Genomic DNA, 144,179 nt, shown 5'->3' with positions numbered 1-144,179 from the left:
CTATGTTGGCATGCCAGTTTGGCGTAACGAGCCCACTTGTTTGTTTCCCTGCTGCTTGGTACCTCAAACCCAAAATAACCACACAGAAATTACATTATTTAAAGACTGTTTGGCTAATTACTTAAGTGTATTGCTAGCTAGATTTTACATCTAGAATTAACCCATCTCCATTATTTTATATTTTACCATGAGGCTCATGGCCTACTGGCAAGGTTCAACATGTCTGTCTTCGGCAGTGGTTCCATGACTTCTCTTCTAACTCTGCCTCCTTTCTCCCAGCATTCAGTTTAGTTTTCCCAGCCTAGCTCTGTTCTTCCCTGCTCTTCTAAAGGCTCAAGACAACTTTTTATTAATCAATGGTATTCACAGCATACAGAGGGGAATCCCACATCAATGGGGTACATTTATGGTGTTAAAAGTGAACTATGTTATTCCAGAACACCATGATTTTTATGCATGATGACCAATGCACCAATGTACTTTTCATTTCCTTTTGTGAAAACTTATTTTTCTTCCATATTATCATTATCATCTGAAAAGCTCCCATCAGTCCCAAACAATGGTGGTCATTTCTTTCTTTGTGTTAATATTATGCAGATTTATAAAAATATGCCACAAGTATCTGTTTTATGTCCCATAATATGAGATCATTGGAGGTAAGATCTGCCACCCTTGTAGCTCCTCATGGTCCCTTAGAACATGACAAATACAAGAAATGGTCCAACAGTTGTTAGACAGCCAAATGAATGAATATATTCATTTTACAAATTAAGTAAACAAACACATCTCTTTTCATAACATGTCCTAAAACATAAAAGATGTGGTGTTAGTGTTGGCTATTATTATTTTCTATGTAACGTCTTTCTAGATTTCTTTTCTAGTTGGCTTTTTCTTTCAGGTGCATCGAAGAAGAGAAATAGCTTTTTGTCTATTTGCTTGTTTGGTTACTTTTTGTTTGATAGGTTTTCAAGACAAGGTCTCACTTTGTAAGCGTAATTGGTCTGAAACTCTCAATATAAACCAGGCTGTCCTCAAGGTCATAGAGATCCTCCTGCCTCTGCTTCCCAGTTGCTGGGATTGGAGGTGTGTGCCACCAGTTGTAGTTCAGAAACATCACCTATCTTGTGCATACTCCTCCTAGCACTTTGTATAAACACTTATCCTAATGAGACCATTGCCAAGCATTTTGAACGCCATGTTCAAAACTTCTACGTACTCCTGAGTGGCAGAACTCAGACTACACTGAGAGCTACCTCTCTGCACTATAAACTTACTTGCTTCTTTTTCCCATCAGCATTCTCAATTTCTTTTTAAATTTATTTATTTATTAAGGAGTTCTGCCTCCTCCCTGCCACCGCCTCCCATTTCCCTCCCCCTTCCTCGATCAAGTCCCTCTCCCTCATCAGCTCGAAGAGCGCTCAGGGTTCCCTGACCTGTGGGAAGTCCAAGGACCGCCAGCCTCCATCCAGGTGTAGTAAGGTGAGCATCCAAACTGCCTAGGCTCCCCCAAAGCCAGTACGTGCAGTAGGATCAAAAACCCATTGCCATTGTTCTTGAGTTCTCATCTTCTTCAATGATGTTTTCAATTTCTGGTGAATCTGTAATTAAAACAAGAATTTATTTATTTTATTATTTTAAGTGTATGTGTGTTTTGCCTGCGTGACTGTATGTGCATCACATGCATGCTTGATGTGCTCAGAGATCAGAAGAGGGTGTCAGATCCTCTGGGACTGGAGTTACAGATAGCTGTGAGCCAGCATGTGGGCGCTGAAAATCGAACTGGACCACTCTGCAAGAGCAACAAGTGCTCTTAACTGTTGAGCCATCTCTCCAGCCCCAGGAATCTCAGTTTCTTTGCAATCAGATTAACCTTTATTGCAATACTGCCACATTCTTTTGGTATGGATTTGTCTTATCATATTTGGCCCAAGAAAATAAATAAAACGGAGGGGCATGTCTTTGCTGCTGAACATTGAAGTTCTTTTGTTTTCCTGTGAGGCTGAACGTTTGTTGACAAATCCATATTGTACTGACAGGCGCTTCTTCAGTAATTTCATGGGTTGTGTTGCAGTTGGTAATAGTGCATGCATGCGGCAGAGAAAACTATGCAAATATCAATAATAATTATGCTTCGTGTATGCAAATTTCACCAGGTATTTTCAGAAATTAATCTTCTAAATTATTTTTGTACAATTCAGGAAAATTGGAACGTGCATTTAAATAAACTGTAGGAAAATTTAAAAGCAATCTTTACTCATTTAAATCATATAGTTAAGGTAGTGTTGTAAACAAAAGATTGTAGTTGTTTTTGGCACTGCAACCATGCTGTCAAAACAGAATCAAAAAGATCCTGAGAGCTGTACTTTGTTTACAGACAGCTTGCTAAGGATGGCATTGTTTGGATTATTTTGCTTGACTTAAAACATGATCATTAGTAGTTTTCAGAAGTTATTAGCAATGAAAGAAGTAATAATTGTATTTGCTTGTTCATGCGTCTTTCTCTGTCACATGTGAATACTTTCATTTTCAATTCAACCCATCCATCTGCCAAACAAATATTTAAAGGTGACTGTGGCCCAGAGAATGAGTTAAGTTAGGGGGAATAAAACCCTTTGGGCTTAGACCACCATCTTGTATGGGCCACAGTTTACATAGTTTAGCAATAATGGATCGTGCATTTCTTTTTTTTTTTTAATTGAGAAAAGGAGAAAAAAAAAACAAGTTTCCACCTCCTCCCAGCCTCCCATTTCCCTCCCCCTCATCCCCCCCTACGCCCCCTCCTCCCACCCTTCTCCCCCTCCCCCCACTCCTTTCCCCCTCCCTCTCCAGTCCAAAGAGCAGTCAGGGTTTTCTGCCCTGTGGTAAGACCTAGGACCTCCCACCTCCGTCCATATCTAGGAAGGTGAACATCCAAACTGGCTGGGCTCCCACAAAGCCATCACATTACGTAGGATCAAACCCCCGTGCCATTGTCCTTTGCGTCTCATCAGCCCTCATAGTTCGCCATGTTCAGAGAGTCCAGTTTTATCCCATGCTTTTTCAGTCACAGTCCAGCTGGTCTTGGTGAGCTCTCAATAGATCAGCTCCACTGTCTCAGTGGGTGGGTGCATCCGTCGTGGTCCCGACTTCTTTGCTCATGTTCTCCCTCCTTCTGCTCCTCGTTGGGACTTTGGGAGCTCAGTCCAGTGCTCCAGTGTGGGTCTCTGTCTCTATCTCCATCCATCACCAGATGAAGGTTCTATGATGATATGCAAGATATTCATCAGTATTGCTCAAGGATAGGGTCATTTCAGGTTCCCAATCCTCAGCTGCCCAAGGAACTAACTGGGAACCTCATCTTGGGCACTAGGGAGCCCCTCTAGGGTCAAGTCTCTTGCCCACCCTAAAGTGGCTCCCTTAACTAAGAATTGTGGTTCCGTGCTCCCCTGTCCAACCTTCCTTTATCCCAATCCTCCTGCTTTCCCAAGGCCCGACCTTCTAACTTTTCTCTCCCCATCTCCCCTTAACCCCAACCCACCCCACCCCAAGATCCCAATTTTCTCCCCGGCAATTTTGTCTACTTCCCTTAGCCAAGAGGATAACTATATGTTTTTCCTTGGGTTCCCCTTCTTACTTAGCTTCTTTAGATTCACCTATTGTAGACTCCGTGACCCTTATTTATGGCTAGAAACCAATTATGAGTGAGTACATCCCATGTTCATCTTTTTGGGTCTGGGATACCTCACTCAGGATAGTGTTTTCTATTTCCATCCATTTGCATGCAAAATTCGAGAAGTCATTGTTTTTTACCGCTGAGTAGTACTCTAATGTGTAGATATTCCATACTTTCTTCATCCATTCTTCCATTGAAGGGCATCTAGGTTGTTTCCAGGTTCTGGCTATTACAAATAATACTGCTATGAACATAGTTGAACATATGCTTTTGTCATATGATAGGGCATTTCTTGGGTATATTCCCAAGAGTGGTATTGCTGGGTCCAGGGGTAGGTTGATCCCGAATTTCCTAAGAAACCGAAACACTGACTTCCATAGTGGTTGCACAAGATTGCATTCCCACCAGCAATGGATGAGGGTACCCCTTCCTCCACAACCTCTCCAGCAATGGTTATCGTTGGTGTTTTTGATTTTAGCCATTCTGACAGGTGTAAGATGATATCTCAAAGTTGTTTTGATTTGCATTTCCCTGATTGCTAAGGAAGTTGAGCATGACCTTAAGTGTCTTTTGGCCATTTGAACTTCTTCTGTTGAGAATTCTCTGTTCAGATCAGTGCCCCATTTTTTTAATTGGGTTAATTAGCATTTTAAAGTCTAGTTTCTTGAGTTCTCTATATATTTTGGAGATCAGACCTTTGTCTGTTGCGGGGTTGGTGAAGATCTTCTCCCAGTCAGTAGGTTGCCTTTGTGTCTTAGTGACAGTGTCCTTTGCTTTGCAGAAGCTTCTCAGTTTTAGTAGGTCCCATTTATTCAATGTTGCTCTTAATGTCTGTGCTTCTGGGGTTATACATAGGAAGCGATCTCCTGTGCCCATCTGTTGTAGGGTATTTCCCACTTTCTCTTCTATCCTTTTCAGTGTGTTCGGGCTGATATTGAGGTCTTTAATCCATTTGGACTTGAGTTTTGTGCACGGTGAAAGATGTGGGTCTATTTTCATTCTTCTACAGGTTGACATCCAGTTGTGCCAGCACCATTTGTTGAAGATGCTTTCTTTCTTCCATTGTATACTTTTAGCTCCTTTATCAAAAATGAGGTGTTCATAGGTTTGTGGGTTAAAATCCGGGTCTTCTATACGATTCCATAGGTCGACTTCTCTGTTTTTATGCCAGTACCACACTGTTTTCATTACTGTAGCTCTGTAACAGAGTTTGAAGTCAGGGATGGTAATGCCTCCAGAAGATCCTTTATTGTATAGGATTGTTTTGGCTATCCTGGGTTTTTTGTTTTTCCATATAAAGTTGATTATTGTCCTCTCCAGATCTGTGAAGAATTTTGATGGGATCTTGATGGGGATTGCATTGAATCTATAAATTGACTTAGGTAGAATTGCCATTTTTACTATGTTGATCCTCCCAATACAAGAGCAAGGTAGATCCATCCATTTTTTGGTATCCTCTTCAATTTCTTTCTTCAATGCCTTAAAGTTCTTGTCAAATAGATCTTTCACTTCCTTGGTTAGATTTACCCCAAGATATTTAATGCTGTTTGTGGCTATCGTGAATGGTGAAGCTTCTCTGATTTCCCTCTCTGCTTCCCTATCCTTTGTGTATAAGAGGGCGACTGATTTTTTGGAGTTGATCTTGTATCCTGCCACATTACTAAAGCTGTTTATCAGCTGTAAAAGTTCTTTGGTGGAGTTTTGGGGGTCGCTTAAGTACACTATCATATCATCTGCGAATAACGAAAGTTTAACTTCTTCCTTTCCAATTCGAATCCCCTTGATCCCATTATGTTGCCTTATTGCTATTGCTAGAACTTCAAGTACTATATTGAAGAGGTATGGAGAGAGTGGACATCCTTGTCGTGTTCCTGAGTTAAGCGGGATGGCTTTGAGTTTCTCTCCGTTTAATTTGATGTTAGCTGTCGGCTTGCTGTATATAGCTTTTATTATATTTAGGTATGACCCTTGTATCCCTAATCTCTCCAAGACTTTTAACATAAATGGATGTTGAATTTTGTCGAATGCTTTTTCAGCATCTAATGAGATGATCATATGGTTATTTTCCTTCAGTTTATTTATATGCTGGATTACATTGATAGATTTTCGTATGTTGAACCAGCCCTGCATCTCAGGAATGAAGCCTACTTGATCATAATGGATAATTTTCCTAATGTGTTCTTGGATTCGGTTTGCCAGTATTTTGTTGAGGATTTTTGTGTCGATGTTCATGAGTGAGATTGGCCTGTAATTCTCTTTCCTGGTTGAGTCTTTGTGTGGTTTTGATATCAGAGTAACTGTAGCTTCATAAAAGGAATTAGGTAATGACCCTTCTGTTTCTATATTGTGGAATACATTAAGGAGTATGAGTATTAGCTCTTCTTGGAAGTTCTGGTAGAATTCCGCATTGAAACCATCTGGTCCTGGGCTTTTTTTGGTAGGGAGGATTTTGATAACAGCTTCTAATTCTTCGCGACCAACAGGTCTGTTTAGATTGTTCACCTGGTCCTGTTTTAACTTTGGTATATGGTATTTATCTCAAAAAGTGTCCATTTCTTTTACATTTTCCAGTTTTGTGTTATACAGGCTTTTGTAATATGATCTGATGATTCTCTGAATTTCCTCTGTGTCTGTGGTTATGTCCCCCTTTTCATTTCTGATCTTATTAATTTGCGTATTCTCTCTCTGCCGTTTTATTAGTTTGGATAGGGGTTTATCAATCTTGTTGATTTTCTCCAGGAACCAGCTTTTTGTTTCATTGATTCTTTGGATTGTTTTCTGTGTTTCTATTTTGTTGATTTCAGCCCTCAGTTTGATTATTTCCAATCTTCTGCTCCTCCTAGGTGAGTCTGCTTCTTTTTTTTCTAGAGCTTTCAGGTGGGCTGTTAAGTCTTCAATATGTGCTTTCTCTGTTTTCTTTAAGTGGGCACTTAGTGCGATGAACTTTCCTCTTAGCACTGCTTTCATAGTGTCCCATAAGTTCGAGTATGTTGTTTCTTTATTTTCATTGAATTCAAGGAAGACTTTAATTTCTTTCTTTATTTCTTCCTTAATCCAGGTATGGTTCAGAAGTTGACTGTTCAGTTTCCATGAGTTTGTAGGCTTTCTGGGGGTAGCATTGTTGTTGAATTCTAACTTTAATCCATGGTGATCTGATAAGACACAGGTGGTTACTAATATTTTTTTGTAACTGTGTAAGTTAGCTTTGTTTCCGAGTATGTGGTCAATTTTCGAGAAGGTTCCATGAGCTGCAGAGAAGAAGGTATATTCTTTCCTCTTTGGGTGGAATAATCTATAGATGTCTGTTAAGTCCATTTGATTCATTACCTCCATTAATTCTCTAATTTCTCTGTTAGGTTTCTGTATGATTGACCTGTCCATTGGTGAGAGAGGAGTGTTGAAGTCTCCTACTATTAGTGTGTGTGGTTTGATGTCTGCCTTGAGTTTTAGTAATGTTTCTTTTACATACGTGGGCGCTTTTATATTCGGGGCATAGATATTCAGGATTGAGACTTCATCCTGATGAATTGTTCCTGTTATGAGTATAAAATGTCCCTCTCCATCTCTTCTGATTGATTTAAGTTTGAAGTCAACTTTGTTAGAAATTAGTATGGCCACACCTGCTTGTTTCTTAGGACCATTTGCTTGATAAGCCTTTTCCCAGCCCTTTACTCTGAGTAGGTGCCTGTCTTTGTGGTTGAGGTGTGTTTCTTGTAGACAGCAGAACGTTGGATCCTGTTTTCGTATCCAATCCCTTAGCCTGTGCCTTTTTATAGGTGAGTTGAGCCCATTGACATTAAGTGATATTAATGACCAGTGGTTGTTAACTCCGGTCACTTTTTTAGTAGTAGGTTTTGTGTGTTTCCCTTCTTTGAGTTGCGCTGGTGAAAGGTCTCTAGATGACTGAGTTATTGTGGGCATTGTTGGACTCCTTGGTTAGTGATTTTCCTTCTATAATTTTCTGTAAGGCTGGATTTGTGGCTACGTATTGTTTGAATTTGTTTTTATCCTGGAAAATTTTGTTTTCTCCATTTATAGTGAACGAAAGCTTGGCTGGATATAGTAGTCTGGGCTTGCATCCATGATCTCTTAGTTTTTGCAGTACATCTATCCAGGACCTTCTGGCTTTCATGGTTTCCATAGAGAAGTCAGGTGTAAATCTGATAGGTTTACCTTTATAAGTAACTTGGCCTTTTTCCTTTGCGGCTCTTAATATTCTTTCTTTATTCTGTGTATTTTGTGTTTTGATTATTATATGGCGAGGGGATGTTTTATTTGATCCAGCCTATTTGGTGTTCTGTACGCTTCTTGAACCTTCATAGGTACCTCTTTCTTCAGGTTGGGAAAGTTTTCTTCTATATTTTTATTAAGTATATTTTCTGTACCGTTGAGCTGCACTTCTTCTCCTTCTTCTACTCCAATTATTCTTAGGTTTGGTCTTTTTATTGTGTCCCAAATTTCCTGAATGTTTTGTGATGAGAATTTGTTGGTTTTGCTGTTTTCTTTGATCAGTGTGTTTATTTTTTCTATGGTATCTTCAGTGTCTGATATTCTCTCTTCGATCTCTTGTAATCTGTTGTTAGTACTTGTTTCTGTCATTCCTGTTCGTTTACCCAGATTTTCCATCTCTATTCTTCCCTCGGTTTGTGCTTTCTTCATTGCTTCCATTTCATTCTTCATGTCTTGAACCGCTTCCCTAACCTGTTTGATTGCTTTTTCTTGTTTCTCTTGGTTTTCTTGTGTGTCTTTGAGCGATTTATTCATTTCCTCTACTTTTTTGTTTGTAATCTCTAATTGTTTATGGCAGTTTTTCACCTCCTGTTTAGGTCCTCTATTATTTTCATATAGTTCACTTTTGAGTCGATTTCTTCTATTTCTTCAGGAGTAGGGTGTACAATTCTTCTTATTTCGGGATCCCTGGTTTCTGGTGGTGTCATGTTGCCTTTCAGATTGTTGGAGGAATTCTTGTATTGGCGCCTTCCCATCTCTTCCTTCAAATGGAGCCAGGAGAGGCCTGGTCTCTTGGTCCAGACTTTGCTGTGATTGACTCTCAGGGTATATCTCTTCAGTGTAGAAGCAGGAACCGTTCCCGTCCAGATGGGATTCCTCCGCAACCGTCCTGATGGGATTCCTCAGCAACCGTCCTGATGGGATTCCTCAGCAACTAAACAGGGCCGCCGGTAGCCCAATGATCCAGGGCCAACAGGATGAATGGAGCGGGGGGGGGGGGGGGGTGGGGGGGGGGGTGGGGTGGGGGGTGGTATCCAGGAGCGCGCAGGAAGCCTGGCGCCTGAGCTGAAGGTGCCCGGCTCCCTTACAGGGGACCCTGAAGCCTGCCCGGCTTGCAGGCACTCACCGCTCTGGGTGGATCGCCTTAGTTTAGGAGCTTAAGACTGTAGTTGAGCACTGGTCCTAGCATACAGCAGGGGTGGTCCTAGCATACAGCAGGGCCATGCATTTCTTTCATCAGTTTGGTACCAGCTCTTTCCTTTGGCAATAACTGTTTCGTTTACGTATGTAAAACACTCAGTATCTTCTGCTTGTGAATAGTTTAAGTTATAAAATTATGGCCTGGGGCTTTAAATGTTAAAAGAAACCCAGGCTCCTGTGATTTCCTTCAACACACGCAAGACTGCTTTCTGGGGTGGATAAAAGAAGGTAGACAGGTCTGCCCACAGGAAGTTGATAGCGCCTGGGTTTCTAGGACAAGGAGTCAGTGAGTACTGTTTGTATTAAAATACTGTAGCCATGGCCTGCAGACATCTTGAGGAGCACGAGGAGGGTGGCGTGGGTGGGTCTCCTTCCTGCAGAAGCCCTTGAGTTTGACTTTGGGACTGAGTTTTCACAGGTAGGTAGGTGATAGAGATATCCATGGTGAAAATGGGTCAAGGCATTGGACCTTGGCTTAACAGCGGTCTGACTATGTCATCTTGATGTTCTCCTCTAAACGTGGGGAGAATGACAAGGTGAGGGAGGATGCACGGAGATACTACACAGAGGCCAGCTTGTCTGAAAGCCTGAGGGTTCTCCAATGAATGCCCAGGAACAGTGACCACAGTCTGCGCAGTCTGTCTTGTGTCCTTGCATTTGTGACTTAACTTTAAATGCCCTGTCCCTGATGAGTCAAGGAAACATGCTGCCCCAAGTGGTGGGAGGCAATGTGACAGAAATGCCCCCTGCATGTGAGACCTTTGTGTCCTTCTGATGAGTGTTCTCTATCTAAGTGGTCAGTCCTTCTGCTTCCTACCCTGGGATGCCTCCCAGGTGAACACACAGACCTCATTATAAATCAACTAACATGTGCTTTCCAAAGAGCCTACCTCTGGTCTAGAACAACAGGCTAAATATATCCTCACTTTGTAAGTCAGAACAGTTTAGAGCAACATTAGAACTCTCTCTTCAGATTAATTAGTTATGCAACATTTTCACTGATTGATTTGAGGGAAATAATTTGTTCTCATTCTGACTGATGATCTGACTTTTGTGTTCCCATATGAAACAATGCATTATGGCTTTCTGCATTTTTAACTGTTGGTTGGGGCTTGCTTCCTGGGGATACATATAGGATCCTCTGAGGGACACAGTGGTGACAGGAGGCAAAGCAAGTAGAGTAGTAGAAAAAGGAGATGGGGGTGCTGAGAGAGCATCTTATCTTTCAATTATTCATTCTACAGCCATCTTACTGGGTCATTTAGCCCTGACCACTGGCATTGTGCCTGGAGTAATAAAGGTGAGGACCAAGAAGCCACTATTTTGTGTCAGGGTGACTTAGGAGTGAGGAGAAAGATGGTTTAGAACCCTGGGGTTGTTTATTAGTAGTAGTAGTAACTATTGCTACTACTACTACTACTTTTAATTAGCATATAAAGCAGGAAGTTTCCTTACTACAACTTACACATGCTTTGTTTTGGTTGATCTGACCTCAGCCACTCCATTCCACTATCTCCCTACTCCATTCCAGACTTTACCTTTCCACTCCAAGTATGTCCATTCCACTGTCTTGACACACATGTGCTTGTCTTAGCAAGGGTTTCTATTATTGTGAAGGGACACTATGGACACTATGATCGTAGCAACTCTTACAAAGGCTAGAGGTGGTAGCTTACAGTTCAGAGGTTCAGTCCATTATCATCATGGCAGTGTGCAGGCAGACAAGGTACTGGCTGCTTCTTGATCAGAAGGCAGCAGGAAGTGCACCGAGTGTCACACTGAGCAAAGCTTGAGGGAATGAGACCTCAAAGCCCACCCCCACAGTGATGCATGTCCTCCAACAAGGCCACACCCACTTCAAGAAAGCCACATCTCCTATGGTGACACTTCCTTTGGGGACCATTTTCTTTCAAACTACCACAGTGCTATAATCCCCACAACACACACACACACTCTCTTACACATACGCATACACACACACGCATACACACACACACACACACACACACACACACACACACTCACAAGCTTCCTTAAACCTTTCTACTCCTTACCCATTATTCTCTTTCCAGTTTCATTACTTATACCCCCACTCATTCCCAATAAACCCACATATAAAAGAATTGGAAACTAGGATCCACTCAGGGTAAAGACCACACAACATTTGTCTTATTATGTCTAGATTGGTTTGCTTAACATAATAGTTTCCCCATCCATCCATTTTCCTGCAAGCTTCATTTTTCTTTATTACAAAACAAAATCCATTGTATCTGTGTACCGCGTTTATATTATCCATCCATCTGTTGACAGACAGCTAGGATGCTTGATTCTGTTGGTGGGGTGCCTCTGGCAGCATTGAACAAGGATGTGCAGGTAGCTGTCTCTGTGGCCAGATATAGAGAAGGAAGGAAGTTCTCATGGAGGAGGTTTGGCTCCTCCAGGGACAATAAAATGTAGTGACAGGATCGGTCTAGAGAAACTGTAAAGACTACCCTGAGGAAAAAAAATTAGACCAGACTGTGAGCACAAGAAACAAGAGATAAGGACCATTTCAGGCTGGGGCAATCATTGCTTCAGTGATTAAAATCTAAGCGAGAGCGATGCGAGCTCATAGAAACACAGTTCTAGGACATCCAGGAAGAGTAGGCATCCAGGAAGAGTAGCATCACTTTTCTCCTAAGGGCTCAAAGGGGCTTGTGAAGGAGGAAGCAGCATTTAGAACAGGCCATGATATTTTACAAAGGGAACATGGAGATAGAGCGAGCTTTGCCGATGTAGTGTAAATGATGGCCCTGAGGTAAGAAAGTTCAAGAGGGATTTAGAGATCTGAGAGAAGTCAAGTATGTTTAGTGTGCAGGCTGGCTGCAGTTAGGCCTGGAAGGTCAGGTGGAGTCAGATGGTGAAGAGTTCTGGATGTTTCAAGCCCTGAACCCATCTGTCCTTGGGCAGGAGGCACTGATATTTTGCTTTGGGGGATAAAGGTCCACTCAATCTAATTCCACTATATTCTCTGAGATCGTGCTCTGAGTCAGCTACTCGATTTAGGTTCTAGGGAAAGAAAAAGCTATGTTTGCGGTACCCTTGAATCTCGTAGTAAAAACCCAAATGCCGAGGATGGGAAGATGGCTCAGTGTGCAAGAGTGCTTGCTGTACAAACATTAGGACCTGATCTTAAATCTCCAGAATCGACATTAAAAATTTGCACAATTGTTGAATTAGAAACTTGTTGTATGAGTCTGTGGTCTGTAAGCTCAGCTCTGTGGGAAGTGGAATGAGACAGGAGATTACTGGCTTGTTGGCCATTGGCCTAGATCCAGATTCAGCAAAACATTCTGTTCCACAGAAGTAAAGTAAAGAGGGATAGACGGGACACCCAATTTCCTCTTCTGGTCTCTGCATAATCACACATAGAAGCATTATTTGTAATAGCCAGAACCTGGAAACAGCCTAGATGCCCTTCAATGGAAGAATGGATGAAGAAAGTGTGGAATATATACATATCAGAGTACTACTCAGCGGTAAAAAACAATGACTTCGCGAATTTTGCATGCAAATGGATGGAAATAGAAAACACTATCCTGAGTGAGGTATCCCAGTCTCAAAAAGATGAACATGGGATGTACTCACTCATAATTGGTTTCTAGCCATAAATGAAGGACATTGAGTATATAATTTGTGATCCTAGAGAAGCTAAATAAGAAGGTGAACCCAAAGAAAAACATATAGTCATCCACCTGGATACGGGAAGTAGACAAGATTCCAGGGCAAAACCTGGGAACTTGGGGATGAGGTGGCATGGGGCTAAGGGGAAATGAGGTGAGAAACGTGAGAAGGGAAAAATGGGGGGAGCTTGGGGGAATGGGATGGTTGGGATAAAGGAAGGGTGGACACGGAAGCAGAGAAATATATATCCTAATTATGGGAGCCATCTTAGAGTTGGCAAGAGACTGGACTCTAGAGGGGCACACAGGTGTCCAGGGAGATGTCCCTAGCTAGTACCTTGAGCAACTGAGGAGAGGGAACCTGAAATGACCCTATCCTATAGCCATACTGATGAATATCTTGCATATCACCTTAGAACCTTCATCTGCTGATGGATTGAGATAGAGACAAAGACCCAAATTGGAGCACCGGACTGAGCTCTTAAGATCCAAATGAGGAGCAGAAGGAAGGAGAACATGAGCAAGGAAGTCAGGACCACGAGGGGTGCACCCACCCACTGTGACAGTGGAACTGATCTATTGGGAGCTCACCAAGGCCAGCGGAACTGGGACTGAATAAGCATGGGATGAAACCGGATTTTCTGAACGTGGCGGACAATGAAGGATGATGAGAAGCCAAAGACAATGGCACTAGGTTTCGATCCTAAAACATGAACTGGCTTTGTGGGAGCCTAGCCTGTTTGGATGCTCACCTTCCTGGTCCTGGATAGAAGTGGGAGGACCTTGAACTTCCCGCAGGGCAGGGAATCTGGACTGCTCTTCAGTCTCGAGAGGGAGGGGGAATGGAGTGGGGGGGAGGGGGAGAGGGGGAGGGGAGTTGGGGAGGGGGCGATGTGAGCGAGGAGGGGAGGGAAATGGGAATTTTTTTTAGCAACAACTAAAAAAAATTAAATAAAATATCAAAAAAGAAAGAAAAAAATCACACACCCCTCAATCGCACATAAAACACACACACACACACACACACACACACACACACACACACACATGCTAAATGCCCATCTCTATGCATGAGTCAGTGCTTCTGTCTGTGTCTGTGTCTGTGTCAGTCTTGATCCAAGTCTAAAGAGATGAAAGAGATACCCTCCACATCTCTGTTTCTGCATCTGAATTCAGATCTCCATTTGGACACAGCTTTCCCATGGCAGTGCGCACAGTGTATTAAAGCAGGGAAGGTGAAACCAGGCAGAGAGTAAACCGCAGATGCTCACTAATGTTAGAGGGCTGTACTTTTCTGGATGAAGGTTGACTTGGGGGCAAGGAGAGGGCTGTACAGTAGAACAAAAAGAGACTGAGAAACTTTGTGAGTATGAACTAAGACTCTATCGAGAGCTTTCTTTGAGGGACCTTGGCCAAGTCCTTCTTACCCTAGAATCTTCTCCTCTTTTCTTAGGCAGGGAATGTGACATTAACTCTGAAGGTGGCCCAGAGAATGAAGGTGATGTGTAGGAATGTGTGTGGTTGGCATCGCCACTTGGCAGGGTCGTGTGTGATAAAGAACTGCTGTGGTTTTGATTTGCCACGTCCTGCTCAGGGAAGAGCAGTCATTTTTGCAGGCTTCTTCTATTCCAGTAATGGAAGTGGCTCCAGGCAGGGGATCACGATAGTGGCTTTGATTAATTCTGGCCTTTGATGTGTATGATATGTTTCCCAGGTAAGGAGCGGAAATACTCCCAGCTTGGGCTGGCAGAGCCAACCTCACACTGGAGGCTCTACCAGGCTTTGCTTTTCTCATTCCACCAATGAACCAGCCAGCTCAGAGCCAGGAAGAGGCTCTGGCAGCAGTCAGAGCCGCAGCTGTGACCAGGCCAGGTTGCCCCATCTCCAGCAAACATTTACAGTGGCTCGGTGCCTGCTGCTCCTGCCCTGACACACAACAAGCTAGGAGCCTGGCCAGCCTGCAGCAGCCAAGACAATGTTGCCAGCATGGCAGTCAGGAGCTGCGAAGGCCCTGATCCAGAGATGGCCTCACTAGAGCAGGAGCCAGTCTTCTCTACGGCTCCTCTTTGGAGTCAGACTCTCACAGGGATTCACCTGTGTGAGCCATATTGTGCCCTAGTCCCCAGATTTTCCTGGTTGATGCAGCTCTTAAGGGAAACAGTGCTGTGGCGACCAAGAAGGAAACCAGGATACAGTAAGGAATCCTGGCAGGGAGAGTCCCAGTGGCAGACAGCAAGAGGTTCTTGTTTATCCGAGAGAAAAGGTACCTCCTTCGTGATCACTTGGATTTGTTGGCTGTGGTGATGGTACAGATTCAACAGCCAGATTGCAGAAGGAAGGAAGGGAGAAAAGAAGGGCGAGAGGAAGGGAAAGAAGAAGGGAAGGAAAAAAAAGATAAGGGAAGGGAGGGAGGAAATCCTTTATTTGCTGATTTTCTTGTCCTTTTTGAAATTATTTTTTAAAGTTAGCATATACAAAGTCATGGGTTTTATTATAATATCTTCATACAAATATGTCACTATACTTTGTTCCAATTTTCCCCTACCCTACTTTGCCTCCCCACATGCACACACACATGCACACAACACATGTACACAACACATGTACACATACATACACACACATACATACACACATGCACGTATACATGCGCACACATGCACACACACACACACACACACACACACAAGAGGACACGAAGTTGGGCTGGAGATAGACGAGGACGCCAGAGGGAGTGAAAGGAAGACAATGGTGGATGGATATGGTCGATCAATACTGTGTAACTGTATAAAACATTCAAGTAATTAAAAATATTATTTGAACACCATTCATCATACAATATCAAGGCAGCAACACAAAGTCACTGAAGCAAAATTGAGAGGAGATGTAACTTCATCCACCATGGTGAACTATTTCCCCTACAGATGGACACAGAGAGGAACAACCTCAAGAACATGGAGAATAGAAAAAGAGGGTGGGAATACCAGGAAAGGGGGACCTTGGAGAGTTACATTCTGAGACCCCAGGGATTAGGACATCATAGAAATGTTTCCTTGAGTTGGATTCCATTTCAGCGTAGAACAACTTCAGACCCACCAACCAGCCCTTTGTGTAATTTCAGTAACTATACGTATGTGATTTAACACCTAATAATTTAATTTTTAGTTTAGTTTAACAATTATTCCTGTTTTTTTAATAAATGGAGAGGATGTAGAGCATCTTTGTTTTATCTTCCCCACTGCAAGGCAGAATTTTCTAGCTAATCATCCAAAGCCTGAGACAACCATTTCTTGTTGCTGTTGTTTTTTTTTTATTAAATAAATTCAGATAAAATTCATATGAGAGATGAACATGGGATGTACTCACTCATAATTGGTTTCTAGCCAAAAATAAGGGTCACAGAGTCTACAATTGGTGAACCTAAAGAAGCTAAGTAAGAAGGTGAACCCAAGGAAAAACACATAGTTATCCTCTTGCCTATGGGAAGTAGACAAAATTGCCGGGGAGAAAATTGGGATCTTGGGGGTGGGGTAGGATGGGGGTAAGGGGAGATGGGGAGAGAAAAGGGAGAAGGGGAAGATGGGGGGAACTTGGGGGAAAAGGATGATTGGGATAAAGGAAGGTTGGATAGGGGAGCACGGAAGCACAATTCTTAGTTAAGGGAGCCACCTTAGGGTTGGCAAGAGACTTGAACCTAGAGTGGCTCCCAGGAGCCCAAGCCGATGTCCCCAGTGAGTTCCTTGGGCAGCTGAGGATAGGGAACCTGAAATGACCCTATCCTATAGCAATACTGACGAATATCTTGCATATCACCATAGAACCTTCATCTGGTGATGGATGGAGATAGAGACAGAGACCCACACTGGAGCACTGGACTGAGCTCCCAAGGTCCCAATGAGGAGCAGAAGGAGGGAGAACATGAGCAAGGAAGTCAGGACCACGAGGGGTGCACCCACCCACTGAGACAGTGGGGCTGATCTACTGGGAGCTCACCAAGCCCAGCTGGACTGTGACTGAAAAAGCATGGGATAAAACTGGACTCTCTGAACATGGCGAGCAATGAGGGCTGATGAGAAGCCAAGGACAATGGCACGGGGTTTTGATCCTACTTCATGTGCTGGCTTTGTGGAAGCCTAGCCAGTTTGGATGTTCACCTTCCTAGATATGGACGGAGGGGGGAGGACCTAGGACTTACCACAGGGCAGGGAACCCGGACTGCTCTTTGGACTGGAGAGGGAGGGGGAGAGGAGTGGGGGGAGGAGGAGAAGGGTGGGAGGAGGGGGAGAAAGGTGGGAGGAGGGGGAGGGAAATGGGAGGCTGGGAGGAGGCAGAAACTTGTTTTTTTCCTTTTCTCAATAAAAAAAAGAAAGCAAGCCATTGTAAAATGTGGTGTCTGACATATTCACAGCGCTGCGCACCACCACCTCTGTCTCAGTCTGAGTCGTTTCTGTCATGCCAAAGTCAAGCACATCATCAGTCTTCCAGGGCAAGATGATGACAAAAGACCAGAGACCAAACTGGTTAAACAGAAGAAATTTCTTTTCTTGTGGTTTTAGAGGCTGGAGTCCAAGATCAGTGCCAGCATGGTTGATTTCTTCAGGGAGATACAAGAGGAAGATGTCTTCCAGGTCCCTGTGTGAAGCTGGGTGTCTTCTGCCTGTACCTTCATGCCCTTTGCTCTCTTCAAGTCTGTATTCACATTTCTTCCCGAACATCAATCACATTGGACTGTCGAGAGCAACTGTTCCAAAGTCAGCAGATTCTCTTGGGACCCATGAAACGGATCGATATCTAGCGAATAATTTCTAAAACTAGAGGCAAGAGAACTGATTAAGATACTAGAGAAGTAAGTGGAAGCAAGGCGGTTTCAGGGGCAAGAGTGTGCAGAGGAGCAGGCAGGTTAAGACAGTATTTCATCAAAGTGATTGGAAAATGGGAGGCCCTTGTCAAGGCTTAAACATTCTAGATTTGGAAAACATGGCAGCGTGGTGTAAGGATGATAAAGCTCACCTGTTACACTGCATGCCAGCTATGTGTGCTTTCATCAAAGCACATACACCTGTGCAAGGAATAAACAATTTTACTGTGACTTTTCATATGATTAGCTCTATGTGTGTTGTATGTGTGTGCATGTGTTCATGAATGTGTGTATGTATGCCTGCATGTGTCAACGAACCTGTATGTGTATGGTGTTGCGTATGTGTTTGGGCATATGTTCAGGTGTGTGTGCATGTGTGTGTGTGTGTGTGTGTGTGTGTGTGTGTGTGTGTGCCTGTACTTGCATGTGGAGGGTAGAGGCTGACTTTATAGATTTCATCCTCAATCAATCTCTACCTTTTGTTTTCAAACTGAGTCTTTTGCTGAAGCCAGAACTCACCAACGCTGTGATGCTATCTGGTCAGAGATCTTGAGGCACCCTTCTTGTCTCCAGTTCTCTAGCTCTGGGGTGACAAGTTTATGTTGCAGGGCCCAGCTTTTTATAAGGGTGTTGGGGACTCCAGTTACGCACACTTATGCAGCAAGAACTTTAGCCAAAGTCATCTCCCACAGGAATCATTTTAGACTTAATATATCTGAGCACCACCACCCAGATCACCAAATATCATGTTAAGGGACCCTGGAAATTTTCTCCTGCTCTGTAATGTCAAATCAAGTTATTATCAGTTTGGGCCTATTTTTGAGCTTTATGAAAAGAATCAATTAGTCCTCTGGTTTGCTTTGCTCTTATTTTTGTGGAAGTAGTCTATCCATATAGGTAGTTGTTGGAGGGACTGCCCTTCATTTTCCTGCTATTTGCACGCCACTGCTTGGTTCTATTATTGGGTATGGTGTAGGGATAAGTCCCGCCCCTTAGGGGGCGTGTTCGCCTCGGGCTAATGTCTGCCTATAAATTTGGCAAGCAAGCTCCGAGCGCTTGCTTCTGCTTTCCTGGTCTCCGCTGGAACGGTGGTTCTGTAAGTCTATTTCTACATTAAAGCTATATATATATTTTTACACTCTGTCTGCATTCATTTACGCCGTTACATTTTGGCGTCCAACGTTGGGCTATTTTGCCCCCGACTCAAGCGGGTAGCCCGCTAGCTAACACAGCACCCTCCCCGGTGCTGTTTTTCAGTTCGTGACTCCGGCCCCAGTGCCGAGTCCGAGACACACTCGGCGACACAGGCCCATTCTGCCTGCCTTGGCTAAGTTTTGCAGCGGAACCCCACTGCCTGAATTAGCAGAAGCTCAAGTACTTGCGGTTTTGCAACAAAAGCTGCCCCAGCGTCACATTTGGTCTGTTACAAAGTGACTTGGCCGGTTGTGGTGGCCCACGCCGGTAGGATTTGCTGAAGGAGGCAGAGGCAGGAGGATCACAAGTTTGAGGCCGGCCAGGCAGTGGTAGAGCACGCCTTTAATCCCAGCACTTGGGAAGCAGAGGCAGGCAGATCTCTGTGAGTTTGAGGCCTGACAGGCCTTGGTAGTGCACGCCTTCAATCCCAGCACTTGGGAGGCAGAGACAGGCGGATCTCTGTGAGTTCAAGGCCAGCCTGGTCTACAAGAGCTAGTTCTAGGACAGGCTCCAAAAACACAGAGACCACCACTGGCAGGAACCGATCTTTGCAGGTAAAAAAATTTTCTTTTATAAATAAAATGTCTGAACACATTACTGTTCAAGAATTTAATGATTTTTTTAATTGTACCATGTGGGAGATTTTACAAGAGGTGTCTATCACCCCACATATATGGATCCTTCTGGGATTCGTAGTTTTCATTGGCACCAAATGGTTTGATAATAGAAATATGATAAAGTCTTTACGAGACGAATCCAGGATTCTTAAGGTAGAGATTGAACGCTTAAAAACAATTGAGAATGACAACAATCTTCTCAAGAATCAGTTTGAAGTTCTCCAGGCTGATAACAATCGTCTCAAGAATCAGGTTGAAGTTCTCCAGACTGATAACAATCTTTTCGAGAATCAGTTTGAAGTTCTCCAGGCTGATAACAATCTTCTCAAGAATCAGGTTGAAGTTCTTCAGGCTGATGTTAAGGAGAAATTCATTACTATGGAAGAGGGAACAGCTGATCTGGACCATAAGATTCAGTCCCTTTCTGTAGGAAATGAAACATTAACTGAGAGAATCAAAACTGCTGAATGTGACAATCGGATTTTGTCTAAAGCTTATGACAGATTGACGGAAAGATTGTCAATACAAGAAGGCACGGTTTATGCCATAAAAATTATGTCCAAAGATGAGATGTTATCTCTAACGGACAAACTTCATATTTTAGAATCCTCAATGAAGGCTTTGGAACATAATTCTGGACAGGAGATTCAGACATTGCAGAAAGCAATGGTGAATAGAATTGAAAAGATTGAGGAATTTCTAAATTCTGATGAGGAAGAGCAAAGGGTAGAAAGGAAAATTTTAACTACATCTGTGGGTAAGTCTCTCCGGGACAATTTCCACAAAGCTCTACCTACAGCTCTACCTGCCTTTCCAGTAATAACAACAGAGAAGGTGATTGGTTCCAAAAACCCTAGGGTCATCAAGGAGGATACATGGGAACCTGTGCGTATGAATGATCTCAAGGAAATAAAACAGGCTGTCATGACTTTTGGGATGCAAGCCTCTTTTGTTAAAGAGATGCTAAGATCTTGGGCCACGACAAGCAGAGCAACCCCCTCAGACTGGCTCCAGCTGAGCTCTGCGGTACTGGAGAGTGGACCGCAATTGAAATGGAAATGCTTATTCAGGCAAGAGGCTAGACTCTTAGAACAGCAGGAAAAAGCGAAGGGAATTGACATTTCCCTAGATCAAATTCTAGGTGAAGGGCTCTTTTCTGATCCTCAGGAACAAGCTAACTTGGATGAAAACACACTCTCCATGTGTACTACAGCAGCCTTAAGGGCTTGGGACAGGGTACAAGACCCAGGACAGAGAATGGAATCATTTGTCAGAGTTAAACAGGGTCAGAGAGAACCCTTTAGTGACTTTTTACAAAGATTAACTAAGGCTGTACAAATAGGAATATCTGACCCAGAAGCAAGACGTATAATGATTGAGTCTTTGGCTTATGAAAATGCAAATGTGGAATGCAAAAGGATTTTGGGCCCTTTAAAGCTCAGATCAGCACCCTTGGAAGAATGGGTCTTGCATACACTCAATGTTGATACATTTGATTATGGCACTGAAGCATGGGTAGAAGAAGCAATTTCCAATGGTAAAAGGAGACACCAGAATACCAAATGTTTTAATTGTGGAAAAATGGGTCATATTAAAAGGAATTGTAAACAACGGATTTTCAGAAATAATAATAATAATAATAATGCATCTTTCAGAAATAATAATAATAATGCATCTTCTAGAAATAACAGAAATAGGAGGACTCAGCCTTCAGGTTTATGTAGAAGATGTGGAAAGGGCAGACATTGGACGAATGAATGCAGGTCTACAAGAGATAGACAAGGCAACCTGATACAGCCGGGAAACGTGAGGGGGGGGGCCTCACAGGCCCCCATGGCAAACATGGTTCAGTCATATCCAGTTTCTGCAGAGAACGTGCCTCATCAGGACAATTAGGAAGCCCCATGCCTACTGTTACAAGCAATAATGATCAGAAAGATAAGTTACGTGTGTTTTGGCAAACTTCTATAAATGATCAAAGACCTAAACTGAGAGTGTGTGTAAATGGCATTTTTATTACTGGCCTGCTGGACACAGGTGCTGATGTAAGTATCATTACCCCAGAATCTTGGCATCCGTATTGGCCTCTTCAGAATGTAAATGTTCAGCTCCTGGGAATTGGAACCCTATCTCGAGTAAGGCAGAGCACGAGATGGGTTGAATGTATAGGGCCAGAGGGACAAATAGGAAAATTAAAGCCATATGTAGCCAATATTGCAATGAATTTATGGGGTCGTGACCTCTTACAACAATGGAATACTGAAATTAACATTCCTGCTAAATCTAGAGCCTATATTTCTGAGAATAATATTAAAAGATATTACAAACTGAGAAAACCGGCCATTCGGGCTGTAAAAGAACAAGCAATTGATGTCCCTTCAGAGATACCAACAGCCTTGCCTCTAAAATGGTTGACTGAGAAACCAATATGGACAAAGCAATGGCCTTTAGCTGAGGAAAAGTTACAGGCTTTAGAACAGCTGGTACAAGAACAATTAGATGCTGGACATATAGAAGAATCTACCAGCCCTTGGAATTCTCCTGTATTTGTGGTTAAGAAAAAATCAGGTAAATGGAGAATGGTGACAGATCTCAGGGCCATCAACAAGGTTATTCAACCTATGGGCCCTCTGCAATCTGGAATTCCTTTGCCCTCTTTATTACCAAAAGGATGGCCTCTCATAGTTATTGATTTAAAGGATTGTTTTTTCACTATACCTTTGCAAAAAGAAGATAGAGAAAAATTTGCCTTCACAGTGCCTACTTATAACAATTCTCAACCTTCGAGGAGGTACCACTGGACCGTTCTCCCCCAGGGTATGTTAAATAGCCCCTCCCTGTGCCAATATTTTGTGAACCAACCATTGCAAATAATACGCAAGAAATTTCCCAAATCTATAGTATACCATTACATGGACGACATCTTGTTATCCGATTCAAACATGGATACCTTGAACAGACTGTTTGAAGAAATAAAGATACTTTTACCTAAATGGGGATTGCAATTAGCTCCTGAAAAGATTCAGAAGGGAGATTCTGTTAATTATTTAGGTTATAAAATAGGTTTGCAAAAAATTAAGACACAAAAAGCACAAATTAGGAGAGATAGCCTACGGACTCTTAATGACTTTCAAAGACTGTTAGGAGACATTTCCAGTCTACGACCAGCTATTGGAATAACACCTGATTTAATAATTCATTTGAACAAAACCTTGGATGGTGATAAAGATTTAAACAGTCCCAGAGAATTAACAGCTGAAGCAGAAAAGGAACTGACAATGATTGAGGAAAAATTACAACAGGCACATGTGGACAGGGTGAATCCAGAGCTCGATTGTATTCTCGTCATACTACCATCAAAAATTTCTCCTACAGGAATTTTAATGCAGAGAGATGATATTATTTTGGAATGGATCTTTTTACCACATAAACCAAGTAAGAAACTGAAAACTTATGTGGAAAAAGTCTCTGAGTTAATTATAAAAGGCAAGCTGAGACTTCGTCAACTAGCAGGCATAGACCCAGCAGAAATTATAGTGCCTTTCACTGCTGATGAACTAAAGAAATTATGGGAAGATAATGAACCATGGCAAAGAGCTTGTGCTAATTTTTTGGGAGACATTAATAACAACTATCCAAAAAGCAAGCGGCTTAACTTCATAAAGAGAACTTCTTGGATTCTTCCTCGAATCGTCCGTGATGCTCCAATAACTGGAGCCCGTACATTCTATACTGATGCCAATAAATCAGGGAAGGCAGGTTACAAATCAGAAGACTTGGATAAGGTGGAACAAAGTCCGTATACTTCTGTCCAGAAGGCGGAATTATATGCCATTCTTATGGTGCTAAGGGATTTTAAAGAACCTATTAATATAGTTACAGATTCACAATACGCAGAAAGAGTTATTTTACATATTGAAACTGCTGAATTTATACCTGATGATACTGAACTAACCTCATTGTTCCTCCAGGTTCAAGATTTGATCAGGAACAGGCTTTGCCCTATGTACATAACACACATCCGATCCCATACGGGTCTGCCAGGTCCTCTAGCACAAGGTAATGCAGAAATTGATCAATTATTGATTGGTAGTGTGCTACAAGCCTCTGAATTTCATAAAAAACATCATGTTAATAGCAAAGGTTTGAAGAAAGAGTTTTCAATTACATGGCAACAAGCTAAGGAGATTGTAAAGAAATGCCCTACTTGCTCTTTCTATAACCAAACGCCACTGCCTGCAGGGGCTAATCCAAAGGGCACCCAAAGGAATGAGATCTGGCAGATGGATGTGTTCCACTTTGCAGAATTTGGCAAATTAAAATATGTACACCACACCATAGACACGTATTCAGGTTTTCAATGGGCTACTGCCCTGAGCTCAGAAAAGGCTGATTCAGTAATCACACATTTATTGGAAGTTATGGCCATCATGGGTATACCTGCGCAAATAAAGACAGATAATGGTCCAGCATATGTATCTAAGAAAATGAAACGCTTTTTTGATTATTATAATATAAAACACATTACAGGTATACCAAATAATCCTACAGGTCAGGCAGTTATAGAAAGATCAAATCGTACTATAAAGGATATGCTGAACAAACAGAAAGGGACTGAAAATACCCCCAGAAATAGATTACATAATGCTTTACTAACCTTGAATTTTCTTAACGCTAATGAGAAAGGAACGACAGCAGCAGAAAGACATTGGATAATGGAAAAGTCTGCTGAACTAAATCAACCGATTTATTTCAAAGATGTGCTGACCTCTCATTGGAAGCCAGGAGATGTGCTACGTTGGGGAAGGGGTTTTGCTCTTGTTTCCACAGGAGAAGAAAAATTGTGGATACCATCAAAATTAATAAAGTTTCGATTTGAAGAGGAGAAACCTCTTGGAAAGGAGAAATGACAACTCATCCACAACGATGATATTCATACAGGTGGTAAGAAAAACATATAGAATGGGGGCAGGGTTCTGTTCTTATCTCCACAGGAAAACACTCATCTTTGAGAAATTCAAGGGACCCTGGATGTTTGGATACTGACAGATGGAAAAATACCTGCCCAATAGGAAATATCAAGACAACTGAATGGGTTGTGTAAGTAATATTAAACCATATTTCTAAATTTATAAAGCTGGTTTTGAAGTTGGACTCTGGCTCAGTCCCTCTCCAATTCCAAGCCTGTTAGTAAGAGAAAAACCCAGAGTTTCTGGAGTTTCTGTCTCATGTCAAGAGCCATGATATGGGACAGAAAGAAATATGAGTTTAGAAAACATCTTTGCTTCTCTTCATATCTATCATACTTTTCATTGAATATATCTATCATGTCTTTCATTGAATATATATATATATATATATATATATATATATGTCTATATGATTAATGTTTAAGTTTTTCATAATGAACAATGAGTTTTTCCTGAAGTGACATTTTAAGTTTCCAGGAAGAAGATGGGGCCCCATAACAACAACTCCACCTGGTTGATATGACGTCATGATACTGATAGCGCTACTACAAGACCTGCTTTTGGTACCAGCTGCACAAGACAGTTCCAACTTGGTTAGCTGAAATGGTGCACATCTTATACAACATTTTGGCCAGACCTGCACGAAAATACTCAGAGACTATTTGCAATTTTAAAAGACATTATCTTGAAATTTAACCATCATTTTACTTTCACAGGATCCCCCAGAAAGAACGTCGCCCCTATGACAGCTGGAAGTAATTCTAGAGAACGACGTCCCCTCTCCCAGTAAAGTTTGCCCTTGGGTTTAGGGACATCATTTAGGGGTTGATTATAATTAGTATATGATTAAGGGTTGGGAGAGGAATTTTATAAGCTCAAGGATCATTTTGAAAAAAAAAAAAGAGGGAATGATGGGATAATAGATTTATAATTGTGAGTTACTGCTTTTAGACAAATATATTGGTATCAATTCTTGTATAATGAAACAAAGTTAAATTATATGGACTATTGTACGCATGCATGTTTCTACCTCTGTTTAAAACATTTTTATGTATTGACATATATTGTATTGATATATATATTGTATATATTTACCATATTGCAGTGTACATTTCTACCTCTGATTAAGATACTTATATAATATTTGTGTATTGATATATATTTACCTACTGCAATGTATATTTGTACATTGTTTATATTTGGAGGTCATTGTCCTCATTTGTTTCACAGTCGTTTATTGTCTTAGTCTTTAAGTTAGATAGATATTGAGAATTATATAGACTAATTGTCATCTAAGTTTGTCATTTATAATTAGACTAATCAGGTTCTTTAGATATATAGAGATTATACTCAGTATAGATAGATAATCTTCAACCTCTTCAAAGAGCTGTAGAATATGGCCTTTAATCTAACTCAGAGTTTCGTGATAGTGAGACACATTTGCTCCTGGCAACACCGCTCTATTCCCGAGAGAATGTTGAGCACCAAAAACACTCCACCTGGAGCCTTTCTATTTTGGCAGAACTGGCCTTTGGGCAAAGAAATGCCCATACCTCAACCACTGACACAGATACAGAGCGTGCATCAATGGATAAAACAGGACTGTCATATCCTGCCAAGACAGGGTAAGATAGTTTTGAAAAGTTCCTTGCCTTTAATAATGGTATGTCTGTTATGTTAGGCCTTAGCCAAAATTGGTTGACTCAACGTTGCAAACGAGACTTTGGGTGATTGCCCAGGTAGTCAGTTGTCTCTGTCAATTGTTGCACATTTTGGATATATCTCGTTTGTTGAGTAGTGTTTATTCCCTTCTCAGATCTTTGACTGAGTTGAAGATTATATAATTGTAGTTACTCTTTACATTATTTGGACTCCTTGAGATAGAATGTTTAGCAAAGCTTTTGTTCTCAATATTGTTTGTTATATTTATTATTTGTTGTTATTGTATGTAGTTGTATTTGGTTTAGTTCTGTCTTATTTAGACAAAAAGGGGAGATGTAGGGATAAGTCCCGCCCCTTAGGGGGCGTGTTCGCCTCGGGCTAATGTCTGCCTATAAATTTGGCAAGCAAGCTCCGAGCGCTTGCTTCTGCTTTCCTGGTCTCCGCTGGAACGGTGGTTCTGTAAGTCTATTTCTACATTAAAGCTATATATATATTTTTACACTCTGTCTGCATTCATTTACGCCGTTACAGTATGGGGTTTGTTCAAGGTTTGGTTGTTATACCAAAGTAGCTGTCAACATTCTTGGCTTGTCTTCTGAGTGCCTGCCTGCACCTCACACTGGCATAAACACATCTGGTTTTTCTTGTGTTGAGAATGAGCCAAGAAAGGAACCCAGGCCATGAGTCCATATTTTGAGCCAGAAGATTTCTTGTCACAGAGTTCCCAGAGTGATTGTGTCACCCTATCCTCGTACACACACTATGCTGTTCCACATCCTTTCTGTCTTGTTTTATTATTTGATTCTGTCTTAATTTAACTTCATCACATTGGTTGGTGTTGCTTAGTAGTATTTAATCGCTCTTTTATTTACATTTCCCTTATAAGTCAGGTGATGACTTTTTTTGGGGGGGTGATGGGAAGTTCCTGATCATCTTTTTTTTTGTTTTGTCAACTTTATTAAGCTTCTCTTGATAAATAAAATTGTATGTATTTAAGATACACAGCACAGTGTTTTGATGTATCTGCACATTGTGAAAAAACTATCACAATGAAGATACATAATGTATTCATCACTTCAAATGGGGATTTGTGTGTGTGTTGAGAATGTTCAAAATCAATACTCCTAATTTCTTGCATATGGAATAGTATTATTAACTATCGTCACCATGCTATATGCTAGGCCTGCAGGACTTCCTCACCCAGTATGACTGAATATTTCTATTCATTGGCGAACGTTTTCCCAGTTCCTCCATCTTCTCTCTGCTTTCGCATTGTGATGATTTGCAATAATGTGCATGGATCATACATCAGTTTTCTTCTTGTGTCTGGCTTATTTTACTTAGCATGCCTTCCAGGTTCATCTACAAAATGGTGAGATTGCCTTCTTTTTGTGAGGAGGCTAAATATTTGCCAACTATGTATATGCAACTATATTCATATACAAAACTTTTTATCCATGTATCCATTAGCAACCATGTTAGTTGTTTCCATATCTTCACTATTGTGCCCATGAGAACATAGTTATCAGACAGAATGATTTCATTTCCTTATGCATACACACAAGATTTCTGGGTCATAGGATAGTTCTGATCTTAAGTTTTTGAGGAGCCTCCACACTGTTTTATATAATAATCTTAGGAATTTATATTGCCTTTACTGCCTCACCAATACATACAATATCATATACACACACACATGAATGAACACACATTACACACCTTTTAAAAATACTCATTCTAATAAGTGATATCTCACTATATGTTTGATTTATATTTCCCTGATTAGTGATAATAAGGACATCTATGTATATATTTTGCTATTATTTATCTTCTATTAAGAAATATTTGTTTAGGTCTTTGACTCATCATCAATCAGCCTATTTTTTTATTGTTTTTGTTGGTATTGAATTGTTCGAATCCCATACATTTTGGATATTACTGGTTTTAGATGTGCATTTACTAGTATTGTATCTCTTTCTGTAGGCTGCCATCTTTCTTCTGCTGACTGCTTGATGGCAGTTTTTAGTTCAACCTCATTTGTCTACGTGTGCTGTCCTTTCTTATGGTGTCTGTCCTAGTTTGCTTCTCTGTAGATGTGAGGAAATGCTCAGACAAATGCCGTGTAATGAGGAAAGGATTTACTTGGTTTTCAATTTCAGGTCACAGTCCATCACTGAGGGAAGTCGGGGTGAGAACTCAAACAGGAACCGAAGTTGAAAACGTGGATGATTGCTGCTTACTGGCTTGTCCAGTGGCTCATACTCAACTAACTTGCTTTTCTCCCTCCCTCCCTCCTACCTTCCTTCGTTCCTTCCTCCCATCCTTTTTATTCTTTTCTTTTCTAGTTTTTTGTTTTGTTTTGTTTCAAGACAATGTTTCTCTGTGTAGCCCTGGTTATCCTGGCACTATCTCTATAGACCAGGCTGGCCTTGAACTCGCAGAGATCTGTCTTCCTCTGCCTCCTGAGTGCTGGGATTAAAGGTGTGCATCACCACCACCCAGCTTATCTATCTTTCTTACACAGGCCAGACCAGCTTGTAAAGAGATGGTGTTGCTCTCAGAGGACTAGTCCCTCCCACATCACTAATCAAGAAGGTGTTGTACAGATCTCGCCACAGGTCAATGTGTTCTAGACACTTCTACAACTAAATTCTCTTCTTTCCAGGTGACTCACTCTTGTTTTTTTCAAATTGAGAATAAAATGAACAAGCTTAGTATTATGTATTTTAAAAAATTGCTAAGATTTCCAAGAATCCCTTCTTTCTCTTTCTCTCTCACTTCTATGTATTTCTTGTAATTTTATAGTTTCAAGTTTTGCTTTTAACTCTTTGTTCCAGTTGAGTTGATTGTTGGGTATGGTGTGAGATAAGAGTCTAAATTTCTTCTGCACATGGATAGCTTTCCTATAACCATTTCTCAAAGAAACTTTTACCCAATATGTGTTCTTGATACTCTTATCAATGATCAATTGACCCTATATGTCATGTATCATCTGTTCTAATTTTGAGTATATTTTCTATTCCATTTCCTCATTGTATTCTTGGTACTCTTGTTAAAGATCAATTGACCTTATAAGCCATGTGTACTCTATTCTAATTCTGAGTGTTTGTTCCATTCCATTTATCTTTCTGTTTTGATACCAGCATGATGCTTTTTTTTATGATAGCTTTGTAATATATCTTTGAAATTAGAAAGTCTGTTGCCTCCAGCTGTATCCTTCTTGCATTAAGATTGTTTTAGCTTCTTAGTCTATTATAATTTTGATCTGAAAAATTGCCAAAGACTCATGTGTGGAAAGCTTGGCTAATAGAGGGGAATCTTGAGAAGTGACTGCATCGTAAGAGCACCAAGTTCAGCAATGGGCTAATCAATTATTGAATTTATAGATAAATGAGATATTGAGAGGTAGGCACTAGTTGGAAGAAGTGGGTCCCTGGGATCAAGGCTTTGAGGGATATAGCTTGCTCCTGTTCTCTTTCCACCCCACTTCTTTTCTATCTCCTGCTTTCTTCTTCTTGTACTGGTTATCATTAGAGTAGCAATTCCCTTGGCCACACACACACACTTACATTGCAATCCTATTTCGCCTCACCTCAGGTCAAAGTAGTAGAACCAGTTGGCCAAGGATTCAAATCTCTGAAACTATGAATTAAAGCAAATCATTCTTCCTTTGAATTGATTTCCTCCCGTATCTTTTCATAGTGATAGAAAACTGATAAACATCAGTTGTTTTGTATTCGGTATAAATTTTAGGAATAGCTTTTCCTGTTTATGTAAAGAATGCCCATAGACGTTTGCAAAGGTTTACTTGAATCTGTCGTCATTTAGGATAGTGTTGATAGTTTGACAATATTAATTTTTTTCAATTAATGAACATGATATACCTTTCCATTTGTCTGTGTCATCCTTAATTTCCTTCTGCAACCTTTTATAGTTTTTAATGTTTGTCTATCATCTCTATGGTTAAATTTATTCTTATTAATTTTATTTGCATTATTTTAAATTTTGTTGCTATTTTGATTGGGATTACTATATTGTTTCTTTTCTGTTCAGTTTTTTTTTGTATATAGAAATGGATTTCGATTTATAGGCTGATATTGTAGTCTATAAGTTCCCTGAATTCATTTAATACTTCAAAAAGTCTTTAAAATGTATCTTCAGAGTTTTCTACCTATATTATCATATAATCTTCAATCACATAATTTTCTTTTTTAATTTAGAAGATTTTACTGATTTTTCTTTTTGAGTTTTTCTGGTCAGGATGCCCAGAACTATGTTTGTGCCAGCCAGTTTTATCACCACTGTGACCAAATACCTAGTAGAAAAACACAAGTTTCAAGTTATCAATTAACATTAATTACTGAAAGCCACCTCTTGTTATTACGACACCCAAACACACCTCCTTAAACCATAACATTCCACCATTAACTCTGGCCAGTTGTCCATCTCCCAATATGAAGTGCGTTTCATTTGTGCTGAATCTATATAATCTTAACAGTCATTACGCTGTTCAAAAGCTCACATTCAAAATCTTCTTGGAGATTTAAGCGAACTCTTAGCATCAATCTTTTCTAAAAATCAGAACACAGTTTGTATACATTCAACATGCAACGGTTAAAGCAAACATTCTGGGAAAAGGGGGGGGGGTATCAAAGATGGATTGGGCCAGAACAACGTAAAAAAACGAAGAGGGCAAATACTGACTTCGGTGTCCCATACCGCGGTCACCTGGTGGCCATGAGCTCGCAGGTTCTTTCACAACTCTACTTCTATGGCCTTATTGACTGTAGACTGTGTAGATTACTTGGCTTCTATCTTAGGCTGGCTTTTTTTTTTCCAGCAGGTATTCTATATCCTTGGTGCCTCCAACTTACTGTGGTCTACTCTGCAGCTTCAGCCATCTGAGTTCCCATCAGAATGACCCAGTAAGGTCTACTTATAGCATTCTAGGCTATCTCTAGCCTTTATCTCCAATTTCCTCTGACTAGCTAATTCTAGACTCTTTTGAGCTGTGTGTTCAGATAGTCACAATCATGGCCCCAGCGTTCTGGTATTGATTTTTGGTACTGGTTACATTTTATGGGTAATAAAATAGCTGGAGGGAATGTTGGTTTTTCTTATTATTTTAGTTTCCATACATTGTGATTGGGAGGACAAGGCAGGGCAATTTATACTGCAGCAGATAGGAATCAGAGGGGACCAGTGACAAGAATGGGACAAGACAAGACAGGTGTCATAAGGACAGAATCCCCTAATGACATACTTTCTCCAAATGGGCCCTGCCAGTAATTGGACAAACTATCAACGGTCTATTTAAATTTTGAATCATCAATGAATTATGACTTTGTGAAGTCAGAACTCTCTTGATCTAACCTTTTCTTTCTTTTGGAAATGCCATAGTAGACACATCTGGAATTATGCTGTCTTAATCTCCCAGGTGCTACTCAATCCAATCCAATCAAGTTGACAATCACAGTGTTGGCTAATTTTGTCAGTGATAGACATCATTACTTTGTAGCAGTTACCGGTTGGAAGACTTCCAGTTTTCCTTGGTAAATTATATTACCAGTGGTCTTGTTTTATATAGTTTTTACTGTGCTCAAGTAAATTTATTTAATACCTATATTGTTGAAAGTATGTGGAATTTTTTCAAATGATTTTTTTCCCTGTTGAGTGACTATGAGTTCTTTCTTTTTGTTAATGTCATGTATCACAGAGATTTATGTGTGTTGAACCAATTCTTATACCCCAGGGACTAATCCTAATTGACCACATTGGATAGCACTCTTAATGTGCAGTGGGCTAGCCTTTCCTTGAGAATACTCTCTCTCTCTCTCTTACTCTCTCTCTCTCTCTCTCTCTCTCTCTCTCTCTCTCTCTCTCTGTGTGTGTGTGTGTGTGTGTGTTGCCTTTATTTGGCTTTTGCCTCAAAATGATGCTCTCCTTAGGTACTAGTTAGATTCCACTATCAACTTGACACATCGCAGAGACATCTGAGGGATCCTCAGTTGGGAGATTAACTCCATTACATTGGCCTGAGGGTACATCTGTAGGGCTAATTGATATAGGAAGGCCAAGCCAACTTTGGGCAGCACCATTCCTGGGCAGGTGAACTGGAACTGAATAAGAAAGATAATGTACACCTACATCAAGCCGGAAAAAAGATCTCTGCTCAAGTGTCTGTCTGTCTTGAATTCCTTCTCTGACTTCCCTCCACAATTCACAGTCATCTGTAAAATGCAATAAACCTTTCCCTACCACGTTGCGTTTGATCATTTCAATAAGCACAGTAACTGAAAACTAATAGATAACCTCCGAAATACACCTGGAATTGTCTCATCTTTAGTTAATTAATTAATTAATCAGTTTTTATTATGTAAGGTTTTTGTTTATTCTTTTTTCAAGTTTTCACATATGCTTACTATATATTTTGGTCACATTTGTTTTCCATCCCCATCCCCAAGTCTTTCTCTTATTTTATTTTTTGTAAGTTTTTTTTTTTTTTTGAAACAGGGTTTCTCTGTTTAGTCCTGGCTGTACTAGAACTCTCTCTGTGTATCAGGCTAGACTTGAACACACAGAGGTCAGCCTCCCTTTGCTTCCATGTGCTGGGATTAAATGTGTGCACCAACAACACCACCCAGCGTGGAAGATTTTTTATTTTGTTTGCTTTGCTTTTCATCATTTTTTTACATCAACCAGTTTCCCTTCCCTCCTTTCCTACCACTCCCTCTCTCCTCCTTCCCCTTCTCCCCATCCATTCCTCTGTCTCCACTTAGATGTGGTAAGACCTCCCATTTGAATCAACAAAGCATGGCACATCAAGCTGAGGCAGAACCAAGTTCCTCCTTTGACATCAAGGCTGAACAAGGCATCCTACCATAGGGAATAGACTCCCAAGAGCCAGCTCATACATCAGGAACAAGTCCTGGTTCCACTGCTAGGGACCCCACAAAAGGCCAAGCTATGCAATTGTCACCCAGAGGCAGAGGGCCTAGTTCAGTCCCGGGTGGCTCCCTTGTTGTCAGTTCAGAGTCCTTGAGCTCCCCCAAGCTCAGATCAGCTATCTCTGTGGGTTTGCTCATCACTGTCTTGACCCTGCCCCTGTGCTCATACAATCCCTCTACCCTCTCTTCAAATGGACTCCTAGAGCACAGTCCAGTGCTGGTGTGGATCTCTGCATCTGCTTCCATCAGATATTATAAAAAGGCTCTATGATGACAACTAGGATAGTCACCAATTTGACTACAGGGAAGGCCTCTCTACTATTGCTAGGAGTCTTAACTGGGGTCATCCTTGTGGGTTCCTGGGAACCTCCCTGGCACCAGGTTTCTCCTTAACCCCACAATGGCCCCCTTTATCAAGATATCTCCCCCATCACTCTCCTACTCCATCCCACCCACAACCATACTGATTCTTCATGCACCCATTTCCCCATCCATTCCTGTTTACTCCCCCACCCCAGTTTACCCAGTACAGTCCATTACTCCCTCTTCCCAGAGCAATCTGTGTCCCTCCTAGGGTCTTCTTTGTTACATAGCTTGTCTGGGGCTGAGGACTGTAGCCTGGTTATCCTTTGCTTTACATCTAATAACTGTGTGCATATTGTGTTTGGTTTTCTAGGTCTGGATTACCCTACTCAGGATAAATTTTTTTCTAGTTCCATTCATTTGCCTGCAAATTTCATGATCTCATTTTTTTTCTGTTGAGTAATAGTTTATTGTATAGCTATACCACATTTTCTTTATCCATTCTTCAGCCTTGGGCATCTAGGTTGTTTCCAGGTTCTGGAAATTATGAATAATGATTCCATGAACATAGTTGAGTTCATTTTCTTGAGATATGGTTGAACATCTTTTGTGTATATGCCCAAAAGTAGTTTGGTGAATGTTGAGGTATATTGATTCTCAATTTTCTGAGAAACTTCCATACTAATTTCCAAAGTGGCTGTACAAGTTTACACTAGCACCAGCAGTAAAGGAATATTCCCCTTACTCCACATTCTCTTGAAAGATATTTTCCTCTTTTTCTTTTTTCTTGTTTTTAATTGATTTTACTGAGCTATACATTTTTCTCTGCTACCCTCCCTTTCTTTCCCCTCCCCTTCAACCCTCTCTTACAGTCCCCATGCCTCCCAATTTACTCAGAAGTCCTTGTCTTTTTTTAGGAAGATTTTTTTAATGTTTAATTTTATTTGGTGTGGCAAGTCCTTCTGTATATGTGTTGCTTTTATTGGTTAATAAAGAAGCAGTATTCAGCCAATGGCTTAACAGAACATAGCCAGGCTGGAATATATATATATATATATATATATATATATATATATATATATATAGAGAGAGAGAGAGAGAGAGAGAGAGAGAGAGAGAAGGCAGAGTCAGTGAGTTGCTATGCAGCTGCTAAAGGAGAAAGATGTGAGTTGTCAGCTGGAACCTTGCTGGTAGGCCACAAACCATGTAGTAAAATGTAAAATAATAGAAATGGGTTAATTTAAGATATAATAGCTTTCTAGGAATATGCTAATACACTAAAGTCATTGGTCAAACAGTGTTGCAAATAATATGGTTTTTGTGTGTTTATTGTGGGATCAGACAAGATGAAAACCTCTGACAACAAATTAGCATGACAACATGGTCAACTATATCCATGTAAAACCTGAGAAAACTTAAAAAGGAATTCTATATACAAAAGAACAGAGTTAAACATGGCTTTTGAGTAGCAGCATTTTCTCAAGTGGGCTCTGTTTGCTAAAAGCAAGCTCTGTTTACTAAAAACCAGCTTACAAATCACAATCCCAGAGAACCTAGACAACAAAGGACCCTAAAAGAGACATACGTGATCTAATCTACATGGGAAGTAGAAAAAGACAAGATTTCCTGAGCAAATTGAATGCATGGGGACCATGGGAGAGGGTTAAATGGAAGGGGAGAGGAATGGATGGGAGCAGAGAAAAATGTATAGCTCAATAAAATCAATTTTAAAAAAAGAAAAAGAAAAGACCTTCTTTCTGGCTCATTATTTGGTTAGTTTTCCCAAATATTTCATGGCCTTTGAAAGGAATGTGCACTCTGAGTTAGTGTGCTATATTTTCTATGTATAAGTTAAATTTGTTACATTATTATTCTGTTAGTAGTCTTATTGTCATTTTCCCATTTGTTTAATTAGTCACAGAAAGCAATGTTAGATCACTATAAAGTGTAATTCTGAATTTCTATTAAAGATCTTTGTTTCCAAGTTTTCTTTGTTACCATTAATAGAGCAAGCATTGTTAGGTTAATATTTACAAGGTTTGTGTTTGTGTCTTAGATCTTTACTTTTGACCTTTCTTTGTTGGGAACTGTTCTATTAATAAAGCACCATACAGTCTATCCTTCTCTGCATTGAAATTTAATCTAATTCCACTTAATGCAGCTGCATATATAAACGTAATTTTGCCTACAATTTTTGAAAATGCACTTTTACTTTTAATGGCACATGGTACTTTTACATGCTTATATGCTACGCTGTGACATTTCAGTATCTGTAATGATCATGTCAAATCAATTGGCACCTCAGATATTTATCATTTCTTTGTGTTAGGAACACTCAAAATGCTAATAGCTCTTTTCAAACATGTAGTTAATGATTACCAGCTATAGTTATTCTGCCATGATATTGGACATTTTGGAACTATTGCAGATGAAATGACAGTGGATATTGTCATACACAGTTTTAGTGGCCCTATGAGCTCAATGCTACAAGCATAAATCTAGACGTGAAGCTTCTGAGTCTTAGGACAGGTGTAGCATAGTGCATATTAATTGCCACTTTTTCAAGCTTATCTGTCAGCTTGCTTTTCCACTTACTGCGTGTGAATGTTTCACACGCATCTTTCAAAGTCAGGTTTTCCTTCTTAAATTTTATCATTTTATGGTGCATGATAATATTTTCCTGTATTTTTTAAGATCGATTTTATTATCAATTGTATTTGGGGGTGGGTCTTGCAGAGGTCAGGAAAGGATATTGCATCTCCAGAAGACAGAGCTCTAGGCAGCTGTGAGCTACCTAACTTATGAGTAGTTCTGCTCTACCATGCCTTCCAGCAGTGTGTGACCTCACTGGCACCAAACAAGGAGGTCAGCCAATCAGTACCTGGAACCTCTGAGCCTAAATAAACATTTTCTCTATATAAGCTCATCATCTCTGGAATTTTGTTATTTTGAGAAAACTAATACGGTTACATAAAGTTTCACATTTCTTAAGAATGTTAAATAGAAAAAGAAAAAAAAGAAATGTTCATTTGTCTAATTTTATTTACTATGTTCCTATCACCTTAATTGGTAGAATAGTACAAATGTATTTATTTATTATGGAGTATTTTAATGAATGCCAATTTTTTGGTTCTTACTGTACCAATGAAGGGATTTATTTTAAGCAGGTAGGTCTTGCTTTCATCTGTTTCTGACTGTTATACCAATGATTTGTATTGTTTGTTTGTTTGTATAGAAATAATTAGAAATCTTATACTGATACTGACTCTTTTGCTGGGGATTAGAACTCAGATCCTTACACGTGTGTGATAGCAAGCACTTTACCCTCTGAGCCATCTTGCCCATCCAAAATTCAGTTTATTTAAATGTCAGATAGACCACAAAACAGAGCAGAAACTAGCTAAAGAGCAAATGCTTCCATGGCTTATCAAATCACACGACTTTCCAGGTACAAAACTATAATAACTAACTCAAGAAAATGTATGTCAAAGTAGAAGATTTCACCAGATATATAGAAGATACATTTAAAAAAAATCCTATAGTAAGTCTGGTGATGAAAATAGTGTAGCAATCAAAACTAAAACTTTGTTTAAAAGTTAGTTTTGACAGAAAAAGAGGGTTGCTAAGTTAGAAAATGAGCGACCAGAAAATACTCAGAAAGAATCTCAAGAGCTGGATGTGGCAATGGATGCTTATAGTCCCAAAATCTAGAAAGCTGTGTCCAAAGGATCTGCTTAAGGCAACCTGGGTTATATAAGTATGACCCTGTCTTAGAAAAGCAAAAGACTAGAAAAAAATATAATTCAACCTAAGAAATATCCAAGGCATAATGAAAATATGTAATATATTTTAGTTAGTTCTCATGGAGGGAGAAAGGCAAGAAAGAATTAGACAGAAGCAAAATTTGAAAAGATAACATAAATATATTCTTTCAAAATGGCTTAAATAAATTAAATCAGCCATTTGAGAAACATTGAGAAAATTTTGAATGAGAGAAAAATAAATCTACACTGAAGTCTCTCAATTTAAAATCAATTGAAAATAAAATAGAATGAGTATTGTGAAAATAGTTCCATGGATAAAGTGCTTGCCATGTGTGGTGTTTGGTGTTAATGACTTGACAAACTCTAGGATCACCTTAGAGATGAGCCTCTGACTGTGCCTATAGGGGATCATTATGACTGTCTTAGTTAAGATGAGACTGTCTACTGTGGGTAGCACCATTCCCTAAGCAGAGGATCCTGGACTGGTTAAGAGTAAAGAGAGCAAGCTGAGTTGTAGGATAATTTGCTCTCTTTTTCTGACTGTCAACATAGTGTATCTCTCAACCCTCAACAAAGAAGCTTCTTTTTGCAGTAGATTCTTGTAAGAACCCACTTCTTTCTTTCCTGGCTGTCCAGCAGCTCAGACCCAAAATAATCACACAGAAACCATATTTTTTAAATTACTGCTTGGTCCATTAGCTCTAGCTTCTTATTTGTTAACTATTATATCTTAATTTAACCAATTTCTAGTAATCTGTGTATTGCCATGTGGCTGTGACTTACCAGGTAAAGTTCCCAGCATCTGTCTCTGGTAGGGCTACATGACTTCTCTCTAACTACTCCGTCTTTCTCTCAGCATTCAGTTTAGTTTTCCCTGCCTGCCTCTATTCCATGCACAGGCCCATGACAGTTTCTTTATTAACCAATGGTATTCATAGCACATGGGGGGGGGGTCCACATCAGTAGACAGCCATGAACACAGATACTTACAAAAGTAAAGTTGAGTGAAATATCACACATTGGTAATGCCAGTGTTCCCATAGTAAGGCAGGAAGTGGAGACAAGTGAATCCCTTAAATCCAGCCTGGTAAATGAGACAGTGAACAACAAAGAGAACAGGTCTTAAACATGATGGAAGACAGGATGATAGTCAAGGATGTTCTCTAAGTTCCACCTGTGTCTCATGGCAAGTCCCATGCCCACACTTATTCAGATGCACACACACACACACACACACACACACACACACACACACACTTTGTCACTTTCTAAATCGCACACATGCAGAGAAAGATACCGTTGAAAAACTGAATTTTGGTTATTTTACATAAAACAATAGAGGTTCGAATGACTTTATATTAAGCAGCAAATTTCCCCCCTAATTGGGGGAACTCTTACTGAGCATGATACTTTAAGTCCATCAGAAAGGGTGTATTGTGAAACTGGGCTACCAGCTCACAAATTCCATTCTTTCTCTTGTTTGTCCCTATCCCAAGATGTAGTTTTCCAGGGTTATCAATGTAAAGTTTAAAATATCTTGGAATGTCTGTCCTAAATTCATTTTTTTCTCTTACTATTTTGAAAACTTTGATTTTTTTAGGGAAAGATTTTCTACTTAGCTTCTCCCAGGCTTAGTTTAAGGAATTAGCAGCAGATATTTTGATGCAAAAATTGGCATCACTGTTCAGTAGAGCCTCCTTTGATTAAATTGGAACATCCAAACTACATTTTTATATTTATCTTTCAGCCAAGACTCCTTGCTTGAGTTGTTGCCTATTTACTTTTAGAAAAATAATTTATTCTTACTATTACTCTTACTTTGATTTTTCTTTTTCAGCTCTATTAAACAGATTCTTTTTTCATATGATATCATCTGCATATGGTTTCTCCTCTATACACTGCTCAGATCCTCTCTCCCTGCTCTTCCATCTTGCTCTATTCCATTTCTATCTTTCTTTAGAAAAGAGAAGGCTTCTAAAATTAACAATAAAAGATAACAAAGTAAAATGTAATAAGATAAAGCAAAACCCATCATATTGAAAGTTGGATTAACCAACAGAAAAGTAAAAGGTCCCCAAGAGAAGGCACAAGAATCATAGAACCACTTGTTTGTGCATTCAGGAGTCCCATAGGCGCACTAAACTGAAAGCTATAGTAAATATGCAGGAGAACTGTGTCAGACCCATGTAGGCCCATGTTTGCTGCTTTGGTCTTTGTGAGTTCACATCAGCTTTGCTCAGTTGATTCAGAGCGTCTTGTTCTTATGGTCTCCTCTGCCCCCCTTGTGTCCCCAACTCCTCTACCTTCTCTTCCATGGGGTTTCCTGAGCTGTGAGGGGAAGGAATTGATGAAGACATATCATTAAGTGTTGTGAGTTTCAAGGTCTCTCTCTATATGTGATGTCTGGCTGTGGGTCCCTGTATTTGTTTCTGTGTTCTGAAGGAAGAAGCCCCTCTGATGATGGCTGAATGAAGCACCAATCTATAAATATTTTATTTTAGTGTTTTTTTGTCAGAAGTATTTGTTGTTATCCTTGGACTCTGGGTTATCCAGTATATGGTTCTTAGTCAACCAAGACTGTCAGGTATAGGTTCCATCTCATGAAATGAGTCTTAACTCAAATTAATATTGCCTACTCCCACAAGGTTTGTGCCACTACCACCTTAGCATATTTTGAAAGCAGAATAGATTGTAGATTAAAGGTTTTATGGTTGGGTTGGTGTTTATGTTTCTCTTTGGTAGAATACATTCCCATACCAGAGACACTAGAATGGAAGGGTAAAGGTTCTGTGTAGGCACCAGTTTGATCATTCCATGTGCAATGAGTTGTGTGGGTGTTGTCTTCAGTGATGGGACCTTGCTGACAGTCTATGGACAGAAACTTATAGTCTTCAAAATAGCCTGGGCTGTTTGGAGATTTCCAGGGGACCCTTTTGGTCAATAATCCAATTGGATGAGATTCAGTCCCTGTAGTAGAAGCTTCATGTGGTCACAAGCTTCCATACCACCCTTCAAATGTCCTTCAGTTCTAACTGTCTCTTCCCTTATTTCTTCATTCCCTCCCTCAATCTCCCCTCTCCTCCTTTCCACATCTGATTCTCTCATTCTCATCCCCTTCCAGTCCACCCCTAAAATCTATTCTATTTCTGCCTTCCTACAAGATGTAATTGTGCCCTCCCCCACTCTGTTCCTAACCTTTCTGGATCTATGGATTGTAGCTTGGTTATCATTTACTTAACAGCCAACAGGCTAATATCCATTCTCACCAACAGATAGATTATCTAGGCAAAATTTTACAGAGAAATGCTAGTGCCAACAGACATTATAAACCAAATGGCCCTAACAAATATATACAGAACATTTCACCCAAATACAAAAGATTATAGTTTCTTCTCTGTACTTCATGGAACTTTCCCCTAAATTGACTACTTATTCATACACAAAGCAAGTCTTTGCAGATACAAGAGAAGATAAATAACCCCCCGCATCTTATCAGACTACCACAGAAGGAAACTAGATATTAACAGCAAAAGAAAAAAAAATAGCAACTGAAAGCCATGGAAACTGAACAATTCTCTACTGAATGAAACACAGTCAATATTGAGATTAAGAAAGAAATTGAAGAATTCTAGAATTTGGATGAAAATTGATACACATCATATTCAAACTTATGGGACACAATGAAGTGGTCTTAAGAGGAAAGGTCATAGCACTGAGTGCCTACATGAGAAAAAAAAGAATGGAGAGATCTCATACTAGCAACTTAACAGCACACCTAAAATCTTTAGAACAAAAAGAAGAAATTACACCTAAAAGGAGTAGATGACAAGAAATAATGAAAGTCAGGAATAAATCAATAAAATAGAAGCAAATAAAAAAGCACAAAGAATCAATGAAACAAATAATTGGTTCTTTGAGAAAAATCAGTAAGATAAACAAACCCTTATCCAAATTAAAAAATTAGAAATGTAAAGAGGGACATAACTGACACTGAGGAAATCCAGAGAATCATAGGACTCCCTTTTAAACCTGTACTCTAGCCAATTAGAAAATCTAAAAGACGGGGATAACTTAATCTGTACCATTTTAGTTTTTCTTATGCCAGGTACTGAGAGTTGTCTTCAGGTCAAAGGAGACCAGAATGCTGGCCTTTCCTTGACAGTCATGCTTTATCCAAGGCCTTGGCCTTTCCAGTGCCAACTACAGAATTCAGTGGATGCTCTGAAGCCTTCAGACAGGCTCTAAACAGTCTAAGACACATCTGATTACTCTTGTTAAGAAATCTGCTCTCTGAAAAATTGCTTCCCACTACAAAAAGCAGAAGCCCTAAAACCTAAAACTGACTTCCATTTATTTTATTTGGGGTATGTAGTGCACATCTGTTGACAAAGTTTAAAATGTGTGTTTGTGTGTGTGTGTGTGTGTGTGTGTGTGTGTTGCATTGATGTCAGAATCCTGTTCCTCTTATATAGTAAGTTAGAAAGTCACACTATATGTTTTCAAAGTCCTGTGTTTTTGTTCTTTCTTTCTTTCTCTTTCTTCTCCTTTCCTTTCTTTCCTTTCTTCTTTCTTTCTTTCTTGCTGTGAGACTTATATCTCGTTTATTAAATACTTTGGATTAGATAGTTGGGCTTTGTCATTTCTGAGGAAGTCACTCTACTGATAGACTGTTTAAATAATATATTTAGTTAATAATCACAATTTTATTAGTAAAACATTTTCATTTGTTGCATAAGTGTCTTTCATATTTTTAATCACAATATCTTCCTTATCTAGATTTCGATTTTACTTTTAAATTTTTTTATAAGAATTTTATTTTTTATTTTTTATACTTTATTCCTTAAGAAGATAATTTTCAGATGTTCTTGTTCACATACTTTTTCATTTAACTAAATTTGCCTCTCTCTTTAGTCCCCTTTTCTACCTCCTTATGATCATGAGCTTTCCTTTTTCTATCTTATTGAGCTAAATAGTTGATGAATTTCTATAGTTTCATATGTGGTGACAAAATCAAGACAGTCTTAAGCTTTTTTTGGTGACCATTAGCCAGATTCTGTGAACTTTTATATGCAATGCTTTTATTTCCTTTTTTTTTTTGTTTAAAAATCAGGTGTTTTTTTTAAAAAAAAAAACCTTAAAAGTTTTTCTTTTTCATTAAACATTTTTTTTTTTACAAGAGTCTTCTTACCTTGCGATGTTATTGGTATTTTTAATGGTATTTCCTTTCTTTGATTCTCAGTTTTATGGCACTCAAGATAGAACTGGCTTGGAAATTCCTAAAATTTAATAAATTCTTCATAAGGGAACAAATGAACTTTAGTAAATGTTTCATAAGCCTGTAATATGGGTTAGAGTTTTATTTGTAGAATTTGGGCATCAGCATGTAGCTATAAGGAAAACTTTAATCTTGTAATTATGTAGTTCTTCTCCTATTGCTAAACATATCAATTTGCAAATATCTGTGCTTCATATATTCTAATAGTTTAATACTAATCAGATTCATAGTTTTTATTTATTTACTCTTATGTACGTCATTTATGTTTTTTTATCTTTTTAGTTTTGGTTTGTGACTTCCACATTCTATGTTTAGTGATGTTGTTCTTGTTTTCTGGTATTGGATTTCTGGTCTTCTAATTTTGATTTGCAAAAACACATTTTTCTTTATGGATCTAGTTTTCTTACCATGTCAAAGAGTTTTGTCATTTGAAAAAATGATGTATCCACACCTAATTTCTTTATTTTTGTCTTTCATTGTTTTGATTTATATTTTATATTTTTTGACAATTTATGTTCCTATTCTATTCATAGTTATAGAACATTTTGAATCTATTTTTCTCTAATAATTCAGAAGTTTTACAATTCATCCTTAAGTGGTTAAGGGTTTTCAGAGATAAACAGAACTAATGTGTGTGTGTGTGTGTGTGTGTGTGTGTACACAACTTAGTACCCATTAGTGTTTATCCAATTACTAAAAGTGTCCCATAACAACCAATGATTTATGTCATTATCTTTTTATTTCTTGTCTTTGATGTCATTTGAGAAAAGAAAGGAGTTTGTTGCGTTAATAACTATTCCCTAGTGACATAGCTCTTGGCTACTTTTCAGGATCTTTTCTTCCAGTTGCACTGTTTGTCTTATCTGACTATTTGCTTGGAATCACTTAGAACATGGATCTTATTCACTTTGCAGATTCTGCTCTAAGCTCCCTTCTTGTCTATTCTATTCACCAGCTTCACAGGTAATAACTCAAAGCCAACTCTTTGTCTAGCCAACTTAATTTCTTCAATGAGGTCTTATTTTTTCTTTGAATATTTATCTGTATACTTTTTACTGTCCATTTATATATTTGAACCATGTTCTCAGAGGGATAGCCTTTGCCTTGAATGCAGTGTATAGTCAAAGAAGACTTTGAACTCCAAACCCCACCTCAGGTTTCCTAGACTGCCATGTTTTAAGTTATCTTGCATAGGTGTCCCTTCAACAGCAGATGCTGGATTCTTCTAGGTCAGGAATTGTTTCTAGTTAACCTTGTGTCTCAAATAACAGTAACAAGAGTCCTAGTTTTAATTTTCTAATTCTGTGTTCTTAGAGAAGGTTGCATAATGTTTTTAGTTCAGATCATGTCTTAGTTACAGTTTCTATAGTTGTGAAGAAACACCATGGCCATGACAACTCTTAAAAAGAAAAACATAGACTGGAGTGGCTTACAGTCTCAGATGTTTAGTCCATTATCACCATGGTGGAACATGACAGCATGGAGGCAGACATGGTGTTGGAGATGAGAGTCCTACATCCTGATCGGCAGGCAACAGGAAGTGAACTGAAACACTGGGTGTGGCTTGAGCATATATGAGACCTCAAAGCCCGCCCCCATAGTGACACACTTCCTCCAACAAGGCAGCACCTACTCTAACAAAGCCACACCTTCTAACAGTGCCACTCCCTATGAACTTCTGGGGGTCAATTTTGTTCAAACCACCACAGATCATGTTCACCCAAGTCTCCAATATTTTTCTTATGTATTTTTCTCACATGTACTTTTCTGTATCTAAACATTCATATATTATAGTATTGTACAGTGCAAAATTTTCATAACATAATATGCTGATGTGTTGTACTATACCTCCCATTTTAAGGCAAATAATACCAGCCTATTCCAAGTTGACCTTGCTTAGGTTCATTTATTTAATTTGTTGTGCCACGATTTCTCCGATTAATATGCTATACGTATATATCTTTCCTTTGAAATATTTACTTGTTCATTATTTTTGTGTGTGTTTGTGTGTGTGTGTATCTGTGCGTGCATACTCACACACATGCACATGACTGTGTGAATTTATGTGCACTATGGGCATAAAGTACCTATGGAGGCCAAAATGTGTTAGGATACCCTGGAATTTGAGTTTCAAGCAGTTGTGAGCTGATGTGTAGGTGCTGAGAATTAGAAATACATTCTCTGCATTTTTAACCACTGAATCCTCTCTGTAGGCCCTGTAAGTATCTATCTCCTTAGTTATACTTATAATGACAGTAGCTTCTCATTGCTGAGGTATTTGTATTCTGTAAATTCACCAGGAAATCTGAATCAGCAAATAAAGGATTAGTTAGTTTCTTAAAATCCACTTGGCAGCTTCACCAGTCAGTAAAATCTTGTTTTACATGAGTCTCTGTTTAAATACCTCTTTTAACATACCCACATATTTATAAGAAGTACATATCTTGTTTATTTCATGACAATGAACCATACACACGCTTCTTTATATTTGAACTTGAGGCCAATAGCTCTGCCTCTGAAGTGCAAGTTCCTTTATAAAGCAAGTCACAGCCTGCTGCACTTAGGAACAATAAACAGCACTTTAACCCTGTGTTTGATGTCATCCTAAACAGAAATTACACAGAAAAGCACACAGGAAAGGTGAAAGGCAGCGCAAAACGTACTGTGGAAAGGACAGTGAGGGGTAGACCAAGAAGATGGAAAGGCAACATGGTACGTGACCTCAGTCAGCAAGAGACAGGCCATCAATCAAAGATGGACCATGCACCAGCAGACAACGGTGGGTGTGCCACTAAGAAATGATTTTCACGTTACATATTTTGTGAGCAGCGGCATGTGCAAGGTGCCACTATATAGGAATCAATGAATAACGAGGCTATACGCATATACACACACATGCGTACATACATACATATACAGTTTGTGCCTACATTATGCGTTTTATATGTATGTGCATATATGTGTGACCGCATATAGTGTGCATGTATATATACATGTAAGCTCATGTAAATATATGTACATATGTGCATATATTTGTGTATATGTATATATTTGTAGAGTTTATATATGTATGTGTACTATATATGTATATCTAAATGAATATATATAAATGTATATTTGTGCAATGTTCATATACATCTGTGTCTATGTCTGCATACATGTATGTGTAACATGTATGTGTGCACATATATGCAAACAAGTGTATATGTATGGTTGAATATATGTGTGTATACATATATAATATTACATTAAGTCCTTTTATTGCATGGTGAATAAGGTAAAAATGTATGCATGTATGAAATTTTCAAGGAATAAGCAAAAACATGATTTAAAAATGATAAACTTCCTGTCTGTTTTTGAAGATGTGTTTGCAGAAGGGTATCTTATCTTACTTCTCTCAGCTCCTCATTCCCCAGTAGTTTTTTTTTTTTTTCCAGAAAAGGCTATTTTTTTATTCAAGTAACTGCAAATAGGAAATCAGAGGGGGAGCCCCAGGCCGGGACAAATACTGACCACCCCTCCCCCACAGAACGAGGGGAGGTGGTCCTACACCCCTTTCCCATCAAAATGGGTCCCCCTCCTCACTCTGCTGCAGCATCCAAGGGGCAGGGCCCCATCGTCCCTGGTGTGGGGTGGTTGGTAGCCAGCCTGCTGCACCCCAGCCCCCCTTCCCCCTATAGTGTCTCAGGGAGAATGCAGGCAGAACGGGAGGATGAACTTTTGGTGCTGGTAACAGCAGCAAAGGTGGGTGTCTAAGAATGAACATTGAACAGAAACAACACAACTGTCCAGAGGTAGTTTGTGAACAGAGGAGAAGATGGAACCAGAACCTTGGGGGGCAGGGAGGAGCAAAAGGAGGGGGGCAAGGCTAGCTCCTTGGTGCCCCACTGGAGGAAGGGTAACAGCCTAGAGTGGGGGAGGTGAGTTAGTGCCCCATCTGCCTTAGGTGAATGTCAGAGAATAGGACCTCACCCTGGAGATGGGTGTGACCCCCATCTGTCACTGCATTGGGTCCCAGGTGAGAACAAGTTGGGTGGCCCATCATGTCCTACTTCCTGTAGTCCAAGGGACTCTAGCCAACCTAATGCAGGGTCTAGGTAAGATGGGGCAAAAGTGACTGAGAAACCCACCTGGTGACAGTTCGGTGAGGGGTGGGGCATGCTGGGATCTATGTATCCCTGCACCGACCACACTTGCTGAGGCCAGGTCAGCCAATGGGGTTTGTCTGAATTGAGATGGGGCTGGGGCCCTTTAAGGCCAGGGAATGCTCCCAGGACCCTGTACAAGGAAGCCAGGAACAGCAAAGCAGAAGGGACCTGCAAAAGAAAGAGCCCAGAGAGCAACATCTCCAGGGTAGAGCACAGCAGGGCAGGCTGTGGCTAAGTGGGAAGTTAGCCTTGTTGGGAGAGGGCAGGTGTGTTGGGAAGGAGGGCACAGGGACTGAGCCAAACCCTGCTCCCGTGGGTGCCGCAGAGCCTGCAGCTTGTGCGGTAGTGTGCAGTGAGGGTGGGGAGGGGGCTGGAAGCAGGGCTTCCGGTCCCAGGGGAAGCTGCTCCTGTGGTGGCCAAGGAGCAGGCGGCACTGCGCATGGTCACTGCTCCTCCTCCGAGGACTCCTGGGAGATGCCCTCCTCTTCCTCCTTCTCCCGTGTCTTGGTGGCACCCTTATTTTTGCTTCCCTTTGGTCGGCCCCCAGGTCTCTTGGGTGTTGGCACTTCACTGGGCTCCTTCGGAGGCTGCTTGCGCGGCCTGCCCTGGCCTCGCTTCTCAGTCCCGTCCTTCTCCTGCTTGGAGGCCAGGGGCTGGCTGGACTTTGAGCTGGATTCGCTCATCTTTCTTCTCTACGGAGCAGTGAGGGGGACTGGCTGTGATGGCCTTCTTGGAGCCGCGCCAACACCAGAAATAGCCCCGACTCGGAGTCCCAATTAGAGAACTCCCCAGTAGTTTTTGCTGCTCTTCTCTGTCTTCATATGCTCTTCTTTCCATAATGCCCACTCTTGGGTTTGCGCCCCTTTCTTCCCTGCAGGTCTCTCTGCTGTCCATTGTTCTGGACACAAATAGGCCTTGTTGCCTTGGGGAAAATCTCTTGACCCTGATTCTCTTTCTGCCTCTGCGCGGTATCCGTCCATCCTCAGAGCCGCATTTGGTGGGCTGGGTGATGAACATAATGCAGGCTGGTTTTTAGTCGTTGCCAGCTTTGCCAGTTGTAAGTGTATGCAAATGTTGGCTTTAAATCAATATCCAATCCACTGTAAGTTGAGAAAAATATGCAGGCAATGTAATAAAAATAAATTGTTTGGGTTCAAAGGAAAGCTCATTTGAAATCAATCTCCCATGCTGTGAAATTCCCTTTATTTTTATTTTATTAAATGTTTTTGTTTATAAAATAAAACAAATGACCATCCAGTCTCAAGTCCCATGGTTTTATTTGAAATTCTACTGAAACATGGAATCTGACTTTAGGTGTCAGCACTCTTATATAAGTGTCCTGTGTTTTTCTCCACTCAAGCACCTTCTGCTTTTAAAGAAAAAATAGACTTATATGTCAGATTTTGCCTCAACAATACTCATACAAACTACTATTTTAATTCTTAAAATAACTCTGCTACTTCGATAGACACTTACATTATTCTCATTTTATAGGAGGAACAACAAAGGCCCAGAGACTCCTTCAAGGACACCCAGGTTATAGACACAAGATCAGGATTCCACATGCACAATCCTACCCCTCAGCCACTCCCCACAAAAACATGCTTAATGTCCTTCCTCTCTGTGACACCCCTGGATCTGCTGGTCACATCTTTGTTGTAGACTTTTCTCCTTCCCAGCCCAGGCTGTGAGCGCTTGGTCTATGGATCAAGTCTCCCAGGACTCAACACTTCTACCCTGCCTCTTTGATTCTTCATCACTCTTTGTTCTTGGTCTAGTGCACTCTCCCCTGAATGACTAGAAAATAACAGGATGGGGAGATGAGTTAACGCAGAAGAGATAATGGAGTGTGGCTTGATTTAAAACAAAAAAAAATCCAATTAGTAAACAATCAATTATGTGTGTGGTGTATGTACTGTGTGTATTTGGGGGTGGGACGCACAGGGGACAGAGAGGGGCATTATCTGTCTTGGTCTCCAACTCTCTATCTCATTTCCTTGTTACACGGTCTCTAATTGAACCCAGAGCGAGGCCAGAGGGATCTCCTGCCTCTGCCTTCCACCACTGGGTTTAGGCGCATGCTCCAGCACGCTTGTCTTCTCACATGAGTTCTGGGGATTTGGATTTGGGTCTTTGTACTCTTACCCACTGACATATCTCTCAGTCCTAAGGATGTGTCTCCTGATTCTTGACACAGAACCAAGAGCTCTGTCCATCTTCTGTTTTAAGAAGTCCTGATGAGCTCCCAATAGATCAGCTCCACTGTCTCAGTGGGTGGGTGCACCCCTCGTGGTCCCGACTTCTTTGTTCATGTTCTCCCTCCTTCTGCTCCTCATTGGGACCTTGGGAAGCTGGACTGTGACTGAAAAAGCATGGGATAAAACTGGACTCTCTGAGCATGGCGAACAATGAGGGCTGATGAGAAGCCAAGGACAATGGCACGGGGTTTTGAACCTACGTAATGCGCTGGCTTTGTGGGAGCATAGCCAGTTTGGATGTTCACCTTCCTAGAACATCCGTCGTAGAAATGAACGGAGAGGGGAGGACCAAGGACTTACCACAGGGCAGGGAACCCTGACTGCTCTTTGGACTGGAGAGGGAGGGGGAGAGGAGTGGGGGGAGGGGGAGAAAGGTGGGAGGAGGGGGAGGGAAATGGGAGGCTGGGAGGAGGTGGAAACTTGTTTTTTTTTCTCCTTTTCTCAATAAAAAAATGGAAAAAAAAAAGAAGTCCTGAGTCTCTTACTGCAAACAGGATACTGGAGAAGGGCAAAGGATCTTTCTTCTTCTCTCTCTCTTTTCTCTCTCATTTCCCCTCTCCCTCTCCCCTCCCTTTCCCTTTAAAAAGCAATGCAGGTCTGCACCACAGGATTAAACTTGAATATTTTTTCCTCAATCCCTCTGTACCTTTTGTATCTTGATATATTATTTCTCATTTTCAGCTATTTTTAAATTATGTTAATAAAGCTTCTTTAGTCAACATTTAGCATTTCAATCAGCCCCCCACCCCTTTATAGTTTAAGTTCTAAAACCTATCCATCTCTCCTCTTGAGCCTTCGGTGATGTTCTCTTTGGTAACATCTTTCACTGACTCCATCTTGACTCAGTTCAGTCAAGTTGAAACAGGACACATTTCACATGAGACCGCCATTTATTGTTTATTTTTAGAAGAACAGGGGGATCCTGAGTTACTTTTCTCCCTGATTCCTTCATCACTGGCTCTGGGTCTGCTCGGTACTGCTTTGTCTGTGCCCCAAGGAGGGAAAGAAAGGATGTCACACAGGCCACATCGGCACACTGCCCCAGGGAACTGTAACTGCACTGATGTTCATGGCATACCCAGCACTGCCTGGCCCTGCTTTCTATGTAAGGCCAAACAAACATCTGCGATCTTCCTCCTGCTTTGCGCTGTCTACCGCAGGCCATGGAAGAGTCTCACTATTTCCTTTAGTATCGCTGCTGCAAACCCTCATTAGATTGCTCTCAGTATGCCTCTAAAATGGGTGGGCTTCCTTATGCAGCTCTCCTTACCTCTAGCTTCACCATCTATCTGCTCGTGGCTTTGGTGCACGGCCTTCTTCCAACTGAGGGAACTTCTGCCACCGTTTCCCACTGCTCTGGTTCAAGTGCTCCATCCCCAAGCAGTGTTACCAACGAGTTTCCTGTTTTCTTCAAACCATCTAAGACTGTTCCCAGTTTTCTGATCCTTTGGATATTCTGGTGGGAACCAAGAGAACATTTCAGAGTACTGTGTCCGAGTATTCGTCTTCCATCCGTCTCTAACGTTGTCTTTTGGGCCCCGTACTAGCCATTTAGTTAATGAGGTATTATTTAAATCAACAAATAAACATTGAAGCTACTTTATAATCCGTGCTTTAAAGTACAGTACATAGAATTCATGAGAGCATATTATCGTGTCTGAGCTTTTATAACCGATTACAAGTGAGGCCCGAGAGCAGAACCCACTTTTGACAGTGAAACTTGCTTCCTTTCTGCTGCTGTGCTTTCTGGATGGTGATCAGGCTTGCAGAAACAAGTCCAGTCTTTGGTGGCATGGGGTTTTTTTCCTTTCTTGTTACGTGACACGGGAGTCTCAGTTTTTACTTTAGTAAAATGTCAACAGCAGCATAATTTAGTCTCAGAAGTCAACAAGAGAACACGCTCAAAAGCTCTTAGAGACACGACAGGCAGAGTAAGTACTTAGGTGGCCGTGTGTCAGAGTGTAAGATGCAACCAGGTTGATTTTTCTTTTTCTTTTCTTTTCTTTTCTTTCTTTCTTTTTTTTTTTGATATGGGAAGGCTTATTCTGCAGATTTCAGATCTGACTTTACTTGTATGATTGTATGACCATGATAAGGGCTGCAAAATGAAAAAAAAAATAACAAAACAGAAATACACAGAAGAAAGGAGAAATGCCAGATGTTTTCTGTGAATATAACTGAAAGTCTCACAGACTGTTTGCTGGTGGCAATAAGGGTTGATATAATCACCTTGGAGATAACTCTTTGGCTATATCTTCTGAAGTCAAGCATACAGCGACACTGAAACTTTGGAGTGTACGCTCAGATGAGCATCTTCAGGACAATACTCCGCAGAGTAGCCCCAAAGTAGAAGCTGCCAATGAATCCTAAGTTGCTTTTGGCAGTGGAGATCGCCACAGCATCATAATAAAATGAGAACACTTATTACATGCTAAGCTAAGGGTTTACTCTGCTCTGGATTCTCATGTTTGCATGAAGAATGAGAAGACACTATGGTTCTACAAGTCTGTTAAGAAATAGATTCTCAGAGAGTTAAATAATTTGCTCAGTTCCCAAACTAGTACAACGGTCCATTGGTGTGTAGAGGGGATTGACACCAAAATCTTCAGATGCTTAACAATCCTCATGAAAAGTGTAGTAGTATTTGCATATTATCTATCACTTGTGCGCATCCTCCTGTGGACTTTAAATCAGCCCCAGATTGCCTACAATAAACTGTCTAGGGAATAGTGGCAAGAAAAAAAATCTGTACATGTTCAATACAGTCACGTTTTGTTTCTGATGAATTTTAGTTTGTGTTCGACTGAAGTCATGCACACAGCACCTACAGATATAGAAGGCTCCCTGTATATGATCCACATCAGCTCAGCCTTCCAGGTCCTCTTCCAGCAGCAATGGCTGAACTGGAGTCCCTGGGACTCTGCTGGACTTCCAAGGACCCAGCTTGTCTTAGTCCATTCTCTGGCACTGCAGCTGTGCATCGTCCCACCCCATGTCACCAATCACCTCCTCTACTCTAACACCACAGTACCTGCGGCCCCTTACAGTCAGCCTTCTCCTTGGTTTTCTGCCGAAAGCACTATGTCTGAAGTCTGTTTTCCGGACATTTATTTCAGTGGAGTTCAGGACCCCGTGTCCCTTCACTCACGGCAAGCTCTGGGCCAGAGCTAGCAAACAGCTTTCCCCTCAAAATTTCTCTCCAATCGATTGATAGCGGTTGCCTGGAGCAGGTTAGTTAGAGATTGTGAGATGGGGGCACTCACAGGTGGAGCCTGAGGCACTTGTGAAAATTTGCTGGAGCAGAGGCTGGAGGAGAGGCGGCACCAGCTACATCACAGCCAGCCTCTGTGGCTCTGTGCTCTGAGCACTGCTCACCTTTCTCCAGGGCCTCAGTTTCCCTTCCAGAAGGAAGAAAGGTGTTTTGATTTTGAGACTGCCTTCACGTATACACTCGCCAGAAGGATATCCCATGGGCATGTGGGATCGAAGCCCTGAGAGGTTCACGAAACCAAGCCAGAGCGGAGACAGTCCAGGCTCCTGAAATTGTCTCTGTCCCTCCTTCTACTGCTCTCAGTATCTCTCTATCAGCCTGCTTCAGATGATTGTGGGTTTATAAACCAAGAATTTACACACTGGAGCTGACAGGAGGAGTTTTGCCCCTTCAGCTGTGACTATTTTTATAAAAGAAGCTTTAGCAAGCTTTTCAAAACAGAATCTCATTTAGTTACACAGTTAATGAGTTGCCGTCTCTATTGAAAAGGAGAAAAGAATCAGGTTACCTGAAGTCAAGATGGTCTCTGAGCACCAAGAACACATTTTTTTTTTTTTTGCCTTCAAAAAAGAAAAAAAAAAAGTGGAAGAAGGGCATTGATTCATAAGCATTGACTTAACAGCCGTGGGTGGCTCACCGAAACAAGCCTAATTGGTTTCTTATGACTCTCTCTCTCTCTCTCTCTCTCTCTCTCTCTCTCCCTCTCCCTCTCCCTCTCCCTCTCCCCCTCCCTCCCTCCCTCCCTCCCTCTCTCTCTCTCTCTCTCTCTCTCTCTCTCTCTCTCTGTCTTTCTCTGCCGTTAAGCCCCCAATATATTCCTATGTGTTTTCTGACTTCTCTAAAATTTCAATTTCTTTCTGTTCTCACCAAAGAGATCTCAGCAAACTTTACAAATCATACTCCAGAACCTCTGGAAGACTGCTTTAATGTCTCTGAACTGACTGATGCCATTGGACCATGACGATGTAACTATCCACTGACCTGCATCATATGGTGTTTCATATGGCAACGCCAGGGAAATGAAGGCCTTGACTAATGGATAATGCTTACAGCAAATGGGCAATGGGAAAGGCATGGGACACTAGACCTGGAAGGAAGCACAGAGGTCATGTAAGTCACTCTCCTGAGCTGAACAGAATGTTGATGTCACCCCACCCCCCCCAGTTAGAGAGTCAAACCTAAGTCCCAGAATTGCAGCTTAGGGTGCTTATCTCAGTCAACCAATCTGTTATAGCCTCTGGTTCTGCTCACTATAGGACATATACCCTACAGCTCCATTTCCTGGGAAGTTTATGGATCGATTACTGCTTTCTTGGCATCAGATTGATGAAGAACATTAACCAATGGCTGAAGAGGCATGGATGTTCATTTCACGTGAATTTAAAGGAATCTGGAAGTAGGGAAGTGGCAGTTGAGCATTAGTTGAATACCCCCATCATCCTGAGGAACCAAGGCTTCCTTTAGCCTATTGCTTTGTCTTCTGCACAGAGTAGTTCTCAGCCTCTGGTGCAAAAATGGTGTTTTAGTTAGGATTTTATTGTTGTAGGGGACAATGCCATGACCACAGCAACTCTTATAAAGAAAACATTTAGCTGGGACTGGCTTACAGTTCAAAGGTTTAGTTCATTCTAGTCATGGCAGAAAGCATAGTGATATGCAGGCAGACACGGTGCTGGAGAGGTGGCTAAGAGTTCTACAACTGGTTCTGCAGGCAGCAGGAAGGGAATGAGACACACTGGGCCTGGCTTGAGTATCTGAGACCTCAAAGCCCACTCCAAGCGACATACTTCCTCCAACAAGGCCTCATCTACTCTAACAAATCCACACCCCAATAGTGCCACTGGCTATGAGCCTATGGGGGCATTTTTATTCAAACCACCACAGGCGTGTATTTAGGTCTCTAGCCATCACATGCATATGCTGGACCAAATACCTCTTAAGGTGATTCCCAGACATTTCTATATATTATTGGTACTTCTATTTATTTGGTTTTTTGTTTTTGTTTTTGTTTTGTTTTCTGAGACAGGGTTTCTCTGTGGTTTTGGAGCCTGTCCTGGAACTAGCTCTTGTAGACCAGGCTGGTCTCGAACTCACAGAGATCCGCCTGCTTCTGCCTCCCGAGTGCTGGGATTAAAGGCGTGCGCCACCACTGCCCGGCCTGGTACTTCTATTTATATACTGTGGGTAAGAACTTAGTCACAGGACTACAAAAGTTTTCAAGTGAGTCTGGGAAGCAATCTTGATTCCCTAGGTGACATGGTGCTATGTAACTTTCTTTGAAATTGAAACAGTACCCCCAGAAAGAGAGGAAGAGCATTATGACCTAGGGAGTGAATGCTACTCACAAAGCTCAGGGGGCCCAGAAAATCCCAAGACTCACAGGCCTCTCCCTGTGGTCATATGAAAGTTAAGTAACTGCCGGAAGAGAGGCTTCTCTTGCACAGAGCTGACTTTAGATAGGATCTCCAAGGATGCAGTTTTTGTGAGCTACTACCCATGCTGGGGTGGTTTGTGCTGTTGTCAGCTGCCTTTGATTCGTTCATGCTCCTAGAAGTAACCCCTCACCCATACTCTCGCAAGTAACCCCAGTAAAAATAGGAGTTCACCGAAATAGACTCGGTTAAATTATTTCTTTGTTCTGCTGTCAGTTCCTGCTCAGGGATAAATAGGTATTTGTTCATATACCTTCGAGAAAAGTCATGTGACACGTGGGATTAGCTGAGCATCAGAAGTTCAAGGCAAAGGAAGAGAAGTGGGAGGCCAATCAGTCAACTGTACCTCCAAAGCAAATTTCATTGCTTAAATGAGACATTTGAGTGTTTTATGCCTATAGGTCGCCAACTTACTGAGTTTTTTTTTAACTTATTATTGTATTTAATATGCAAATCAAGCTCATGACATGTGGGCTCTAATTTGTCTCCCTTTATAGATGAAGAGGGTCGTTTAGATATTTTCCTAAAGTTGCCTAGCAAAAGGCAGGTAAACCTGAATCTGATCCTTTTTCTAATTTCAAAGTCCAGTGCTCATTCTAGACTACCTCCCAATAATATTACTACGTTAAAAATTTATCAAGGGATTAGTTTGCTGATTGGGTCAGATCCTCAGGATCCTGTCACTTCCCCCAAACCCATCAGTTTCAGCCCTAAACACATGGACCTTTAGGGAATATCCAATTCAAAACAAAACACACACACATACACACACACACACAATCTAGGACCAAGACAAATTAATAAAGCTTCAAGTTAGACTATTTTGAGACAACTGTGCAATTTTAAGTAACAGATTCAGCGAATCTTTTATTTACTTTCCTCTCGTGGAAACAAACGTCCTACCTGAGAAGAGAAGAATTTTTAGCTCTGGGTTATGGTTTCCAGTTTCTTCCTCCAAGACATGATGCCGTCTTCATGGCACCAAGTAGTTCTATCTTTGACAGTGGTCTGTTCTGGTCCTCTTGATTAAGCGAGTCTGACTTTCAGTGAAGGTATTTTATGGGTATGGTTGTCACTCACAATTGACTTTATGAAGTGAACAATCACCTAGATAATTCTGGGTGGGTGGACTCGTGCAGTCATGTGAAAGGCTGTAAGAGCAGAACTGAGGTTCTTAGAAGATGAGATTCTAACTGTGTTGGGGAGCTCCTGCCTCAGGTCAAGAGTTCCCAGCTTGTTCTTCTTACTTCCTGCCCTACAGGTTTCAAACTCGTCCAGTATCCAGAGCTGTAAACACTGATTCTGTACAACAAAGCCTATGGGACTAGGAGCCGGTGCCTCCTATTCTGTTTCTCTGGAAGAATTCTAAGGAATGGAACTGAAAACATGCTGAGCTGGAGGATTATGTCTGGCCACATAGTCTTTGTGGGCTTGAGTTTTCGGAAGTAGCCTTTCTCTTACACCAATTCAGAACTTTCCAGACTTTGCTGTGCATCTGCCCCTCGGTATTATACACAGGAAGTCTAAGTATTCTGTTTTGTGACTGGGGCTTATGTGTCCCAGGTAGTGACACTAGCTTGTAATTTGAAAGCTACAGACCCCTGGAAAGGTACACAGAGGTATGCCAATGGCGTGTTCAGTAAGAACATCCTACAAAACCCTGCAGCCAGAACATGGAATGTTTCGCTCACCATACTGCCCCACACTGCTATTTTATAGCCATGTCTCCATTGTATAGAATGCTTCCTCTCATCATTACATCTAGGAAATAACTATTCTTTTCTGTATTTCCCCTTTTTAATTTCAAGAATATAGTGCAACTAGAATCTTACAATACCTAGTCTTTTAGAATTGGTTGTTTTCACTGTATATAAATCTCTAGAGATCCATCTAAATTGTTATGTATACAGATAGCTTTTTCCTTTTTTTTTTTTTTTTTTGCTGAGGTGGTAGTATTCAACTACTACACTTAATCTATTTACTTATTCAAGGCTATCTAGGTTGCTTAGAGTTTGGAACTTCTAAATAAAACTACTACACATGGTCTTGAATAAACTTTTCTATGAATGTGAGTTCTCTTTTCTTTAAAATAGGGTTCAGAAGAATTAGTTGTATGATAATCACACATTTACTTACTACTTATTTATTTATTTACTTACTTATTTATTTTCATGATTGTTTGCTTCCTATTTCCTTTTCCAAGGCATGGTCTCAGGTAGCCCACATGACTTTGGACTGCCTAAGTGACTAGGGATGACCCTGAACTCCCACTCTCCAGTCTCTCCTTTCCAAGTGCTAGGACTAGGGTTGGGCACTATCACGCCTGGCATGCGTGCTCAGTTTTGAAGACATTGAAAAGTTCTCCCTCAGGGTTGCGGCACTATTTGTTTTTCATTGACATCAACAGTGTTTGATTGGCTCAGTGTGTTTTTGTTTTTGACAGCATTTGACATTAGCCCTGTTTTATGTTTCAGCTATGACTACCAGTATGTAATGCTACCTGTTGTGATTTTAATTTGCATTTTAAAGGCAGATAACATTGGACGTCCTCTCATGTACTTATTAAGCATCGGTATTCTCTTTTTAAAGGCGTCTTTTCTTATCTCTTGCTCAATTTGTGACTGCATTATTTGCTTTTGGACATTGCACTGAGAGTTCTTCCTGTGTCCTGAGCAGCAGTCATTCCCTTTGATGGATCTGTACTTTGCAAACATTTCCCCTCATTTTCCAACTTTTTAAAAAAATCACTTGGAGCAGAGCAGAAGTATAATTGTGATGACTCCAAAAGTCTACTCTTCCTTTTGTGGACTGTACCTTTGATGTTAGAGAACTCTGCCTCCCATACATTCCAAATCTTTTATACACAAAATTTTGTAATTTTGTTTTACATGGAAGCCCTTTATTGAGTTAGAGTTAATCTTATATAATACAATATATAATGTTTGTTTATAAATTTTTATTAATTAATTTTTAACTTTAAAGTAAATTATTCTATCATTTTAGTAAGAAAACCAGGGGCTGGGAGACGGCTGAGTAGTAAAATGTTTATTGCACAATTTAAGTACTTGAGTTCAGGTCCCTACCTCTCATGTAAACACTGCATGAAGAGCGCATGCCTATGAACCTAGAGCTGGGCTAACTCAGTAAGATATATATATATATATATATATATATATATATATATATATATATATATACTGTGTGTGTGTGTGTGTGAGTGTGCGTGCGTGCGTGTATGCCTCACAACTTTGTTAGGTTTCCTAAGAATCTGTCTCACTGAGCAATGCCATTTAATCTCAGTGAGGGGCGGTGGCTGAGGGAAATTCATTTTCTACTCTTCAAGCTTGATTCATTCAAAGTAACTAACACCCACTTAGACCTCTGTTGTACAGTTCATTGCCAATTGGCAGCTCTTTAGTGAGGATGCCCTCGCTGCTGCCCAGAGGATCTATTTAGTTCCGGGAAGAGAGGCCTTATCTGGAACACAGCACTGTGCTCCAGAGGATGAGATCACCTTGTGGAACTGTGGAAAGTCTATCTGAGGATTTCAAAATACGGTATGAAGAAGGTTGAAAGAGCCTAACACAGTGGTTTATGCGTGCAGTTCCGGCCACTCAGGAGCCCATGAATTAGAAACTAGTTTGAGCAAGCTAGCCTGACACTGTCACAGTCAACAAACCAAATGAGAATACAGATAGTTATACTGACTGATGGTCCAGAGGCCCCGAGTCTGGTCCAGACTATCTAACACATATCCTATGCAGTTTTTTACCCTCAATTTTTCTCACCTGTACAATGGGTAAATTTGCAATTTATCACTGCAGAGACCCTCTGGGTTCAAACTGTGTATTGTGAGGTTATAGATTCCCAACTTTCATTACAAAGTGTAACATAGTTTCCCAACTAGCAGTTAGAAAGCTAAAGCTCTGAAGATCATGAGGTTTGTCTAAAAGTATTCAGAGCATCATAATAGAATTTAAGCTTTTACACCTAAATAGTATAATCTTGCAGTCAGATACTTATTTGGAGTATCGCTAGCTCTGATCTAGGAACAGAGAATCTAGAGTGAAGGAGGAGACCTCTGCTTTCATGGGCCAATGGTCTGCTGTGAGAAACCATGACGTAAAACAGATACCCTGCAGTGCTATGTGGAAGGATAGTGAGGTGCTTGGGAGGAGAGAGGAAAGACACAAACCTCCGGGGCAGGTGACAGATCGAGTCTGCCATTCAGAACTTTGTCGTGTTCTTCACTCTTTCTCCTCCTCCTCTTCTTCTCTCTCTCTCTCTCTCTCTCTCTCTCTCTCTCTCTCTGTCTCTGTCTCTGTCTATGTACATGCATGCACTCACATGTGGGCATATGTATATGCAGGTCAGAGGTTAAACATGGGCATCTCCCCTCAATACTCTCTGCCTGACTTTTTGGAGACAGGTTTTCTCACTGAACTGAACTTAGATCCTGCTGATTCAGTCAGACAGCCTGGTATCAGTACCCAGGATAACTCTCATCTCTGCCTCCCCCATGCTGGGACTAATGCTGTGCACTGCCAAAATACTGCTGGCACCATCCCATGAGCTTGGGCACTGGACAAAATAAAAAGAGCACCAGCATACCCTGCTGTCTGCTTCCTGTGCTTCTCAGACGTGAAGCGTGCCAGCTTGATGCTCGTGTAGCAGTGGACTCTGCCATGCCTTCCCTGCTGTGATGGACATCACCCTCCAAGACTGTGAGCCAAAATAAGTCCTTCCTGCACGCTGCTTCTTTTCGGTAATTTGTCAGTAATGAGAAAAGCAACTGGTATGATGGTGAATCTGATTTGTTCCAGAGTTGAACTCTGACTTAACCTCTCTTTGTCTTCAGCTTTCAATACCCTTCCTTAAATCTGGAATCAGCAAACACAGGAAACATGTGACTTTGTCTGGATCTGACACCCTCTTACTGTTTGAACAAACACCTAGAGCCCACCATACATGAGAATAACAAGGAGACTTGATGAACACACTAGACACTTGATGACCAGGTTAGACGGGTCTCTTTAGAGGAGCACAACCAATATAATATACATATATTGCAAAGGGGATTAATTATATTGGCCTATATGATGTGCGCTAGCAGTCCAGCAATGGTCATCTGCCCACTAAAGAGTCTGAGAAGCCAGTAACTGCTCCATCCACAAGACCAGAGGCCTCAGCAGCCCCCATCTGGCAGTGAAGGCCTGTAGGATTCCTGGAGAGTCACAGGTTTCAGTACACATTAGAAAGCTGGTGAAACTGGTTTCTACCATCAACAAAGAATAGCAGCAGTGGCAGAAGCAAAGTGGATGCACCCACCATCAAGAACTAAAGGCAGACAGGCCAAAAACATCAGCTTCCCCCTTAGAACATCTTATATCTCGGCTGCTATAGGATGGCGATGTCCACTCTGAGGGAGAGCCATGCCCACTCAGTTAATCCTTCCAGAAAATACCATTTCAGGCGGGTCCAGAGACATATCTCTTAGTTGATCCCAGCTTCAACCAAGTTGATACCAAAATGAAGCACCACATTGACCTAATGCCCATTTCTGTTTCAGCGACTATTTACTGAGCTTTAGCTGTATACTGGGTCCTGTGCTGTGATACTTTATCGTGCATGCTGGCTTCTCTGCCATCCTCTCAACTCCCCAGGTACCTACTTCCTGGACTGAGTCCTCTAAGGACTCCACAGCTGCTTCCTCATGACACCAGCTGGAGGTTAGGTCCTATGTTCTCTAATTCAGGAGGGGCTAAGCTTCTGGAAAGATGGTCAACTTCTTCAGGAGCCTTACAAACTTCTTTCATATTCTGCATTACTTTTTGGGTTAAACAAGGGCACTCTAAGTATTTCAGGACATCTCTTGTGTTTAGCTTAATTTCTTTCACCCCACCCTGCCCTAGTTAAGATTGTAAGGATTGGGAGGAAAGGAGGCTGAAGCTAAGAGAATAGGAGGTTTTTTTTCTCATTGTACTTAGTCAGAGTCTAATGCCCAGCATCTCAAACAAACCATACTTCACTCTGAAAGACAGCTGTGAGAGGGACCATGTTCAGATAGAGCTTCCAAACGACGGGCCAGGCAGCCTGGATTCCGGATCTGCCACTGAAAAACTGGCTTTAAACTGATCAAGGTTTTCATCCTTGTTTTCTTCAGCCATAAGCCGTAAGTGTTAATAAAGGACGATGTCTTAGTAATAGAAGGGGTGCTGAAGGCTACATGAGTTACAATCTGGAAAACTGGTACAGGAACTCCGTGATTTTCACCTACTGCTTCTGTGTTTGGGGTTGTAGCACTAGCAGAAGATCTGGAAGGAACAATAAGAGTGAAAGACACATTTACCCCTTAGTAAAACAAAAAAATGCAATGGTTCATATTTGATGCAATTGAAACAACCTATATAAGAACAGCCACTATTGTATGGTGATTTCTTAGTCTTAAAAATAAAACCCTTCTAAAATGTTCACTTTCATGCCCTGCAGATAATTTTCTGAGGACTAATTCAATTTGCTGTTTGAAAATACTGCAAAAGAGAGAAAAGAGGATGTCGCAAGCGATGAACTGGCATTGCCAAGCCACCTGCCCGTGACAACAGCCCCAGCATGCCACCAAGTGTCTTTTCTCGTCACTGTTTTGCTAGGTTACAGTGGAAACTCCAGACCCTGGAATCTAGAGTGTTATGGTTTTGTAATAAAGATGCTTCCCTGGGGGTCAGTACCAGCCTTGCTTTGGGACCATTCTTCTGTTATGTGCTGTGCCTCTCTATATGTTTGGTGACACCTCAGTCCTACTGAAACTGCTGAGCTGGACCATCCATAATGACCCAATAGTAGTAGGCATGACCCAGGGTCAGAGGTTGTAGAAAACCAGAGCTTGGTCTGTCTCCTACAATTTAGTGAAAGTGCCAGGTATCAACTAATATACACACCATTCAAGAATTTTTCCTCTCTTAAGAATCCTAACAAGACCTTCTGGGAAGAACAGCTTGTCTTCCTTTCATAAATAATACACCAAAAAGAATTAGACAAGCATACAGTTTATGCACAGAGTAGCTTCTTTATGCTGGAAACCCTATTTAAATGCCCTCTAAGAAAAAATTGACAAGACACCCCTGTGCACAGATCTTATTCCTGACACTCCCAAGCTGTTTTAATCTGCCGCTAGAAGAGGAGATAGTCATGAAATTTCTCATTCCACAGAGGCAATTGAAAAGAAAGGGAATATTCTGACATCTGCCTTGAGGAGAAGGTCAACTCAGGGTCAAAGACAAGGTAAGAAACTGTTAAAGGTGGGAGACTACACGTCATGGTCTTAGGGATTATGGCAAAACTCTTGCCCTCAGAAGGATAAGGCGTCTTTAATAAGCATGAGTAGTGTTCTATCAACAAAGGGCTTGTTCTCTTCACCAGACTCAGCTCCATTAGAGAGCCAGGCTCCATCTGAAAAGGCAGCGAGTTCCACAGCCATAGGCGCTGGACTATTTCCTTAACTTCTACTTTTGTCTTTATTACTTATTTTTTTTTAATTTCCATTATTTATTTATTAAAGATTTCTGTCTCTTCCCTGCCACCGCCGCCCATTTCCCTCCCCCTCCCCCAATCAAGTCCCCCTCCCTCGTCAACCCAAAGAGCGATCAGGGTTCCCTTTATTACTTATTTTTTTAATGAGTTTTAAAACTATATTTTTAGATTTTATGTTTGACCGTGGGCTGTATTTATATTTAGAAATTTGATTTTTAGGTTTTTGGTGCTTTCTTTTCAAGTAATTCATCTTTAAGTTAGTGTGTGTGTGTGTGTGTGAGAGAGAGAGAGAGAGAGAGAGAGAGAGAGAGAGAGAGAGAGACGTTTGAGACACTGAGATAGGGTCTCACTCTATAGCCCAGGCTGCCCTGGAACTCACTCTGTAGTTCAGGCCTGGTACTCATGGTACTCTTCCTGCCTCAGCCTCTGTCTGAGCTATCATGTCTGCTTTACTTTAAATCTTACTTACGGTGATGGAAGTACTTTCTCTGTACGTTTCCCAACTGTTTCTAACCAAGTGTTTTCATCCTATTCTCACTAAAAACCTTGTTTTACTTGTCACTTGGAAAAAATCAAATAAAATCAAATGAGTAGAATTTTAAAATATGACCTGGGGGTGTTTCTTGCAGGTAAATTTAACCCACTCATTCTGGTTCTGCTTGCTAAGGATGGGTTTGTCCTTAAATCCTGTGTTTGGCATTTGATTCACTGAGTGTTCCTGTTGCTTTTTCCTCCTTCTTGTGCACACTTTGGTTTTTTTTTCAGGTTTTCTACATTCATTTTTAATAAATTTTAGTTGTCTAAATTTAGTTGTTAAAATTTCTAGTAATTATCAATGCTGTTTAACAACTTTTTTGACTGCAGGCATAGTTTTTCATCAGGACTGTAAACCAGCTCTCAAATAACCACACAGAGATGTATTATTAATTATAAATGCTTGGCCAATAGCTCAGGCTTGTTACACAATAGCTCTTATAACTTAAATTAGCCCGTATTTCTTATCTACTTTCTACCACATGGCTCATGGCTTGTTAACTCATTTTCTACATGTCCTGCTTTCTCTGCATTTGTCTTGAGACTCCTCAGTCTCCACCCATCTTCTTCCCAGCATTCTCATAGTCTGACTTTCCTGCCCAATCTCTCCTGCACAACAATAGGTCAATCAGCTCTTTGTTAATATATGCTTACAGTGTACAAAGATTGTTCCACAGAAATTGACAACTAATTTGCACATCAGTTTTACTTATATAAGTAGAAAGATTGATGAATTTTTTTGTAGTAGACTTACTCCATTACACAATGGTCACCATAATTTAACGTTTTTATCACTATAAAATTAAAGATGGTGTCTCTAAGCACTTTCTATCAAAATCTCATTATTCTTCTTCCTCCCTCTGCAGGCTCTCCAGTCACAAATAATCTCTCCTATAGTGAATGTGTTTCATCTAGACATATCATATAAGCGGGAGCATACATCAGGACATCGCTTGTCATTCATTGACTTCTTTCATTTAGCAGACTGTTTAGGAAAGTTAGCTGAGTGATGGTGGCACATGCCTTTAATCCCAGCACTCGGGAGGCAGAGGCAGGCGAATCTCTGTGAGTTTGTGGCCAGTCTGGTCTACAAGAGCTGGCTCCAGCACAGGCTCCAAAACTACAGCAAACCCCTGTCTCAAAAACCAAAACCAAAACAAAAAGAAAAAGAAAAAAAGAAAAGGAAAGACGGCTGTCTTTCTTTTAGCTTATATCAGATCTTCTTTCCTCCCATCAGTGAGCCACACTCTAGCTCACGGATATACTCCATTTTATCCATCAGTTGATAGCATCTTTGTTACTTATGCTTTCTAGCTATTATGAACATGCAAAACTCTTTACAAACACATGTTTATATTCATTTGCGGCAAATACTTGGGAGTTGAGTTACTGGGTCATGCGTAAACACATGTTTAAGCCTTTGAGGAAATGTCAACCTTTCTTGAGAACAATTAGATCATTCACATGCAACAACAGTATATGAAGGTTCTAGTACCTTCACATGTCACCAACCGTTGCTATTATGTCTTTTTAAAAATTATAACTATTATGATGTACATGAAGTGCCTTTGGTTTGAGTTTTCTCGGTGATGAAGAACATAAAATATCTTTTCATGCTTCTATTTCAACTGATGTATCCTCTTTGGAGAGATGGCCACTGAAATCTTTTGAGCATTATTTTAATTGTGTCTGGTCTCCCTCTTAGTCCATATACTAAATCTGCAATTAATGCAAGCAAAAAGCAGAGTTCATCAGTACGTTAGACTAGTTTCTTGCTTATTGGCTCCCTAAGCATCTCCCTTCTACCTCCCCTCCTTAGCTTATTGGCTCCCTAAGCATCTCCCTTCTACCTCCCCTCCTTAGCTTTACCCTTTTCATAGGATAGTCTCTAGTGGTTCTTTTTGTCAGAGGATGTGGACTGTACCTTTCCTTAGTTCATGCATCTCTATAAAGATCACTGTTCCATCCTCAATTTCTAATAAAATTTTGGTTACAATTCTAGGCTTGAAGTAATTTTCATCCAGAATTTGGATTTTCATGTATCTACTGCAATAGTGCATGGAAAAGCGACTTCTTCCCTTGTAGATGGGTGGATTTTTTTTTTTTCTTGTCCTGGATCATTTCCTATTTCTTCTCCCAGTTGGAGTACAGAGATTCCTTTGCATGGCATTGTTTGACTGTTGCCTTTATTTATAAGTTTTGACTGCTGCCTTTATTTAGTTCTGGGAATTATTATTTTCAAAAAAAAAATCTATTTTCTCTAAAACAGCTAAGAGCTCACTGTTGGAGCTACTGAGATCTGTTCTCCATGATTCTTGATTTTCAAAACTCAATTTCCTTATCTCCTTTGCTGTTTTATTTGAAAATCCCTGTGCCCAAACCTTCTGACCAGTTGTGGCCATTTTACAATTCACAGTTTTCTTTTAATTACTGAGTGTGTTTTAAAATACCTACTTGATCTTTGCTGGATGTCTTAGTAATAAAATCCCTTTTATTTCTGTGGCTTGAAATTTTCTTCTTTTTAAAGCTATACTCTGCTGTCAGTCACCCCTCTTATTCATTAGACGTGGGTTCTGAATTTGCAGTTTCTCATTCACAGCGATGGCTTTCTTTGAATCTTCTAGGAGGTGCGAATGGAGATCTGTCTTTGCAGCTCAGTTGCTGTTTGGCTCTACTCTCTTGGTTGCTCCCACCTGTTGGAATGGAGAAGAGGAGCTTTGTCCTGGAAGGTACTCACCTTTTTTTATGGAGGCCCGAGAATGGATGAGAGCTAAGTCTGGACAGATTTAAGGGGTGACCTGTGCTCTGGTGTGGTTGCCCTCCCACCCCGAACCGGATATTACCAGCCAAACACCTGTGTGCCTTCCTTCCTCATTTTTATAATCCAATTTCTTAAAACTGTGCTTCTGCCTGGAGGCAGGCATTTCTGGAGCGGTCGGGTGTTCTTCTTGGGAAAGGAATGAAAGTCAGCCTACTGTTTCCCCGGGACTCTAGGTCAGTCATTCCCTGTCTCCTTCTCTTCTTTGTATCCATCCTTAATTGACAAGTGAACATTTTTTGGGTATTTTCTCCATGCTTTTTGGGCTACCCTTCCCATTTCATACCAATCCCTTCTGCCTTCTGAGTTTAAAGAATCCATTACTACTTCTGGACAGACCAAGGGCTGGATTTAGTTTAGAACCTCATCTTGGATTTCATTTTTAAGTATCACTTTCTGTAGTCTTTTCAGATGTACTCTGGGAAAAGGAGCTGCAGCAAAGCCGTGTCTTGTAACACAAATCAGTGGTGTTTTATTGGAAGGCAGAGTCCCGTGGCCATTACCATTCTCCTCGTTGTGTTCAATCCTCCAATTGAGAGGAAGAAACAGTGAGAGAGATGAACTTGGAGAGCCCTTTGAGAGGCGTTGCAGGAAGGGGCACCTCTTCAGTAGCTCAGGGCTGTTTATCCTATTTACATGTCCCGTAATGACAGGTGCCACCTGCAGCCCAGGAACAAAGGGGGTCTTTTCAGAAGTGTGGGGCAGAATCAGAAGCTCAGCTATAGACAAACCCCAGCTGGCTTCCTTTCACCCTGCCGATAAAAGGCCCTGTGCTTGCACTGTGGCTCCATTATCCCCTGCAGCTTCAAAGCCAGGACAGGCTCCTCCAATCTCCGATGCTGACAGCAGCTCTTCAGCTGAGCTCTGCTTCCTGGTGCAAACGCAGCTGCGCACACTCCACATGGTCTTTGAGCATCTTCGTCTTGCCTTGGACTCACCGAGGGCCGCAAGACACTCTTCCAAGAGCACTGCTCCAAAGCAGGCTCAGAGTTTCGCGTTCAGGCATGCCCCTTCAGTATTCTTTTATCTCTAGATTTACTTCTTAGATTTTGTTTTAGAGAAGCCTCAATGGTCATCAATAAATATCCATCGAATGATGCTGTAAGTCCCTTGGACATGGTTAGAGACGTTCATATTTTCAGAAAGGTATCCCTGCAGAAGGGAGCATTCCCGAGTGGAATGGAGAGCTTTTCAAACCTTTCCTATGTCCTCGAAGCAGCAATCCATATTCCTTTGAAAAACTACCACTTTCCCCTTACAATGTGACTTTGGAGATCCCTGACAGGGATCCAGAGTCCCATGCTTGTCGTGTTACCCAGGCCAGCTCACTCTCACCCTTCACAGGGAAAAACTAGGTGATGGTCAATGCAGTGGGCCTATGATGTGAGTCCTTCCTCAGGATTGGGGACAAGGACAGAATGCTGTGTACTGAGTGACAGCACCTGCTCATTCGTACCACCAACTCGCACATGTTTGGAGATGTGTCTAATCAGTTCAGGGTCTTTCTCTCTCCCTAGATACAAGAAGAAGGTGGCAGCCCACAGTCAGGAAGAAGGGCCTCCCGAGAACTAACCAAACAGGTACCCTGATCTTAGTTTTCTGGCCTCTAGAATAGAGAGAAATCCATTTGCATCCTTCAAGTCCTCAGCCTGTGGTTCTTTGTTGTGGCAATCTGAATGAACCAAGATAAACAGTGGGGAGAAACTCTTCCTTTAGTTCCTTCCTCTGTGATGATGCAGGAACGGTGCCTCCTTGACTACCCCCTTCTAACCTACTTCACACTCAGGAAGCTCCTGCACAGAGGTGAAATGATGTCAGTATTAGGGAGGGAAAGACAAGAGAAAACAAGGGTTGAGGCAGAAAAATAGGAAAGAAAACACACACACACACACACACCACACTAGATGGTGGGGAGGGGACAAGGTCTATGATACTAAGACTCTGAACCCACTGACATTTCTTATCCACCATTCTCTTACTTCATCTGATTTCCAGGCATCCTACCTTCTTTGTTGTCAATAAGTGTTCACATCACCAAAACAAACCAACACCAACAACAACAACAAAAACCCTCTTTAACTACTAGTCTTCTTTTGTTCCCAGGAAATAATTAGTTTTCTTTCAAGAACTAGCCCCAAGTCTTTCATTCCTCTACATGCTAAGAGCGTCCCTGGTCCCGTGCCACTTTATGAGACTATCAGATAGCCCTTTGAAGGTAATTTGTCTTGACTCCCCCCTCATGAGATGGTGAGTTCTTTGAGGGCAAGGATGTGTTTCTGACTTACCTCTAAAATAGGGCTAGATATGGGACAGAGTGTCTCAGCCACCAAGACAGAAACACTGGTGCATGTATGGGCTGGGACAGAAGGTAAATTCTCCATTAAGGGAGCTTGCTACTGCTATCAAGCCATGTATATACCTCTGCCTCCCAAATCTGTCCTCTGACGGAAGTTCTCGATTGCCTAACAGCAGCAGGAAGAGATTTAAAGAATGTTTTTTTTAATACCAATTTTTTTTAGGATCTATTAGTTATGCATGACAATGGGTTTCACTGTGATATTTTCATGTGTGCATAATATATTTCGATCATATTCACTTTCTTCCCATTACCATCCCTTGTCCTCCCCCAACTCTATTATCCCCTTGCTCTTCCCAGCTAGATCCCTTATACTTTTGTGTCCCATTTTGGTGTGTGTGACCCAGTGAGGTTAGGGTTATTTAGAGGAATGTGGGTGGGCACTTGTTCACAGGAGCCTGTACACCTTACCAGTAGACACTACGGAAGATGTTGTCTTTCTTTCCCCATCAACCATTATCTGCTTACGAATCCTCAGAAAGGGTGTGTTAAAATGCTTTAGTGAAAGTCAATATAAACAATGTTAACCCCGTCTTTCAAAGTCCAAACAATAAACCAAGACACAACTCCACCAAAATTCACTCTGAAGAACCAAGGCTTACTTACAGGGTATAAGTGAGGTGTTCCCTACAGAGTTTGGGTGCTCATCCCCAAAAGGCAACACTGGAAAATCATTACTAATTAGGAATGGTAACTTGACCATAGCTACACAGAGAGAGTTCTTCTGCCCTAGTCCTTCCATGCCTGTATGCATAAGCCTCTTTTAGAGGGTACATACAATTAAGACAGAGTTGCATATAACCAATGGTAAGGGACAGCCGGACACTCAGGTGAGGGTCTTATCATCCTCCTCAACCTCCATGAGGGGATGCAAATAATGAACAAGCCCAGCTGGGCTAATTCTTTTATGAGGGGACATAGCTGGACTGCCCAAGATGATGGCTGCTTGGCTGGGAAGAGTGTCATGAACACAGAACAGTAGGGTTCTATGAGCTCCTCTGTCTTTCATGTCCAAGTGTAGATTTGCCTAACCTCATCATGATCTTATGCAGGTAATCACAGCTACTGTGAGGTCCATGGCATAACAATTCTCCATATTCAGTGTTCCACTGATTCTCAACCCCTTCGTCCAGCTTGTGTTCACCCTCAGCTTCTTCCTTGAGTTCTCCGAGCCTTGGAGGAGGTGTCACAGATGTCTCATTATGGCTAGACACTCAATTCGTCTCTTATTCTCTGTCTGTTGACCAGTTATGAGTCGCTTTAGTCACTGCTGACCACCGCTAACAGAAGCATCTCTGACCCAGGCTTATAGCAGCACTATTCTTTGGGCATAAGCAGTTTTTAAAAGGGAATTTGACAGGCGCATCATGTCCATTTAGCAAAATAACCTCAATATCACCAGTGCTAGTCCTATGACCTCCCCAGCTACAAGTATTTGACCAAGTTTACAGTACCAGGCATGCATTCCTTCCCGTGGAGCAGGTATAAAAATCTAGCCAGAAAGCACGTGGCTATTTCTATAACAGACTTGGCACTATTGTGCCAGTGGACTCTTCTTGCTTGGCAAGCCAGTATTTTTATACATAAGACCTGCATTTGAACAGGATGGTTGATAATCTTCCCCTAGCAGGCTGCATAGCACCGTAGGCACTACAGTGGCTAGCTGACATGGGGTGGCTAGCTGACATGGGGTGGCTAGCTGACATGGGGTGGCTAGCTGACATGGGGTGGCTAGCTGACATGAAGTGGCCAGCTGACATGGAGGAAGCTTCTGTTCCAGTACCATATTTGTTTGATTTCTCCATGTTCTCCCACCAAGGTATGAGACATATTGAGCAATAAGGTCTTAGAAATGATCTCTAGTGGACTGGCAACAGCAGTGGCAATTGCCTCAACTGTTTTTGTGGGCCTCAGGTGCCTCCCTGAACCATAATTCATATGGAAGTAGTCCACCACTGGTAATGGGATATAATAATCTTTGGTTTCTGGGAACAGCTTTGTTCTTATGTCATCTGAGATGATAGAGTTTTGTAGAGAAGAACAGTGGTTCCCAACCTTCTTAATGCTGTAATGCTTTAACAAAGTTCCTCATGTCACGGTGACCCTCAACTGTAGTTGGCAATTTCCTTTGGGCTACCAACCACCTCTCAAATAAAGACATGAAGATTTATTATCAATTATGAATGCTCTGTCTCAGCTTAGGCTTGTCCCACTAGCTTTTTACACTTAATTTTACCTGTTCCTATTTATCTATGTTTTGCCTTGGGGCTTTTTACCTTTCTTTCATTCTGTATGTCCTACTTTCCTGCTTCCTTCATGTCTGTCTGATCATCCTCTGGCATCTTCTTATCATCTCCTTTACCCCCTTCCTTCCCCAATCTGGATGCCTCCTCCTACTTATTTACTCTGCTTGGAAGTTCTGCCTATACCTCTTTCCTCACTGTTGGGCATTTTGCTTTTTATAAGATCAACCAGGTGCCTTAGGCAGGCAGGGTAACGCAGCAACACATCTTTGTGTAGTTAAACAAATATTTGGCAACACCAAACCATAAAATTATTTTGTTGCTTTTCATAATTGTAATTTTGCTACAATTATGAATTATAATATAAATGTCTTATATGCAGGATATTTGGTATGCAACACCCAAAAGTGAATTTTTTTTTTTTTTTTTTTTTGGTTTCTCAAGACAGCATTCCACCTTAGTTTTAGAGCCTGGCCTGGAACTAGCTCTTGTAGACCAGGCTGGCCTCGAACTCACAGAGATCCACCTGGTTCTGCCTCCTGAGTGATGGGATTAAAGGCATGTGCCACCACCACCCAGCTTCATGGATGAATTTTAAGCAAGGGCATTTAGAAAGATTGTTAGAATACACTATTGAGAGAGACTGAACTGGGGATGGATGAGGTTACGGGGACAGAAGGAGGAATCAGTGGAGAATTAAAGTTGATGTGTGAACCAAGGGAAGGGTCATAAAGTCTGCCACACTGTTGAAGGGAGGACAGAGTTAAAAGGACAGTTAGTGGCCTTCTATGATGGTTAGTCTTGATGGCCAACTGCTTGGGATTAACAATCACTGTGGTTATGTACCTCTAGTCACATCTGTGAGACAGTTTTATGTTGAATTAGCTGAAGTGGGAACAGTTAACCTAAATCTGTATAGTACCAAGTCATCAGCTGTGGTTACAAATTGAGTGAAAAGAAGAAAATGAGCTAATGGGCTCATCCTTAACATTGATTGCCTGCTGCTTCCTAATTGTGGCTGTAACATGACCTGCTGCCTCATGTGCCTGCTGCCATGACTTCCCTGCCATGATGGACTAGAATTCAAACTGCAAGGCAGAATAGACCCCTCCCTTCTTTAAGTTACTTTTGCCAGGTATTTTGTTGCTACAGGATAGCCACTACTAAAGCTTCTTTATCCTCTCCCTTTCTATCCTAGCAAACAACTGCAGTCATATTTCTTCTTGCTGGACTTCAGGCCTGACTTCTCATTCTTCTCTGTCTCAGCTATAGGCCCCATACTGCCTCTAAATCGGGAGAGAGTGATGCTTTTTCCTTGCCCCGTAAAATCGTTGGAGTTACATCTTTGTCAGCATTTCTGCTTCCAGCTCCAGTCAGATGAGTTCATGTTTCTTTTATGAAGCAAGGACACCTGATTTCTGTCAGTGTAAGGCTTCAGACCGCCCGATCAGCATTGTGTTCAGGCTGGCCATATCAAATAGACAGAGGGAGAGAGCAACCAAACTGCTGATCAAATTCTAAGGTGATGCTGCCAGGACTCCACACTGTTTGAGACAGTGGAGATAGATGAAACCGCAGACTCCCATGGAGCTAGGATGACAGTCACTTGGAGCTGTCTGTTCCGTAGCATGGGAAAGCTAAAAGACCAGCTGCTGTCCATTTGGCGGTCTAGATCCATCTCCTCCCTTGAGTGGTGTCATTGTCTCAACTATGAAATAACAATGATCCCCTTACAGTCTCCTTTGGGCTCATCTAATCCAGACTAAGAGACATACAGGTTTTCTTTTTTGTCTAAGCTTGTGGTCCCAAAAGTTAAAGCAGTCCTAACTCTGATTCCTTCCTGCACTAACTCATGTATCAAACTATACTGGCAACTTACCCATTTATTCATTCATGCATCCAGGCAATATCTACTTGGTGTCTAGTCTCTTCCAGATCCAGGGCTCAGTTTAAAGGGCATGTATATAAATAGGAGCCGTTCTAGATCTTATAAGTTCATCATGTAGAGAAAGATCCAGAACTGTGACTAGGTAATGACCATTATGTGTCAAAGTTTGGGAAGAATGCAGCAAAGTCAGGAGTCTACCTAGACTAACTGCTGAAACAGATTCTGTTTTATTCATCTTGTACCTGGTACATTCCCTGGAGTAAAAGTTAGGTCTCCCATAAAAGGACAAATGTTTCATTAAGCTAACTCTATGAGTTGAATTTCTCTATAAGGGGAAATAAAGGGAAAACATTATGAAGAAAGGAACTGTATGGGTCAATATCTCTAAGTATAACAGAATTTGCCCATCCTTGGACAGAGGGTCCCTATGAGGCGTCCATTGGGCAGAGAACATGATAAAATCCCATTAGGAGAAGAAGATGGAGAACCAGACGGTGGGCAGATTGCACCACACCAGAGAACTTGGGTGATAGCATGACAATGGGGAGGCACTGGGAGTCCATCACAACTGTTGAAAGAGTTCCTTGGTGCTGGTGCGAGTGGATTAGGACAGAAGATGGTCCAGGCTGATATAGGTCTTCTCTCAAAAACAATGCATCCCTTGAATGAAGGCCAGCTGGAAAGAGCAGGGCAATTTCAAATATGGATTCTTCTCTACCTCAGCAGAGTAGGATGGGGCCAATGACTCCTGATAAGGGAGCAGACTATTTGAGGAACACATTGACTAATTGGTGTCCTAACGGATTGAAAACATAAAGAAAAAACAGGTAATCTGGCCAAGCATCAAAGTATACAAGAAAAGAAACAGCTGTGTGAAATTCTGGGCTCATTCCTCCCTACTATCTCCTAACCTAGTTTGATTACACTAACAAATATAACCTTTATTGCTGGGTTCTAATTGCCAAAATTTTGGCTCAAAACAAATCGCGCTCATGAGGAAGCACACATGTGTTCACTCTGTTGATTACGTGGTGCTGAGAACTGAGAAGCAGAGGGGAAGGCCCTGGCTGAGACCCTTGAGTGAGTAAATGTTAGCGTGTGGATGGGAAGCAGGGTCTCCTGACTGTCAGGTCACCAGGTAGTCCCCGCAGAGGACCCAAGGACTCTGTTTGAGTCATTGAAGGGATAGCAAAATTGATTAAGTTGAGTTAGTGTAGGTGATCCAGCCCTTGGAGAAGAGGAAGCCAGTCTTTCCTGAGGCTCAGTGACCAAGACTTTACCATTAGGCTGACTCATTTCCTATGTCAGGCCATTTCCCTGTTTAGAATGTTGTGTGCCCACTGAGGAAGTTCAAACTGTTGTGGCTGGCATCCAAGGCCTTTTTTCTTTATATCCTGCCTCAGACTCAACGCTTAAATCTCACACTTGTTCATTCATACCCTGGTTCTCAATTTCATCTAGAGAGCTTTGAAACTGTGCCTTAAATCTCTCATGATTCCAGTGAGTATCTGGAGTGGAAATTTCACTCTTTGGCCATAGTTAGTCCCTTTCTGTTAGCCAACTCTGTCCAGCCCTACCTTCTTTGAGGCTATGGGCATTATTTTCTTCCTCTGTCTCATTCCTACTTCTCCAGCTTAACTTCTTTTAAATGTAGTCTGTTGTGATAAGAGAAGCGGGGCTGTGTCCCTGGCACCCAGCTGCCCACATGGCTAGCTTATGCCCTGAAATAATTACACGAAAACTGTATTCTTTTAAACACTGCCTGGCCCATTAGTTCCAGCCTCTTATTGGCTAGCTCTTACATACTGACCTAACCCATTTCTAATAATCTGTGTAGCCCACGAGTTGGCTTACCAGGAATGATCTTAACCTGCATCTGCCTGGAGTGGGAGAATCATGGCGACTCCTTGACTCAGCTTCTTTCTCCCAGCATTCTGCTCTGTTTACTCCACCTACCTAATTTTATGTCCTATTAAAGGGCCAAGGCAGTCTCTTTATTTAACCAATGAAATTAACACAAAACAGAAGACTCTCTCCCATCAGTAGTCCTCCCTCCAAGATGGTCTTTTACCCTTTGGATATTTGTACAATTCATCATCAAAACTTTTGTACACCTGTGCTCACATATATCTCTGGAACCCTACAGACTGTAGACTCAGAAAGAAAGACATTGTCCTGGTTACCTATTCTCTGTTGTTGGCACTGAAGGGCCCCTCATACAGTAGATACTTTGAAAACATCTTGTCTGCATAAATTCTGAAGCTCAGGTGGCCTCTGTTCAGACCACACTTCTAGGGTCGTGAGTTACAGAGTAGAGCTGAGAGATCCCCCGGGTGCCATCTCCCTGTGATGGGTCATTCCCACGTTCTATCCTCACAGTAGAGAAAGGATCCATGAAATATTCATGAGCATCTGCACACAGGAGCATCCAGTTTCTGCTGTGGAGCTGGGAAACCGTAAAACAGAGGAAGGGAAGCAAGAATATTTTGACCAACACACACATTTCTTGGAAGCTACTGCCCTCACTAGTGAAGTATGCAATGAGGTTTTGAAAGTGTCTGAGCATCTCTGTAACAATCAATATGGGCTTTAGCACACAGTCTGCTACACGGCAAGTTCTCCATAATCGTGACTCCCCTTCCTTCAAGAAGAAATGCTTTCAGAGTCTCAGAGTGCTCCCCCACTGTGCCTTCTCCTAAGCATGCACACGCTCCACCTCTTTCCTCTCTCTTTTTCTACTACCTATAGTCCTTCTCATTCCTGTATCTCCTTCTGTCTCCTTAGCGCTTTCTTGTTCTCTATCCCAACTGGTTCTCTTAGAACATATCCTATAAGAAGGAATCAGTTCCTTTAGTACTCTCTCTTTCCATCTGTGGCAACTGGGGACAAGATGGGCATACCTTGCTAGATTAAAGCAAGTGGGGAGAAAAGTCTAACTTGAACTTTTGCAACAGTCTAGCTCCGGAGCAACAAGTACCTGGTTTCCTTGTGCTGAGAAGGAGAACGGAGGCCTCCGACATGAATTCTGCACTGTGTGTTTTTATTACCACATAATCCAGGCTTGTGCCACTTGTCCGCATACCGTGGGTAATGGAAACCTCATGTTCTACTGATAGGGCTGCTTCCTGGTTAACTCTTGCACGGCCAGGTCCATCGAAGCCAAAGGAAGTCCTTTCAAAAAGGAATCTGGGTTGTGTGGCAGGCAGTCTCTAGCTCCCGTGTTGAAGGAAGTCACCGTGGGGGTGGGGTTAGCTTAAGGGTAGGAATGTGACAGGCTGGGACTAGCCTAGACAGGCATACAAAGCTGCTCCTGAAGTCAGCCATGACACTGGCATGCGTTCACTGGTTGAGGACCAGAGCTACCCTAGATACATGGCGCTGGCTGCTCCTCCTTTGTTTTTGATTCTCTTGGGGCTTTGATTCATTTGGGGAAAAGGTCTAAGGAGTGAGGCATAGCATGAACTCATAGCAGAAAGGCACTGCCTTGAGATAGAGTGTGAATGGCTGATTTGTTCATAGGGTATGGAGCCCCCAAGGTGAAAAATCACTGACTGTGTCTAACGCTGGAGAATGGAATGTTTTATCTTAACAGTTTTGATGAACAAAGATGAAGGCTTGGGCTTTAAATCAGGAAAACCAGGAGAACCTAAGAGTCCTAGGCAGCAAAAGCAATGTGTGCAGGGTCTCCGCTATGTTTTTAGACAGAAGAGGAGGTAGTTGAGGTCTGATGGTGGGGTCACACTGCCTCCAAATCCCAGCTTGCTTAATGGCTTTGTGACCCAGTTTTAGAACGTCACGCTTTTGTTTCCTCATCTGTAAGCCGAAGACTTTAATAGCATCTGCCCAGAGCTCACACTGAAGATTAAATAATGAAACACATAAAGCTGCTCCTCCAGTTCCTGGCACTTTAAAGGCCTGGCTAAATGCTGTCTGTCTGTGCTACCAGGGAACAAAGGACACAGTGGAGTGGCCAGAACACATGTTGTTCGGAGACAATGAAAAGACCCAAGGTTAGCCAGGGGACAGATGGTGAAGGAACTAGATGCTGCTTCAAGGATTTGGACGCGATCCTCTGGGTCATGGGAAAGCTCTGGAGGTTAATTCACTCAGATATTGTCCTCCAGTTGGTTTCCCCTCTTGGAAGAACCTTCTCACACAGCCTTTTTTTATCCTCCACTGGGGATACTAACTATCCCGGTGATGCTTGTCTCTCTCTAAACAGAACTATCCACCCCATATGACTTGGCCCACATTCACCACCCTATCCGGCCATCGCCTTCTGCTTATAGTCCTGCACTATGGGACTTAAGAGACTGCATCCAGGTTTTCCTCCTCGTCACTCCCATCCCAAATCATTGACAAAAGAATTAAGAACAGGAGCCCAAATCTGGACCCCCCCAAAGTTCTAGACCTCAAAGAAGTTTATAAAACCAGCATCGCCTTGTCACAGTTAGGACAGGTTCCATGGCAAGTAAAAGCCCCTGGTACTTGGCCACAAAGTGGGGACGTATCCTGCAGGTAACGCTGATGGGATGTGAGTGGCCTTTCACCAATGGAGGCTGCAGGTCTGTTTGTGGGGTTATCAGGGTAATGGATGCTGGCATTCCGCTCGCACTATCTTTACAAACGTCACTTTCACTTTATTGTACATTAACCCCAATCTCTTCACAGGCTCTAAAATAAAACTTCTTTGCAAACAACCAAGGTCCATCTGCCGTGCTGTTAAAAATACCCCTGCATGAGAATCCCAAAGCATTAGCTAAATCCACAGTAAGAGACGGGAGAGTGGCTCACCTGAAGATGCTTAGCATTAGCAGACAGGAGCCTTTCTTTTTAGGCAAGAGGATGGTGCCTGATGGAAAGGACAGAAATCAAAAATCCCTAGATGGATCAGATTTCAAGTATTGCCTCTCATGGCCCTTATGGGCCCATGTATATCTCTCATTATGTACTTTCCGTGGATCTTATCCTCCAAGCTCAGGGCGGAAGAATTCTCTAGTTGAGCATGAATGAATGAACTAGGAGATGATTAGCACGTAAAGGCTCTATGACGTCACTCAGTAAACACGACTTATTCACTTCTTGCTCCGGTCCTTGATTATTTCCTTGCAGAGAAAGAACACTGTTCCATGTTCTGGCCAACAATCTGCAGGTTGGGTCTCATTTCCTCCCCCGAAAAAAAGCCACCTCCAACCGTGAGTGTTTAAATTGATCCAATTCTGCTGCCATCCTGCACAGCCCATCTATCACAGCAATTTGTACAAACGCCACTCCGGCGTCCAGGCCTATGTATCATGTATTTTGAGATTGCACAGTTCCTGAGGCCTCTGTAAAGCAAACCTTTCATGAATAAATCAGGAAATACCCTGATGCATGCTTTATGTAGAGGAAGATATTCTATTTAGGTCACGCAGGGAAGTTCTGCCAAGTTTGCTAAAATGAACAAATCTCCGGAGTGCTGTCTACCTCTCCACATTCTGAAACACCAGCAAGTATCTCCCAGACCCCTGAGGCTGTGTTCCACAGACGTGCAGGTCTCCAGGTCTAAAGAATAATAGTTTGATCACCCGAGGCACTGGAGACTTTCAAGTCTGGAGCCAGGCAATGCCTTTTACTAGTCCACGGAAGGAACTCTGCAAATGGAAAAAGGGTCCAATGTGGAGCCCGGGGCAACAGGACTTCTGCAAGGCAAAGGAGGAAGGAAGGAGAAAAAATTATAGCGTGTCTGTTGTCTCAACCTGTATTTTGAATCCACTTAAGAAAGTCCCATACTTTGTTCAAGTTCAAAGCATTGCAATTGACTCTTTTGAGACCCCCTCAGAACACAGGATGTGGGCTAGTACCCCTAAGACCCTTCAGCCGTGGAAATGCTCCTGATAAGAATAAGGATTTCCAGCCAACCTCAAATTAGAGAGGGTTATCTGGGGTAGAAGAATGCAGAACCAAATGCAGGGCGACCCCCTTTCCTCTAAGAGGGACAGGGCAAGCCCAGCTTTTTCTACCCGGAAAAGGCTGTATGAGATCGGAGGACAAAATGTGCAGAAGCAGATGGAGCCACTGACTCTCCCTGGGGGATCAGAGCCTGGAGAGGTGGCCATGGCATAAGGAAGGAGAGCTCCAGACTTGGACAGGGTCTAAGACCATGAGCCTTCTTTGAATCAAAGACTGACCTTTGCTTTTGGGGTTCTCAAATTTTATCTTAGGCAGTGCTGTGTGCACAATTGGCCATGCAGGGACCCACTTCTAACAAAACTCACAAGAAACAAAGTCAGGACAAAAAAAAAAAAACATGAATTCGTTCAGGTTGTTCTTGGAACCCCTGGCTTATCGTGATTCTTTGGGAAGTCAAAAATAACCCGAAGGTTACCTGTAAGTATAGAATCCGAACAAAGACACTTTGTTCGTATTGATGTCTCCAATCTGAGCGGGTGCCTCTTCTGCAGCTTTGCCCCTTTGATTGTCCTGAATTGCTAAAGACCATATCCTTTCCTTCTGCATCCAGTAGTCTTCCAAACATCTGCCTTTGCTGGAAGCTTTCTTCCTTAGATTTTTCAGGGCTCAGATTTAGATGACAGAACTCTTCTGAGAACCTTTTTCAAGGTCCCATTTGGTACCCACTCCCCAAATTTTAACCTCCATAACTATCTGTTGCCAGGGTAAAGGCTTCAGTTGTGTTGGATCACAGACATTATCAACTTGATTTCTTATTATAGTTGCCCCTTGGTATTCATAAGATTTGGTTCCAGGATACTGTGGGAGAACAAAAATCGGCTGATTCTCAAGTCCCTTAGAGGAAATTGGGCTGTATTTGCGGTGACTTCCTGTCCCCTACTGCAGCCATTTCGAGGTAAGTTATAGCAGCTAACACAATGTACACCCTCTACTAACAGTCGCTCTGCCCCACTGTTTCAGGAGCAAGGGCAAGAAGAATGGCGCACATTCTGCATACAGATGCATTTTAAGAAGTATTTCTGACTCCCAGCTGAATTCCTGCTTGCAGACCCGTAATCACAGAAGGCAGAAGGTATCATCTTTTCAGAGTGTCGCTGGTCTTCAGGTTCTCATGAGTGTGGCTTCCAGGTTGCCATCACACCCACCTGGTTCAGATGTCTGAATCCAACTTCTCAGTTTTCCTTCATCTCCCTCTCTCTCATCTCCAAACACCACCTCCTCTGGTGTATTCTAGGGAGGCTCCTCCATATCTCAGTTCAACATCATCTTTATGTTGAATAACCTCTGGCAAGATTCTTCCATCATAAAGTGCTAGTCAAAATATTTACTCTCCTGAATCTGGGCAGAAAGAAAAAAATGTCGAGAATTCATGTTTGAAGCATGGTGTGAACTTTGAATTGTTATACGAATGGGAAATAATTTTGCTGAAGGTTCTTCAGATAATGTCTCTACATTTTTCTTGCCTGACTTACTACTCGCAGCCCTCTCTGGCACATAGACAATCAATAAAAGTTGGTTGCTGATGGTCGTCTGGTAAATGAGAGCCTGAATCTGGGAACCAGTTCTCCAGGGAAACAGGAGAGGACTTGAAAGAGTGCACATATTTTTCTCTCATTAGGAAAGTAATTTGACCTCAAATGATAAAAATTTAGAAAATGCATGAGAAGGAAATTTAAATAATATTTCATATTTACAACCTGTTAGCACTTGGTTGTGCTAAATCGAACACTTGACTTGAATTCAGTCTTTCTCGGCCCCTCCCTTCCTTTCCCTCTCTCTGACATACACACACAGTCCTAATATTTGAAAGCTCAACGCTGTTCCTTTAAGTGCTGAATACAGTTTAGATCTAAAGATATTTTTTTTCCTCAGTAGGCAAAGGGAGAAACGATGAGCTCTCTGTCAAATTTATTAGCTGATTAATTAACAGAAATCTTAGAAATGTCATGGAGGGTCTGGGAAGCCTCCTTCTTGCTTGGTTTTATCTTTAAGTTAATAAAAGTAAGAACAGCTAATATTTATTCAGTCCTTTTTATATGCCAGACATTGGTCCCAGCCCTTTATACATATTAATTTATTTTGTCCACATGTCCCCATGGACACTGCAGACATCTTGATTTGTGCATGGTGAGCAGATAACAGTCTCATATCTACAATTCTATAGCCCAAACAGTTCTGGAAATGAGAACGTTTTGGCCAAGTTCAGTGAAATCTTGCTCCCATGTGACATGAAGCTCTTTGTGATCTTCATTCGACTGCTTATAGCTGGCTAACTTTCATCCCTCCCCTCCAATTACCATGCCTAACTACTGAATGTTATCTCAGAATCTTCTAAGGTTTTCTGTAGTAGGCAGCACACACATCTACCTTACATATAATTTAAGAAATTTTCCATCAGCTAGATCTCTATGATTTCAAGACCAGCCCGGCTTACAGATCAAATTCTAGGCCAGCCAGGGTTACAGGGTGAGCCCTATGCCCCAACAAAGAAACTTTGTATCAGAAAATACATTCTAATCCAAAGTTTTCAGGCCTTTGAATTTGTGTGTCTATTGTTACATCTGCATGAAAAATCTAGTTTCTAGATTACCATTCATTTTTGTTTTTATGTGCATGGATACTTTGAATGAATGTATGTCTGTATATTATATGTGTGTGCTTGGCGCTCTTAGAGGCCAGGAGAGACCTTCATATTCCCTGAGACTAAAGTTACAGATGGTTGTGTGCTGGGAATCAAACCTGGGTCTTCCAGAAAGGCAGATACTTCCAAACATTTTCTTCTTTCTCTCTCTCTCTCTCTTTCTCTGGGGCTTCTCCATTCCTTCATGGTGAGGCTTGGACAGTGACTCATGGGTCACCACACTCTTCAGTGCTGTTCTGTGGACTATTGGAATCTCTAATGGTTATCAACTCCTCGTCCTGCCCAAGGACAGTCATGAGGACCAGAGGTCAGCTTCATGAAGTGAAGGAAGGATGGAGAGGAAGTTTTCTTTGCTTCTCTTAGGGTTCTACAACCACTACCTATCTCTCTCCCAACAATACACACACTGAACCCCAGCCCGAGGCTTACCTGTATCTCTCTTTGATTCAGGCTGACTGCACCTTGCAGGCCAGTGCTGCTCCTTTGTCTCACTTCCCAGCACTAAGTTTGGCATCCTGCTCCTGACTCAGAGTAGTTGTTGAATGTCTAAGCAACTTAATCATTCAAGGGACACAATTGGGAACTAGAGGTGCATTGTCAGATTTACATATTGTGGAGGCCATGTTTACCAAGTGCTGATGGAGTTCTTTGTGAATTTTCATATATCAGGGATGCTCTCTCCACAGACTGACTATGAGATACCTACTTGTTCTGGGCAATGTGGACCACAGAAATATGCAGAACTCCCCTTGCCCTCCAGAAGTCAGGTCTTCTCATCTCTGGCTGCACATGTAATCTCCTGAGACTTTCAAATGTCACCTCTGGTGCTCACTTCAAATTAATTGAATCTAAATCTGAGCTTGAGGGTTAAGGACAGGCATTTTTTTAAAGCATCCAGGTGAGACTCTTGTGCAATGTTGACTGAGAGGCACCATCTAAGTGGCAGTTAAATGCTAAAGTTCTTCGAGACCCTGCACCATCACACTCAGCCCTGTGGGTCTCGATTCATTATTCTGAAATGTCTGAATCAGTATAGACGCCTCTGCAGTTTTGATGATGACTCCATGAGATGATCCATACGAAGACTAAGCCTGGGCACGCCAATGCTTGCTGCTACTCATAGAAGCCTCACTATTTTATTTCTATTTGACTTCACTGCCTTCAAATGCTTGGGTACTGAAAGCAAGTGATTTACTTGGTTAATCAATACATATTTCACCTAGAACGTGACAAGGCTTGTAAAAGATCATGCAAAAATGAGTCATGCCCAGCACCTCTGTAAAGGAAACCGTATGATCCAAGTCACCTGCTCTGTGTTTAGCTCGTTATATGCTCTTCCATACAGGACTCTCGTTCAACCCACAGAAGGATCATCATTACTAAAGTTTAGAGACGAAGAAGCTGGGATTTGGAGTGGTCATCTCCAACCTTTCCGCTCTCATGTGTGACAAGCTGAATTTGAACTCAGGTGCTCCCATTTCTGTATTTGTTCTCCTACTATTCTATCATCTGTGAATACTAGCTGCTTGTTCTAGATGTGACCTCTTCCTTCCTATGAAGTGTTCTAGTTTGCTTGCTTTCTGTTGCTATAATTAACAGCCCTTGGGTGAAGAAAGGGTTTTTTTCATATTGTAGGTCAAGGCAGGAATTCAAGACCAGAGACTGAAGCAGAGATCAGGAACCAAAGGCAGGATCTTGAAGCAGGGAGTTTAGAGGAACACTGCTATTGACTTGCTCCCAGGCTCACTCTGAATTATGTTTCGCATACATCCCAGGCCCACCTGCCTAGGGGTGGTATATCATTCACTATAGATTGAGCCCATCTATATCAATTAATAATGAAGAAAATGCCTGAAGACAGGCCTGCAGGCCAATCTGATGGAGGAAGTCCCTCAATTGAAATTCTCTTTCCCTAGGTATGTGAAAGTTGACAACCAAAATTAGCCATGATGTGAACTTTCCAGGGAAGCAGAAGGAATGAATTGTGTCAAGTGCAGAACAATCTGCAAAGACTTTTTGAAGGAAGTGAAAACCCATTTGGGTCTTCGTGTAGAAAAAGAATTTCTCATCAAAGAGAGGTTAAGGGGTAAGAACATTCTTGGCAGGAGAAGCCAACATGGGCAAAATCAAAAGAGCAGCGACGCAGTGAGATGGATCGTGATGTCTGTGTCTTCTCCACTCAGCTTCTTCAGCTCCTGCGTTCTTTTTACAGAGCCATCTTTCCTCTGAAGGAGCGCTCCTGGAGGAACTGGAATATCATATTAGTAACATTCTCCCTTCCAAAATCTTTTAAATCAACAACAAAAATTTCTCATTGATACTGACTGCTGGTCTTTTGGTGTCTGTGGGAGTTCTACATGTCAATCAAATGTCAAACTTACAACAGGGAGCACCAACATGGACAAGGCCTTTCTTTCCCTTCATTTTAAACAAAGCAGGTGTGTGTGTGTGTGTGTGTGTGTGTGTGTGTGTATACATTCAAACAGACACAAGAAAGAGCCTGAAGGATTAAGATGGGTCCAGCTCAAATACTACCTAGGAGGCTCAGTTCATTTTTCTTTGCTAACCAGACTCCAAGTCCCATCTGCTCCATGCAAGGCCAATGCCAATTTCTCTGTCACCATCCATGTTTGTGGCTGAGCTGTCTGCAGTGGCAGAAAATGAATACTCTCTATAGATTCAGCTCTGGGGTGGCCACTTCCAGTCTGCTTGCTACCTTACAGCCAAGAATATATATATATATATATATATATATATATATATATATATATATATGTATATTGCTGTGTTGGTATCCTTTGCATGGAAAAGCCATAGGAGGGCAAAGAAGTACTGCCTTTGGAGGAAACCTGTTCCGGTACCCAAGATTAGTTTGATCCTGGTGAAAGCAGCAGCCAAAGAAATAATATGAACTGTGTTTTTCCCCTGGTGCTCCACTCGGCTTATGGTCTTATCTTTCAGGTCTCCAATTCCATAGGAGCAACAACAACAAAAAATGTGTGTGCTACCCGTGCTGTCCCAGAGGTCAGATCAAACTTCTGATTGGAGACTAAGGTTAATAATGGGTTCATTACTTGGTGACCTACGCAGGCAGACTTGCAATCCAGTGTATGAGATATTCTACAAAACCCAGGCCAAGAAGTAGTGCTATAATCTCATGTAGCCCGTCACTTGGATTCCAAAAAGGAGAAACCCCAAGCTCCAGACTGATATCTGAAAAGGATTCAGGGATAGTGGGGAATGGTACTGAGTGCGTAGACTCAATGTCAAATTTTGTGGTTTGAAGGAAAAGGATGCTCTTATAATGTGGGCTCCTAGGCTTGTTGGAGGAGAGGGGATGGAAACCTGGCTTCTCCTCTTTGGGTGCAAGCCTCCAGCTTCATTTTGAAGAGCCCAGATGGGATACATAGGCGCCTATCTCTCCCTAGGCAATGGGCAGGTACAAAACATGGTTCAAAACACCATTAATGTTGATACGTTTTATAAGCTTCTACAGTAACCACTCTTTCTGATGCTCAGTAGGTTCCATAATTAGCAGCTCTCCTTTGCTGTCTGAACTGTCTTGGGCAAAGAGGCAGTCAATCTAATAGCCAGCTTGACCAACATCATGGTCACCTGCACTAGATACACTAGCTGTCTCCAACATTCCTCGGACACCACGACTGTGTAAAAGATTGCAGCTCATTGCCCTGCCTGAAGTTTCACCTTCAGGAGCCAGGACTGTTTGACACTATTTATCTCAGATGTTTTACAATCAGAAGACTTGATGAACCATTTTCTCTTTGGCCGGGGGTGGGCGGCGGACAGCTCCTCTGGTGGAAGGTCTTCTACAACTGGGGGCAACACTTCCATTGTTCCAAAATGAATAGCTGTCATTGGCTAAATAAATGATACTGATTCTTGGGCTACATGAGCAGGTCACTCGGGAGGCACTCTACTGTGCTGCCTCACCTGATGTGACAACATAAGGTCCAATAATGACCTTCTCTTGAGTAGTCAGTCATTCCTGTTACCTGGATGCATGAGGAACCGATCTCCTGTGTGTTTCGTGTTTAGGCACTGTGCAAATATAACACCCATCATTATTCGGTAACCAGTACTATTTCTGTGACCTAATTCCATGCCCCTAAACAATCCAGGGCCTCCACCTTCTGACTGCAAAAGTGTCTTCAACCGCTGGATAGCCAAATAGGTCAGGTAGCCTCCGGAAAACCTTTCATCTGGCTGTGCCTCAGTTTAAGAGACTGAACACTAAGCTTTCTAATAGCCCCTTTGGAGAATGGAACCCAGGTCCCGAGCAATGCAACATGGCAAACCCTGCTTGACAGATTGAAGTGGCAGCTTGAAGTCCCCCACCAGCAGCACCCATAGGTCTAGAAACACTCTAACTTTAGGTCTTCTGTTCAGCCTTCTCAGAGACCCAACTTACCTGCAAGATTCTGTTCCATAAGGTCCCTGTCATAGTTCCCACTGTGAGAGGTAGATGTCTGTGTCTGTGGTTTTGGTTTTGGTTGATACCAGTCCCTGAATGGCCTTTCAGGTGTGGTGGCTTGGAAATGCTTTCTCAACAGAAATGAGTACTCCATGATATTTGACCAGGGGCCACTGGCCAATAAATGTGTACAATGTCACAGTGGCTGGGGAAAAGGGAAAATGGGAAGCAAATGTAGTTATGACAAGAAGGCAGGCCCTGGCCAGCTAAGTTCCAGAGGACTGTCAGATCTCAGGAGCAAAAATCCCAGGCCCAAGGCCAAGAGCTGTAATGTAGTCCCTGTTAAGGGCTAAGAGTCCCAATATATGATGCCTTCATGGGGACGATAACATGTATAAAGGCCCAAGGTCCTGATATCCAAGTCCCTGACATCAGAGGTGTCCATTTGATGCTTCCACCTACCTACCATCTCCCAGAGCTGACAGTCAAAGGGAAATGAAGACTAGCGGAGACCAGTGTGGAAGAACTTCCCATTCATCTCCAATTTCTATTTAGGTGAAAGGAGAGAATCATCATCTCGCTTGGGGGATGAACCATAGAAGCACAACTTTATAATACATGGTAAAGAAGCCTAGATCAGAAAGCGAAAAGTTGTGGACATTGTCACAGAAGAGATAAAAGTGGACTTTCTAGTTTGTTTACAATTTGGTGGGGGGGTGCAGTAGATGATTTTCCCAATATAAAAGTAGACCCTAAATTCTCTGTGCAGTCTAATAGCCATCCCAAGGCCAAGGGTCCAAAATCCCAACACCGAGCATGATATCAGATTCCTCAATTCCGTAGCGATGTGCTGTTGACTAGTCATATGTCTTCCTCAAACTGTCCCCTCATCTGTGAAATGGAACAAATAGTGAGAGGTACAATGCGTAGGGAACAAATACATTAGATATAAGCTAATAATCATTTCCCAAATCTCTAAATCCACACTATTTGTTACAGTCCTGCCCCGTCTACTACCTGATGCTCTTATTTTAATCTTGGCCAAGGAGAGACTTTGAGAATCTTAAAATCACGTTGAATACAAATTCAACAGAACTTGCATAAGGACAGAATGAGAGAAGGATGGAGGGAAAAAGATGGAGCAGCCGAGAACAACTTCTAGGTTTCTTTCTTGAGCAAGATTGTGATTAATGCCATTGTTTGAGCTGGGGAATGAACCTGAGAACAGAATTAGTAATTCCGCTTCAGGAATCTTGAGATTTCTGTAAGAAATCCATGAGAAGGACTAGTAAGATGGTCCAGCGGATGAAGATGCTAGCTAGTTACCAAGCCTGACGACCGGAGTTCCATCTCTAAGACCCACATGGTGAACAGAAAGAATTGATTCCTACAAGGTGTTTTCTGACCTCCAAATGCATGTTATAACACGACACCCCCACACACTAATTAAATATAATAAACAAATAAAAATAAAAAGTCACCAGGCAGTGGTGACAAATACCTTTCTTTCTAGCACTCAAGAGGCAGAGGCAGGTGAATCTCTTGAATTCTAGGCCATCCTGATCTATAGAGTGAGTTCCAGGACAGCCAAGGCTACACAGAGAAAACTTACCTTGAAAAAAAATCCCAGAATAATTAATTAATTAATTAATAAAAATAAAAGTCTAAGAGAAGGCAGGGATCATTTTTAAGGATATATAAAGCTTGTAAAAGAAGTATCATGGCTGCCCTTAATTGTCATTCTTTGGTAATAGTAGTCCCACATCTCCAAAGTTTTAGGACTAAGCTTACTGGATATCTGTTGAGCCAATGTCTCTGTTGAGCCCAAACATTAAGAAGGGAAGTCATGTAAAAAATACATAAGGGGGGATGGGGAGAGAAAAGGTAGAAGGGAAGGAGGGGGGACCTGGGAAACGGGAGAATTGGGATAAAGGAAAGGTGGATAGGGGAGCACGGAACCACAATTCTTAGTTAAGGGAGCCACTTTAGGGTGGGCAAGCGACTTGACCCTAGAGGGGCTCCCTAGTGCCCAAGATGAGGTTCCCAGTTAGTTCCTTGGGCAGCTGAGGATTGGGAACCTGAAATGACCCTATCCTAGAGCAATACTGACGAATATCTTGCATATCATCATAGAATCTTCATCTGGGGATGGATAGAGATCGAGACAGTGACCCACACAGGAGCACTGGACTGAGCTCCCAAGGTCCCAAGGAGGAGCAGAAGGAGGGAGAACATGAGCAAAGAATTCGGGACCACGAGGCGTGCATCCACCCACTGAGACAGAGGAGCTGATCTACGGGGAGCTCACCAAGGCCAGCTGGACTGTGACCGAAAAAGCATGGGATAAAACCGGACTCTCTGAACATGGCGAACAAAGAGGGCTGATGAGACACCAAGGACAATGGCAGGGGGTTTTGATCCTACTTAATGTGCTGGCTTTGTGGGAGCCTAGCCAGTTTGGATGTTCACCTTCCTAGATATGGACGGAGAGGACCTAGGACTTAACACAGGGCAGGGAAACCGGACTGCTCTGTGGACTGGAGAGGGAGGGGGAGAGGAGTGGGGGGAGGGGTAGAAGGGTGGGAGGAGGGGGAGAAGGGTGGGAGGAGGGGAAGGGAAATGGGAGGCTGGGAGGAGGTGGAAACTTGTTTTTTGTTTATGTTTTTTTTTCTTCTTTTCGCAATAAAAAAAAAATAAAAAATACATAACTAGAGTATGTCCTGGAGAATGACACTATGCAGGCACACAGAAACTTGGCTACTGGTCCAGTCACACTCCCCACCCCCTTCATCCCCCCCAAAAAGCCACAGGGCATGTGCTGCAAAAGAAAAAAGGGCTCAGCTAGCTCTGGGGCCAACTCTGATGTGTCCCTCTGGAAAACTGAGCCTCTTTTCTTAGACAAATCCTTTGGCCTTCTAGCTTCTTCCCCCCTGGATATTCTGGTTGGCAAAATATGACATGGAATAAAATAATAGAGGAAATTTTTTATTTCTGCCATCGTCTAGAATAGTTTCATCTATTAAAATTAATGAAAAATTAATATACATTAAGAATTCTAAGGAAGTAGTCAAATATCAGATTTAAAATAAACAAAACAGTAGTTTCCCTTTCTATGAAAAGGTACTAATTAGTAGCACATATTAAAGAAAAATACTCAATTCATCATGAGCCAAAACACATTCCTAAAATAATCTACATGGGAAATGGGTTGGAAGAAAATAAAGAAAAGCTGCAAAACTCTAATGAGAAATATGAATTAAGATGTGAATACATGAAGAGGCAGATTGTGTTCCTATTTGAGCATTACCCTAGGTATTTTAAGACTGCCAGTTCTTCCAAATTAGCAGATAGGACTAAGAGAATGTCAATCAAAATTATAATGGAGTATATTCTCAGAACTTGGTGAAGTCATTCAGAAGCTTATCTTGAAGACTGTGCATGTGAGAATAATTAGTCAGTGGGTAAAGAAGGGTGAGAGGGTAGAAGTAGACTCTTTAGGCCCAAGTACCTCAGATTGGTCAGGAGGTGATAAAATCCCTCTTCTCCAAGGACACAGCCCTCTCTTAAGGTCCTCACCAGCACCCACCTACTCTTACAGAAGCCCAGGGCCACTTTTGGAACTTCTATTTTATTGTGTCCTCATCCTCTCCATTATATTGGACACCTTCATTCCAGGAATTAACTCCTATTAATGTTTTTGCTAACTGGTTGATTATTTTACTAGAACATTTACCATTTATTTCATATTTGTCTTCCTACTGCTTAGAACAGTAACACAGCAATATTATGTCACTATTTTTTGTGAGCAAATAAATATGTATTATGGAAAGCCTAGTATCCTTTTATTCAGGATTTCAATCATTCAATATTTATTATGCACCAACTAGTGTTATGATAGATGCCAGAGAAATCAAACCCCACCCCATTGACAAGGGTTGTTGAGTATAACACAGATTGTTTACCTAGTTCTTCTGAGTATAAAACATTCATTCCTCTAAACACCTTTATTCCTGAATGACCACTTCAAACAACCTGATACCTTTGGAGGCAAGATGCTCACTATTCATATCTTGGACACTATTCATGTCTTGGATGTGATGTAACTTAAGAGAGACACTCAAATTTTTCTTTTTTATTCTTCCTTTCTTCCTTCATTTCTTCTCTCTCTCTCTTCTTTTTTTGAGAAGGCCATACATATTTGCATTTTTGAAATGATTAAAAATATTCTAAGATTTCTTTGTGACTAGAAATCTGGGGTTACATCCCTATCAACTACAGGCTTCTGTTTTGATATAAGGATGAAGAAGCTGTTGGCATTTATTGCAGTTCATTCAAAGGCAGTCAATTTTAAAGTCATAATGGATAGTTATTGATTGATGTTCATTTTCAAAATCATTCTGAAATCCTAGCCCTTCGCCGTCTACCTGCAAACTCAAAATGCTGTTGAATGAACCCCAATTAACTGAAAAAGTAGCTTTGCTGTCTCTGCTTTGTGTTCTCCTCACTGCTGAACTGGTAATTCACAGACGTCTGGAATTGTAATTCTTTAGACAACACGCTCCTTGAATAAAATAACAAATGCAACTAATTGTTCATATTTATGTATCAGACGCTGTATTGAGTCCTGAGATTTTGAATTAAAGAAGACTAGAATAGCTCTGTCTCCACAGTCTTCATTACAACAGCCAAAGTGGTTGTCTGAACTCGTGGAATCACAGGCCTTACTTGTTAATCTCTTACTTTTTTTATCTTTTCATCAACATGGCCAATACATGAATGGATTATTCTCTGCCTCCATGACCCGACTTCCTGGCAGACCCCTCATTTATATCCTCGCAAATACACTAATCTCCTAGCCCTTTGCTTCAGCTCTGTGTGTAACTATGCACTTTATCTGTGGGTGTCTTCTCCATATACCTATACAACTTATTTTCTTATATCTTACTTTAAATTTCTCCTTGATTTTTCCCTAACAAACATTTTAAATACAACCCCAACAGACAGATTCTAACCTTTATTTTTATTTAACTTTATCCAGTGCTGGTAATAGGATAAAATTATGCTTCATATTTTCTGTCTTTCTCAACTCCCCTGTAGTGGAAATTTTATGAGTTTATTTGACTTGTCCATAACTATATCTTCAGTGCTTAGTAAGTTAGGTGCTCAATAAATATTTTGAAATAAATGGATGAATGAACAAATGAATTCTCGATCCTTGTTTCTGGAGAGCTTGATATGGAAAGATACACAGGTAGTTATCTCATTTGAAATTAATAACTATTTTAGGTGGACATCACTATTCTCAAGAAATTAAGAAATAGGTTCAGGATGTATCCGCAATAAAATTGTTAAACCCATAATTCTTTCCATAATTTAAATTCTTAATTCTTCCACTCATGGTAAATGTAGCCATTTCTTCTGAATAAAAGATTAATCTTTCAAATAGCATAGTGCAGAATTTACTTTTCCTCATATAAATTTTCCATCTATTTGATTGGCACATAAATTTTAGCAGTTGCTCATACATACACATTTTATATCATATAGCAGATGCAACCTTGTACACACAAAACATAAAAAATCATCGTGTCTTAGGGAAACATATCGAGAGTCATCCTATAACTTGAGATGGTAAAAGTTTACAAGCACCCTGAAGATTCTTAGTAGGAGGGATTGGTATGGTCAACCATGACATGATCATTGCAATGGTTTCCAATTTATAATTTGGTAGAACATGTATAGCATAAAACTAAATGCAGGAATTGTGCTTCTGGGCTATGTAAGTATAGCTTATGTCAGACTAAGACTTCCACAGAACTCAACTAATTATAGTTTCAAAAAAAATGTATAAAAACCCCACCTGTTTAGGGTCTCAGAGAGAAGTAAAGGCACCGAGGTAAACAAAAGACATGTGTTACTACTTCTTCCTCTTAGAGCATTTTCTAGTTTGCACTGAGATTTAATAGAAGAATAAACATGAAATTATCAATGGATAGAAGGAGTAAAATTGAAGTCCAGGGCGAGCAATGCAGCTAGTAATTTAAAACTGAGTCTAGTAAACTAGAACACAGAAAGTGCACCAAACATTTGAGCACAATTTCTTCTGGAGCCATTGTCAATGACAAAGCCCAAGTTCAAAATAGTTTGTGACAGAGATTGGCTCCTAAGACGAATGCAATGAAAGCTAAATTTCAAAGGAGAACGGCTCCTGAAAACCAACAGTCCCAAATTCGCTTACTCTCTGGTGGGGCTGAGATAATCTGTCCACAACTCAGAGAAGAAAGGCTGGTCATTTCTAGAGGAAAATGAAACCATCAATTGCCTCTCCATTTTTTTCAAATGAACTCCTCAACATTTGGTCTAAAATTTCTACATGTATCAGTAAGCAGTTTTAAACTATTGAAATAAAAATTCCAGGAAAAGTAGAAAGAAAATGATTCAGCGATAGGCGTTGCCAAATGCAGATGTTAAGACAAGTATGATTACCACATTCAGATAATAGATTCAAATAAGAAGAATTAAATGCAAATTCAAAGACTGAAAATTAAATAAGATTATTTTAATAAAATGCATAATACAATAGAAGAGAGATGAGTAAACAAACACAAAGATTAAAGAAAACACAGGAAATACCACAAAAATAGGGGATATTGGAAAAAATTAATAGACATGCAAATGCAATCCCAACAGAGAGAATAGAGAAAATGAGAAACAACATTTGAAGATATGTTATCTGAGAAATTTCCCATTTCATCGGCAAGAAGGCGTCAACAATTCAAAGAAGCTTGTTATCCTGAATCGATATAAACACAAAAATATACTCAGTTATAGCTAAGAAATAGTTAGAAATTGAGGACAAACACAACACGGAAAGCAAGCAGATGGGGCATATTATCCTCAGAGGTCAACATAAGTTACAGCTGACTCCTTAATTGAACGATGAAAGCCAGAAGACATTGGGACAGGCATATTCCAAGGGCGGAAAGGTCATTACCAAGCCTCAGTGCCGTGACCACTAAAATTCTCCCTCAAATTCTGGGTAAAAAAAAAAAGGCACTTTCGGGTTAAGAAAAGAATAAAACTATTTGGCAGAACTCACCATCAGTCCAACAGAGCTGAAAGAAATACTGCAGAACTCCTGAAGAGAAATTGTTCAGGATGGAGGTGGAAGGCTGAAAGAAACACCACAGAGCTCCTGAAGCAGCAGAGAGGCTGATTGTTCAAGATGGAGGTGGGTGTTCTGGGAAGGGCGAAGGGAAACATGAGCTAAAGATTTGATGAGAGAATCCAAAGGCAGCCAATGAAGCTTGATCTTCACCTGGGACAGGGACTGATAGAAGTTCATTAAAGGTGAATGATGCCAGCTGACTAGCAAAAATTATATAAGAAGAAAGTACATTTTCAAAGGGAATGGAAAGGAGCATAATTGTAAAGGAAATTATGGTGTTATAAAACAAAACAGGAAGAGAATGAGACACAAAAACGCAAAAGGAAGCCGGAAGATGATAGAAGTCATTTTATCAGTAGTTACCCTAAATAGATATGGAAATTATTTCAATTAAAAGCTTAAGTTAACCAGAGGGAATAAGGAAAGCTAAATACATCAAGTGCTGCTTATAAGAACAAGGCCTATATGTAAAGACTCAGGAAGCTGATGTAGCTATGATATTATAAAAGACCGCACTGAAAACAGTAAGTTTTAGCAGAACTGAGTAAGAAGCGCTGATTCCAGAAGGGTGATGAAGTGAAACACAAAGGCTTTACCCCTAAGAGTATACGGCCAGAAGAGAGAAGTGCGTAACTAACGAAAAGAAATGGAGATCCCCCCCTCCGCAATTGTGAGGATTTTAATCACATACCTATGATTAAATGATAAAACAGACAAACGAAAACTAAGCTCAAGGGAATTTACACATGAATTCTTTTGATTAATTAAGAAAAGTAACAAAGAAGAATTCCAAAGAACAAAGATGAACTTGTTTGTGTGAAGTCAGGGTATTTCTTATACAAAACTCTGGCAATAATATTGGAATGAAATAAAACTAGAGGCTACCTTCTCTCATAATAACACAAATGAAACCTGGACATAGAGACATGTAGTAGATGACCACACGCTGGTCTCTTTGTTAAGAGTCTCCCAATTTGTCACCATTTGGTGTGGCAATCCCAGGAAGCTAGTGACACTAGTTAGAAGTTGAATTGTAGGAGTTGTACAATTAAACCCCTGTCTAAGCACCCCAATATGCACTAATAGTTAAAGTGAAAAAGAGCAGATTAGTTTCAGCAGAGAACTGAGTAAGAATTCTCACGCTACTTGGGCCGGCATTGAGTTGAGAATCAATTATGGGACTGGAGATTGTAGGTTAAGTGCACCTGCTGCTCTTGCAGAGGACCCTGATTTCATTCCCATCACTCACATTCTGGCTCACAACTGTCTGTAACTGCAGTTCCAGGGGACCTTATGACCTTGTCTGCCTTCCAAGGACACTGAACAGATGGGATTCAAATACGTACCTGCAGGCAAAATGCCTATACACATAAAATACTAGTAAACAAATCTTCTTTAAATTAACATAATCTGTTTGTAAAAATACATGCTAGAACTGAAATGTCATTATTTTATGACTTTCCATTCCCAAAGGCATGTATGATATTCCTCAGAAGGCTTCTAAACAAAACATATGGTTATCTATCTTCTCTTTCCCTCTTCCTCCCATCCTTCCTTGTCTCCCTCCGTGTGTGTGTGTGTGTGTGTGTGTGTGTGTGTGTGTGTGTGTGTACTCACGAAAGCCAGGCTGTCACTCTCCACCTTGACAGGGTCTCTCACTAAATCTATACCTAGGCTGGTGGCCAGCAAGCCCTGCTGGTCCCCTTGTCTCTGCCTCCCACACGGTTGCAGGTGCAGGTGCCAATGTAGCAACATTCCCAGCTTTTTACATGCGTGCTGGAGATTTAAATCTGTGTTCTCCATGTTTGTGCGGTGCATGCACTTACCTGGTGAGCTGTCATCTCCCCGGTCTCTCAAACGACTTAGCAGCACCAAAATGGTAACCACACAAATGTCCTGAGCAAGTCCCTTGAATAAGTAATTTTGAGTGTGTTTACACATGGCATAGCTCATGAATAATGTGAACTCTATGGGATAAACTATGAAAAAAAATCTCACAAGTGTGGCAGCAAAATAAGCAAGATTCTAGATAGCAAAAATCTATTTGATTCTATTTATATAAAGTTCAAATTCTGGAAACCTTGATGATCGAAGTAGAGCAGCGCTTGATTGGAGGGGTCAGTAAACACCGTGGAATACGCGAGGAGATTTCAGAGCACTGAAAATTTTCCCTTACATTTATTGAAGGTAGTTATGTGGTATTCTGAGTTATAAGATTATAAGACCGAGCATATAACATTCGTCTACTTTTGTGTTTATTTCACTTCACTAAAAGCTTCCAAAGTCCAATGCAAGCAATGATTCTTACCACATGTATGCAAAGCACACATAGACAAAAAAGCTATGTTGTGATCCTTTGTAGGTTCTGAGAGAGGGCATGATTTTTCCTTGGTTTCCACATCATTTGCTTTTTCCAGTTTCCTGTAATGATTGAACTTAAGTGTTAGGTGAAGGAAAGGGACCCAACAGTGGTTATTAATTCTGGATGTTTTTATCCAGTGTAGGAATCTTTTCTATGCCTTGCAACAATGCAGTAAACCCTTATAAATTGAGTTCAACAGCGGAGATCATGGTGTAGTACAGGGGATTAATGAGCAAGCATTGTATTGTTGAATAGAAACCAAACCAACCAATCAAACAAACAAAAACCCCAAACACTGGGGACCGGGTTTTGCTACTGCTAACTTTTCTCGATCTCTGGCATTGCCATACTGGCAGTCACCTCAAAAATGCTTAAGGAAGGGCAGCTTTTATTCACTAACGTCTATTCTGCTACTGGGCACTGATGGGCACTGTTCATTTGGAGTCCAAAACCGTGAGACCTAGTAGATCTAGTGGATATGGACACTCTCTAGTGCTGCCGTGCTGCTGTGGGCTTTCAAAGGGCTCTAACCAGCAGGACACACTGCTAGGACCTCAGGAGCAGCCACAAGAGAAGGTGCACAAAGAAAAGGCATAGGCTTCATTATTGAGAGGAAGCTAAGAAGGTCCATGAAAAGCCAGATTCACATTTAACAATTGCTCAGTCTTCTGTGCCACCCTCGCCTTCCTCCAAGCATTTTGAGACCTGTTTCTACTCACTTCAACCTGATTTAAGCTAACAAACATCATTGGACGATATTAAGTATGTTAGGAATGTTGTTTCAGAATGCAGATACAAATTAAACTATGGCATTATCACATCTCCAGTAGAGTCACAGTGTATAAACAGAGAAACGCCACACCCACCTGCATGGCTGTTAGTCGGGTGGGTGTTTTGAGAATCAACGGCATCCTGTTAAGATACAACTCAATGATGCAATAAATGTCCATTAACTTCCTTCTACCTTTTCCCTACTGCTGATTTGTCCTAGGCAATGTGCTTTAAGTCACTACTGTTCTGTGTACAGACTGACAAAATGGGAAAGCAAGATCTGACTGCCGCTCTGGGGATCCATAAGTTACACTACAATAACAAAACCCCTGATACTTGAGTGGATTTACTTTGCAAGAACTCAATATTCTGGTTATTTTGTTTAGCAGGTTTTGCAGTGAACTACTAGAAGCATTCATTGTGCTCTACTTAGGCGAGCTTGGCAAGGACAACTGGTCTCCTCCTGTCAGCATCCCTGGAGCCAGGTCCATGGCTGAGGACAGCATCATGTGGAGGCTGTCTGTGTCTGGTGGTTTTTACTTCCTGAAATTCAGGATCTCAGCTGGGAATGTGGTAAGAACAATATCAAGTCTCGTTGAATGGCTTCTTCTCAACAAGCACTTCAGGGTCCATAGGAAACTACTCAAGAGGGGCAGACAGAGCTGTATCGGGTTTTACAACTTAGATCAGAAGTCAGACAGTGTCACCTCAGCCGCAATGACTACCTCAGATTCAAGGGGAGGAAGCATAGAAGGTACCCTCTTCCCCCATTACTTCTCAGTGGAAGAGAACACCGAAGACACCGTAGTGTTGCTGCTACATCATTAGGACAATCGGTCACAGGTTTTAATCAACAGAAGTTTAATTTTTGTCCTCACCACAAGGTCACTTGAAATCATCGTGTGGCTATCATAGCCTATGGGGATCCATTCTGATGGTGGCTTCATCTCAACAAACATCATTAAAACCAATAAACAAGATATTAGGGTCCAGTGCATCTCAGAAGGCCTCCACCCCAAGGTGCCACTTTATACTGTGTTATAAGCTTTTATATAGTAAAAGTGTTACAAGACTGAGCTGTCAGGTAAAGAATGGCAGCCCTGTCCCCAGAAGAAAGAACCCTGAAGGTGAGGAGCAGTCCTCATAACGGGCATATCAACCACCTGACTTTTCTTTGAGGATTAAGTAACATGAAGAACTTAAGGTTTTTAATAGAATCATAAATGACTGGACATATTCAACACAGTTCAGACATTGCGATTATATCATTTATAAGATGATCTAACAGTTTTGTAAGCATTCTAGGCCTTTCTAGACCCCCAGATGAATTCTTGGATTCCTTCCTTCTGCAGAGGTTGAAACCGGAAATGTAAGACTAAAAATTGCTAGATTCCGTGGGCAGTGGTGGTGTGCTTCTCTAGTCCCACCACATAGGAGGCAGGGACAGGTGTATCTCAGTGAGTTCAAAGCCAACCTGATTTACAGAGCAAGTTCCAGGTTAGCCAGAGCTACATACATAGAAACCTGTATTGAAAACAAACAAAAACAAACAAACAAACAAAAAAGAATTGCCAGATTTCTCACGCTCAAGTACCAACCACAAACCTTGTCCTATCAATGAGACTCAAAAAATAACTGCACCATGGGAAGTGAGTCTTAACATAAAAACCTGGGGAAAAATAGGAATTGTTATGGTATTAATTCTTTATTTTCCATCTCTTCCATTGTCTTAGTGCAGTTATTGGGAGGCAGTTGGATATCAAACACTGGCTATTTAAAGAAATCACCCTGACAGCCTTAACAGGAAGCAGACTTAGCCTTGGAGGAGAGAGTAAGAAACTTCAAAAGGTTCTCACACGCAAAGAATGATGAGCCTACGAACATGTGTCTCCAGGAATGTCATCTTGTCTTTCTTCCTACAAAGTGGCCTTGCTGCTCCAGCGACCTCTTTTCCCTGGCTCTCCTCTGCTCTACTTTGATGTCCTGGTGACACCCTGGAAAGCCTGCCTGCTCCAAAGCTCCAAGGGTCTTAACACATTACCTAAGGTTTCTGGGCAGACTCTCTCATCTGGGAAAATGGAAGCGAAGCCATCTACAAGATTGTGCAGAAAGACATGTAAATCTTGGAACTTGGATCTGTCAGAGGAGACAGTTAAAATGCTGCCTCCTGCCTTCTGTGCGCCCAGCTCCCAGAGTTTCAAGGATAAGACCACACTCCCACTGTCCCTGTGTTTGCTCTCTGCCTCTTCTCTCCCCTCTCCTGACATTAGTTGTTAAGATTTGGAAAGGGTGCACAGGAATCCTGATCATTCATTTTATTTTTTTTTATGTAAAGGAGCCAGAATTCAAGCTAGTTATTATGTTCATAACCATTCAAAACTTTAAACCATCTCTCCTTACACGAGGCAAACTTCTCTTCCTGTTTTAAAACTTAGTTTTCTTTGAAATAACTTACAGCAAATGAAAAATATTATTATAACTTTGAAAAAATTGTAGACTTTATCAGTAAATTCTTTTTGTTGAGGGGACAATTTTATCATATAGTAAAATATTCAATCTCTGCTAAGACATTTCAGTCAACCTTCCCCCTTCTAAACAGGTTAGCATTTGCCTAGATAATTTTTTTCTTTTACTAATACTTTCAGAATTTATTAAGATAAAATTTATTTTCAGTATTTTCTTCGCTAAGCCACAATTTCTATGATAAGAAATTTTATAAAACAAGACAGATTTTATAGTATTTCCTTATTGACGGGTTAGATTTCTCAAAGAATTCTCCATGTTTTCAAAGACTCCAGGCTTCCGTTTTTAAGTTCATAGCACAGGTTCTAAAGTTAGTGTTTTCTTTTATCTTTATCTATCTGCCACCATTTTCAGTTCTTTGAATTAAAGAACAGCTTTGAGGGTTTTTTTTTTTATTTTTAAGGAAAAAAAAATCCACTTCGTACTTGGTGTTTCTTTCTAATGATGGCTTTGGCTGCCCTTCTCCAGTCATTGTTTGGGTTTCTAAAATGTCAAAATGCTTTCTACTTTGTTGAACGCATCATGGTCTCAATAATAACTTAAAGCAATGATAGTTCAATTTCAATCTTAAAGGATTTTTTTTTAACACTTACACTTGAGCAAACGTTTCTAGTTGTTTGGTATTGTGGACAGAAACGTGGCTCATGCGATAGTTGAGGTTGGAGTCTGTATTCTTTTCACCTGTGTTTAGGTCCCATCTAGGGATCTTATTTTCTTGTTCCCTTAAGCATTCATTGCCTTTTGATGTGTGAAATGCTTCGGAAGTGTGTAACTAAGTAAATATGTATCACCTTTAATATTTATACTATTTAAATGATCAGCAACCCTTTCTTCTCAATTGCAGATTTTTTTTTTAATTTTAAAAATGAATAGTTGAAGATATCTTAATATGGGCCAGTGAGAGGGCTCAGTGGATAAAGGTGCTGCTGCTAAGCCTGATGACCTGAGTTGGATCCACATGGTGGAAAAAGAGACTGATTTCTCCAGGTTCTTATCTGATCTCCACCCCTACTAAACAGATAAATAAATAATAAATACGTGAATGCAAAAAGAAGGTAGACTTTTCCATTTGTCTTCTTCCTTGCTTGATCTTGGGAGGAGAACTTTGGATCATCTGTGTGAAATTGCTGTTGCCTTTCTACATTTCTTTTCATTTCTACTGCTGGCTTCACTATACCGTTGGCTTTGTCTTCATTCTGGTGCTTTAAATTTGTTCTTTAGTTTTGATAATTTCAGAGATGCATACTCTAAAGCAAGTCCATACCTACCCTTCACTTCCCTCCTGGGACTGCTAACCTATACACTTCCAACTTCATGCTTCCCCCATTTCTCTTTATTTTTTTCCTTTGATATCCCACTAACCCCAGTCACCTACAGGAGTGGCATGGTGCCATTCATTGGAGCTCCCCCACACTCCGGGATTCTCTAACTTTAATTGAGACAGCCTAACCGGTGATTTATACACAATGCACAATTGAAATGTCTTTATCTCTTTGACAGCCAGATTTTGGTCTTACTTCTCTTTATGTTTCTTCGAGCCATAATTTATGTCTCCTAAAGCTGAACTTTGTGTTATTTGTTTTACATTTTCTATTATTTTACTTTACAGGCACTAATTGAATTGTTTCCTGTGTGGTAGACATATTAAGCTCTGGGCACTCAAATGAGAGGACAAGCATCTTGAGTCTCTGCTGGGGTGAAGCAACAGATTATCAGGGAAAATAGAGATTAATCAGATAATTGCATGAATTAAGTCATGATTGTACATTGATAAATACTCTTCTGCTAGAGCTTACTAGGTCTCTGTTGCTGTTGTTGGATTCTCCATTGATTGTTTCCAAGAGAAATGCTCCAGACTCAACAGGTGGTGACTCTATGTTACCACGGAGTATGTGTATTTCCTATCTCCTTACAAGCCAACCTTCCTCTGAACAGCTGTAGCCAGAGGTTAAATTAAGGTTTCCTGTCTCCTCCTCCTCCTCTTCTTCCTCCTCCGCCTCCTCCTTCTCCTCCTTCTCCTCCTCCTCCTCCTTCTCCTCCTCCTCCTCCTCCTCCTCCTCCTCCTCCTCCTCCTCCTTCTTCTTCTTCTTCTTCTTCTTCTCTCTCTCTCTCTCTCTCTCTCTCTCTCTTTCTCTCAGGACATTTCTCTGTGTACCAGTCCTAGATGTCCAGTAACTAACTCTTGTAGAACAACAGGCTGGCCTTAAACTCACAGAGATCCCCCTGCCTCTACCTCTCTAGTGCTGGGATTAAAGGCTGTGCACGACCACAATCCAGTCCTGTCTACTCTTGATTGGGCTGGTGTATATCAAACCAGCCAATGCCTCAGCTCAGCAGGCTTTCTTCGGGTTAGCATCTATTGGGTGGGATCCTTTCTTTTCTCTGACACCCAGCTCTGTACCATACCAGTGTTTGGTGTTCAGGATGTCCTGTTTATCCTCTTTCATCTTTTCCCCACAGGTGAGGGGGACTGTATCCTAGGGCAGTAAGCACCATTGCCTTTCCCTTCCTACTTTCTCTCTACCACCATGAGATACTTCCTGATTCCCGAAGCATTCAAGCTTCCAAAAGTTTGGAGTACAACATAATAAATATGCGTTGTTTGGTGTGTTTCAGACATCAAGCTTAGTGTTCTGAATGGATTAACCCTAAGTCATCTTCTTGGCTACTCTCTGAGGAAGGCACTAAAAATACCTCATTTTGCAGACAGTGCAAACAAGGATTGGGAAAGTCAATAACTTGATCATATGACAGAATGTGAATATGGAGTTCACTTTGCTGGACACAAGTGTTTAACCTCTATGTGACCTCGCCTTTATACCCTTGAGGCAAGGGGCAGCTTCTTCAGTGGACACTGTGTCTATCTTCTCCCAGGTCACCCACAGGACAATATTTTAAAAATTTTAATCCAGATGCAAAAGCTCTTAAATGAAAAAATTCTACCAGATTCTAAACATAGACTTTCTGTCGATTCAGTTTCCATCATAATTAATTAATTAACTCTGCACTGCTGAGTAGCCAGCCTTCATATATTATATTCTTGAGAGGTTTCAGTAGAAATTTGGGACAGACTGTGTTAGCACAAGCTGCTTCCCACTGTAGATGGAGTCTTCTCCATCCCAAAGCCACTCTCAAATAATCACTCAGAGGCTTAATTTAGATTACAAATGCTTGGCGGATAGCTCGGGCTTGTTTTTAGCTAACCACTGCATTTAAATTAACCAATTCCTATTAATCTATGTATTGCCATGTAGCTCATGGCTTTTCCTGTCCTCTGACATGTCTTGCTTCCAGGCAACTGGCTGTCATCTCTCCTGACTCCGCCCTTCTCCTTCCTGCCATTCTGTTTGGCTTTGACCCCTGACTTTCTGTCCACTACCAACCTGTCAGCTTTTGGTTAACAAATGAGAGTAATACACCTTCATAGTGTAGAAAAGGATTGTTCCACAGCATTCCACTTTTTCCAGAGGGTTCAATTTATTTGTTTGTTTGTTTGCTTGTTTATTTATTTTGGTTTTTTGAGACAGGGTTTCTCTGTAGCTTTGGAGCCTATTCTGGAACTGCTCTTTTTTTTTTTTTTTAGTAGGGCCATTGTTCTAGATTTTAAGTTTATTTTATTTATGTTTTTTTTCTCAAAGAAGTCATACAATTTTCCCCCTTTTCACTTTTTTTAAATTTATTTATTTATTAAGGATTTCTGCCTCCTCCCCGCAACCGCTTCCCATTTCCCTCCCCCTCCCCCGATCAAGTCCCCCTCCCTCATCTGCTCGAAGAGCAATCAGGGTTCCCTGACCTGTGGAGCTGCTCTTGTAGTCCAGGCTGATCTTGAACTCACAGAGATCCGCCTGCCTCTGCCTCCCAAGCGCTGGGAATAAAGGCGTGGGCCACCACCACCCGGTTTTATTTATTTATTTATTTTTTACTGTCGTGGATCTTTTTTTTATTTTTTTTATTTTTTTTTATTGAGAAAAGGAGAAGAAAAAAAAACAAGTTTCCACCTCCTCCCAGCCTCCCATTTCCCTCCCCCTCCTCCCACCCTTCTCCCCCTCCCCCCACTCCTTTCCCCCTCCCTCTCCAGTCCAAAGAGCCATCAGGGTTTTCTGCCCTGTGGTAAGTCCTAGGTCCTCCCCCCTCCGTCCATATCTAGGAAGGTGAACATCCAAACTGGCTATGCTCCCACAAAGCCATCACATTAAGCAGGATCAAAACCCCGTGCCATTGTCCTTGGCTTCTCATCAGCCCTCATTGTTCGCCATGTTCAGAGAGTCCAGTTTTATCCCATGCTTTTCAGTCACAGTCCAGCTGGCCTTGGTGAGCTGCCAATAGATCAGCTCCACTGTCTCAGTGGGTGGGTGCATGCCTCATGGTCCCGACTTCTTTGCTCATGTTCTCCCTCCTTCTGCTCCTCATTGGGACCTTGGGAGCTCAGTCCAGTGCTCCAGTGTGGGTCTTTGTCTCTATCTCCATCCATCACCAGATGAAGGTTCTATGATGATATGCAAGATATTCGTCATTATTTCTCTAGGATAGGGTCATTTCAGGTTCCCTATCCTCAGCTGCCCAAGGAACTAACTGGGGACCTCGGCTTGGGCACCTGGGTGCCCCTCTAGGGTCAGGTCTCTTGCCAACCCTAAAGTGGCTCCCTTAACTAAGAATTGTGGTTCCGTGCTCCCCTGTCCAACCTTCCTTTATCCCAATCGTCCTGTTTCCCCAAGGCCCCCCCTCCTTCCCTTCTAACTTTTCTCTCCCCATCTCCCCTTACCCCAATCCCACCCCACCCCACCCCCAAGATCCCAATTTTCTCCCCGGCCATTTTGTCTATTTTCCTTAGCCAAGAGGATAACTATATGTTTTTCCTTGGGTTCACCTTCTTACTTAGCTTCTTTAGATTCACCTATTGTAGACTCCGTGACCCTTATTTATGGCTAGAAACCAATTTTGAGTGAGTACATCCCATGTTCATCTTTTTGAGTCTGGGTTACCTCACTCAGGATAGTGTTTTCTGTTTCCATCCATTTGCATGCAAAATTCGAGAAGTCATTGTTTTTTACCGCAGCGTAGTACTCTAATGTGTATATATTCCATACTTTCTTCATCCATTCTTCCATTGAAGGGCATCTAGGTTGTTTCCAGGTTCTGGCTATTACAAATAATACTGCTATGAACATAGTTGAACAAATGCTTTTGTCATATGATAGGGCATCTCTTGGGTATATTCCCAAGACTGGTATCTTAGATGTCAAGTGGTCCTGGCTAAGCTTTCCCCCAAAGCTGTTGTGAAGCCTCAGCGCTATGAGCTGCCGCAGCCTACGCCCTGCTCTTCATCCAATCTGCTTTCATGCTGTCGGGCTGCTTCTTGCTTCCAGTTAAGGCTGAGGTCACTCTGTTGATTCCCTTCCCTTTGAGATGATGTTGCCAAAGAAACATACACATAACTGCATCACTCCGGATGCTTTATTCTGAAGGTTTTCAAAAGACACAAGGAACATTCTGACACTCACAAGCCTGGGTCAGCTTGTACTTTTTGCAAAGAACACCCTCAGCTTCCTCCTTCTGGTGCTTGGTTCTCAAGATAATATCTCCCGGGTCCCACTTGCTTGTCTCTCACCAGGCCGTATTTTAGACTCTAAATGAATTTTTAGTTTAACACCATTCAGATATTCTGCACGATTTAGTTTCTCCCATTTGTTTTTATTTCTTTTTAGCAAATGGAGTTGACTTGCAATTGCCATTTTTCAGCCTGAGCCTCATCCCACCAAGTAACTCCAATGCTTGAACACCTTACTCAACAATTCTGTGCTTTGTTTTCTCACTGAGACTGTCCTGCCGGTTGGTTTATACATACAGGGTAAGGGTAGCGAGACTTGCTGGCAAGTCCCCACAATACTTTACCCGGTGCTGATCTTTCTCTCAGTCCTGATATTCCTCAAATCATCTGCATTTGCAGTTTTATCTGGGATTTCCTTCCCTCTCCCTAAAACTCGGCAGCTGGAATTCTCTTGCCAAGCACATTCTTTCCTGTCCTTGTGAAATTCCTCCAGGCCCATAGGAATCTTCCTTCAGCCCACTCTTTCTGAGTGGTGTGCTCCTTTACAACTTGGAAAACAAACTGCTGGATAAGCTCCTTGGTGCTCAGAGGTGAGATCATAGGCAAAGTTCTCCTGTTACTCATGACCTTGATCTTACCCCGAAACACTTGCCACCGGCCTCTAAGTGAAGGAGCCCCCTGTATACAGCAGTTTGCTTTGGAATAAAGAAGGAAGCAGCTGCCTTACACCACTGAAACCAGACTGAAAAAAAGCAAGATCCAAAGGCAAGGAGGACTGCATTCTAACGTGACCTGTACCTCTGGACTCCTCAACAAAACCAGCTGTTTCATCTTTTGTCTTCGACACCGTTACTGTATGATTTTTGTTAAACTTAGATAAAATTTCTTATTGTGTGTTCATATTCCCACAAAGACTTTTTATGAAATTTCAAAGCAAGTTCGCCTCAAATTCAATAAACAAGTGTGACTTAAACATCTGTATTTGTCTTGCACGTTTACCAGAGACTTAACTTTTCTACATTTCATTCTCTTGATGCAAAAGCAACTGTTTTTCCTTGGTGTTTGTTTCCCGAGAAGCTTTTACAGACATCAAATTACACCAACATTGGTGTTTGTTAAAAGTATTCCCAATTTACCTTTATGATTCTGTTGAATAATTTTATCCCATTACTCACAATGCTCAACGTCACTGTTTCAGGACTGTCTAGGTCCCGTAACCCAGCTGTTAGTTTCATATGAGAGAGAAGTGTGGCATGAATTTAAACATAGCTGCTAAGTTTTATTTCTCTTTTGGCTAGAGAGCTGGGAAAGATTCTCTGACAACCCTGTGCCAGGACAAAGTATTCTAAATGTGACTATATAGGGGAGTTGGACATCTGCACACAGAGACCATGGGAGTGGAAACTCATATATCTGAAAGAGTAATTTTTCTATCTATCATCTATCTATCTATCTATCTATCTATCTATCTATCTATCTATTATCTATCTTTCTATCTATCTTAACAAACAACTGCACATTTAATATATATAATATATATATATTATATATGTCAGCATACAAATGCAAATAACCCTTAAAGAGGATTAATTGTTTGGGTAACTGTTTAATGTTTTAAAAACTACTTAAATATTTTGAAAGAAAAGTGCTTAGCAAAAAGAATGATTTGAGGATAGAACGTATGGGAGTGGGCAGAGTTTTAAGCATGGTCACTCAGGGTTTCAAACCCCAGCCCTCACACCAGATGATGAAATGACGACATCATTTCTCCCATTCTTTAATGCTTTACAGAACCATTGGTCTTGGGATGGAGAGATCTAGGGATTGAGAGCTGGCTCATGACGAAAAGCACTTGCCATTATTGCAGAGGACCCAGGTTTAGCCCCAGAACCCACATGGTGGCTCACAACCATCTATAACTCTAATTCCAGGGGAGCTGATGCTGTCTTCTGGCCTCCACGAGCAGCCCCACAAACATAGTGTACTTATATATGAGCAGGCATAGCACTCATTCAAATAAAAAAGATTTTGAAAAATCTTTAAGGAAAAAAAAACAGATACGAAGGTTATTCAGAAAGTCATTATACAAACTGTAAATGTAAAAAATAAAAATGTATTTATTTGTAAGATGCTATATGGTATTTCAATGCATTTATACACTGTATAATGTTTAGGAATAAATATGCCTGACTTCCCAAATACCACTTTTTCATGGCAAAACCATTCAAAATTCTTTCTGCTAGTTTATTACAAAAACAGTGTATTTATCCTTGACTTCTACAGTTTCCCTTCTGTTCATTGGCAGGCGTAATGGCCACTTATTATCTAGCTAGAACTTAGTCTTCATTGGTCAACTTCTCCCCATTTCCCCTCCACTCCTAACCCCTCTCCCATCCTCTGGAGCAACTGTTCTACTCTTACCTTCTAGGGGACCATCTTGGTATGTCGCATGTGAAGGAGATCACACCATCCTTGCCTTCCTGCTTCTGGCTTCTTTTGCTTGATGCGATGTCCCCTAGCACTGTTCATATTCTCATCACAGATAATGACTCTCACTTTCATGGGTGACTGGTGCTGTGCTGTGAGGTGTGCTATGTTTTCTCTCCCCATTTATTGGCTGGCAGACTCTTGGATTATTTTCATTCATTTGTACACAGGACACAAAAATACATGTCTGCAAATGTCTCTTTGGAAAAAAACCAACATTTCTGCCTTTTGCAAATTTTTTTTCAACAGAGGCCAGTCTGAAATATACAGAATTATTGATAATATTAAAAAAAGATGAATTTCCATGTCCAACAGAAAGAGACTTATAAAATGTATCACAGTAATGCATACCATAGACTTGAGAAAGCTCTTTAAGTTATATTTATAATATTTTAAGATCACAGTAAACTACAAAATGAGAAGAATAATCTACCTGTTTTAGACACAATATAATCTCAATTATGAGCAAAATTTCAAAGAGAATGTCTAAGAAGCAACTTGCTTAAATAATAATAAAACTTGCCAGCGTATAGTGAGGTGGTGGTTTATATTTATCCTGTCTTTTAACACTTTTTAAACTATTCAATATGTCAATCTAGTATAGTACCATAGAAAAGTAAGGGAGAATAAGGATAGCAAAGAAAAGACTGTCTGCTATCAAAATACCAAAACATCAAAATGCTCACACAGAATTTTAATTAAATTCCTTCTAGACTCACTCTGAAGCCTCAATTCTTCCCAATGTATCAACCTTTTCTCTACTAGATTAACGATTAGTGTCTCCAGGACCACTCTTGGCTTAAGTCTCTTTTGGTATATAAATGCTCTCTTTCTCATTTGTAGATCTAGTTCCAACTTTACCAGTGTTCATGTCATCTCTCACCGAAAAATTAGTTCTTACTTTCATTCATTTATTTAGTCACCTGGTCACTCATAGCATGATGTACCAGGGAAACAAGCATAAAAAGGGTAGGGTTTTCTTATCAAGAATCTCCAGGAAAATTTCAAAGGAGTCCTAAGAAGTTCTAGGAAGCTTCCTATGGTAAGATGGGGCCATCATAAGAGTTCCCTTGTTAGAACGTCACTTCCAACCCTTCCTTCATGATATTAGAGTCTCCTAAATGCCCTGTTCTGTTCATGCAGTACCTTCTTCTCACTGCTGGGGCTTGGCCACTTCTGATGTGTACTGATACAGTCCTCTCTATCCATGGCCACAACCCAGGTCTGCACTTCTAGCCTCACCCTCCCCAACAAACCAAAACTCTGGTGGCTTCATCGGTACTGTTTCGTTATTCTTGGGTCTCTCCTACTTGTTTTCTCTCAGAATCCCAGAAAATCTGGAACCCTCTCAGCAGATGGGGCTTCTCACCTCTGTCTGCAGATGACAGGTTGGCACAGTCATCCCTAATGAATTTATTCATAAATGTTCTACACCACCAGCAAGTGTGAACACCCTGTTATGTCTTTCATCTCTTCTCTGCTGCAGGGATTTTCCTGTTCATTTCTTCTTTCTTCAAGACAGGCCCTGCTGAGAGGGCATCCCTTTTCAACCATGTATGGCCACATTTTAAGGAAGGTCTTATTATCATATGAAGATCTTCAAAACACATGAAGGAACCGACGAGGCTCAAGAGTGGAAAATGTGGCAGGGATAATCCCTTGTAAAGAAAAGCCTCGACAGCAAGATTTTTAAAAACTACCTTGCTGTTCTCTGCCGATTATTTTTCATTTAACAGATAGTCAACAGAAAGATGGCCTCTCAAAAAACATGGTATTTTGTTACATTGGTAAGAAAATTATATGTACCTTCATATTTTTCTATTTCAGTTCTTTTCTCCCCATTAATCCTCTTTATTTCATAGGCTCATGATTTATTTGTTTGTGTTTTTGAAAATAGCTTCTATGTCATTCAGTAAGACACCTCATTAGGTCCTTGAGATTTCATCTGTGATGTCTCCACTTGGCCATGCAGATTCTGCTTTGTGTTTTTCAGGAGAGGTGTTCTCTCTTTTTTTTTTTTTTTTTGGTTTTTCGAGACAGGGTTTTTCTGTGGCTTTGGAGCCTGTCCTGGAACTAGCTTTCTAGACCAGGCTGGTCTCGAACTCCCAGAGATCCGCCTACCTCTGCCTCCCGAGTGCTGGGATTAAAGGCGTGCGCCACCATCGCCCGGCTGGTCAACCTCCTTATCCTTTAAAGCTATGGGCCTTAGAATGTTTATCGTCTCAGTCCTGGAAATTGTTATCTAGTTTGCTGTCTGTTGCTTTACTAAAACCTTGACTGACTCCAACAGAGGAAGGACAGGGTTTATTTGGCCTAAACTACTACATCACAGTGTGCCCTGGAGAGAAGTCACAGCAGGAACCTGGAGACAGAAGCTGAATCCGATGCCATAGAGAAACACTGCTAACTGGCTTCCTATGTACAGCTTACTCAGTCTGATTCCTTATACAAGTCAATACTACCCACAGTGGGGTAGGCCCACCCACGTTGATTATTAATTCAGAAAATGCTTCTCAGACTTGTCTACAACCAATCCCATGGCAGCAGTTTCTCAAGTGAAGTTCATTCAAACTCTGGTTTGAGTCAAGTTAGCCAAAACTAACCAGAAGTTTTAGTTAGGGCCAAGGACCATCTTGTCCTAACTCAAGCTTTCCGCATGGTGCCACACATTTGATTCTTTATTGACATTACATTCCTTCCACAATCCTGATTTGTGCTAAACTATTTTTTTCTGACTTCATTGACCATATTAGAACATGACTGAAACAAGTTAAAAATCAAAATACACATAAGTTAACTTGTCTAATGTAGTCAGAAATGACAGAAATAAACCATAGCAAGATAAATTCAGAGAACTATTATTTAAATATTGTCGTCATTATTTCAGACCTCCTGCAAAGATTTCTATAGAATAGATAGAATATTCTATAGAACGATAGAAAAGATAGAAAAATAGAAAGAATAGAGGTGAACGAGGCTCACTCTTCACTCTTAAGAAGTTCAGTCTAGAGTAGTAGTTAGCAGTAATCCTTCCAAGGTCAGATGGCGTAGTTTTAACTCCTGTTGGATTATTTGTTCTCTGTGCAGTCTTGTGTAGTAATTAGGGCGGCGGGGCTGCGTTCTCAGCACCCCCGGCTGCCTGCCCGGCTAGCTTATGCCTGAAATAACAACACACAAACTGTATTCATTTAAACACTGCTTGGCCCATTCTCTTCTAGGCTAATTCTCACATATTAATTTAGCCCATTTCTAATCATCTGTGTATGGCACCCCAAGGTGCGCTTACCAGGAAGATTCTAGCCTATGTCCATCCTGGGTCGGAGCTTCATCCTGGGAGCGGGGCATGGAGTCTCTCTCAGGAGTCTGCTGCCGAGAGGAGAGCTGTCGAGACTCTGAGCTCACTTCCTCTTCTTCCCGGCATTCTGTTCTGTTTACTCCACCTACCTACGTCCTAACCAATAAAATGGGCCAAGGCAGTTCCTTTATTAGCCAATGACCTTCCTCCATCAGTCTTGGAATAGTCTCTGGACCTTCTATCTGTCATTTCCAAATGAGAACAATGAAGATTAAATGAGACAATCCAGAAAGAGTTCCTTGAAGGAAGAATTGGTGGAGGCCTGTGAGAAAGAGATCAGTGTCAAACATCGGGCAGAGTGGGCAAAACCTGACTATGCCCTAGTAGCACAGGAAAGTTGCCCAACCAACACCCACAGCAGGGATATCAGGTCACGCAAAATTATGTCCTTATGGAAATGCACCAATGTTCATAGAACCATGAAGTATGTAGAACACTTGGAGCCACCAGTGGATTGTCACCTATGTGTTTGTAGAAACCCTAAAACTGAAAGCCTTGAAAGCCAGGCAAGGGAGATAAACTTCGTCCTATGGGACATGAGGACCAATAAAGGAATCCACGCAAAATGTTATCTGCCATTTAAGATCATTCTACAAGAAAGTACCCGGAGAGAACCAAGCCTGGAGAGATGGAAGATTCCTCAGTGTTTGAACTAAGTGTGTGCTTGGAGGGCCAATAGACAGGCTTCAATCAGCATGATTCAACCAGAATTCCACAACTGTGCAACACATAATCAGGAGCCCTGTGTTTTACAGTTTGATGCTATTTCAGCATTGCTTTCCTGGAAGCAACCAGGGGCTTTCAATGAATCCAGCTACACGTAAAGGGGAAAATGTATTAAAACAAATGAGAGAGAAAAAGGGTCAGACCTAAGACAACAGCACAAGAGACAAAGAAAAGAAGCAAGATTCCAGGAGACTAGCATCCGAGTGGAACTACTATTACCATATTGTAAATGGGGGACTGTGGTACTGCCAAGTGCGTCTTCCCACGGCATGGCTGTCCTCAACAAACTTACCCCTAGTTCTATCTGCAGTTTTCTAATATTCCGGTAACTAGCTGAGCAACATGGTCCCCCAGGCCTCACTTGTGCATTTTCTTTCACTTCCTTACCAAGCGTTACTAAGCTGTATGATCGACTGAGGGTTGTGCTGGGTTTTGCTTATAATCAAATAAATACTATGCATTCTTTGGTCTTAAGATGTTTACAGCCCAACAGGATGAACAGATACTGGGAAAGAAAAGCAGAGAAATCTCATCGTCTAGTACATTTCCAAAGGGTGTGACTGTCATATTTAATATTCCAGGAACGTATTTTAAATATTTTCACATTTAATTTGTATGTATTGTTAGATTCTTAAATTTTAATTTTTATGTGTATAAGTGTTTGGCCGGCAGGTGTGTCTGTGCCCTGTGTGCATGCCTGGTATTTTGTGGAGGTGAGAAGGGGGCATTGGACCTCCCTGTAACTGGAGTTCTCTGCAAGGGCAAGGGCAAGAGCCGCTGAGCCTCATCAAGGAACACATTTTAGAGCTCACTATTTTCTTTCCCTCTGCTAGTTCCTCTTCACACTGGGGGTCTTCAGCAGCTCTCTCCATCTGCTTACATTTCCCCGGGGTAAGTTCCTGAACATCCATGGCTTTGTACAGCCTCAGTTTATTTTGAAATCTCCAGACTTAACTTCCAAGCCCTGATTCTTTATGAACCAGCGGTTCCCATGATCCAACCAATCACCTAATATCACTGCTGTAACACTTTGGGAATATCTCAACCATGACATGTCCAAAGCTTAATTTCAGAAGTAGAAATTTTTCTTTTCCCAAGTGTTTTTCTTCTGGTGTTATCCTTGTAATCAAATGAGATCATCTATGCAGTTAGACAGAGTCCTCAGTGCTATCCTTGACATCTTCTCCATGGATTATGAAACCCTTTCTCAATTTTATTCCTTTTTACTGGTCCCCAATTACCTAAGCCACCAACGCTTCTCATCAGAACCTCTGCGATACCTTCCAAGATTTCCTCTCCAAAGTTATTACTGTTTACTTCACAGTACTTTTCTACACTGAGCATGTTTTTAACACACACACACACACACACACACACACACACACACTCATCCATTCTGTCTTTAAGATCCACCAATACATTTTTTTTTCTTTTAGGATATGCTAGCATGTAGGAGGTACATCTTCAGGTTGTGATGAACTCTGGAGTTCTAGAGCAATAGCATCTGGACTTCAAGCAGTGGGATTGAATGCCTGAGCAGCATCAAAGGATAGAGGAATGAGTGCTATCTAGGACAGGGAGCTCCAGATGTGGCGATAAAGGTTAGTGTTAGCTGGGTAACGTTCGCCTTTTTGTGCCACTGGAGCTCCCTTGGTGTAACCAAACTAAATCATATGTAGGCCCGACTGGAAGGAGAATTCTGTAATCCACCAACTTCTTAAACACCTTTCCATCCACCATCCACCCACTCTTTCCACCCAAGGTGTAAGCAACAGAAAGTCATACCCAGCCCTGTGCCTGACACTGGGCTAAACACAGGAGATAGACAGATAAGCAAAACCAAGTGCCCAAGCCCATGGAGTCTGCCATTCTGTGGAGGAATAACACAAACAGGTATTTATAACCCGATATTCTAAGGATGAAACAGAATTCCAGAATTGTTCTGGAAGTTGGTGTGGCCAGTCTGATGTTTTAGATCAACTACACTTGAGGGTACACGATGCATCAAATGGTACAGGGATGATCTGAAGCTAGGTGGGACTTTGCTGTCCATTCCATATGCCCTTAGACATAATTTTAGTGTGCGCTTCTGTCTGCATACACAGAGTCATAGATCCTGAGATTTGAATAGAGACTTTGGAGAGACTCTGTCTACCCCTGATTTTAATCTAGAATACCTCTGCCAAGTGCTAGCCAAGTGGACCCTGTATACACACACATACAAACTTGCCCATTATTGTCCTGCACAGCAGACACCTCGCTGGGCATGCAGACACTGGCAATTGCCCGTGGTTTTATTTCCCCAGGTACCTAGTGTAACACAGCCACCGCCTGACAGATCTAATCACAGGCAGGGTCTCTTTCGCAGTCACCCCAGAGTAAAAGCTCAGCGTGTTCCCAAGGAAATGACTGAAACATACAAATCAATTGCCCTTTTCTTCTCTTTTTTTTTGACCCCATTTTGAATGCAAGTATGAGGTTTGATAACAGCACCAGGAAAGGAGGTGGATTTCACACGTCCGGGGACTCATCAAAAGGAAAAAAGACTACATAAGGATGGAAGCATTCAGCCTTGAGCCAGCCTCAAAGATTACCACAGCCACTCCAGAGAATAGCCAGGAACCCAATCAAGCTCGGAAATGTCAATGTCAGAGCGACAGAAACACCCAACACCCACTCCGCACTGCCTTCAGCTGGGGCTTTGCATCCCCACCTTTATTCCTGCTGCTCCTGGCCCGTGCTGCTAATATCAATTTCAGGGCAACTGTTTCTGCTTTTTCTCTACCTGAACATTGTACACCACCAGGACCAGACATGGAGCTTCAGGATCTTTCCAGGCCAGCCCAAGTATCATCCCATTTACGAAGCTTGCTTGGATGATCTCTGACATTTCCACACGGATCCAAGTACACTTTTCACAAGACTCTTATCGAAGTGTGCCCCACACCTTAGCTATTTATGCTTGTATCATAACTTGTCTGCTCCATTGGGAGATTCTGGAGGCAAAGGCAAATCTTTACACATTTCGCAGCATGGTCTAAGGCTTCACATCCGGAAAACCTGGCTTAAAGTTGGCTAATTAAGTAGGTGGAATGGAACTAGAACTCACAGATAAAAGTGACCCACTTTTCGGCCTTTAGGGACAATATCTAATCATGAAAAGAATTTGTTCAAGACCTATTTGTTTCAGAAAGAGGCTAGCAATAAAGGGATTGCGTGGGAAGCGGTGGGCGGGGGGGGGGGGTTCCTGTTTGCTTGCCAAGAAGTACCTCATTCTTCCAAGTGGGTTGATCCCAAAAACCTGTCTTCTCCGAGTGCTGGTGAGGCAGCTTGGCGCAGAGGCTAGGGAAAGTGTATGTCTTAATAGCAGATGTAACTTTTTGGCCTTCTGAGTCTTCCATTCATAGCCATGCGGCCATGAGAAATCTACTTCATCCATCTGCAAAGTCAGTGGCAGTCTCTACCACAGGGGAATGCCACGAAGGACAGAGATAGAAGCGCCTTAGACAACCCCTTCTATCTTGCTTAGAATCACATTCCTACCGCATACGTAGATGCTTATTTTTATAAAGCATGCTGTTTTCTATTTTTCGAATTCCTTATTGGCTGGAAACGAGAGCCTAGGCTTGTATGTTCATTTCTGGTTTCTTGTTGGTGCTATAGCTCAACGGGAAAGTGCTCACTTCACAAGCACGAGCCCTGTTTTTCATTTCCAGAACCACACTCAAAAAAGAATAAGTCTTTCCTCTGTCTTCACCTGAATATGGGTACAGACTGCTCAGCCAGGTCTTTTCCATTGAGATCGGATACATTCAGGGTAGTAGGGCCATAGCAAATCAGGCCTGTTCAAATAGAAACCCACTGATTGTGATTGGTTCCATATTAAGTCAAATGGACCCAGGCTATGGAATTCTCTCCCATGACAGATCAAAACCCCAAATGGCAAAGTTCCTTCATCTTCTTCCTCCACGTTCTCACTCTTTCTCTCCTGAGCAATAGCTCAAATCAGCTGGATTCTTAGCTTCTTGCTGTCCCACTTTTCTCCTCTTCTCTGCAGTAGAATGGAACTTCTAGAGTCTATGTGAGGCTTCTCGCCACTCTGTGCTACTTTAGTGGTTCCTCTTTGTTTATGGAATACCCTTTCAGACTCTTCTAGAGTCATACAAAGACAGAAGCAGGTAATACGCACAGCTGTGAGCGGTTGTAGCAGAGCTGAGAGGAGTCATTTGGGCCTCACTTCTCTGGCAGTGCAGGTTGCACTCATTACCAGTCATTCAGCCTTCAACTTCTCCGTTATTTTAGACAAATGATACCACATAATCTCTCTTTCTCTCTCTCTCTCTCTCTCTCTCTCTCTCTCTCTCTCTCTCTCTCTCTCCCTCTTCCTCCCTTGCTCTCTCTCTCCTTTCCTCCCTCCCTCCCTTCCCCTCTCTCTCCATTTGCTCCTTCCCCTTGTCCTCTCTGTGTTCTTCTTGGTAAAGAAGAGGATTCGGCATATCGAGAGATATAAAATCCAACACACAATGAGTGTGCTTATTGGGATATCTTGACAGTCTTGTTTTGGAACATTTTTCTGATGCTAATAAACAGGAGCCACTTTCATTCTGAGGTACAGGCTCCACTTTCATTGCTGACTTGGATGATGAAATTTTTATACCGGCGTACTCTGATGGTATAAAAGTGTATAAAGGTTTAAAAACTCAGAATTCCCACAACTTGCCCTCAGCATTCAGTTCTCAAACATTACACTATACAATAAAAAGTTCAGTTTTGTCCTTCATTTGTGCATATGATAGGAATACTTCTATAATGTCTATGACCATATACCTCTCTGAATGTACCTGATATTGTTTGCAATGTTTCTAGGAAACCAAGATTTGGGGGCCACATTCTAGTCATCGAGACAGCAACGAAATTCTTCACATCATCCCAGTTCCCAGCTTTTGTTATACATTTCTTCACTGACAAAAGGAATGGTTAGGCTTTATTAGGGAGCTGCGAGGCTGGAGAGATGGGTCAGTCTCCCCAGTACCTGTCACACAGGCATGAGGGCCTGCCTTTGAATTCCCCAGCACCCACATAAAAACAACAACTGGCCAGCACCCATAATGCCAGAACTGGGGACACAGAGAGATGGATCCTAAGAGTTAGCTGGCTAGCTAGTCTAGCTGAACCTGTAGACTCCAGGAAAAGGGAGAGGCCCTGTGTCAAAGAGTAAGGTGGGGAGAGATAGCAGTTGCCTGACCTTGACTTCTGTTTTCTATACACATATACACAGACCTCACAGGCACACACACATACACTACACCACACACACATGCACAAAAATACACACACGAAAGTCACTTAGCTAATTTTCCTAGCTAAACCAACATACATTTTGAATAGCAAAGTAAGTTCTCAAAGGCGGTTTGCTTTTTCCTGAAAGATGAATATTCATGCCATTCTTTATCAAATATGATTGATGGTTTTCTATATCATGGAACAGACTGAAATTTAGAGGACACGTTTCTTTGGAGTGGAGCATGCCTTGAGAATAATACAAAAGTGACTGACATTGTCAAAGGTGTGACAATGGCCTCAGTTTGAGACATTTTTCATATCTAAGGACACAATCCATACCACATGTTCCACAAATACAGGCTTCTTTTAATGTTTACATATCATTGTGGCAATGTTTCTATCATATCTTTATCTGGCAAACAAATCTTTTAACCCAAATTCTCTAAAGATGCTCTAGGAAGGACTACCTTTTATATATTTAGACACCAAAAGGTCAAATTAATGCCAAATTTTTGAAATTTTCTGAGTACACTTCTAAGTACATTAAGGCATTGTGTGTCAGTGTCATTCAATAAAGTATGCATTTTCATCACGACTGTCGCTTCTAGACCTCAGCTACAATTGGTCATCTCTCAATTTCTTTACTATTCATCTATTTCACCTTTAAGATGATCTTGATACATCCGGGCAGTGGTGGCATATGCCTTCAATCCCAGAACTCGGGAGGCAGAGGCAGGTGGATCTCTGTGAGTCTGAGGCCAGCCTGGTCTACAGAGCTAGTTCCAGCACAGGCTCCAAGGTTACAGCGAAACCCTGTCTCGAAAAAAAAAAAACCAGAAAAACAAACAACAATAACAACAACAAAAATGGTCTTGATTTTGATTGCAAACAAAATGTTAAGGCTATTGTGTTTACTTCCTTGATTTGTTTCTAAAGAAAAATGTCACATTAGTCCCAACCATATCGTGTTTCTGGGTTTACAAGCTCAGGGATTTGTTACTACAAAATTTTTGAGGATATATCAAATTAATGTTGATAGTATGCATTTGTACATTTATGACTGAATGTGTCCTCACCCAAGACACAGCAGTGTTGAGGACCCTTGTAAGCAAAGCATTGCACAACGATGCAGTTTATATGCTAAGAAACCTTTACGCGTACGCTGCTTAACATAACTCTGAAATAAGGAGCTGGCCCTTTGGCTGGGACTGGTTCGTGTTTCCTTTTCCTGTGAAGTGTGTATGAGGAATTTCGGAGTAAGGTCACGGCTTCCTCCGTGGCCAATGACTTAAGTTTATTTCTAAATTGTGCTTATTTTAGAGATTTTTTTGCCTCTTCTAACTTTATGTTTAACCTTTTCCCTATTTAACTACTGAAAAAATTCCAAACCAATAGCATTGCACTTTAAAATAAAAATATTAAGTCCCCAAGTAACACCCATATCCAGGAGAGCAGCTCATACTTTTTTATTACCACGGAGTTCATTGCTGAGAAATAAAATTGAATCCATTTTGCTTTGTAAACCTCATGCCAATAAACGGAATATCTGACCAAATGCGATTTTTAGAACCAAGTTACTCCTTTTGTGCCATCAACATAACTTTTGACAGTCAAATTTGCACTTCAACACGATAGCTGTCATGTCCACTGACCTTTCTTCACATGTCCTTGGCCATGACTGTCACCCCAGCCTGAGACTTTACGTCGTTGTGTGCCCTCCACTCTTCCAGCCTTTGCCTCGCACCCTTTGTTGTTCATTCTCGGCTTCCTCCTTTGCTTTCTGGTCTCAAATGTTGGGGTGTTTTGTCATTGTAGCGAACCCCACGGGGGAGTGTCAGAGAGTATGGTCCACTCAGACATCCTGCCTGAGTGAGAGTCTAAGGCATGCTGCAACCATGGCCTGTACAAACTGTTTAACATCTTGGTTTTTGTTCTCTTAGCTATAAAATTCAGATAATAATCATATATCTTAGGGGTTACCACTATGATTCCCATACTCCTAGTGCCCCAGGCTTGATGGACAGAAGGTGTTTCTTCCAGTACTTGAGCTATTACTGTCAGATTATTCCACTATTCTAGACATTACAGGCAACTCCGTATTGCTGGGACTTTTGTCTTTCTTTGTCTTTCCTGCATGCAAGCCACATGTGCTCATAGTCCACAAATTCTTCATCATGGCTCAGAAAAAAGAAAGGAAGGTAGAGAGAAAAGTAGTGTTCTCTTTGGGTAATATTAGATATGGACTTGGGAGTTTCTTTAGAATGAAATGGAGGTCAATTGATTTTATTGTTTTCCTAGAGGTGTCCAGGCCTTGATAATACCGAACCACCCACACTCATCCTATGTCTCTTGGAGAATGACTCACTCTTGTCTGGAATCTATGATCTTGGTTGTTCTTCCTGACTCTGGGCTGGTGTATTCAGTTTCACCTTGCACTCCCCAAGATCTAATGCCTCTTCAGATGGAGGATCCATGGCCTTCAGTTGCTTTGGGATGAGGTGGTTTTGCCAGGATTTTGGACTTGTAAGTACAAAAAAGGCCTCTTTTCAGACAAATTAGAATATGATTCACTTTGATTAGAAAACACCATATAGCTGTATAAGAGACTTCCTAGGAAACCCAATTGTTGTCTGAGGAAAGGGGCAAAAATCTGAGGGAGTCCCCAAGCCAAACTTTAACTAACGAAGTGTGACACAGTGCCAAGCCTCTAAACTGTGTCTGCTCTTACATCTTGGGATCTCTGCATGAGCAGGTATCTCTGAGAAGCCCTGCTTTTGGTGGTGGGCTCAGGGGAGGGAGCTTGGAGCTTTCAGAGAGGTAGGGAGCCAATGTTTTAGACTCTGAAGATGCAAAGGACCCAGACTCTGAGAGCCTACTGGTTCCTGCACACCAAGGAGTCACACAGGACAGTTTTCTAGTCTGAAAACCCCTCTTTCCATTTCACAGAAATCAAGGGATCTCATTTACTGTCTACAAATGTATCTTGAACAGGAGCCTGATGAGGCCACAGAATCAGCCCATACCTAAGCCTTGGTGGCCCTGCTTTGTGTTTGTGTTTTTTCAGCCAGGGACTTGGTGTCCAAATGTTCCACTTTTTCCACTTTTTTTTTCTGGTAAAATTGGGAGAAGGTGGTAATGCCATGCTTGGTCATTTGGTCTCTGCCAAACCCATAGGTCTAACCACCACATACCCAGTCATCCATGTAACTTGCCCTAGTTTTCGCAATTGTAAGGGAGGAGAGACAGAGCAAGTTCAGCCAGAAGCTGAATGATCAAAGAGAAGGTCAAGGCAACAGATACTACATCACTAAGTCACTTCCTTAAATATCTTTAGGAGAAGAAAGCCCCTCTGTCTCCCAGGAAGTGCTTGCTTGCCTTGAGAATAGGGAGTATTAGAAGCATTCCCTCATCCCACGTGTGGGAAGTACCGTTAACGCTAGACTTTTTCATCCTCCCAAAATAGATGAGAAAGAAGATGGTTGTCTCCCAGGTGATCTGGAGCTTCTGCATGTTTTATGAGATTATGTGAATACTCCTACTCTCACTAGAAGCCTTGAAGTATCCGGCTGTTTGCTTTCCACAGCCTCTGGAGCAGGTGTCCTGGGAACCAGATGGCTGCGCTGAATAGATTGAGATGTTTACATGAAATAGCTGACCACTGTCCCTGAACACCACTGCCTCTGTCACTGGAGAGAAGAGCTTCTGAATGTTAAACTGGACATGTTAGTAGATTAGGCTGATACTCTGGAGTTCTAGAAACAGCTGATCCATATAGGAAATCAGGGACCCCCTCAGAGCCAGGGCACCATAAATACGCAGAACATGTCAGTGATCTGAGTTAAATTTGAGTTTTCCTCCCTCTTGGGACTTTAGTACTTCAAAGACAAACAACAACAAAAATATCTTCAAAGTCTTTGCAATGTTCCCAAAAGCCTCCTCAGAGATACCTGTCTATCCAAGGCTGAACTAGAAAATACATGGACTGAACTTCTTCAGAACAGCTTTAAGAGTTGAGATCTCAATTTGTGCAGCAAACCAAGCCTTAAATACTTCACTTACCCTCTTTATGCCCCAGAGAATTACTTAGAGGCTTCAATGAGACAATATATTTGTAAGCAGAGAGTCATTATAAAATTAACACAGAAGTGGAGTTACTGTTGCTCAAGTAATTTATGTGTGATGGATGTATGAACTGAAGACATTCTCAACAGAAACTAGAGGTAGAAAAAAACCCACAAGATACGCATATAATCTCATCAGTAAGGAATGTAGTAATATTGAGATAACTTCCTAAGTTTTTCAAAATAGACACAAAGGCGATATAATGCTATGGAATAGTAGAATGAGCTTAGGATTTAAAATAAAAGTTAACATTGTGGTAGACAATCTGGCGAATTAGTTACTTCTTCATCATTATAACAAAACACCTGAAGTAATCAACTTAAAAAACACAAAGGTTTGTTTGGCTCCACCACCTTTTTCATCATGAATAATTAACAAAACATGAGAGAGAAAGTGGTAGAGAAAAACTATAAGACAGAGAAATAAAAGTTAAGAAGTGTCAGGGACCAGCCTCGACTAAACTACCTCTTGCTAGAATAGGGGCATAGGGATTTAGAAATATTAATAAAGAATATGAAGAAGCATGTGAAAATAATTAAAAGAAACCATACAATAGTACCAGGAGGGCATTCCAGTGAATGCTGAAATTGTCTATGTTTAATTTTCCAAATGCTTTTATTGCCCAAATACAAAAGGGGGAAGAAGGCAACAAAGGACTTCTTTAACATGATACAAAGGACAACTCGAACAGTTAATTGCTTTAACAGGTTGTGGCATCAATTCATTGAAATTCTGTATTCAGGCAGTGAAGCCACTCTAGATCAAGTGTCCCGAAAGCAGCCCTTCTTCAGTAACCTTCAAATACAGAAGAAGGAGCAGAAGTACATTTGCACATCCTGAGCATCTGTCAGGATGGAAAAAGGTTCACATTTTTGGGCCTCTACAAAGAAGGACCCAGGTTAATCCTTCCAAGGTTAATCCTCACTGACTGTTACTGAATTTTTATTTCTTCATTTGGTGTGTGTAGGTATACATGTGGCAAATCACATGTGTGGGAGACCAGAAGGACAACCTTTAGGAGTCAGTTCTCTCCTTATCATATGTGTCCCCAGGATTGGATCAGGCCATGAGGCTTGGTGCCAGCCACCTGGAATCACTGAATCATCTTGTCACCCCAAGCTCAGTGATCTAAAGGTTTCTCAGTCTAGACTCCATCTCCTAAAGATTCTATCACCTCCCAGGAGTACCATACTGGAGAACAGGCCTTTAACACATGGGGCTTGGGGGCCATTCACAATCCTGATACTATCCACAGCAGCTAGCCAGGTCTCATGTCAGCTGGGAAATGGTTTGCTGCCCCTCTTCACCATTGCTCTCACTGGGAACAAAAGGCATTGTCTCCATTTTCCTCTGCTCAGTTGTTTTACTCTTCCCATGGTTAAGGTTTTATTGATAGGTTTGGGGGGGGGTGGCTCCTATAAGAGCCAGAACCATAATGGACATATTATAGGTACTCAGTGGAGCCTTGTTGATAGATGCAGTGTAGATGTTACTCTTCACATGGCTACAACACTTTGTAGTAAACACAGCACGTGATTATTATATGGCAAGCAGTTTGTGCTCATGAACACTCTTGATTAATGTTCTGCGCACTTTGACATGTAAGGCCAAACCAAGGCACAGCATTAAGTGATAGGGTTTGCTTCTTTAATTTTGGACATGGGAAGGTCTAGGTATCTCTCAGGTATGTCCAATGTGAAGCTGAGGGGGTCACATGTGGACAAGGATAGCTATGACTGTGGTCTAACATAAAATTGTAAACTTAGTTAAAGTATTGTGAGATTGTGGTGGAGGAGACTTGATTGTGAAGCTCTTGAGTGTGAACTTCATAGATGACAACATTATGTTACAACATCAGTAGACTAGAAATGCCTAATCGGAAATTGAGAGGAAGCAGTTGGATCTGCAGTCTAGGGACAACACTGGGTTAGAACAGTATTTGGATGTTATACATATGTGGGTTATATCCACATAAAAGCAATGTCTGAGAATGAGAGTTAGGGATCCCATGAGAATAGATCATCTAACACAGATGGCTAAAAAGACACTAACAACTAACGGTGAGTAGAGAAAGAGAAGCCATAGGGAGACAGAAGAAACCCAAGGATCAGGAGGAAAAGCAAGATGGCTGTTATCTTTTGGAAGTTATAGTAAAATCAACAGGGCTAAATGCTTCTGAGAGGTCAAGTGAGAAAAGAACTAGAAAATTTCCTTGGCACTCCCAATGAGAAGACCACTGGCAGCAAAGTGGACATGAGCCAAACAGTAAGAAAGTGGGAGAAAAGAGATGACTATATGCAAGATATTAAATGACTGCTTGTTAAAAAAATAAAAGGTGGGAGAAACTTGACTCATTTGAAACTGTGAGGATCCAGGAGAGAAGAAAGGATGAGAAGATTCCCAAGGGAGTACGTGCTGATGACAGAAAGACCTGTGGATCAGAAAGAATGAGTCTTATATTCTGGGGAAACAGACTACCCACATAACAGGGGGAATGGAGGAAAGAACAGCTGTGGATGCTGGTAACCTTGTATGCACTTAAGACATATTTACCTTCTTTTTTTCTATGTGTGTGAGACACAGGACATCTCTTAAATGCAAGGATACTTGTGGCTCAAGAGAGTGAAGATGACTTAGTTCATGAAAAGGCTCACTTACGGTACCATGTTGGTTGTCCTAGACCTCCTTGTCCTATAGCTCACTCTCACAATATCTCATTCATTAACTCAGTGATTGTCATCTGCGTATAAGTCCAAGGGGAGTTCACTGGAGGGACAGAGTCAAAAAGCATAGTAGGCATAGTCTGACAGTGGCAGCAGACAGAAGTCAGTTTTACTAGATCATAACTGAGCCAGACCTACTGCCTTTGTTTCAGACATTAACATATTAACAAAGTGAGCCCCATAGCTACATCCTGAATAATTCAACCAGACATGGACAGATTGTATGATAAACAATACTGCAGTCTTCCTTACCTCACTCCTTCAGAAACCACATCATTATTTTACGCTTTTTCTGGCACAATACATTTTAGCCCTCTGGAATGGAATGCCAACTGCATCAAATGTCCATCTATTTCTTCTGTGTTAAGTGTATTTAACAAAGTCATGGCCACCTTGAGAAAGAATATGGTCATAAAACTAAGTTTGGCCACTGCAATGTGACGCTGGACATTTCCTGGTTAGTCTTTGAAGAGAAATGTATGACTTTCCTTGTTTTTCTGTCTTCTAGAAGAATAAGGTCTTGGTGGTTGGGAGCCCTTTGGTCTATAGCTAGATGCAGAGCATGGAGAAATTCCACAGAAAGAGCCTGAATCTGCTTATTAAGATTTTATGCATTAACCCCAAGACTTAGAAACAGCTGAACGTCTATCTAAATTTGGCTGTGATCTTAGCCTGGGGACCAGGGGACAGTAGAAGCCAAGGACCTACTGGGAAGTCTACCATACAATTTAGGACCATGGTAGTCACCATCCTTTAGTCCTCCAAGTTGGGAATATTACACTTCTATGGGGAAACAGAGGAATTCTGACTTCGTGCCAACCTTATGGAAAGCGTCCTGTTCTCCCATCTTACATCCTGGGAAAAAGTGGAAGAAGATGCTAGAGAATGCTGTGGAGCAGCAGGGCTATGGTGAACATCTGCAAACCACTCCACTCCCACCCTTCGCTCTTGCCACAAGGTTTCTCACTCCAGCGAAGGCCTCAGGCTGCAAGGAGCTCAGCCGCTTTCATCAGCCCCTCTTTCAGAAGTGAGAACTCAGTCTTTCCTTCCAGACCACAGCATCCTGTGGCCATGTGCCCATGCACACTGCAGCCTTTAGCTCCTACACTCCTGGTGGTGACAGGGCTGAGAAGAGCAAGGAGGAGGACAGAAATGCCCCTAGGCTGAGAACCCTATACAATGGAACCAGGTGCAATACATTCCTGTAAAGGCTCAGCCCCTCTCCACACACACACACATCTGGAATGCTACATAACCCTTGCCTTTCCAGCCCCCTCTGAAAAGAGGACTTCCTGGAGTACTTTAATGACTCACTATTATAAATAATATACTCTCTTCTTTCTTGGGGGGAAAAAGGCAAAGTTTCTGCAAAACCTGCAGATTTACTTCAAATCATAATTTCATCAAAAATACTAGAAACACACACACACACACACACACAAACACACACTTTCATAGCCTGAGGTAGGAAAGGGTTGTGAGATTTATGTCTTTCCTTGAACACACTGATTTATAACAGTGGATAATGTACATTCATTTCATCCATATTTATACCTGAATTGATGCAGAGTCTGGTATCCATTACTTTAATCTATGTAACTTGATCATCAGAAATCTGAACCATAATTTTAACACGTATTACAAAGAGTTTCTTTTGGGCTTAAAGGAAAATGATGGCAGAGAAGAGAAGCCATTAAGACGCAGCTGCAGACACCTACTCCCTCTGCAGCCCGTGTGTGGGGCCCCCTCCTCGTTTCCCATCCGTACCTTTCCGGACAAATCGAATCCCTTCATAGCCCCTCATTCTAACTATGGAGCCTGAGGAGGGGAGCCTGAGAGAAGACCTGAAAAAAAGAGAAGGAGAGAAGGGGGGAGGGGCATGACAGATGATGGGCAGGGTGATTCTGGGGAACTCATGTAAATAAATCTCTGTATCCCCTCCAGGCCAGAGCTCACATGGAGGCGGTAGTAATGGACCACTAGTAGCCTCTAGTCACTTAGGAGAAGTGAAAAAATGCAGGGTCTGATCAAAGGCTCCCCCTGACAGACAGTGGAAATGAAAGCCAGACACCAGCTCTCAAACTGCGCTGCTGGCACTCAGCACATGGTTCCCGTCCAACTTCTGAGCTCCAAACGTCGGCTCAAAATTCCAAACGCCTGTCCTGGACCTAAGCCAGGTGGTGGATTTTCAAGAGATCTGGGACTCAGGAATATATTAAGTGGGAGATGAGGAATACAAGACCCGAGAGCTCACTATAGAAACTCCAAGTTAGGGAACTCCCATCGAAGCGTTCCTAAAGCCCTGTCAAAGCCAGGAGGGTGGAGTTTTCTATCTGTTTTGTTTCCTGGGATGGCTGGAGATGACACTTAAGTGGATCGCTGGTGAATTTTACTGAATGAAGGACACCTCTCTATTACACACTCTTTCAGAGCTATGAACTGTGGTGTGAGTAGATTTTGCACAGTAGCTGAGAACAAAGTCAATGGGGTTTGACAAAGTAGGGTGTGTTGTCAAGTAAAAATCAGATGCAGCTAAGTCCATTACAGTCTTCCTGTTCTTGTAGCTTTCAAATTTTATTCCATTTTTGTGACATGCACACACACCATCATGCTTTGTGTTTTAGAAATAGTCTGAGATTTAAAAATAAAAATAAACAAACAAAAAACCTATGTTTTTCAATGTTCACAGCAATCTGGACACAACCAAAGCTCGCTCCATCACAGATGTGAATCCTGAATCAGAACTTGTAGGTTCTGTCTTGTGCTACCCAAGAGGCTTTGACCTCTTCTGCCTGCTACTTCCCCATCTCCTGTGCTTTCCTAAACATGATTGTCACAGGGCTGTGGTCCTGACAAGATCAAAGGGCAGAGCCAGCCAAGGGGACATTTTAAGAGTGTCTGGTGATAGCTCACCTGGTCCCAATTAACACCCATGAAGAGATCCCAGCTCCATAAATTGCTAGGGCTGCCAGGTACTTCTCTCCAGAGACCCTGAAGGATAGACTTAGATTTGATTTTCCAGGCAAGCAAATTGCAGCTGTCTGATCCTTGAAATCAGATAGAATGATCCTTTGGTTTCATATTTTTCTGATGAAACTGATTTGTGAGAAAGGAAATCCACTTCTAAAAAGAGGATTGAGAGAGCTTCTGTTTCTTTGCTATTTTATACATTTTATTACAGTAACGCATTAAATATATGGATGTACAAAATATGCACATATATAAGTAATGTATGTTAGTATAACATAGAGTAACTATAATTTAAAATTAATACATATTTGTAACTAAATATTTTTTTTAAATTCTTTTCTCATATATTACATTCCAATTACAGTTTCTGCCTCCTCTCCTACCTCCCCTCCTCCAGCATCTCCCCAACACTCCGCTCACCCAGATCCACTCCCCTACCTCTGTCTTCCCTCAGAAAAGAGCAGGCTTCCAAGGGACATCAACCAAACTTGGCGTAACATGCTGCAATAAGACTACGAGCATGCCATCAGGTCAGGCTGGATGAGGCAACCCAGTAGGAGGAAAAGGATACCATAAACAGATCAATGACCTTCCCAGCTCCCGCTGTCAGAAGTCCCACAAGAACATCAAGCTATGCCTCCCTCCACATAACATACAAACAGAGGACCTGGGTCAGACTCCTAGTGGCTCCCTGATCACTTAGAATGACAATGATGTTTAAATTACATGATTTTATTACAGATTTTTTACATGATTACATGATTAGACATCCAGCTATAATTTGTGGAGCTGGATGTCTCGAGAAATTCTAGGCAGGAAGGGGACATGGAGCCTTTTCATACACCAAGTTCTGTCAAGACATACAGAAGACATGGAGGGTAGTGAGTCCTGCCACATCAAGAGCACCGCCGTTGTTGGTGGGAAAGACCCTAAGAGTCAGGGAAGTGTCATCTCGCTAAAGAATCATGTTACAGAAGTAGATGTGCAACAGCTCAGCTCACAACTATGCCCTCTGTCTTCACCACTGCCATTACCAGGTGTCTGTAAGTCCATTTGCCCCTGAAGGGGAAGGACATTTGAATCTGAGCCGCTGATGGACAAGCGAATTTCTATGCTCGCTAGCATTGAATCACTTTTTGAAGATATTTGAATTTTTTTTAATTTTTTTTATTGCGAAAAGAAGAAAAAAAACATAAACAAAAAACAAGTTTCCACCTCCTCCCAGCCTCCCATTTCCCTTCCCCTCCTCCCACCCTTCTCCCCCCTCCAGAACCTGGAAACAACCTAGATGCCCTTCAATGGAAGAATGGATGAAGAAAGTATGGAATATATACATGCTAGAATACTACACTGCGGTAAAAAACAATGACTTCTCGAATTTTGCATGCAAATGGATGGAAATAGAAAACACTATCCTGAGTGAGGTGTCCCAGACCCAAAAAGATGAATATGGGATGTACTCACTCATAATTGGTTTCTAGCCATAAATAAGGACCACGGAGTCTACAAGAGGTGAACCTAAAGAAGCTAAGTAAGAAGGTGAACCCAAGGAAAAACATATAGTTGTCCTCTTGGCTAAGGGAAGTAGACCAAATTTCCGGGGAGAAAATGGGATCTTGGGGATGGGGTGGGATGGGGGTAAAGGGAGATGGGGAGAGAAAAGGTAGAAGGGAAGGAGGGGGGACCTGGGAAACAGGAGAATTGGGATAAAGGAAAGGTGGATAGGGGAGCACGGAACCACAATTCTTAGTTAAGGGAGCCAGTTTAGGGTGGGCAAGATATTTGAATTTTACTTCCGTTGAACCATTTCGATTTTCTGAAAACTGTCCACCCTCGGCTTGCTTCAGATACTGTGAGAGGCACTGCAGCTAGGGAGTAGTTGTCACCTCACTGCCATTGGATTGATGAACTGATGTTAAGCAGGCCTAGCATCGTAGCCCAGATCAAACAGGAAGCCTGGCCTCCCCCATGAGTTAACGCTCTGGTCCAAACTCCAGCTTAGAACCTCTGCTTTCTACAACCATGCTACCCCTAACTTGCTGAAACTGAAAAGAGACCAGAATGCGTTAAATTTCTCTGAATTTATTTTATGGGACTTGCATGGCCCTAGTGAAAGAGCAGGTTCCATTGCACCTACACTTCGTGTCCCTAAGTGAGCTGGGAATGAGGATGACAGGAGACTGGAAAGGGCATCCCCTGCCCTCAAGGGATTAATGACAGAGTTGAAAAGTGTCAAAGAAAGTAAGTTATTTTGTTTGGCCCAAGGGTGCCCTGTCACTCTTAAATGCCCATGAAGCCAACCAGGTCTCTTATGTCTTTGCATCTCCAAAGGCTTAACCCAGTGTCTAGTGGCCAGCAGGTCAGAGATCCTGCTCCCAACTGTGCCCACCATTACTACCCCCTGCTGGGCATCTTAAAAAAACTGTTCAACTTCTGAATGAACCAAAGTCCCACGCAATTCACTGTCTTCTATGTTCCAATCATTCGCTACCCAAGTTAGTCTTCCGATCCATTTGTTGACTTTGGACTTGGCTGATGTTACTTGGCACAAATAACCTTTATTGATTCATGATCACAGGCAAGAAGGCATGGTGTATGCACATTACACTTGTTTTTCCTTAATCCTCAGCACAACCATGAACTGGAAAAGGGAGACTTCGGGGCACTTTGGGTAATATGGGAGTGTAGGATCATGACAAGGTTAAGAAAGTCACTTGCGGTCATGTTAGCTGGGAGGTACAGAGACTTTATTAGCAGAAGAGCAGGATCGATGTACCTATATTTAAAAACAAAAACTAGAAAATAACCCTGCCTTCCTCAACAAGCCAGTGATCTGACATAAATTGAGGGGTGAACTGGGTCAGGGTCTGGACCGCTCTCAACCTCCTTGGGAGAGCCTTTTTTTTTTTCCAGAGGACAGCATTCAACTCAGAGACTCAAAACTGACTAAAGAGCTAGGAAGAAGAGGTAGATGGCCAGCCCTAAACAGGGCATCTTGTTTAAGCCCTGCCACAGCTCAGAGAACATCATGAAAAAGGAGACAGAAAGAATGCAAGAACAGGAGGATGAGAAGCAGTGATAGGAAGTTCTGTCTTCTGATACTCGTGAGTTCACACTGACTGGGGGTAGGATAGACCTACGCCAAATCAAGCTTGTCAAAATCCCTACGGGCATGGGGAAGAAGCTCCCTCAGCACCACCGCTTCCTGGAGGTACTATTAGCAGGTGACAGCTCCTGGGAAAGGGGGCGTCATTCTCTTTTGCAGTGTGGCTACTGGTAGGCTCCCCATGGTCCAGTGGACAGTTCCATCACTGTGCACATATTGTCAGCACTAACTGACTTTAGTGAGTTATCAAAGAAGAGCGAAGACAGGAAGTTAGGAGTGGGGGTTGTGGATGGATGTGGGGGTGGGGGAATTGCAGGGGGAAATAGCAAATATGATCACATTTTAATATATATATACATATATATATGTATATATATATTTCTCTAAGAATCAAAAGTGGTGGGTCTTGTTTTGAAACATGCTTTGTAATCCATGACACAGAAAAACACACAATCGGAAAATAGATTTTTATTTTATGTTACCAGAAGACTTTTTAAAAAATGTATCCATCAATTTCCCCATGCTCATGCATACCAAAATAACTTTCTTTACACACATCTATGTGTTAGACTATTTACACAGAAGGCCTCACTTACATATGGCTGCTCATTCAATAGAAGGGTATATGTCTATATACACACATATATGCTTATAGTTTATAAACTTAAATATATGTATGCATTTAATACCCAGGTGAACTAAGTTGAGCTCCAGTCTTGAAATGATAGAAGCGAGATTCAAAGTCATCTTTTTCAACTTTGACTGCACAGTGACACAACATGTAAACCCCTGGGACTTTGTAAACGTCGGACTCCCAAGTCCCATACCCAGGGGTTCCCACAAAGTTGGCCTGGTGTATGCTCTGGCATGCAGACCTTCACAAGAGTCCCGTCAGATTCTAACACACACTGTGGTTGGAGAGCACTGATTCAAACTATCCCCCTATACATCTGTTTCCTCGCTATACCTGTGTCAAATTTTCACCCATTTAGAACTTAGTTCTGTAGCTCAGAAGTCCCAAATGGGTTTCTTCTGGTCAAAATAAGGATGTCTTCAGGGTTGTGTTCCTTTCCAGGGGTCCTAGAGAGGACCTCAGTTCTTGTTTTTTCATCTTCAAGAGCAGCGGTTCTCAACCTGTGAGTTGAGATCCCTTTGGTGGTCACATATCAGATATCCTGCATATCATCACATTATATTACAATTCTTAACAGTAGCAAAATTACAGTTAAGAAGTAGCAATAAAATCATTTTGTGGTTGTGGTCACCATAACCTGAGGGACTGTCTTAAAGGGTCACAGCATTAAGAAGGTTGGGAACTATCACAATAGTTTGCTGCATTCTCGTTGCTTGTGATCCCTCCCGCCATCTTCAAAGCCAACAGCAGTAGGTGGAGTTCCTGGGGGACATCCTCAGATCTTTCCTCTGCCCACTTTCCACATGTAAGGACTCCACCTGTTTGGTCCACAGGCTGCTCTTCCCATTTGAAAGGAACATCAACACCGTATTTTCATCTACTGCCCAATTCCCTTTTGCTATGTAATTAGCAGGTTCGCAGGCTCTAGGGATTCAAACATAGATATATTTAGGGTCCATAATCCCACTTACTCCAAGCAGAATTTTAAATTGAGAAAATAAGCCACAGGAGTTCCCTTTCCTAGCACCTTCTCTCTGTGGGTAAAACCAGAGACCCGAAGGCTCTCTTCCGCGAGTTGAGACAGAGCCACTGAATAAAAAGCAGCCGCCTTAAACTCTCCTCTTGACTCTCTCTGACTAGTAAGAAGTGAACTGAGAGCTTGTCATTCAGCTGCTGTCACAGCTCTGAAACAGAGCCCAGGTGACCAGCTCTCCCAGTCCGTCCCAGGATGAAGCGATATGTGAGCCGCCATATGCTCTGGTGGCTTCCGCCTGACACCTAGCAGGTGTACGGCATCCGGGCCAAGCATCAGGAGGAAGGAGCATTCACGGGGGGGGGGGGGGGGGGGGTGGTGCAGGTACCGCTTTCAGTTTGCCAGAGGAAGGCCCAGGAGATAACAGAGGGCTATTGCATTTGCCTCTTCCCCCCCCACCCCATCCCAGTCCTTTCTCAAGAAGTTGGTTCTGGTTTTCATTCTGAAAAAAATCCAAGGAAATGCTTTGAACATGGTGCTTGTGGTGGCTTACAAATAATTCCCCAAGGTCCCTAACATTCAGAATCCATCAATTATCAACATACAGAAGCTTCCAAATATTTATAATGACAGCCCTATCATTATGCGAGGCTGTTATGACGGAAAGGGGAGGAAAGTCGTGTAACCTCAGTCAAGGTGTGTGTCTGGGAGCACGTGTTTCCCATGCAGTTAATTTAGGACTCGCGTACCAAGTTTACAAGGTGCTGTCAAGTCTAAATGGCAATTTCCTAGTCCTAAAGATCACGGTGCTTATATGTCTTGGCGTACTCTTACGTCTAAATATCTTCAAATGACTTTTCAAATTAAATGTATCCCTTTTGGTGGCAGGTGAGGGGCGAAGAAAAGGAGAAATTATGGGAGGGACCCTCCTTGAACAGCCAGTGAGCTCACAGTGGCTCAGAAAAATTCATCTCAATCAATGTTATTGCCTCAGCTTCCATAAAAATGAATGACTGGAGCCCATAAAATATGTCATCAACTTTTACCAAAAAATAAGCAGTTTAGACCATGTATTTCCATAAAGCAGTGCTGTGCACCATTCATCAAGCCTGTGCGTTTTTGGTGTGACCGACTTCATCAGCAGCCTAAGTTCAAATAATGTGTGCCCTCCCCATCGTGCAGTTGAGTGATACAGTCAGTATTCTCCCAGGAACCCAGCAGAAGGACAATCCGTGGACTGTCAGGAAGCAGCAGAGAAAGACCCACTGGGCTTTCTCACACAGCTGATGTACCATGCGGAGAGAAGCCAGAGGGGCTGGAAGATCCCTGATTGGAAGGTTCAAGTGTGTTCCATCTGTTACCGCCCCAGCCATTTCATTAATGCCGGGAAAAGGCAAGCAGAGGCGCAGCTGGGGGAAAGGTGTCCGCTTGACAGGCTCAGAGCTAGAATCGCCATTCTTCTGACAGGGCCGGGTGTTCACAGGGACCTTGCAAGGGTCCATCCACCTTCAACTTCAGGTTGATACAAAGTTACTCTCTTGTATGACATGGGGACGCTTGTCAACTCAGTGGACCAGATGTGTTTGCTGTGCAGCGGATCCTCCACATCCTCACTGTGGACCCAAGAGAGCATCCGTCATACTAAGGGTATTCCTCATTTGGAAAATGGAAATTTAGCAGTTCTGAATGCCAGAGTTATAGTAAGGTGCACCTATGAGCCTTTGGCAAGTAAACTATCTACTATCTCATTTCTTCTTTCCTCAACTCTATTTGTGTTGCATATGGTTGAAGGCTAGTATAGAGAAAAAAATAGCACCAAGCACCATGCTTCTGATGACCACGAAATGAAACATGCATGCAAACGAGACTCAGACTGGAATCTCGGATGGATTCAATCTGCATGTTTTTAATAGTGCAGAGGCAGATTGCCTAGATTGGAATTCTAGTGCAGTCTAATCTTGAACAAGTAATTGAGACTCTCAGAGCCTTGGTTACATGAGAGTGATTGTACTGGTTTTGCCTGGCTGTTTTGAGGATGCAGCAAGTTAATGGCTGTGAAGCACCTAGTGTTTGTGTGGATATTTTGGTGGTATTGCCCTCGTCTCATCCCTTGTCCTGAGCTCCTGTTTAGCCAGTTCATGCATTTCTGTGGCCTGTTTGCAGTAAGGAAATGAAAGAATTTCCACCTGGTGTTTGAGATTTGAGACTCTGCCTCTTGGGGAAGTAGAAATGACTCGAAACGTGGTACACAGATGAATCTATGCAAGGCTCTCTTCCATTTTTGTGAATCTAAAGTGGACTTCCTAAGCTGCAAAGAAGAGATCACTGAAGAGAAAAGTAGAGATAATAGACAAAGTTGCCAGGTGCCTAGAAAATTGCTCCCCATACATGTGCCAATAACACTGAGCTTTTATGTGCTGATGGTCAGGTATGAAAAAAAAATTGTGTGCATCCCAGGTTTACTTGGGGAATAGAAGAACAATAGAAATGTGTGCTTGATCCAAAGTTGAGACTGGGAAGGGCAGAGCAAAAGGAAGCCATGATGCTGTTGTAAATCCAGGTAGGCATAAAATAAATATCCCTGAGGCTGCCACAGAAAGAATAATTCCAAATTAACACCTACAAGAAAATCAGACCCGAAGAGTTCTTAAGGACTGGAAAAAGTCAGCTGATTCTTTGAGATGGACTGAAAGGCAAGGGTGACAGGGAAGCATAGGTATTCCAACATCATGGGCCTAGAGAGATAGCATTGAGTACCAGATGCCCCTGAATCCTAGCTCACTAGGATACAGTAACTCCTCCAAACATGGACATACCTCAGAGAGAAGGAGGTGCAATCCTCTAGGACCAAGATTCCACAAGCCTCCATTGCTCAGAACGTTGACAAAAGAACCTAATAGGATTTCAGAGAAGTTATGGAACCCTTTCTCATCTACTCTGGTATTCTAGACAGACAGAGATCTAAAGGACTGGTGAAAGTATAGCTTTAACTGGCAACTGGATAAACTATTTGCTTTTAACTTAAGATAATTTTCTTAAATTATGTAAAGCTGTAGTAATAAGAGCGGCGGCGGGGCTGCTTCCCCAACACCCCAGCCGCCTGCTAGCTTATGCCCGAAATAACAACACACAAACTGTATTCATTTAAACACTGCTTGGCCCATTTCTATCTAGCCTCTTCTAGGCTAACTCTAGCATCTGGACTAGCCCATTTCTAATATTCTATGTAGCACAGCTAGGTGCGCTTACCGGAAAGATTCTAGCCTATGTCCATCCTGGGTCAGAGCTTCATCGCGTGTGTCTGCCCAGGAGCCGGGAGCATGGCATCTCTCTGAGGCGTCTGCCCCCGAGAGAAGAGCTGTGGAGTCTTAGCTCACTTCCTTTTCCTCCCAGCAATCTGTTCTGTTTTCTCCACCCACCTGTATTCTAACCTATGAGGGCCAGCCAAGCAGTTTCTTTATTTTTTTAACCAATGACCTTCCTCCATCATAAAGCCTTCTCATAACCACCTGCCTACATGTGGAATTCAATAATTTTGCCTATTGAAATACATTTTTTAAAACCTGTACTAGCTACCAATTTATAATATGTTATTTATTATGCACTATTCACTAAATTTCTATCTTCGCTAGTCATTTAGGCAACACACTTCTAGTCTATCAAACCTCTATAGTTCCAATCCCCCAAAAGACATTATTTTTAACTAAATCCTGGACATTATACTGTATCATTAGTTCAATATGTAGCCTTAAAATTAGAATTATTTCAAAGAATATGTCCATAGCATTACATACTATAAAATGTATAGCCATACCTGGTGACATCAACTATTTGGTCTAGTTAGCATCCAATATTCCTGATTGTCTCAGAAATCGATTTGTCATTTCAAGTGAGGATCCAAGTCATTTCCATACAAAGCATTTTTTTTCTGATATTCTTGGCTTTTTTTTCCATTTACAACTTTCTTCTCTCATTTGCCTCACAACAACTTAGTTGTTGAAGAAAGCATCATTTAGTGCTCCCCTGTAGAGATTCTCACAGTTGGATTTTGCTAGTTCCGACTCTATGATAATATGTACTGTGTCTTCTGCCCCCTCAAACTAACAGTTACCTCCAGGATCTTAGCCTGACGCATGCTGATGTCTGTTTTAAAAAAAATAAAATAAAAAGATGAGCCAGACATGGTGGTACAAGTCTTTAATCCCAGTACTCAGGAGACAGGCAAGAGTATCCCTATGAGTTTGAGGCGAGGCTGCTCTACTGTGGTAGTTTTCAATGAGAATGTGCCCCATGGGCTTAGATGCTTGAAAACTTGGTCCCAGTTGGTGTTGTTGTTTGGGTGGGTTTATGAGATAGGAACTTGCTGGAAGAATGTGCCAGCAGGGGCAGATTTGAGGCTTTAAAAGCCACAAGCCTCTTGCAGTTTGCTTTCTCTGCTTTCTGCTTGTACTTCAACAAGTGGGTTTTCAGCCTGCTCTCTTTGCTCCTTGCCATGAACTTGTAATCCTCAGGAACTACAAGCCCAAATAAACTGTCCTATAAGTTGCTTTGGTCGTGGTGTTTTATCACAGCGATAGAAAAGTAACTAATAATGTACATATCAAGTTCCTGAATTACATACTCAGGCTTTTTTTTTTTTGAAAGGATAAAAGATGACATTTCATGATTTCAACAAAGGTTTCTCGGTACACACAATTTTTTTCTGTGTGATGTCACTAGCCATTAATTATAATTATCTAGATCAACTTATTAAGGTTGTAAAAATGGGCTGCTAATGCCTTCGTCTTTCTCCTGCTGGTTGAATGGTGTTTACAAGCTGAAACTTCCCCCATGAACTAACTGGTTTCTCTGAAACACCTGGTTCCTTCTGTTTTACACCAGTTTTGAGAAAAGTATTTTACCAAATTTTTAGACTTGAAGTTTTTATTTTCCAGGATGCTTCAAAGGTAGCCAATGACTTTTTCCTGTTAAAATATCATTATCATACCATTGGTGTCTTAAATATTTTTGTATATTTTGTGCATGCATGTCTTATTTTTTAAATATTCAAATGGCCTTATCTTGGTTCATTATGAATCTAAATACTTCAGTTGTTTCTGATAGCCCTAGCAGGGGTTTTTTTTCTTTTTACAGTTTTCTAAGTTTTTTGGATGATAAAAATATTTCCAGATTATGTTGGATATTTTCAAATTTTCATGGGCCTGGAACCAGTTGATTCTTTAAGCAGCCCTGGCGTTTCTAGGAGAGAAATCTAAAGAGAATCATTTGGTACTGGTAGCGCTTCTTGTTACTGAGTTGCTTATTTCTGTCTTTCCAGTGTGCCAACTTATATATCATGAATACATACTGATAATTCCAGCTCAAGTTGCAAATTATAGAAGCTTTAGTTAGCTTACTTGATTTTGCATCTTTATACGCCATGATAAATTTTGGGACTTAATGGATGGCACATGTATTATGATAATACTTTATTGCATTATACCATACTAAATATAAAAACATGTATTGCATGCATAGTAACTTCAAAATAATGTCAGTATTATTAGTCACAGTATTACCCAAAATAGAACTTAATTTTTCTTTAGTTTTTCTCCATTGAGTATAGAGCACTAAGAATGCCCAGATGCTTTACTTTGCTTTAAACTGTTTAAAAATATTTAACTAACAAATTGATAACAAGTTTCATAAAAAATGTTTTTAGATTTGTACATTTAAGTTGGAGTGAGCATTTCTAGAGACAAGGAACCTAGAAAGGGCCTTGAGGGGAAGGGCTAAGCAGTAGGGAACAGTAGAACACATCATATAAAGTAGGGGGAAATATTGTAGACTGAATGGTTTAAGTAGAGATGGGGCAGGGTATAAGGAAAAGGAGGAGTTGGAAGGGCTAATTGAAACTAATCCTGTGAAAAAGTTCTATGGACTTTGTAGGATACTTTCAAAGTTAAATTAAAATGAAATATAAACTTTTAAAAAGACCTTGAACAGAAGTACCCTGTATGGGTGGATAATTGTACTCCCAGAAGCCATGGGTTATTAAATGAAAATCCTAGTGTTTGGGATGGGATACTATTGTAGGATAATGCTTTTGTACACTGTAAAGATTTGTCACTCGTATTGGTTTAATAAAACATTGATTAGCCAGCAGCCAGGCAAGAAGTATAGGGGGGGAAACCAGACCAAGAGATTTCTAGGAAGAGGAACAGCAGGGAGTCAATCACCAATCAGATGCAGAGGAAACAGGATGAGAATGTTTAACTGAGAAAACTTACCAATCCACATGGCTAACACAGACAAGAAATATGGGTTAATGTAAAATATAGGAGTTAATAAGAAGCCTAAGCTAATAGACCAACCAGTTTATAATTAATGTAAGCCTCTGTGTGTTTCTTTGTGACTGAATAGCTTCAGGACTGGATGGGACAAAAACCTCTGTCAACACAATGTTACTCTTAGCCTTGGTCAGAGATGCTTCTTTTTACATTGGGTTGTGTTGAATACAGAGACTCAACAGGCCACAATGATGGAAATACGTGACTGTTACATGCTCAGTCCTAAAAGGAACATTTATATCACCTTCCTCCAGGATTATCAAGGAAGAAGAGGCAGAGCAAATGCAAGAGCTGAAGGATGAGGAGCGGAGCAGACAAACACTGTCTTTTGGACATGATTTGGTTGTTGCATGCATTAATTCACAGCAGCTGTAGCTACTAACACGAGATGAGAAGAAAACCTGGCCTTCCTACAACCCATCTCAAGACTCCACCCCTCCCTAAGGAGTTAGAGGCAGTGAATGTTTCATAGGGTAAAGAGATTCCTCAATGATGCAGCCATTGGTAAGGTACTCTTGTTTATAATGTTCTACTCATGCAAGCAACTGTGGTAAATGAAATGGATCACAAGAATAATTGTAGAATAACATAAAGTATAGGAGGAATTTGTTGAAAAAAATCAGAACAAGTGGAAAGGGAATAAGAGAAGATACAGGGGTGAATGTGAGCAAAATACTCCAGATACGGTATGCTCGGCAAAGATGGAGTCTCCATAACTGTGTTCGCCCTGTCTCTAGGGCTGCCACTCCCTGACTGGCTCATCTGGGCAAGTCCTACTGTGGGCCTTCTTGTTTTCCCTCAACTTTGCCTATTCCACTGTAAATAGCCTATTCCTTAAACTCACTTCAATTACCCAGTTTGAATGATGCCATCTGCTTCCTGCTGGGAGCCTGACTGATAAAGTTTCCAATCAAGAAAATAATAATGAGATTGTTAGTTGAAGAGGCACGTTTTACCTCAATTCATTCATGCTAAAATCTTAAACTTATGTAAATTTAAATTATTGGAAAGTAAAGTAGCTAGACTGGTAAATTGCCCTCAAACACAAGTCACTCGATGAATTTTGCTTTAACTTCTGTGCCCTCAGCTTTTAAGTAGGGATCAATACAGGAAGTGTCATATGTGATCTTCATTTCTGGATCTTCAATAAATGCTCTGTTGAAAGCAGCATCCATTAGCATGGCCAATGCTGCCAACAGGGTGGCATAGAAAAAGCACAAGATTTGAAGTGAAGCAAAACAGGCTGGCATTCCTCTGCAATTGACTGGTCACAAGGTATGTCTTTTAGCTCCAATCCATTCCGCTGCAAAAAAGAACAAACATATTTATAGATTTTTTTTTAGTAGCAATGTAAAAAGTGACTTTTTCAACTGAAGAGCACAATAAATATTCATGAGTGCTATGAGTATATTAAGTTTGTTTAAAAATTTAGCACAGGTAAAAGGTTTTCTGTACTAAAGAACTGCTGTGCTTTCTTTATTGTGAAGACAATGAGAATATGACTCATGTGAGTATTTCTTGCTTTAATTTAGGAGAAATGTACAATTAGCTGTACTATGCTACCACTAAGACTATTTCATTGCTACTGTTGGTATATACATTTTTACCTACTGGTACATAATTTTTATTTCAAAGATATTATTGTGTACATGTGTATACATGTTTTATGTAAAGCATATGCACATGATTTTTGGAGAAAAAGAGTTTTAAACCAACAAATACAACAATAAACTCTAAGGGAAAAAACTGTTCATAACAGTACGTTCTACATGAAGATTCGTTGTTCTGAAGCTGTTTCCTTCTATTCTGTACCGAACAGTATTTGTTGTGATGGTTCCAGCCTCCAGTATTTACAATGTATTATTTGAAAATCAGCAAGATTCACATATGCTTACCCATAAAAAAGAAAACAATGTTTTTTATTACATAGATACAGATGTTCTATGTATATAAATCTAGATGTAGCTCTAGATATCCATTTTTATGGTTTGTTGGCACAAGAATAATAGGGAAACGGGGAGGGGAGGGAGAGGAAGGGAAAGAAGAATGGAAGGGTTGGGTGACAGGAGATTATTGACTTCCTGGGGTTCGGTGACAAGTCAACATCGTTTCATGCTCCTTTAATGGAAAAATTAGACACTGTCTCCTATGTCTGCCCAGCATACACTGTCTCCTATGTCTGCCCAGCATTGGTCTTTTATTGGTTCCAGTTCACTGTGTGTCTCTGTTCATGAATATTCTATTTTACCTCTAGCCAAAGCAGAGTTCAGCCTCTGGGCCAATTTTCATGTCTTTCAGAAGACCATTGTCTTTCTATAAATCAAATGTAGTACTGTGAAACTGTCTCCTAGAAACACCAGGACTTGAGTTAACAACAAAAACAAATCTCATCAATTAGAATGAAGTAAAAGTCTTGAACTATGTAACTATCACTTTAATGTAGGCCAAAATGTTTCTAACTAGAGAAAAAGTATAAATGTGTCTAATGTCATAATGAACAATTGAACAGTCTGTGACAGTATGGAAAGGTAAATCAAACACGCTCTTAGGCTAAACAAAGATCTTGTTTGTGCATGGTCAAGTCTGGCTTACCAGGGAAGGGCTCACTGTGCTGTCTGAGTCATCCTTTGGAAAGACTATTATGCTACAGAAAGCAGCAGTCCATTAGAGGCTCTGTCAATCAAGTGACTGATCCCTGCAGATATGGCTGGTAAATAAAAAGGCCATTTCTGGTTTCAAACTGGACGTCATACGCAACCTGTTTCAAGCCCCAGAGTTTTGAGAAAATGAGAAGCTAACTTAATCTACCTCCATGCTAAAAGAAGTGTATGCTTCTCAAAGCCATTCTGTAGGAATTTCTTTGTCCAAGCAGAAATCAGTTCTCAGGAATATCTGAAAACCATTCTAGATTCCTTCACCACTCCATCTGGGGATGGTTTGGAGAATTTTAGTAGGGAAACATGGTACTAGGGCCATATTTGAAAGAAAAAAAATCTTGATTTCTTTTCATGTATGATGTGGTTGTGTGTGTGTGTGTGTGTGTGTGTGTGTTGCAGACACATTCCTCCATTGTTTCACACCTTATTCTTTGAAACAAGACCTTCCACTGAACCTGTCCCCTTGAACCTCTCTGGTCCCACCCTACCCAGTCCCCTGACCAAGGCTGGTGTTACAGGCATGTGCTGCTTGGCATGCCTTTTACATGGATGCTGGAGAACTGAACTCAGGTTCAGATATTTGTGCAGCAAGCACTTTACTGACTAAACATCCCAGGCCCAAACTCTTAATTTCTGAAGGCATTATGAAATCACACCCCTACCCACATTTTTGATTTCTGATCCACTGAAATTTCTCCTTGAACATGACTCTTGCAAATTTTCGTAGACCATGGAAACGTCAAATAATTTGCCCATGAACACAGCCATACTAATCATGTAAATTCAGCCCTTAACCTTAGACTTCTTTTACTAAAACTATGCAGTTGTCTGTGCTCGTCTCTTTGTACATTCATCATTCTAGCTTATTGTTGAGACCTTTTCAAAGCGTGGTATGGACATCTACTTCTTCCTAAATACTTCAGCATGCATAGCGTGGAGAGTCTGGTGTTTAAGTGATAGGTATTTTCTTTGACTGTAAAATTTACATAGAATAAAATGCACAAATCCTAACTGTGCTTTTCTTGCTTTTTGACAATGTGTGCATTTGAACACAAGTGTATACTAAGATATAGCACGTTACTATACTATACTAGCCATGCCTGTTTTCACTCTGCAGTCGCTAGCTTCCCTTAACACTCTGGAAGTAATCCCTGCTCGGCTTCCCAACACCAACGAAATCTGTTTGTTCTTTTTTTTTTTTTTTTATTTTTCGAGACAGGGTTTCTCCGTAACTTTTGGAGCCTGTCCTGGAACTAGCTATAGTAGACCAGGCTGGCCTCAAACTCACAGAGATCCACCTGCCTCTGCCTCCCGAGTGCTGGGATTAAAGGCGTGCGCCACCACCGCCCGGCTATCTGTTTGTTTTTGAATGGCCTATGGAATCAGGCAGTAATTTTTTTCCCACTAAATATGGTGTTCTGGAAATTGATGCAAATATAAATATGCAATTCTTCCCGCTTTATTCTTGACTAAGTATCGCATTATATGAACATACAAATCTGCTTATCAGTTTTCATAAATAAGTTTGTTGTAAATATTCCTCTGCAAATTGCTTTTCTCTTCAGAAAATTGAGTGGCTGGGTCTTAAGGTGGGTGTGTATACTTTTAGTTTAATGAGAAAATGCAAGGTCATTTTCTCCAACAGTTCTATTATTTCACTTCTATAAACATTGTATAGGGATTCCACTCGTCCACATCTTCCTTAATTGTTACCAGTCATTGTGGTTGAAGTCATTGCCATGTGGATACATGATACCTCCCTGCTGTTTTAAATTGTATTGCTCGGTTAATTAGGAATATTGGTAAATTGCTTGTTTGCTTATTGCTCATATAAATATATATGGGCAGCACACACATACACACACAAACACACACACACACACATATATATGCTCTTGTATGTGTGTATGATATCTATTGCTCACATGTTTTTATTAGGTATTTTGTATTCCATAGAGTTTCTTAAATATTCTGGATTCTTTTCTTTGTCAGATACTTGTCCTACAAACATTTTCCCCTGCCCGTCGTGTGCTAGGTCCCTCCAGGAATGATTAATAATCATAGTCAACTTGACAGACTCTACTACTCACCTAGGCAGACCTAAAGGGATTGTCTAGATTAGGTTACTGAGGGTCGAAATACCCACCTGTACTGTGGGTAATACCACTCCATGGGCATGGTGATAGGAAGAGTGAAAACGGAATAAGAAAGTGAGCTGAGAATTAGCATTTAATTCTCTCTGCTTCTGGACTACAGATGCAGTGAGACCAGCTGTCTTAAGAAATGTGACCAGTTCCCCGTCTGACCTCCCTAGCCTGATGGGTTGCACCCTGGGCTGTGAGTGGAGATACATTCTACTCCCTTAAGTTGCGGGTGTCAGATACTTGGTCAGAGCAATAAGAAAGTAACTTGCATATTTTGCACACGTTTGTAGTATATTTTTGCTCAGTGTGACTAGATCTAAATTCTTCTTGAAGACATTTAACATTAAATATGATTGTAATGATTTTTCTACGTGTGTTTTAACAAATAAAGCTTGCCTGAAGATCACAGTGTGGAGTTAAGCCACTAGTGGTGGCTCACACCTTTAATCACGGGACTCAGGAGACAGAGAAGGAGGGATCTCTGTTAGTTAAAGGCCACCCTGAGCTACAGGAGATTGAATCTATCTAAAAGAGAAATGGCGTTCACACAAAGATGATCCCAGCACTAAGGAAACCACACCTTTAATTCCAGCACTAGGGAGTAGGAGACAGGAGTGATATGGTTGGGCAGAGAGGGGAATATAAGGTGGGAGGAGACAGGAGTTCAGTGCAGTCTGAAGAGGCACCTTGGAGATGCAGTCTCAAGCAGGCAATCAGAGGACACAGTCTGAGGACAGGATCGCCCTTTAGGTCTGAGGATTTGGTAGAGGGCAAAGGTCTCTCTAGTGACTGACTGCACTGCTTCTCTATGCCCTAATATCTGACTTAGATATTATTAAGAACAATTAGAATTCGTGCTACATATGATAATGCCTGTAGGCTTGGCAGCCTTTACCATAGAGGACACTATTTCTTTTTTCCAATTTGAGGCAAGAGGGTTTTTTCTTCCTTTAATCATTAATGGGTAATGGATTTTAGTTTTTGTTTACAATCATTATAAAGATTGTGTTGTCTTTCATTATGTAAATGCGAGAAATTATACTACTTGTGTTTCAGTCTTGAAGCCAACCAACCATAAATCTCCAGGCTAATCCTCAGTCGATGTAGGGTGTTACATATTTTTTACACCTTATAGAACTAAATGTATTGATATTTTATAAAGTAGTTTTTGTTTAATGCCCATGAGAATAACTGATGCCAACTTTTAAAGTTAAAGTTAGTCACAAAAAACTAATAAATGTTTTCTTCTCTACAAAAAACTAATAAATGTTTTCTTCCCTACAAAAAACTAATAAAAGTTCAATTTTTATAGAAATAGGCAAGTGCGGCTATTTTATTTTTCTGTAAGTTTTCTTTTTTAAGGGAATAACCCACTTCACTTCAGCCAAATATGTTAGCATAACATTGTTGTTATTATACTCTCTTCTTATCCGCTCAGTGTCTCTCCAGCATACTGTGATCCTTCTTTCTTTGTTACTAATGTTAGTAGTTTAACTTTTATTTTCTTTATCAGTCTAACTACAGGCTATTAATTTTTATATTCTTCCAAACAATAAATTTTCCCTTCATTGATTTAACATATTGTTTGCTTCCTAATTCACTGATTTCTACTCTCTTCCTTTCTAGCTTCTTTGAACATTAATTACTTACATATGGCATTAGATTTGGTTTACTAACATTGACATGTAAAGTTAGAAACCTTGCCTGCATACTGCCTTTGGCCCACATCACAACTTTTACTATACCGTGTTTTTCATTGTCATTTAAATAAAAATATTTCTGAATCAACTTTGCGATCCCACCCTTAATTTATAGAGTATTTACTAGTGCACGGAGAGGTTTTGAACCCTTGGAATTTCATAGTATAAAATGAATCATGCATGATTCATCTGCTGAGCTAGACTTAACTACAGTTCTCGGAATTTCCTTTCTTGTATATTTTTTGACGCGATAGGCAAGGAACATTCTTGAGGTGATGAGGAGGCTGTAATGAAAGCAGCCCCTGTTTTGCAGCTTGCATGGAGGCTGCTGATGTGCTGATGGACTTCATTGGCCTGAAGCAATGGCTGGACCCGCAATGGCTCTATCATTGTCTGGATTCTCCTTCAGCTTTTCTGACTCATAGGTCAGTGCGTGCATTTAGTTCAGGGATAAAATAGCAGTTTGGGGACTAAGTATCTAGGTCAATGGTAAAACACACGCTTAGCATTCACGGTGTCCTGGACATACCCACCAATTTAATACAATGAAATCTTGGCTTCTATAAGACAATGTCATCACTAGATCAGAGGCACCAAGAATGGATACAGGGACTCATTTGTTAGCATATAGGGCTTTAGCTTGCTTGTGGTCCTCCTAACTGAGACTTCAACGGCCAACATCAGTCACAGAGACAACAACCTTACATAAATATTTGTGTAACTCCCACAATCATCTAAGCTGTTTGTTTCTGAGATACAGTTAAGCATATGCCTATATAAGTACACATGTGTGTGCTTATATTTATATATACACATGTATGCATATATTTGTATGTGTGTATCTACTATTTGAACCTTGAAAAATAACGTATGTATACACCATTGCTAATAATTTTACATTGAATTCCATTATTATGAGGTAATAAATTTATATGGTATTCTTTTAAAAGTTATCAAAACATTTGACAGTTTGATATTTGATTATTTTTGTGACTGGACCATTAACTATAGAAAGATCATATCTTATTAATCAAATATTCAGTATTCTCTTTCATAAGCATTAAATAGATCAAAATACTAGGTAGCACAATTCAGATCATTTATATCTTCATTGTATTTTTTATTGTATAGTTGTTCAGTTAGTTTCCCATTTAATAGTGTGGAAACCTGCAACTATGTAGACTTGTATATTCTACACCAAATTATCTTAAATTTTGCTTTGATATTTTGAAATTTTGTTACTTGACAAACATGTATAGGTGATATTTATGCCTGTTAGCTACCTAATAGTAATATATATGACTGAAAGGGGGCGAGAAACCGGAACGGCTTACAGTCCCATCTTTCTCCTGTAGCTGATCCCGAATGCAGTAGACTTTGGTTCCATTGGGACAGTGATAATTGTGCAGGCCTGTGATGGCTTGCTCCTTGTGCTAACTTGATCGGTGTGCAGCACTCAGATATTCAGATAAACATTTCTATTATTCACTGCTTTTTAGCTTTGCAAACTGTGGGGTTACAAAGCCTTATGTTGTGTAACAGAATGTGGAGGTCACCAAAATTCGATAACAACGAAAGATTTCTGGTTGCACAACTGCCAACAATTAAGTCAAAATCAATTGTGTGATGAATCGGAGATGTTTCTGGGAGTGTGGTGCTCACCTGTGTTGCGTCCCATCGCTCCACTTAGGCCGTGATTCCAGACACGCATGCTCACTTCATGCTGTGCATGGCATCATGCCATGCTGTGCCTACAAGGCTTGA

This window comes from Microtus oregoni, unplaced genomic scaffold (genome assembly GCF_018167655.1).
Source record: "Microtus oregoni isolate MIOR12 unplaced genomic scaffold, Mior012 000008F_ref0000371, whole genome shotgun sequence".
NCBI lineage: Eukaryota > Metazoa > Chordata > Mammalia > Rodentia > Cricetidae > Microtus > Microtus oregoni.
The sequence above is the reverse complement of the archived record's forward strand: the minus strand, read 5'-3'. Positions refer to the sequence as shown.